Here is a 144,179-nt window from a genome sequence, read left to right as displayed (position 1 = left end):
AAAATCTTTCATCCAAGCCCTCTAAAAGGTTTCATTTGCCGTGCCCCAGAACAAGTTTTTCCTTTACAATCTTTTTGTCACATTAATGGGAACTCCGTGCCTTATTTGAATGTTGTGTGATTCTCTTGCGGTCAAAAAAGTGTAGAAACACCAACTCTGGTCCCTATTTGAATTTATTGCATTAACTCAAAATGTCGCTAGCTTGGGTCACCCCTATGAATTCTAAAACATAAAACTGAGTTTTGGCTTAAAATTTTCTCCCTTTGCTCCTGCTATCCCAGTATAAGCATATACCGGTGTCGTTCTTTGCCACCACTAACTAACTCTAATTTTGTTAGCCATATGAAATTTACAGCGTTCTGTGAGCAAGTTTCTCTATAGTGAAACCTTTCTTTGGCTTCACAAGGTCCTTTATCTGCAGGTTAATTGATAATGTAGGTCTATTGATTTGATAGCCAGTTTCGGTTTAGTTTTCCTACTTTAGGTACTCAATAGTGCAGGTAGAGTTTCTCTTGGTGGGAGTATTCCTTTAATTCCTTAACTAGCAGATGAAATGAGAGAGGTGCGCAGTTTGATAGGATTTTGTCTACCTTCCCAAGAGAATTTACTCTTAGGATTAATTTTACAGTTACTTTACTTATCACAAAAAATTATCTTTTTTTCATTACTTCATTGACCATTTCCACTGTAATAAAAGTGAGATATGAATGAGATTGTATGCTTGACCAAAACTAACGTGAGCTGAGAAGAATTCACCCTCTATTGACGAGTTAAACTGGCTCATTTTCACCTTTTGTTTCATTGACATGAAGGATTATGGTTGATTCAGGTTGACTTGTGAATCTTATACATACTTTTTGGATTGGTTTTCATTGTTGAACTTATAATAGAAAAAACGAACTGGAAAGCTGCATCCTTTGAAAATAAAGAAATGAAGGGTTTTGGTACTAAAAGTAATTTGAAGGAGCTTGTTTTACATAGAAACGAAATTAGGAAATTAAAAGACCTTGCTGAAGGGGTTCAAGACAAGCAGAAACAAAATTCGCTTCTGTGTCTATTTTTTGATCAGTTGAACAGGCATCTGACTATATTTAGTTGCTATCTACACATGTTAAGTCTTGATGTAGCTCATCTGCAGCAGCTAGAGATATCAGAAGCCTTAGAATTTAGAGAAGTAGAAACAAGGAAAAATTGCAATCATGATGTTTTTGATACCTGACCAACTCAAGTGGACATGTTGGTGAGGAATCAGATTTATAGAAAGTGGCAACAGAATCTCCCAGAGCAGTCCCCAGAACTTTGCTCTTGCACTACATTCAGATTATCTGGCAAATTGTTGTTTACTTGGCTTCTGTCTGTGAACAACTTTTAAGCTCTTGCCTTTAGTTCGGACTTCTCAATTTACATAGATGCAGACCTGTTATTTAGATTAAAAGGTGTAAGAGCCATGCATTTTTGGTACTGTTTGTCCAAAAGAATCAATAATATTAATGTCCAACCAAACCATCGTAGACTTTGATAAGTAGGGAGTACTTTAATACCAGCAATTTGATAAGTAGGGAGTAATTTCATTTAACCTGCAGTTTTATTGATTTTGTACTCTTTCAGTTCATGATTTGCTCTCAACTAGTATGTTTCTTCCTTTTCCACTGTATCCTATCCTTCTTACGGGTTAAGAATTGGTAGGGATATCTTAAAATACTCTAAAAATTTCTCCGTTCATTGGATTCTGTGTCTGCATTTGAGGTTTTCATCTGATGAATTCCAGAAGCTCTTTTCTGTTATTTGTCAGAAATGTTTGTTTCAAAAGTGAGATCATTAACTGTAGAGTTCATGCTGAATTTCTCCAGTGACACACTTTCAGTGTACGTTTTGTCTTTAATAGTAGGAGATGCGTCTTATATAACGGGACAACACTTTTTAGTTTGGAAATGACATACTTGTGTCTGTTCTTCTTTTCTTCTATTTTTCTTCGATTCTGCAGCTTATTTTCATTGCAGACAACACCTACGTGATGCCTTTGTCAGAATATCATTTGATATTAGTGTGCGACTGTGCATTGTGTGGTATTGCTGTGATCTCAGCACTCCTCAGTTCCCAAATTTTTTCTTTTGTCGTTTGTAGAATATTCATTAGATTACTGAATAGAAAATTTTGAACTATTCCATTTTACTGATTCTTTATCCGTGTCATCATATCTCCTTGATGGATTTTGGTACAACAATCCCTTACCGCACTTTATGTATGGTTTCATGTTAAATTTTCTTCTGTTTCAGGCAGAGAGCGCAATTATAGCACTGAACTGCAGTGGTGCATTCCTGGGATCACTTCCCATAAGGTTACTTTCTGATTCCATAGAACTTGCTGTCTCATATATGCTGAGAGTTAACCTTTATAATATTATGATCTATGCAGGGTAAGCCCATCAAAGACTCCTGTGCGTCCGCGTTTTACTCGTTAAGCAGTGCTCTGATCAATCACTGTGGCATTGCTTTTCAGTTGGTCTTTTGCTTATAAGCATATCTAAATATATACTACATATAGTATTAGAGTACTTTTCTGGCATTTTTCATTTAGTTTTCAGTACTAAATCTCTGCTGAGAATCTCTAATTCGCGGGGTACTAGTTATCAAGCTTATAGAGTTGGGCTGGTTTATAGTAGATTTATTAATTTAAGTTGGTGTATTATGTTTCTATAGACACTGCCTGAGTACCAAAACTAGATGGATGTTCTTAATTTACAGTTATATTTATCAGTAACTTTGTTGAAATTCGATGTGTTTGGCTCTTTCTAAGTTTTCTGCTATGTTATTTGGTTCTTCAAAACATGTTTTCCTGGGGAATTTGGTTCAATTGTTACATCTCTTCTTGTTTTGATTTTCACTGCAAAGACTTAGATGTAATTCACAACTTGTAATATATGTTTATACTTGAGGAAAGTTGACAAATAAAGGGGTCGTTTGGTTTGTGGATAAAGTTATCTCGTGATTATAATCCTTGGACCAATAACACCAAGTTTGAGGTATAAGTTTATCCTAAGATTACTGATTTAGTTCTACTTTTTGGAAAACGTTTTTTTCTTATAGGAAAATAAGTTTCTTAAAAATGAGGAAAATAACTTTCACTTATTAAAAAAAATTAGAATTACAAACAAATATTTTTATTCTTATTTATGGAAAAATTAAGGTAAGTTAAACCATTTTAAATTAGGGCTCTAGTTTGGATGACTTTAACTTGTTTACATATTTTTTTTTCTAAATAAGATAGGAACCTAAATGTTCTGTAATGAATAAAAAAAGTAAAAAATTTTCTTTTTCAAAACGAAATCGAAATCTATATATTCTACGGGAAAAAAAGAAGAGTTTACTGAACATTCTAGAAAAAAACACAAATGTTGAGAGTGAGATTTGAACTCAAGCAAGTTCGCGTGACTTAACTTGTTTATCATTTTCTTTTTCAAAGGAAAAAAAAAAAAATTAATAAATGTTGAGAGTGGGATTTGAACCCACGCCCTTTCGGACCAGAACCTTAATCTGGCGCCTTAGACCAACTCGGCCATCTCAACATTTTATTTAAAGTGCATAAACTTACAAATACTATATGTTTTACTTTCCAAATCTGTGTATTGACAATGTTAAGTATATAATCAATTATTAATGATGTTAGGTATATAATCAACAAACAATAAATGAACAAAGAGTAGAAAGCCTCAATAATGAAGCGATATCGAGAATCATAAAGTTTGAGATTGTTACAAAATATGGATAGAGTAACTATATATTGAGGGAGGCTACTTCTCAATATTGAAGAAATAGCTCTAATATTTCTCAAAATCTTCCTTTTACAACAAACAAATGTATTTAAACACTTGTATATACTATGACTAATTTAAGGTTTATAGTTTTATATTTGAAAACACCTTGCCAATTTTTCTTTTACATATTCAGTAACAGTTATATACATCCTTTTCATTTTAATTTGTTTGTCTGATTTTGACAGAATATATAATTTTTGACAAGATATATATAGAACGTACGAAAATATTTTTTAATCATGTGATCTTAAATAGGCTGTGTGAATATTTGAAATTAAAAAGTTTCAAGAAAAGGGAATGAGACATTAGCTTTGGATAGTAGCATAAGCTGAGAGTGTGCTTAACTACTATTCAATCTTCATGCAAAAACAATAGCATGAAGTAGTTCAAACCTTTACGGATGATTTTTTATTCCTGCTCTATTTAATAGTGTATTTAAAGATATATATGTGTTTATATGGATATATTATTATTTATAATTATGCAATATTTTTTATGTTCACGTGGACACATATATACCTTTAAAATACACTATTAAATAGTGGAGGGGGTAAAAAGTCCTTTCCAAAGTTTGGTATCGTTATAATAATTTTGGTCAAAGTTCGAATATATTTCAGACATTTTTCTCTAATATATTTCAGACCTTACTGAACGCACCTATGTTTATAATTTTTCATAAAGTCAACTAGTGACCTTTTCAAAGTTTGGTATCATTACAACAATTTTGGTCAAAGTACAAATGTATTTTAGATTTTTTTTCATAAAATATTTTAGACCTTACCGAACGCACCTATGTTTATAATTTTTCATAGAGTCAACTAGTAGTAGCAGTAGCAACACGATTTTACCAAAATGCTGAGATGCACTATATATAAGTTAATACTGGTAAACAATTTGATATGAAATTATCAGTTATGTTATGGTTTTATTCTTACATAATTAATCTCGATATTATTTATATGAATTCGGAGCCTAAAGAGTATAAAATGTTAACAAAAATTTCAAAACGGTAATTGAATTTTTATTTTAACCAAAAGGGCAAAATCGCTAGAAGAGTAGCGATTTTACTCGCTGGAAAAAGCAAATCGCTGCTATTGCAGCGATTTCCAAAATTTAAATTTTTAAAATCATTTTTTAATAAATCGCTGCCTAAGCAGTGATTTCTTTAATTTTTTTCAAACTTTTTATTTGAAATTAAAAAAGATGAAGAGAAATTAAGAGCAAATCGCTGCAAGTGTAGCGATTTGTCTCCAAATTTTCTTTTTATTTTTTTAAATCATTTTTTAAAAAAATTTTTGATTACTACTTATTTTGAAAAATCATTATTATTTTTTTTTGGAATAAGTAGTAAAAAAAATTTAAAACTAAAATTTCTAAAAAAAATTTAAAATTTTATTTTAAAAATTTTAAAATATTTTTTTTAAAAAAATGATTTTAAAAAATAATAATAAAAATTTTTGCTGGCAGCGATTTGTCTCTTAATTTTTTTTAAATTTCAAATAAATAATTAAATTTTTTTTTAAAGAAATCGCTGCTTAGGCAGCGATTTGTTAAAAGATCATTAAAAAAAATTTTTATTTTGAAAATCTCTGTCAAGGCAACGATTTCTTTAATTTTTTTTTAAAGAATCAAATTTTGCAAATCGCTGCTCTTTCAGCGATTTTACTTTTTTCGGAAAATCACTGTTATTTCAGCGATTTTGCCCTTTTGATTGAAATAAAAATTCATATACCATTTTGAAATTTTTGTTAACATTTTATACCATTTAGCCCCCGAACTCTTATTTATACATCATATTAATATCATTCTTAAACGTCGTTTAAGGTATAATTCAAAAATTTGCTTGACATGACAATCTCTAGTAGTGACTCCAATTTTTATTTTTTCTTTTTCTTTCCTAATAGTCTTATGATTAAATTATATTATTCAAAGATTCAAATATTAAATAAAAGATAAACCAAAGATACAAGAAAACAGAAGAAACGTAAAAGAAGGTGTCCAAAAGTTCGAGGAATATTTTTGAATGATACTTTTTTCTTTAATGGATAAACCCGTTGTTGGAATAAACAAAAATGATAACAAAACATGTAGTGATTGTTACATCCAGCACAAGTAATTTGACATTTTCGTCCAATTGCCCACTTGCCCCACAAAATATCGAGAGAAATAACTTAACTCAATTGATTTGAAATACAGAGAGATTCATAACGAATTATTTGTATCTCACAAATTTATTTACTAATCAAAATTCTGAAAGCTTTCAGAACTACATTGTAAATATTGATTTAATTAGAATGAACGACTCTCTATTTACGGTATCCTTCTTTTTGTACAAGAAAATGACTAGCCAAACAAGAAAACTTTATGTTTTCCTTTTAAAGAAATACAAATCCATTTATTATAAGAAACTCAGGGTAAACATTCGACACTTATTAATTTGAACGTTGTAATATTTATATATGATAAATGAAAGATTTTAAATTTGGAGTTCCCTTGTTTATTATTAACTTTTTTTTAAATAACTTTTTAATTTGGTCTATAGGCGGCTCCAACCCCCATTGCTCAAGCTTACAAGCTATGAGTTATTCAGACAGGGCTAAAATTTTTATTTTTAAATGACTTTGAAAATTGCAACTTAATCCTATCAATTCATAAATTTAGTTGGACCGACCCATATACCTACTCATATTATTGATAATTTGACGTTTTTACTTAAAAAGAAAATTTTATTTTTTATTCACTCGCACCTAATACGAAAAAAGAAGTCTTAAGTTAACTTTGGGAAATGTAATTATTCTTCGGCATTTCACTTATTTGTAATTAATTTTTATGTATGTCGATTTAAAATAATTGTCACTTTACAAAAATTGAGAAAAGCATTATTGTATTTATTTTCTTGAAATTTATCCAACACTTAAGCTCTAAGGAGAGATAATGAATGTTTTATTTTAAAAAAGCTTATAGAAAGATAATTTAATCATATACTAACTTTATAACTTATATTATTAATATTATTTTAATAAATTATGTTAAATGGATCTTAGTTTTCAAGGAGGGGCACATGATGGAGCGTCTAAAAAGTAAATTGACTTTTTAAAAAGTCCCATTAGTCAAAAAAAAAAATAAAAATGTCCATTTTAAATAAAATTCATAAGTAGTATAGTTGGTTACAGTTCAATTAGTTATTAGAAATATAGCACCATATGCATCTCCCAGGTTGTGTCAAACTCACCAATAATGAAAGGCATGAACTTTAACTTGAATTTGAATCATATTTATGCTTTTTAATTTTAGGTGTGCACAAGTCGACACTTAAACTTGTATAAAGTTGAACAAATAGATGCCTACATATCATCACACATGTCATTTTTTGTCCTAAATGGTGTCTTAGGTGTATTGTGCCATGTAGGACTCATGTCTTTATTTGTTTAAAATTTGGATAGTTAAAGTGTTTGTTTGTGCTTTATGAAAGTTGAAGGTCAAAGTTAAAATTTGAAATCAAGTTTAGGGTCAAATATATGTATTATGCCATAATGAAAATTTCCTCACAAGGCCTTGATGGTTTTTGTGCTCCACCTTAGTCCTTTTTTGGGCTGGTTTCTCCTGATTCGTTTTGATGTCTGATTAATTTAAATTTATATTATGTATGATTGAATAGACATTTAGTTTCATCAACTATATTACATTTTTTTGGTGATTTATCGTAGCACTCAGTGTTTTCAAAAATATTTTTGGGGTGAGTTTTTGAGGCAAGTCTCGAGACGGGACGTACCAAAAACGCTCTGAAGCGTAAATTGAAAACGTAGATTTATAAGTCCCAATTTCTAAAATTTGGGGCGTAAGCCTCGAGCGTAAAATCATAAGCATGAGACGTAAAAACATGTATGCCCTGGACGTTAATTTATTTTTTTTTACTTTAAATCATATTTTTTTTATTATTAGTGTAAATGTGTAAATGATACTTCTTAATTGCTAATTATAATTATTTTTTCTTATTAATCCCTATCTAAAATAGATAATATTTTTTTTCTATTTATTGTAGATTATTTATTAAAATTTATTTGTAAAATAATTGAAGTCTTACTTTTACTTATTTTCTTAATACTAAAAATTAGAAAATTAGATATACATGATACTATGCCCTTCATATCCATAGAACTTACGTCCTATGTCTCAAAGCTTACGTTTCATCATGTACGATATGAAACGTGATATACATGATACTATGTCACACAGATCTATAAAACTTATTCTCTATGTCTCAAAGTTTACGTTTCATATACGATATAAAACGTCCTGACTTACGTTTTCGCCTTTTTAAGACACTGGACTGGCACTACATAATCGGCTCAAATGAGGAGTCAATATTAAGCCAAGAAACGATCATTAGTTGGATTCGCACGCAAAGCATTGTGCTTTTATGATCAATCTCTTGGCCCTCAACGTATTTTTAATAATCACATCTTTGAATATTTTATGGAGTATTTATTTTTCTTTCCCTTTATAAAAAAATGACGTAGTTTAATTAGATATTAATTTAAGAAAATAATTTTAAAAATTCAAATCTTATAGTTTTAAATTAAAGTTATGATAAAATGTATCAAAATGTCCTTTAATCTTATAATCTTAACTATGTCATATAAAAAAAAATAAAATTAAATGTTACAAAAATAAAAATGGGACTAAAAAAAAGCAGTCTATTCTGTATAATAGAGGAGTATTTCTTTGGTCTCATATTAATTGTTAACTTCTATTTTATAAAATCAAAATAAAATTAGTGTTTTTCTTATTTTAACTTTGATATATGAGATGTTCTCAAAGTTAATACCCCTTTGTCCCTAATTATTTATTCATTTTAAATTGACATATCTATTAATAAAATGGAAAAGGGTTAAAAATATCCTTAAACTATCCGAAATAACTCATATATACTCTTAAACTATATTTTGACTCAAAACTACTCTTTGCGTCAAATTATTGGGTCAAAAATGCCCTTCAAATTAACGGAAATTGTTAAATGCCATGTGGATGACACATGAATGACACAGGGCACCCCAATAGATTTTCACTGCCACATAGAATAAAAAGAAAAGGATCAAAAGTACCCTTAAACTATTCGAAATAGCTCATATATACCCTTTAACTATATTTCGGCTCAAAATTACCATTCACGTCAAACTATTGGGTCAAAAATGACCTTCTTATTAGCGGAAGTTGTTAAATTCCACATGTGCCACATTGACTAAATCCCTAAATCTTAATTACTCATTTTCCCCTCATTTCATAATTTTCCTGAAACGATTCCACCCCTTCTCCCTCATTTCGCGGCTAAGGTTTCATAGTTTTCTTCGTCGCTGGGTTTCAAAGTGGATATTCGTGGTTATAGGTTAGCAAACTTTTTTCTGATTTTATTGTATTTACAACCATGAAAATCCACTTTGAAACTCATCACTGAAGAAAGTTATGAAACCTTGGCTGCAAAATGACGGGAAAGTTGTGAAATTCTATCTATCATACTTTGAAATCGTAACTGTAATAAAATAAGAAAAAATATTTACTAACCTACAACCATGAATATCCACTTTGAAACTCAGCCCCGAAAAAAGCTACGAAGCCTTAATTGCGAAATTAGGGAAAAGTTGTGAAATCCTAACTATCATGCTTTGAAATCGTAAACATAATAAAATAAGAAATTTTTTTACTAACCTACAAGTGTGAATATCCATTTTGAAACTCCCTAGCCGCGAAATGATGAAGAACAGGTGAATATATCATTTATGAAATAATAAAATGAGGGGGGAAATAATTAGGATTTAGGGATTTAGTCTATGTTGTAGTAGACCCTTATTGGCATGCAATGTGACATCCACATGACATTTAACAACTTCTGTTAATAAGAAGGGTACTTTTGATCCAATAGTTTGACGGGAAGGGTAGTTTTGAGAATTTCTGTTAATAAGAAGGGTACTTTTGATCCAATAGTTTGACGGGAAGGGTAGTTTTGAGCCGAAATATAGTATAAGGGTATATATCAGCTATTTTGGACAGTTTAAGGGTATTTTTGACCCATTGTATTTAGTCTATGTGACAGTAGAATCCTATTGACATGCAATGTGACATCCATATGACATCCACGTGGCATTTAACTACTTCTGTTAATAAGAAGGGTATTTTTGACCCAATAGTATGACGGGAAGGGTAGTTTTGAGCCGAAATAAAATTTAAGGGTATATATGAGCTATTTCAAATAGTTTAGGAGTATTTTGAGCCTTTTCCATTAAAAAATAATTAATGACACAATGAGTTTACCATTTTATACCATTATTAATTATGAAATAGATGAAAAGTTTTACATTTTTCAAAATAGTTAGTTATTTAATTGAGGATATAATAGGTAAAATTTTTTGTCCTTTCTTGATTTGTCAAAATGAACAAATAATTAGGAATAACTATAAAAGAAAAAATTGACAAATAACTAGAAATAGAGAGAGTATCTTGTACATATCATAAGAATTCGAAGAGTTACAAGTTCCACAAGTAATAATTATTGATTGATGTTATAGGATTGCTCAAGTTCTATTTAATATTTGTATTAGAAGGTCAGAAATATTTATTTTGTGAAAAAAAATACTTTTGTTGAAAAATGAAGTATTTGACAAATTAATAAAAATACTTTTAAATGAAAGCAAAAACAGTTTTTGATAAACTGTTAGAAAGAAACTAAAAAATTCAATATTTTAAAAGCAGAAACCAAAAATTAATAAAGAAAGCTAAAAATAATTATATTTGACTTTTTAAGAAACATATATAAATAAATGATAAATGTATTAACTAATAGGAGACGAAAAAAGTATTTCTATCAAATACTTACGGGTCAATTTTATCCATTAAAATTTAGGTATGTTGGGAAAAAATTACTCTATTTATATATAGTCCTATTAACATTTTGAACAATAATATGTTATAATTTTTACATATTTCATTGATCATTAAGTTAAATATTTAAAATCATATATTAGTCCTCAAATTTTAAGCAAAATTTTAAATTCTACACTAGTAAAACAAATCCTTTTATTTAATACATTCATAAGAAGGACATCTCAATAGTCAATACTCTTCGAAGTATATTCTTCTTGAAAAATAGTTTAAAAAATTTTAAAATATAAAGAGACCGCATAAAATCGTATTTTTTTAAAAAATACTTAAACATGACAAGCTGTTGTATTCAAATTCAATTTTAAAAGTAATTAATGGTAGTAGTAGAATTTAAGTATAATTAGTTACATATTCAAATAAAAAGAAACGTGGCATGGACACCATTGAGAAAGACTTGGCAAGGTAAGTAAACTAATTATAAAACTAATGTGTCAAAGTCATAATTCTAAGGTCAAATGCTTCTTTTAATTTCCTATCTAAAAAATTACTTGTAAAAAAGTATTTTAATTTAAAGAAAATGAAATTAATCAACCTTAGTTTGTTTGTCTTTTAACCTCTATTCACAATTCAACTATAAACAAAATGACCCTTTTTCAAAAAATAAATAAATAATCGTAAACAATTTTTATACTATCATATCATATTTATATTTATATGGATAATATATTAATTTTATCACTTTTTCTGTTTGTCAGAGATATTAATAAAAATTATATGTCCGCATGGTTAGAAGAACAATCAAGTTCTTTATTAATAAATGTAGTAGATTATATCGTAAAAGATATATTACATCAATCAAAGAAAGCAATAATCTACTAGGAGGATAAATTTTTTAAAAGTTTGTTGTTTGAGATGAAATTAAAACAAATATAATTAGTAAAAAGGTTAAAAACAATAAAAGTTGAAACTCATAATTAAGCATGATATGATATGAATTATTAAAATGCTATCTTTCCAAAAAAAACATTTATTAATGATACTGAGAATCCACTCCAACCCAATCCCCAAATTAGCTTTGGAGTGAATTTTTAAAATCATGATATTTTTTTTTTCATGTGCTATCAAGTATGATTGCTTGCCTTAATATTTTCTCATGGACCCATATTTAAGTCTTCACATTCACATTATGAATCCATTAAGCACCATTATAAATAAAATATATTATGATCTTACCTAGCCTTCTACATAAATCTTAGTAGCAATCATTAGTTGGTTTATTATTAATTCATTCACAATATGCTTCGTCATCCATCTCTAAGGACGGAGTCATCAGAAAGTTACATTATTTTATGTTAAAAACATTTTTTTTGTATATTAACTTTTTTCATATTTTAAAAGAAATTTTGGCTTCGTTACTGCATTTTTCGACCCTTGAATTCTAAATCTCCCCAAAAATATTTAAAAAATGGTTAGTGGAAGGAGTTAAATGTAGCTTTCAAGATTATTCTTTAGAAAGAATTGATGCAAATTCCTTAAGAAACCGTGTCTTCAAAATTACATTAACAGTTGTCCATTTATACTTATCTTAAAAAGAAAACTAGTATTCCAAATTCTCAATCAACCAATGCCGTCATCTCAAAAAAAAAAAGGATGATCCAAAAGTATTGGATGAGAATAGAATGCCAAAGCAAAGAACAAAAAAAAAAAGTAACTCGAAACACTAAACACAAACTCGTTATTTTAGTACAAATTAAATATAAATAAATAATTAAAATTAATAACTCATAAATCACACGTAAATAATTATACTAGTGCGAAAGCGCTTCCCTTAGCCGGAAGGGAAGAATTCAATAAAGAAAAGAACAAAGTGGATGACATTAAGTAGTGTCTAAATATTTAATTATACAATTAAATTAAATATTTGTCAAATTAAAAGTTATATTTTCTAGCTCACCCACCACCTGATTTCATCAGACTAATAAAAGGAAAGGTGAGATTAGCGAAAAATTAAATTATAATAAAGTAATAATTTAAATAATTAACTAATTAAGCTACTAAAACGTCAATTTGATGATAACAAAGTAGCAAAATACGAAAAGAAGCAAAAAAAAAAAAAAAACAACAACAAAAACTCAGTATTATTTTATTATATCATTCAATTTTCGTCATCGTCTTTCACAACAATTATGTATGTATATGAACATCTTGAGAAACAGCAAAAAAAAAAAAAAAAAGCAAAAATTTGAGTCAAAAAGTAGTTATAATACACAATAATTGATAATAAAAACGAAGAACAAATCATGCTTTAAAGCACCATGGATTGTTGTGAGCATGGTGGTGTTGAGAGGTAGTTTCCTTATGAATTATCCCTTGAACATGTCGAAATTCTTCGACATGACAAGGGATATTAATAGGTCCATTATGATCGAATCCATATTCATCTTCTGATTCTTTCAACAGCTGCATAAACAGGGGATGATTTATGTATATCACTGGGATCACAAACCTCTGTTGCTCTTCACCTTGTCCTACTGTTATTGCCAAACATCCTTTTGGTACGTTCCTCAATTCTCTTTTTCCGTGATGATGATGAAAATGGATGTGAGGGACGTGAAAATGGAAATTCAAATGATGATTATGACCCATTCTTTTTTTTTTTTTTTTGTGTTCGAAAAAACAAACAAACAGAGTATATGTATAGGGAGAAAGAGGCTGTTATAAGAAAACAGTAGAGAAAGGCCAAGGATCAGAAGCCGAGATGGCAAGTTTGAAGAGAGTAAAAGAAGAATCTGTTAGAGATTTTGGGATATTGCTCATCATCTACTGCATAAATCTGATCTATATTTTTGAAATTTTTTGAGATGGAATTGAGGGTTTTGTAAGAGCCAGACAAGTCTATTTATATACAGGGGAAGAAGGAATACTAGTATTCTTCAACTATAAAATAAAATTAGCTGAAATGGTCAAGACGAAAATTGTTACAGAGTAAATGCTTGGCTCCATCTGTTTCTTTTTTTTTACCTTTACTTGTTAAGTTAAAACTATGTGTTTAAATTTATAGTTCATTTTACTCAATCTTAATTAATTAACGTGTGTTTTACTTCACATAATAATAAATTTTACTATAAATACTCTGTACAGATAAACTTTCTTTTTTCTAATTAAATTATATCTCGAAAATTCGAGTATAATCTAAAAATATACTTATTATTTGGATAATATTAGACTGTTTAAAAGGAAGTCTTTTGATGGGTTAAAGGGCAAAGAAGTATACTAATTCAAACAAGGAATGTACTATCTACATGACATCACATAATTAACAGTTAATTTCGCAGTTGATAGCGGGCCAGCATAGGGAAAACACCATAAATGGTATGAACCCATTGGAGTAGGTTAAAAATAGTTTTTTTTTTAAAAATATATTTATCGTATTAAGTCTATTCTTTGATAATCATTTTTTTCCGAAAGCAATTTAACTTTAGTTTTTAATTCTAAAATCATTCAACTACAATTTTTTTCTACAGAAGATCACTCAATTATAAGTTCCTTACTCAAAAGTCACTTAATTACGATATTTTACTTACAAAGTCACTCAACCATGAGGTTTATTTAAAAGTAACTCAACTTGTTCAATTAATTTTTTAAAACTAAAATTTACTTGCACGAGATTTTTATTTCTACGCAATTGAGTAAAGTAGGTGAGTCATCATTTTATAATTTTAGTTAGGAATGTAAATTTTAATTTTAAAAAATTAATCGAATAAGTTGAGTGACCGACTTGATAAGTAAAATAATAATAGTTGAGTGACTTTATAAGCAGAAAATTTATAGTCGAGTGACTTTTGAGTTAAAAATCAAAGTTAAGGGACTCTCTGAGGAAATCACTTATAGTCGAGTGACTTTTTAAGAAAAAGTCTATAATTGAGTGACTATTTGAGATATTACGGTCTCTTAACTACACATTTACTGATTTTAGTCCTTTAAATATTCAAAAACATATCATGTTTGATCTCTGTTTATCTTTATACAAATAACTTAGATTTATATTAATGTAATGTCATGCCTCTATAAATTTAAATTCTTAATCCATTTTTCGAGTTGTTTCCTTTTCCCTACTATTTTTTCTTCAAATTACTCTTATGAAAAGAGTTTTAACTTCAATGATTCAAAATAAAATTTACGAGAAAAATAAATATAATGCCTAATTTTATTCAATGATCGATAAAATAAAATATGACTTTTACTAATGACTTGAATATGTTTAAATTCATTATGAAAATAAAAAATAATCCATTAGATGTGATAAGAGATTTATTTATATTTGATGAAAAGAATTTTTTGCAATGAGAACAAAAATAAATGTTCTTTGCTTATTTGTTTTGATTCCAAAATTTGTACTTCAGACAATTTTACTATAATCTGTAAGTGTATAATTAGGGGACTAAAGCTAGTAAATAAATAGTCAAGTGACTAAACACGAAAAGATTTTAAATAGTTGAAAGACTAAATTTGGTAAATGTATAGTTAAGGAACTAAACCTGATAAGATTTTGGATCGTCATCAAAGTACTAAATTTGGTAAGTGTATAGTGAAAAATAATAGTCAAATTTGATGATATTTTTGATACTTAAAGGACTATTTTAGACCTATTACAATAATTCAGAGACCATTTATGACATTTTCTCGATCAATATACATCTATAAAACTTAGCTTTTTGACTTTTCAAATAATATTATATATGAAAAAGTTATATAAGGAGGTGTGTGTGATTATAAATAATTATAATTTAAAAAAAATATCGTTAGAATTACATAATTTTCGTTAGAAATTAATTGTATTCGTAATATGATTATTGATTATATATATATATATATATATATATATATATATATATATATATATATATATATATAAATCCATTAAATGGATATCTCAGATTTTTTTCACATCTCTCGGTCTCTTCTCCTCCTAAAATATAGATATTAAATTGTAATTAAGCAGACTATAACTAACAAATCTAATTTTATTTCTGAGTCTTATTTGCTTTTAAAATATCCTAGAAAAATGTCAATTTTTTAGATGTAATATTAATGAATTGCCAAGTCATGGATGTGTTGCACACTGCAGACTTAGTAAGACTTGCGTCATGGCAACGCAACTACATACAGAGCACCCAATATTTTTTATTTTTTAAATCTTTTATGCAGACATTTTAATTAGGTTTTATTTGATTCAACAACCATAGTAAATCTAAAATATACAGGCGGACTTAATTTGTAGATTTTGTATTTATATTAAAAATAAAATAAATATATTTGTATATTAACTTATGAATTTTTTGATAAAATTAGTTGATATTTCAATGATTTAAAAAAATGGACAACTTTCACATATAACAAATAAAAAATTCATATTTGTATGCTATAACAAAGTTTGCATAATTGCGCTCCATAGCAAACATAAAAATGTATAATTCGCTATACATATACAATTGTATAATTCGCTGGCCTAAATTGTATAACTAGCTGGCCTATTTCGCTGCAATTGTATAATTCGCTATCCTATTTCACTACAATTGTATAATACACAATTGTATAGTTCGCTGCCTATTTCGCTGCAATATTTTTATAAAATTTGCTTTGCATACAATTGAATCGAATTAAAATTTATGTATATTGCATAATTATAAGTGTATAGCAAGAAGATATATGTTTTTCTCTCGTTTTATACAAAAACAGAAACACAATATATATATACACTTTTGTTGTATAAAGCGAGAGAAAATTGTATTTCACTACAATTATATAATTCGCAATTATATAATTCGTTGTCCTTTTTCTCTGCAATATTTGTATAAAATTTGCATTTATCTACAATTGAATTGAAGTAAAATGTTTGTAAATTGTATAATTAAGTGCATAACACGAAGATATATGTTTTTGCATGTGTATATACAATTTTCTCTCGCTTTATACAAAACAGAAACAAAATTTATACACTTCTGTGTATAAAGCGAGAGAGGCGAGCAGAGGGAGAGTGGCGAGCGAGATTTCTGGGAGAGAGGCGCCTGACAAACTTTGGCTAACGTTTGCTATGGAGCACAATCAAACCAAACCTTAGCTACTCCATTTATTTTAGTTTATTAGTTTGCTATTATATACAATTTTCCCAAAAAAAAGCCATAGAAATGCTTCACACTATTGTTTTGGGTTTAAATTTTTTTTTTCTCTTTCCGTCTTAAAATTTAGAACTCTCAAATTTTTAATTTTAACTGCCTCTGAATTAAATATATTTGCCACTCTTCACACTACCTAGCTTGGAAATATTTCAAGGTCATGTCTGCAAACGCTCTTTACGTGGGATAATTAGTTAAGTAAATCACTTTTGTGTGAAAGATAAACCTAAGAATAAGTGGTGAAAGTTGTTCAAAAGAAGTGTTGAAATGACATTTTCCAAGGATATAGTAATTAGTAACAATCACTTAAACACAACATATTAAAATAAACATTATCATTATAATTGTACTTAAATGACTTGTTATGTTTTGACAACAATTAATGATCACCTATTCTTGTTTTAATAAATTAAACAACCATTTAAAATTTATCACTAATTCTTTTCATTATTGCAATAACAATAAATAATATTAAATTATTAACCAATAACCTCAACTCCACAAGCAAAATTACAAGCTTCCGAGGGTGTGTGTGGTAATGACGAAAATCATTTTTTGAAATAATATTTTTATTTTTTTTCATGTATGATTAGCTAAAATATTTTTCCAAATCAACTTGTTTTCCTCAAATTTAAAAATTAAATGGCCTCCCTTCAAAAATTAAGAAAACAAACTCTATTCATTCTTAAAATATAATATTTTTTTTGGAAAAATTACATAAACAAAAACCTTTTATTTTATAATTACCAATTTTAAGTACACTTTTTATTTATTACCATTTTTGTCAACTTTTAGCTATATTAACTTAAAACAATTTTAGAACCCATTTATTCCCTTTTTATACAATTTTTAAACAAAGTAAAACATATTCACTCAAGTCATATCCTTTCTTGCTCTTTTCTTTTTGTTTCTCCTTCTCCTCGTCTCGTCTGTTAAAAAATTAGGGTTTCTGTTTTTTTTCTCTCCATTTTTCTGCACGAATTTTAATGGAAGAAGGTCTTATAAGAAGTCCGCGTCTAGTGAGGATATTGATACTTCGAATCCGAAAGTTTATTGAAGAAATCAAAAGAAGCTTCAAGTTTCGTCTTCTAATTCTATGGATGAAATTTCAAGTTTTAGTTTGGGTATCTCACAAGTATCGGGGGAGAAGAACAATGAGGAACAAAACAAGAAGCAAAATAAAGGTAAAAAATGAGTTAAAGAGGTTAAAACAATGAAGAAATCGAAAAAAATGTGTTACTTTGGCATCTACATCGAAGAAAATCGTTGACAGTGATGATGATTTTGAGGATTTACCTCCTCAATTTCAGTCAAAAAGTTTGGAAAATAAAGATGGATTGGAGAAGAAAAAGCCGGTGAACGATGGAAAAACACGAAATCATTTACCCAAAAGTGTCATTCTACCAGAGAGTAGATATCCGGCATGTGCTAGTACTTCTTAGTTATTTGTTGTTTAGCAATGGTTGTATGTTGATTGCTGCTTGTTTTTAGATGTAGTATGTGAAATTCATCTTTAATTCAACTTTAATTCATCTTTAATTCAACTTTAATTCAACTTTAATTCAACTTTAATTCATCTTTTATTCAACTGATTACTACCTTTCTTCGACACATAGTATGTGAAATTCATCTTCATTCATCTTAAATATGTAGTAACACATTTTTAATTCATGTTTAATGCATATGCAGGATCGTAAATTCTGGAAACATCGTTGTGTATATTTAGAGTAGATGGTCATGTTACACTAATCATAGTGTCATTGAACAAATCAAACTATCTTTATCTGATAATCAACTTGAGTTGTTTAGGAATACATGTTTTGGGTACTTTCTTGACCTTCCAAAATCGAGCACACAACTACAACTTATTCATTGTTTTATAAATAGAGAGTTAAAACACACACCGGATGATGTGTTTGCTATTGAAATAAATAACAAAAAGTTATTTTTTGGTCTTAGAGAATTTGGGATAGTTATGGGCTTAAATTGTGTTGGTGATGGCACATCTATCAATGTTCCCAATTCTAGATGTAGTTTGATGAGTAGTTATTTTCCGGGAAAAATCACAGTTCCAAAGAGTTATCTACGTGCACTGTTTTTAGCTAAAAAATTCATAGATGATGACTTAACTGTTTCATTGGCTGTTCTATACTTCATTAATGATTTTTTATTTTCATATGAGGACAGCGAATACCAAATTAGCAATAGAGATTTTTACCTTGTGGAAAGTGGAAAATTCAATTCATGTCCGTGGGGTTTAGATGTCTACAAAAAGTTGTCTGATACTGTGAGGCATGAGCTTAAGTCAACACATAAGTACTATAGAATTGGTGGCTTGCCTTTTGCTATTCAAATTTGGATATTTGAGTGTTGTTCAAAGGTTGATGAAGATATAGCTATTCGTGTTGCTGATTCTATTCAAGAATCTTGAATTGGGTGACAATTGCAGAAAGTCCAGGGTTAAAATATATTGAGAAATGTCTCTTCATGCCTACAAAAAACAAGGTATTTGTACAAAGTTAATACATTTTATTACATTGTTTATTTGAACTCAAGTTACTATATCTAATGTTATTTTGTGTATTTGGTTTTTCAGTTTGAGAACATAGTGGCCAGTGAAGATGAAGTATCCAAATTCAGGCTTCCTGAAACTCGTGATTACCATGCTGAAATTTTGAAATTGGAGCCTAAAGGATCAAGTCACGGTCTAGACATTTTGGCCAATGAAGTCATAGAATTGAGAAAAGAGCTTGAAAAAGTATACACAAATTAAACTTTAGGCTTTTTATTTTAAAACTGTTATTTTTTAAATATTTTTGTTATGATTTAATATCTATTAGGTGAATAAAAATAACAAAGCGCTTGAAGAGAAGATTGATTTAGGATTCAATCAAGTCAAAGAATTTGTGGTGAACTCAAACAAATAATTATTGGAGGAAATTTCTTTGCCGTTTGCTAAGAGTGGTGATAGCAGCTTTGTTATTCGAGAAGTCAAGGAACCATCTAAGAAGCATGCCAGTGAGACATTTTCAGGTGGATTAGATTTTAATGGAGGTTCGTTTATATTTTTAGTACATTTCTGTTATATTCATAATATAATTTTAATATATAGTCTAGTAGTTTCTTCCAGTTAATCTAGAAGTGACACGAATTCGATATTTCATTTTTCAGTTAACTTTGATATGTTTTTTTTATAATATGTTAATTACATATACATCATTTCCTCCCCGTGTTAATGCATCTGTAAATGAATCGAGAGGGAACAATGCTCATGTTATGGGATCAAATCAAAATGAAGAATCTCAAGTGCTTAAAGCTTCAATTAGATTTGTTGATGTTGAAAATTTTGAAAGAGTATCAAGTAAAATAGGTAATGAAGGATTTTATACTAATATATTACATATTTCATATATTTTAATTCAATTCTGTTTTTTTAAATGTTCTTGTTATGTACAAATGAAGATGTTGCAGGAATTGCTATTGAAAAAGTTCAGTCAGAAGTTGTTGCTGATATAAATGGTATTCATTTTCTTAACTTCAACTAAACTTCTTTCGTTTTATTTTGATAACATTATTAAAATATTTATTTTGCTTACAGTCCAAGAGGCTGCTGATGTGAATACAGTTGGGGCGAAACCTGATGGTAATGTAGTAAAAAAACCAACATAAATAAGTGTTGCATCTGTTGATTGTAAATTAATCAATATATCTATTATATGCAGATGCAACAGAGGATTGTCAAAAACCTTTGCATACTTTTGATGACTTTATTTTACTTGATAAAGATCTTTCTCAGATCAATAGGATTGAAGAATCTTATCTAAAAAAAAGAGCCCAAGTTGATCAAAACAAAAAGAAAGTGTCACCGAAGAAACGTGGCAGAAAGAAAAATCCAGCAAAGTTAATAACATCTCCCTTCACACAACATTTTGAATCCGGAGAAACTTTATGTGTTACACGTCAGGTTTTTTAGACAAAACATCCTTTTTTATATGCAACCGGAGGAGATGATGAATCTGATTTAATCGATTCATTCACTAAGTGGCTTTATACGGGTACAAAAAAAGAGGTAATTTATTTTGATGTTTTTGGGATAATTTTCCTAATTCATAATATATACAAGCTTAATTTAACTTGTGGAACGCTCTGTACCTCTTTTTTAGTTTCGTATTTGTCTCTTTTTTAGTTGTTCCTGTCTTGATTTTGAGTATTTTTTAATTTTTGTTCTGTTTTGATAGGGGAAAGAAACCTTATACAGATTCTCTTAATGTTATCAATCCAGCATTTAAATTGTGTATCTGTACGGTAGATGAAAGACTCTGGTTTTTCAAATTGGCACATTCTGGACAACAATGGTGTGATGAGGTTTGTTATATAAATTTTAGTTGGACGTTAATATTTCTTTGATTCGTTCTGTTTCTTAATCTTGAGTTTGCCTTTGTCTCAACTAAAATTCTTTCTGTTTAGTTGTGTAGATAGATTGTATTTTTCATCTATTGAAGCTCTTTAGTTGTATGACATTGTAATTCTATAGCTTGCAAGTCATTTTTCTTTCTGTTCTTCTTCACTTTGTCTCTGTCTTTCAAGAGGGACAAAAGCTCAGGATATTGCGAAAAGGATGAAACTTGTAATCAAGTTTTTGTCATTTTAGCTTCAATTCTTTTCTTTTGAGGTTAATTGTATCATTAAGAATCCACAGATATGCATATACATGAGCTAGAATATTATATAAAATATGTCAGCTTCAGTAAGTTACTGTTGTCTCTAAGTTTTTTCTGGTAGAAATTGAACATCTTCATAAGTTCTATCACTGTTCTATTTCACCAATATGTGATGAATGAGCCACACTTGGGGCGAAAATAGAGTTTTCCCTTAACTTTGAGGTGAAGTTTCTGCACTTTAGCCTATTACTTTGTAATTTCAAGAGCAAATTTGAACCATTTTTCTCATAAAAAAGATCTCATTATTATCTCTTTTTATAGGTATATATATTTTTAGTACTCAATTTACTCCATAGAAATTATAATTAAGAATACCTTTTGCATTATGTAGTTTTAGCACAAGACCTTCTGATAGTTAGCCTAAAAGATTTTCCTCTAGTTTATCAACATGATTTGTGTACTCAACGTATTCCTTCCTGGTTAATTGAATGTTTGTTTGTTGAGACTGTTTATTCTTACATTTCAATCTTTTTTTTTGCAGCATATTGATGTCATTTTCTATTACCTAAGAAAGAAAGGAAAATATGAAACCAACAGTAATGTTCGTTTTACGACGACTGATTGTGTTTTCAAGACAAATATTACCAATTCTTTCTTTGAACTTTGTGATGCTCATGATGATAAAAGAAATTTTAAAGTTTTAGATTCTGATGATATTGCCCGGTATATCAGTGGACGTCGTTTGTTGGCAAGTACCTCGTGGGATAAAGTGGATTTTGTTCTTATTCCACTAAACATTAAAGAGAATTGTCACTGGATTTTTGTGGTGTTTGATATTGGGCAAAGGTCATTGGAGGTGTATGATTCATTTTCGGCTAGGGGTGGGGTGAATTTAGAGGTAAAAAATATTGTTGAGATGCTTTCGGTTGTTTTACCATATTATTTAAGTGTGGTTAAGTTCTATGATATGCGTCCTGAATTGAAATCAACACCAAAATACAGTGATATAAATGAGTTCGAGAAAATTGAGTTTCATTTCATAACTAAAGATGTTCCCAGACAACATGAGGATTCGCTGTAAGTATTATCAAATATGTGGTTTTTTTTTGTATTAAATTGATTTTTTGATAATAATTTTATATTGAATTTTGTAGGGATTGTGGAGTTTTCGTTGCTTTATTTGCGGAGTTTGTTAGTAATGGCCAACATATTCTAAATCAACAAGTAAAGGCAGACATTCTCCGAAAGAGATTTGGAGCTATATTATGGGAATATGCAAGAAGGAAGCAAGCGAGTGACCTTCAAAGTGAAGACGAAAGACCAGTTAGATAAAGGAATATAGTTATATTAGTTAGTATGACTATGAAAACTATATAATGTAAAACAATTTGTAGTTACTATGGCTATGAAAAATTGTATTGGTCTATTTTGTAAGTCTTGATATTATATACCTAACTGTGTTGTTTATATGTAAGTCTTCTTTTTGAAGTTGTTCCTTCTTTGTGTCCTTATTCATCCTTTCTGTTTGTACTTCCTCTAAGGAATTTTGTCTTTGCAGTTGGAATGCTACATATGTTAGTTTGTTTGGGAGCAACAAGCCATTGCCCATGTCTATCCCGCTTGCTATAAGTATGCATGATTGAGTTTAAATAAGTCAATGCTCCTCATACTTCTGTTTGAATGACACTATGAATGCTCATGTAAAACTGGCAGGAAATGGTAGATTTCCTAATGGATTTTTGGGAGCTGGAAGGATTGTGCAATTGACATGTTTGTAATCAAGGGATTATTTTATTGATGAATGATGAACAATCAAGTAGTGATAGACACTTAGATAGGCTGATGTAAATTTGATTAGGAGGTTACTAATGGAGTTTCTGTAATGAAATATAATTAACTTCTGGCAAATTCAAATATTTTGTACTGATAAGGGCATGTTAAGACATGAATTAATTGATATTTTAAAGAAAATATTTGCAAGTTGAGATTATGTTTTAAATATGTTTGATAGTAGAGATTTTTTGAATGAAAACTTGACAGTGTACAACAAAATCAACAGATATATCCTTTTTGGAATCTTTCATGGTGTGAAATGACTCAACCTTTTCCAGAATAAGCTAATACAGTTAATAATTGTCCTTTAAGCCTGCCTGTTTAGTCTTGTACATGAAATAGTTGCTATTTGGAACGGTAACATGAAATAGTTGCTATTTGGAACGGTAGCATATAGATTTCTTATTATTATATAAATAATATTAAGCAAGCGGCCCTTTCGCGACTCAAACAGTTATAGTTTTATTTGAATATGTAATTTGAGTAGTAAAAATTGTAATTTTCCAGGTAAACATGAAACCTCAATAAGTTGTGAAAACTATAAAAAAAATTCATGTATTTTTTTTTGGTTGCAAATATATGAACTTCTGTGTTACGTATAGATACTATTTATTTTTTTGAAATCTTATTTTTCTTTATAGAATTAGAACAAGACATTAATCTTAAAATTTCCACAAGTGAATTAAACCTGAATTAAACTTGAATTAAATCTATATTATACAAATGGTAACAATTGAATTAAACGTGAATTAAACCTAAGCTAAAGTTGTATTACACAAATACTAACAAGTGAATTAAACTTTGAATTAAAGCTATATTACACAAATACTAACAAACCAAAAACATACCAAGCATCACCCAAATTCCCCAACCTGACAAATATACTCAGCAAGACATTTCCAAGCCTCAAGCTCAACTGGGTTATTCCAGTAAACTATATCATTTCATCTATATATCATATAAAATATAACTATACACATAGAAACATTCCAGTAAACTGAATAACATGAGATTGCACAACTAAGAAAGCATTCTATTAAACTGAATAGCACGAGATTGCGAAACTAAAAATATAAACCATATAACCGAACATGATCCAAATTCGTAGAGTCAATGAGCTTCTAAAACAAACTACTAAAACAAATTGTATTTTTTATTCTTGATCATAAGGCCTGACATTTTTGCAAGTCTTCCTGTTGTGATCATGTTGTCCACAATTGCTGCATGTAATTTTCGCCTTCTTGAATCCATCTTCTCTCAGTTGAGTATGTCTTTTATTTTTTGGCCTTCCCGGAGGTCTATTTCCAAGAGATGGAAGTACAACATCTTCATAAACATGTGTTGGTGTGTTCCATGTACTTTCATTTGGCAGGAGATCCATTTGAAATTGATATGTCAACAATAAATATTTTCTTGTATAGTTAGCCGAACAATATTTCTCATAACCAGTGTGTTTTATTGTTAAAACGGCCAAAGCATGTGGACATGGTAACTCATCCAATTGAAATCTCCCACATGTGCATGTACGTTGGTGAAGACATACTGTGAATTGTGTAATACCATCAAGTACGGTATATACATATTTATTTGTCTCTACAATCTATGAAAAAAATATATATATTCAAGAGAGATGTTAGATATGAATCCGAAGAAAAAATACTAGCAAACAGATTAGGCATACCTTTAATTTCTCTGATGCAGTTTTATTGCGCCGGAATATATTTTCATACTTTTTTCCAAGGTGAAAACCTGAAATTGTCGCCTTTGATCTGTTATTGTTATTCCATTTCTGTACAAGTTGTCTCTTGAATTCCAAGAGTTGCAAGACTGTAAGAACTTTGGCATGTCTTGTTCGTGAATTGACTGATTCTGCTATATTTGATGTCATCATCCAAGTTCTGTTTACTTCAGCATGCACACGCGACCATTTGTTGTATCCAATGTTCAACAAGTAATCTTTGATCCTCTTATCTATCTTCTCAACCATTGTCATACATTGATTAAATTCTGTCATGGTGTATGTTTTTGCCATAGAGTAGAACAACTCAGTGACCCTTTGTTGACTTCTTCTAAAATTTTTCATTATGTTTTGCATTAAGTGCCACATACATGCAAAATGAGGTACTTCATCATAAACTGTTGAAACTGCCTTAATAACTGCATGCCTATCGAAAACGATACACATCTATGGTCTTTGACCGAAAGCATCTCTGAATTGCTAAAAAAACTACCTCCAAGATGAATCATTCTCTGAATCGACAATAGCATATGCAAGTGGCAATATACTCCCTGCACCATGTACACTTTTTTTAATACAATTTTAATACATTTTTACTGCAATCATAATTCAATTTTAATACATAGTTCGAAAATTCAATATAGAAAACAGTATCATATTCGAAGTCTGACCTGCTGCATCTACGGTATTAGTGGTTAGCAGTGTCCCTTTGTATGCTCCTTTTAAGAAAATTACAAAATAACTACAATTGGTCTACAATATTCCCATCCTTTTTCCTTTTATTGAGGTGAACAAAGCTACAAACGCATATAAAAAATGGTCATCCTCTGATTTGTGAAATCTTATATGAGAACCAGGGTAAGTTGCCTCTAGTATGTGAAAGTAGCTTGGCAACTTTGCATATGATTGAATTGGATCACCCCGGATTAATTCAAGAGCTGCCTCTTTAGCTCTCCAAGCTTGCATATATGTGAGTAGCACACCATATTCAGCTAACATGTCACGTTGTGTGTCTTTTGGTGTGTAAATAACATCTGGTTCAGCATATTTACCCACAATAATACTCCCAACAACACTCTTAATTGCTAGCTTTTCCGATAATGAATTATATAGCAAAAAACAAGTGTGTTCGCTTTCGAATTCTCTAATCTTGAACATTTCATATTTGTTCAAGCTTGAAGCTCGTAAACTCCAATAGGCAACTTTCTCCTAGGCACTGTATCGAATAGCTGTAGAAAAAATATTAATACACAATTAATAATTTAAAGTGACTTGAATTTAGGTCTTACCTTATTGCGCTTGATCTTATTATCTTAAATTGAAAATGATTAAGAATGAAATGTCTTTTTAGTGCACTAGTGAGGACATATTTATTCTTATACACCTGATCTTTTTCAAATAAAGAGTGATTGAGATTAATAATGATGCCTGGTGCTAATTCTTCTAGCTCATCAACTTTCTCACATGATCTGAATCCAATTAACCCTATTGCTTCATCAATACCATTAAATGTATTAGAGAAGTATGAATTGTGTATAACCCTCATATCTCCTGAAGTGTCTGAACACAAAAGTGGAATGAGTGCAGCATTAGTCTCCAAGTTGACTGGTTCAGTTGTTGTGACACATAAAAGGTATTTTGTCATATCTCGATGTTCCTTTTTAGTTTCAAGATATACCTTTACCCCCATATCATTATGAATTTGAATTGGAGGAGACCTTTCATCAATTTTATATCTGATTTCAACTTTATTTGTTGATGTGTCTATTGACAATTGAGTAGTAATTACAGAAACGAGGGTGGCAAACATTGACTCTATGTGTATCAACACACCATCTGCCAAGTAGTTAATATATTTGTTGCTAGGATCACATCGTCCATTGAAGTAAAGCATCACCGCTATATTAGTCATATTTTTTCTGCACATCATTAAAGAGTGTATTACTAATATTAAAAGACTAGAGAGAGACATAGATTAATCTGCTAAAAGAGCATCACTTTGCTAACAACTGAATTAAATCTTAACAAAATCTAAATTAAAAATTTATCACACAAATGCTAACAAGTGAATCAAACATGAAAAGAAGTTGTATTACACAGATGCTAACAAGTGAACTAAAACTGAATTGAAGTTGAATTACACATATGCTAACAAGTGATTAAACCTGAATTAAAGTTGTAATACACAGATGCTAACAAGTGAACTAAACCTGAATTGAAGTTGAATTACACAGATGCTAACAAGTGAATTACACATTAATTAAAGTTGTATTACACAGATGCTAACAAGTGAATTAAACTTGAATTAAAGTTGTATTACACAAATGTTAACAAGTGAATTAAACCGGAATTAAAGTTGTATTACACGGATGCTAACAAGTGAACTAAAACTGAATTGAAGTTGTATTACATAAATGCTAACAAGTGAATTAAACATGAATTAAATCTGTATTACACTAATGCTAACAAGTGAATTAAACTTGAATTAAAATTGTATTACACAGATGCTAACAAGTGAACTAAAACTAAATTGAAGTTGTATTACACAGATGCTAACAAGTGAATTAAACCTGAATTGAAGTCGTATTACACAAATGCTAACAAGTGAATTAAAACTGAATTGAAGTTGTATTACACAGATGCTAACAAGTGAATTAAACCTGAATTAAAGTTGTATTACACGGATGCTAACAAGTGAATTAAACCTGAATTAAAGTTGTATTACACGGATGCTAACAAGTGAACTAAAATTGAATTGAAGTTGTATTACACAAATACTAACAAGTGAATTAAACATGAATTAAAGCTGTATTACACTAATGCTAACAAGTGAATTAAACTTGAATTAAAATTGTATTACACAGATGTTAACAAGTGAATTAAATCGGAATTAAAGTTGTATTACACGGATGCTAACAAGTGAATCAAACTTGAATTAAAGTTGTATTACACAGATGTTAACAATTGAATTAAACCGGAATTAAAGTTGTATTACACGGATGCTAACAAGTGAACTAAAACTGAATTGAAGTTGTATTACATAAATGCTAAAAAGTGAATTAAACCTGAATTAAAGTTGTATTACACAGATGCTAACAAGAGATCATACTTATTAGAGAAGAGAGCTGAATACCAGACACTCACAGGAACTTGAATCAAACGAAATCTCAACATAAATCATCAAACAAAAAGGCACACAAGTAACGTAAACATAAATCAAACGAAATCTCAACATAAATCCACACAAAAAGAAGAAAGGCGTAACGATCTGGGCACTGTCAAGACCACAATTGCAAGCTCACATTAAAGGATCAGTTAAGTGCAAAGGAAACCAACAAAAATCGCAGATTGCAATGCAAGTAACCTAAAATAACAGATCTTACTCAACACTAACCTTTAAATTGCAATGGCGAGAGAAAATTGAAGTCACCGAAAAAAATTGCAATCACGAGAGAGAAAAAATTGCAGTCGCGAGAGAGAAAAAAAATTTGCAATCGCGGGCGTGGGAAAATTTTGGGGTGAGAGAAAAAAATATGAAGTTGAATATTCAATTAAATTGACATTTATCGTTAAAAAAAATAATACTGACAAATATGATAATTATTTTTTAAAAAGTAGACACACAAGTTATTTTTCCATTTTTTTCTTACCCTACCATGCACCCACTATACACAACCCTCCCCATCCAAAAAAAAATAATTTTTGTAAATTTTCAACCACCAGCTCCCTACCCCAAACCAATCCCCAACTCCCCTACCCTAAACCAACCCCAATCCCCAAACAATTTTTTTTAACAAAATACTTTTTTAAAAATAATTCAAATTTGATATTATTTTTACGTCATTCAATCTCTACCACCCCTACTCTTTTCGCCCGACAAAATAAAGTTCATATCCTCCCCTCCCCCCTAAAAAAAAAGAATTATTTTTTATAAAAAAATATTTTAAAAAAGTATTTTAAATATGAAAATTTCATTCTTTATGCCACTCCTATCCCCTTCCAACCCAGGTCACCCCATCAAATCTCAAATATTTGACAAATTTTGATTTGCTAACTTAATGAGAGCTATGGATAAAAAAAAATAATTAACTAGAAATATTAGGAAGTCTCATTAAAATTCTAATTAACCAAATGTTAATATGCAAACTTAAATAACCAAACTTGCTCATGAATATTTGAAGATAAATACTTATTCAAATGTTTACACTTAACTAAATAATTAATCTTAAAAATCAAGAAACCAAAATAAAAATACATATTGTTATAAATCCATTGTATAGTATATGTGAATTATCCATTAGATTTATTCACTATTAATTGAATTCATGTATAGATGCTTTCGATGTAATAAGAACTTTCAATATAACTATGTATCTATTAATTAGATGACTTTTGGAGTGATATCTCAGCACTAGTAATAGAGAATCACTCACCATTTGAAAGACACACTTGAATAAGAAAAAATCTCTCCTCTATCTTATACTTCTTGTCTTCTTTTTATTATTATAATATTTTGAGCTTTTTTTTTATAATACATATTACTTAATCATAATTAAATGTTGAAAAGTATATACATAAGACATTTTTTACATATCTATTTGATGTTAAATATTATGAACATATATATCTTTACCATCATTTTACAATTGTACCAACGAATACAAGGGGCCGCAAGGTACGGTGAAAATGGGTACAGGAGGGGACGATCCAATCTAATGCCAGATTTCTTATGAAAAAAGTGATTCACGATGATGATGATTGTGATGGAATGATTTAGTTAAAAATTTTGAATTCGTACTTTTATAGATGAAATTTTTTTTATTTTGTAATGTTTGAATTTAAATTTAATCGAATTAGATAAATATCAAATATCAATTTGAATATAAAAAAAAATAATATAAAAAGCAAATATTTTGTGTATAACATGTGGGAAAGTTGGAAATGAGCCAATTTATAAAACAAAACATCTGATTGGTGTAAAATGGGATAAAAATGGTAGTGTTAATGGGACTCTAGTCATAATCTTAAACTTCAATGATCTATAATGTGTTATTTATTGCCCACTAAAAAATTACTCATTAGTCACAATCTATATTTCATCCCTTTGGAGACATTGTATATGTTCGTATCCATTAATTTCATATGTAATATATCGGATGTAATTCTATAACAATATATAATATTTATGAATGTATCTTACTTATTTGTACTACCAATGTTGACATGTAACATATATATGCACTTTTACGATTTACTTTCATTATGGAGGAATGACCAACAAGCTACACCTTTTGAGTATAAAATAAAGGAAAACAATATATTTATATCTATATCTATATATAGCAATAATATTGCAGAGGGTAGTATAATATTATTGTTACCCTCGACTTTTTGGATCGACACTCGACTTTTCTCTTACAGTTTCCCTTCCCTTTTATTTTTTTACTTGTTTGTTTTAAATTATATTTATTTGGGTAGATTAAAATAAAAATAGTAAAATTATTTGCTTATTTATTTGTCTCTTTTCTATCCTCTTGCTTATCTCTTTTTAATTGTTTAGTATATCTATTTTATTGTTATCACTTAGTCTCGCATGTTTATATATTAATTAAGATAATAATGAGCTATTTGATTCAACTTGTTGATATATCACCTAGTCTCACATGTTAGATTTAATAAAATGATTTTAATCGTTAATATTTGCTATCACCTAGCCTTCATTAATTAATTGATCAAAATAATAAAATGATCATTTTATTTCATACTTCTTATCACCTAGCAAGCATGCTACTTAAATAAACTAATTAATGAAGTGATCTTATTTGCTACTTGTAACCCTCACATAGATTGCCTGAGATACGGCCGGGATCCACATTTGTGGACCTAGAGGGATGCCTAACACCTTCCCCTCGAGGTAATTTAAACGCTTACCCCGATCTCTGGCCCGTTGACCTTAGCTAGACTTAATTAGATTAGATAGGTGCCCTGACGCACCTTAATTCGTTAGGTGGCGACTCCAAACTCAAAAGAGTTGTTAGGTCCTGCACAAAACCTGTTTTTACGAAAAATGAAACACGACAGAAGGACGACTCTGCTGGGGACATTAGGTTCTAACCATTACGTGTTTCGTGCTTATTTATGTGGGGTTTACTTTATTTTGGTTATTTCATTATTTGTTAGGTGTTTATCATGTTTAGTTGTCATTTTGTTCCCTTATTTACTGTCTTTTTTCCAGGTCTCACCCCTTCCCTCTTCCTTAATTGTTTATTACCATGTTTTACCTCGTCTCTTTTCCCTTATTTGTTTACTTACATGTTGACTTTTCTTTATTTATTGCTTTATAAGCTGCCTATATGTTACCGCTTTTCAATTTAAATGCTAAGTGTTTATTTGATTGATAACTGACATTGCACTCATAATTGCCCAATTGGGACTCCCTTCCTTTTTTTTAAATCTTTGTTCTCGTGATGTTGTGCCTTTGCACCTCTCACAACTACTCCAATACCCATTATAGAGAGTCGGCATATGCGTGGATGTAACATATATTTTACTATCGCGAAACCACGAGCCTCTCGCATAGAATCCCTTCAAGTCCGTGTCAAGCCAACTCTTAGAAGTCCTGGTTAGGTCATACATGCTGCATAAGCCCTAGATGGTTTGACCATTGGTGTCAATCTACAAAATAAGTAGCCACCCTCTCGTCTAAAGGGCCCCAACACCCTTTAGACAAATTGTATAATTATGTGTCAACGTGATTATAATAATTAAATCAAGCCAACTTTGCGAAATGAAGTTTAGAAGTTCTTTATTATTTTGTTTGCAGAGTCATGGATGAGTATGAAACCCCAAACCCTCAAATAGTCACAGAAGTGAATTAGAGACTTAAGAGCTGGTGGATGGATATAAAAAGAGATCGAGAAAGGGAGATTCATCAATTGTTGGGGGGTCTTACATATCTTATCTTTGTCATACCAAACCCTCACCTGATTAGGGCGCTACTAGAGTTTTGGGACCTGTGAGGATGGTGTTCAAGTTTACAAATTGCAACTTGACACCAACAATTGAAGAAATTAGCGATTTCATCGACCTTCCACACCATGAGCTTCAAATGATGGTACCTTATAAGCCGTCATCAAGTGAATTTCTAAAAAGTATAGGGATGAAGTCTAATCCAACCTGAACTTCTCTAGACCTTGGGTGGACTCATTTAGACTTCTTATACTCACGATTCGGCCGAGATGATGGCTACTACATTTATGGCTATGAATTTGAGTTCTCCTTTCAAGAATGGAAAAAGTATCGCCTGCATGCCTTTGCCATCGCCTTATTGGAATCCTTGGTTTTTCCTAAATAAAGGGGAAGAATCGATACATGTCTAAGGTACGTGGTTCGAGACCTAGCTCAAAGAGGGGGCTAGCCTAGGAAAACCATAGTTCTCATGATCCTGGCGGAGATGATGAGGAGTCTGTCAACATGTGTTGATGGTAGAATGTTTTTCGAGGGATGCAACCTTCTACTTCAACTGTGGGCTATCGATCACTGGTGTGGTAGATACCTATCTTGGTCAAGACAACAAGATTGATAACCATCCAAAAAGGTTGGCATGTTTCGCCGCGCCTGTAGGATTTGTGGACTGGTAGATATTTTTGAGTGAGCTTGAGAGCCACCAAATTCAGTGGAAGCTTCATTGGTTGTCCACACCTAATGTCATAGTAAGAGGGTATGACCGATACTTCATCGAGCTTATTGGCTTAAAAGGTGTCCAACCATAAGCACCTCTTTGAGTACTTCGCTAATTTGGGCAAACTCAAATCATACCACTTTGATCAGATATGGAGCCATTTAAGTATGAGTTTGGACTAGATAAACCACAAGTCCACAACATACTTCGATGATGAGAGCGTGTGTTGACCATTTCTATCGGTACACGACAGACTTTATGCACACATGAGTACCGCACATGGATCTTGATAGAATATGAAGTCCCTATATCAAGTGGAGAAGGATACCATGGGCTTGCCGAAAAACATATGGGCACGGAGTGTGTTGAACATGAGACAAGAAGTCTCTACCGTAAGAAGAGGTCAATTGGCGCCAAGCTCTTGGAGTTGGTACCTCCAAGATTTTAGAATTTTGGATGATTTCCCCCAAGTTATCCCTTTTCCCTTAGTTTATTTCAGTTTTGTTATGATGTATTGTTTGAATTTTATAATAAATGAAAGTTATTTTTTTCAGCTAATCTAAATTCCAAATTGGCAAATAAAGGTTCAATTAATTATTATGCATCACTTATGTGTCACTTAGGCCTACCTCTGGCTAAACGAGGCTCCTTTGCATTTAGGGCGTTTATCATAAAATAATGTGTTTGATATCCCAATTTATGCAATGTTCTAACTTGGGCTTTGTTTTACTTTTATTTTCTTATTTTTCTTTACCCATTCCCAATGGGTGATCTGTAGACCATGGTTTACCACATGCGATCAAAGGGTTCACTTCCCCCTCTTCCGACTGAGAATTGCAAAGGAAAAGTGAAAGCGACTAATGCTAAGGTTATGTGCAAAACTTCCTCCTTAGCATTAGTCGCTTTCACTTTACCTTTGCAATTCTCAGTCGGAAGAGGAGGATGTGAACCCTTTGATCGCATGTGGTAAACCAGGTCTATAGATCAACCATTGGGAAATGGTAAAGAAAAATAATAAAAGAAAAGAAAAACAAAGCCCAAGTTAGAACATTGTATAAATTGGGATATCAAACACATTATTTTATGATAAAAGCCCTAAATGCAAAGGAGCCTCGTTGAGCCAGAGGCAGGCCTAAGCGACACATAAGTGATGCATAATAATTAATTGAAGCTTTATTTGCCATTTTGGAGTTTAGATTAGATGAAAAAAAATAACTTTCACTTATTATAAAATTCAAACAATACATCATAACAAAACTGAAATAAACTAAGGGAAAATGGATAACTTGGGGGAAATCATCCAAAATTCTGAAATCTTGGAGGTACCGACTCCAAGAGCTTGATGCCAGTTGACCTCTTCTAATGGTAGAGACTTCTTGTCTCATGTTCAACACACTCCGTGCCCATATGTTTTCCGGCAAGCCCATTGTATCCTTCTCCACTTGATATTTGGGCTTCATATTCTATCAAGATCCATGTGCGATACTCATGTGTGCATAAAGCATGTCGTGCACCGATAGGAATGGTCAACACACGCTCCCATCATCGATGTATGTTGTGGACTTGTGGTTTATCTAGTCCAAACTCATACTTAAATGGCTCCATATCTGATCAAAGTGGTATGATTTGAGTTTGCCCAAATTAGCGAAGTACTCAAAGAGGTGCTTATGGTTGGACACCTTTTAAGCCAATAAGCTCGATGAAGTATCGGTCATACCCTCTTACTATGACATTAGGTGTGGACAACCAATGAAGCTTCCACTGAATTTGGTGGCTCTCAAGCTCACTCAAAAATATCTACCAGTCCACAAATCCTACAGGCGCGGCGAAACATGCCAACCTTTTTGGATGGTTATCAATCTTGTTGTCTTGACCAAGATAGGTATCTACCACACCAGTGATCGATAGCCCACAGTTGAAGTAGAAGGTTGCATCCCTCGAAAAACATTCTACCATCAACACATGTTGACAGACTCCTCATCATCTCCGCCAGGATCATGAGAACTATGGTTTTCCTAGGCTAGCCCCCTCTTTGAGCTAGGTCTCGAACCACGTACCTTAGACATGTATCGATTCTTCCCCTTTATTTAGGAAAAACCAAGGATTCCAATAAGGCGATGGCAAAGGCATGCAGGCGATACTTTTTCCATTCTTGAAAGGAGAACTCAAATTCATAGCCATAAATGTAGTAGCCATCATCTCGGCCGAATCGTGAGTATAAGAAGTCTAAATGAGTCCACCCAAGGTCTAGAGAAGTTCAGGTTGGATTAGACTTCATCCCTATACTTTTTAGAAATTCACTTGATGACGGCTTATAAGGTACCATCATTTGAAGCTCATGGTGTGGAAGGTCGATGAAATCGCTAATTTCTTCAATTGTTGGTGTCAAGTTGCAATTTGTAAACTTGAACACCATCCTCACAGGTCCCAAAACTCTAGTAGCGCCCTAATCAGGTGAGGGTTTGGTATGACAAAGATAAGATATGTAAGACCCCCCAACAATTGATGAATCTCCCTTTCTCGATCTCTTTTTATATCCATCCACCAGCTCTTAAGTCTCTAATTCACTTCTGTGACTATTTGAGGGTTTGGGGTTTCATACTCATCCATGACTCTGCAAACAAAATAATAAAGAACTTCTAAACTCCATTTCGCAAAGTTGGCTTGATTTAATTATTATGATCACGTTGACACACAAGTATGCAATTTGTCTAAAGGGTGTTGGGGCCCTTTAGACGAGAGAGTGGCTACTTATTTTGTAGATTGACATCAATGGTAAAACCACCTAGGGCTTATGCAGCATGTATGACCTAACCAGGACTTCTAAGAGTTGGCTTGACACGGACTTGAAATGGATTCTATGCGAGAGGCTCGTGGTTTCGCGATAGTAAAACTATCTGTTACGTCCACGCATATGCCGACTCTCTATAATGGGTATTTGAATAGAATTTGAGTAGTTGCGAGAGGTGCAAAGGCACAACATCACAAGAACAAAGATTAAAAAAAAGAAGAGGGTCTCAATTGGGGAAGTATGAGCCGAATGTCAATTATCAAAGCAATAAACACTTAACATTTAAATTGGAAAGCGGTAACATATAGGCAGTTTATAAACAATAAATAAATAAGCATAAATAAATAGAGGAAAATAAACATATAAGGATATTAAAAAATCACGCAAATAAGGAAATAAGGTATGATATTAAACATGTAAGTAAACAGATAGGGGAAAAGAAAATAGGTGAAACATGGTAATAAACAATTAAGGAGAGGGAAGGGGTGAGACATGGAAAAAAGACAGTAAATAAGGCAACAAAATGACAACTAAACATGATAAACACCTAACAAATAATGAAATAACCAAAATAAAGTAAACCCCACATAAATAAGCACGAAACACGTAATGGTAAGAAGCTAATGTCCCCAGCAGAGTCGTCATTTTGTCACGCCTCATTTTTCATAAAAACGAGTTTTGTGCATGACCTAACAACTCTTTTGGGATTTTGAGTTTGGAGTCGCCACCTAACGAATTAAGGTGCGTCAGGGCATCTATCTAATCTAATTAAGTCTAGCTAAGATCAATGGGCCAGAGATCGGGGTAAGCGTTCAAATTACCTCGAGGGGAAGGTGTTAGGCATCCCTCGAGATCCACAAATGTGGGTGTCGTCCGTATCTTATGCAATCTATGTGAGGGTTACAAGTAGCAAATAAGATCACTTCATTTATTAGTTTATTTAAGTAGCATGCTTTCTAGATGATAAGAAATATGAAACAAAATGATCATTTTATTATTTTGATCAATTAATTAATGAAGGCTAGGTGATAGCAAATATTAACGATTAAAATCATTTTTATTAATCTAACATGTGAGACTAGGTGATATAGCAACAAGTTAAATCAAATAGCTCATTATTATCTTAATTATATTTAAACATGCGAGACTAAGTGACAACAATAAAATAGATATACTAAACAATTAAAAAGAGATAAGCGAGAGGATAGAAAAGAGACAAACAAATAAGCAAACAATTTTACTATTTTTATTTTAATCTATCCAAATAAATATAATTTAAAACAAACAAGTAAAGGGATAAAAGGGAAGCGAGACTTTAAGAGACTTTTTGGATCAACACTTGACTTTTATTTTTATTTTTCCGATAGGCTTCCGTATAAGGACAGACAAAATCAAAATTTTGTCTTTCAAGCCTGAGTCGATGTCATCAACTCCATAGGGCCAACTACCACTACCCAACCACCACATGCATTTTGTACCTAGAAGTTGTCTAGTTGTCTCAGTTTAATGTCCAAGAGGCATTGGACTCTTAAAGGGTAGGTTTAGACAAAATAGAATATAAGGACCTCCTAAACACCAAGTCAAACAAACAAGTCAAACAAGACGGTCATTTTAGCAATACAAGTCTCAATTAGGCCTTTAAATTTTAATTAGAATGCTTGCAAACAACACATAATTGTGAAAGGTTTCATGCTAAGTGTGTGAACATACAAACAGAAAATTATAGTAACGACAATTTAATTATGAGAGGGCAAATATGATAACACGGATGTAAAATTTAGTATTAACTAATTTTAGAGTGAGCAATGATTAATGACATAATAACTTTTGCTTGATTTCCAAGTATAGCAAAGGATGTGATTACACATGCATATATATAAAAATAGTAGTCAAATTAATTATTATGGTAGAAAATAATATTTTATAACAAAAGACTTAATTTGTTTAGGGCAGAAAATTATATTAAGGACACCAGATTTTATTTATTTAAGGAAAAAAATTATTTTTTAAGAACAACAATAAATTTATTATTAAATACAACAAATTTTGGATAAGTGACAAATTTATTATTAATGCAGAAAATTATATTAAGGACACCAGATTTTATTTATTTAAGGAAAAGATTGTTTTTTAAGAACAACAATAAATTTATTATTGAATACAACAAATTTTAGATAAGTGAAAAATTTATTATTAATGCAAAAAATTATTTTTTAGAATATTGATGGATTTACAGATTAATTATTAATGTAAAAAATATATATTTTAGGCAAAAATTAATTACAATGAAAAAAATAATTAATAGCATATTTTAGATGCAAAAGATGTATGATGCAGAAAAATATTAACTATTTTTTTTTTCTAGATTTTTATAGGCAAATTAGTTTGACAATTTTTTAGGAAGAAACACAAAATAATAATGTATGCTGAAAATTGCTCTTTTTCATAGAGTTGAAAATTTTAATGGATTGTCTAGTAAAACATGATGAAAATTATTAGGGAGTGACTTTAATGCACAATCTTATTTAACTAAATTCTATATGCATGATTTGTAAGTGAACATATTGAAACTTATTAATAAGAATTCATATTAACAAACAAGGGACAAATTGACAATTAAAGTTCTTGCTCCTTTTAACATAAGTTAGCATACTAGAGATTAACTTATGATTCCTATGATTTTAGGCGATTGAAAAGTTAAAACAACACGTATAGATGAAGCAAAAATATTTCAATCCTATAAGCATTTTTTCTAACACAAAAAAAAATATTTTAAATTTGCATATAATCCCCCTCTGCTTAGATGATACCCTAAATTCATTTTATATATATATAGTTAAAGAGTTGTACAAACATTACAAGTAAAAATAAAGAACGAATAAACATACATATAACAATAAAATGAACGAGGCTTCGTCCATAATTTTATTCTAGGCAAATCTTCAACATCTTGAACTTAAAGTTCAAAACCTGGTAGAAGAGGTAATGTAACACATATACGATGAGGAAATAGTTGTAATATAAAAATGTGTATAGTAACAAATTACTTTCATATGTACATATATAAACAACACACATAAGAAATAAAAGGGACAAAGCATAAATGAAGACATATTACCACACATAGGGAGAAAGGATAAGAGAATATCTTGGATGCTTCCTTTTGTTTTCAACAATAATAATGATAATTATGCAAAAACGAGATAGTAGGCTAACCACTTAGGAAGAAAATTTTATCAGCAATGAAGTATTAAGTAAGGTTTCGATCCACAACAGCAACACAGCAAGAAAGAGTCCAAAGGATGATTCAAAGATTTGCAAGAGTTCTTACTTTTTTTTTTTAAGAATAGGAGAGTAATATTTAAAGTATTTCAAGAAAAAAAACAAAGAGGGAATGAGAGAGGAAAGTGGAATGAGAGAGCTTGTTATTGAGTTTTGTTGAAAGTGTCTTCCTCTAATATTAAAATAAGTCCTATTTTATAGTAAAGAGGAAGGAGCATATAAGGAAAATAAATATTTAAAGGAATCAATTATAATATCATTTGCCTTATTTTAAAGAAGAGCCAAAATCAAAAAAAAATTAAATAATTTTTACCAAATATAAGCAAGTCAAGAAAAAATTAAAAGAGAGTAATATATTTTCTTTCCTTAAATGAAGAAAAGCTAAAAATCAGAAAGTTTTAATAATATTTCATTACCAAAAATAAACTAGTAAGAATAAAAGTTAGGAAAAATAATAATATTTTTCCTTAAATAAAGAAGATCCAAAATAATATTAAAATATAAACAAATAAGAATAAATAAGGAAGAGTAATATATTCCTTCAATAAGGAAGGGCCAAATCAAATTTATTTTTTAAATTATTTTTACCATATAAAAACAAGCAAGAAAATGACAAAATAGGGAGAAATATTATTTTATATATATATATAAAATAAAGAAGGGTTAAAATTAGCAAAATCAGCTTTTTGAATTATTATTATTATTTTACCAAATATATGAGCAACTAAATTTGACAAGGAAATAATTTAAGGTCAAACATTTATCTAATAATAAATTACCATAAATAAATATATAAGAATCAATCTAGGCAAACATTAAAGAAAAAGGAAATCAATTAATATTTCTCATTTTAAGAGAGCTAAATAATAAAAAAACAATATATATGTAAGAATCAATCTAGGCAAACATTAAAGGAAAAGGAGATCAATTAACATTTCTCATTTTAAGAGAGCTAAATAATAAAAAACAATATTTTCAGAATGAGTAAATATTTTCCAAAAAATAAACAAGAAACTTTTCCTTATTTTTCATATTATCACACGAGCAAAGATTTATCTTATAATTTTAATAGATTAAATTAAGCATATTCTATCATGTAGAAAAAATCAATCATAATAAAATAACATACTTACAATTATTATCATTCATTAAATCAAATATACTCAAAAAAAAATCTTATAATCACATTGACACATTATCAAATAATCTACCCTTATTAAGCAAGCTAAATGCACCAATTAACAATTAAGGAGGGATAATATGTAAGGTTCTCAACCAACTTAATGAACTAGAACACTAGAAAGTTAACACAAATACAAAAATTAAATAATTATCAACCCAAAAAATTAAATATACGAATCAACGTATATCTTAAATATCAAAGTTATAATAAGCATATTAGAATAATAGGAAAATATGGTAGATTCAAAACTAAGAGAATTGGATATACGAAGTAATAATGGATAAAAGAAATACCAAAGACGGATCTGAATAGATCCATCCGAACTTTGCCTTCGCCGGAGGTCGATCTTGCTGCTGGTTGCTCGTTGTCAGCGTTGCTGGCGGTCGTTTTCTTCGCTAAAGCTTGCTGCTGCTTTTGTTTTTTGCTGCTGGAGGGGCTGGTTTCTCACTATTCGCCGGAGAAGAGGAGAGAAGGAAAGAGAGAAGAGAGGAGAGACGGGCGGTGCTGGGGCTGCTGGCTGCCGTTGCTGTCCTTCGCCAAGCACCGCTGCCAGCGACGGGGAAAGGAGACGGAGAAGAAGGGAGGAGGAGAAGAGAGAAGAGAAGAGAAGAGAGAGCAAAGGGGGAGGCGCGAGGGAGAGAGAGTCCACCGGCAATTGGTGGCTTTCGCCGAAAAGAATGGGAAGAAAGAGAGAGGAGGGCTGGCGGCTGCCAAGGAGAGGGGAGGGAGAAGAGAATGACATTTTTTAAGGATTAGGCTCTTTTTAGGTTAGAATAGGTAAGATTAAATATGGACCATTGATTTGATGCAAGATGAAGGGGTAGGATTCGATCAAGGATTTAGTTATTTAAACGGACGGACGAGATTAATAAATGAAGTCTTGAAATTAAATTGAAAAGATATGAAATGACCAAAATTGCAATAGAAATTTGGATAGAATTGAATTGAAAGAGCGGCTATGATTGAAATAAAATTTAATTGGAGTGGCTAGAATTGAAAGAAATTATAATAGAATAGGTTAGAATTTAAATAATTTTAAAGAAAGTGTAAAAATTACTATTTAATTAAAATACTACATATATTAAAATATTTTTATATAATTGAAAATCATTTAAATTATAAAACATTTGAAATTCATTAATAACATACTAGAATACATAATTTTTTCAAGCAAAATCGACTAAATTCTAAATTTTAACTAAACTTTAAAATACGTATTAATTGAATAACATTTCTAAAATTGGTTAAAGGTCAGTCAAAATTGGATGTCAACACTAGTTGTTAAAGCTTATGTCAACACCTTGATTATTATGTATGAGCAATGATATTCTATTTCCCTGAAGCAGTCATAGTTCAAGTCTGAGACTACTACGACTCTGGAGTAAAAATTACTGTTTCACTAACTGGAGGTTCAATGTAGAGCACACCTTCATTATGCATAGTAGTCTTCCTTCAACTAATATACTCTCTTATCTAAATATTAAAATGAGTGGGGGATTGTTATGTTATTAGCATTTTAATATTAATATTTCGAAGTTATAAGAATGACCGTTGGTAGACATTTGTGTCTTAAGCTATTCATTTAATCATGGTATTCATCTTTGACTTGGTAGCCATGTAATGCCATTACTTTTGGCTTTACTGGCTGAATTCATTGTGAGATAAAAACATTCCAATAAACATTTGAATGGATAACTTCTACAATCATCCATTAGCATTTGTTATTCATCACTTTATTTCATTTTTAATTCCTTCATTACTCTTTTTAACCTATGTAACTCCTATTGTAACATATGTAACCTATGAAATTCCAAAGACCATTATCTTCACTATTTACTATCTCCATTATCTTCCTATTCATTGTTAGGGAGACTTCTTGTAGTATAAATAGTGGTGGTCTTCATTTGGTCTGGTACACACAACAAACAAGAGAAAAATATAGAGTGAAAGAGTTTAGTAAAAAAAGAAAGTTTTTTATTAGTTGAAGGGAGGTGTTCTTTTTATGGAGCTTTAGACTCAACTCTTGTCCAGAGTTGTTGAGTTATCTTTTGTGTAACCGGTGAAAAACATTTGTTGCAGTGGGTTTGAATCTCCTTAAAAAGAGCGAGATATCCGCGCCTCAACCTTGAAGACATTTATTTTCTTCATTTTATTTTCAATTATAATCTTGTATTTTTCTTTTGTTATATAGTAAGTTTTTTCACTAACAATATAGTAAGTTTTTTCAATAACAATTTACAAAATCAACAAGTAAGATCTCTTTATAGTTTTGTAACTTTTTTTTTTACACAAGTTTTTAGTGACCACAAGAGATTATTTCCTCAAATACGACCACATGAAAGCATAAACACAAGGTATACAATAATGAACGATCTTAATAAATCACCCCCAAAAAAAACACAACCCTAGTAGTTATAGCTAGATAACAAACATACGTTGGATATATCTCATATCCATTACTATAGTATAAGATGAATATTAAGCTTTTTTATTATATAGAAGTTAAACTCGTAAACCTCAGGCCTTATAGCACCAAGCATGGTGGTTATGATGTCCGGTGGCATGAGTTTCTTTGTCGATCATACCTTCAACGTATCGAAATTCTTCGACATGACAAGGGATATTCATAGGTCCATCATGATGAAGTTCACATTCTTCTTCATTACCTTTTAACAATTGTGTAAAAAGTGGATGGTTGATGTATATCACTGGGATTATGAACTTGTGTTGTTCTTCTCCATCATGACCTACCAATACTGGAAGACACCCCTTTGGGATGCCCATAATTTCTTTTATACCATGTTCGTGTTGATGATGATGGTGATGGTGAAAATGGATGTGAGGTAGATGCACTTGAACATGGAAATTCAAATGGTGATGGTGGTGTTTGTGATCTCCACTACCCATTGTTACAAAAAAAAAAAGAAGAAAGAATATGATACAAATCTAATATGTTATAACATTATTTGTGTGTATAGGGGTTTTAAATAAATTTGAGGGTGTTGTTGAATGGTAAAGATTGGTGTTTATATAGGCAAGGATAAAGGACTTGTTTTGAATATGTAAAAGGGCATATTGTAATGTGATATATAAAATATTGAAAAGTCTAAATTGATAACTACTAATACTCATCAATTTTAATTCATGTGAACCTTTTTACTTGGTTACCAATTTTTCAAAAAAAAATAAATTAAAGTTTGTGATTTTAAATATATTATTATTTGAGATATATAAAATATTGAAAAGTCTAAATTGATAACTACTAATACTCATCAATTTTAATTCATGTGAACCTTTTTACTTGGTTACCAATTTTTCAAAAAAAAAAAATTAAAGTTTGTGATTTTAAATATATTATTATTTGAAAAAATGATGTGTCATTACCCGCTCATTTGTAATATTAGTAATTACACAATCTGATAATTACATAGGTCGTTAGAATGTATTTTTTTAAAAAAATAAATTAATTATTTGGGTAAAACAAATATAATTATACGGTTATTAAACATGTAGATAAGTTTGTCTAAATTATAAATATTTTTTGGTAAAAATATATTCAATAATTATAACTAGAATATATATATAAAAAAAAAAGTCAATATGAAGCTTCCAATTAAACAATATTATTGTTACTTAAATTGATTTATAATTTTTTTTAATGATGGATTAATTTATCCTACCACGAAATTAAAGTTAGCTATTAGACAAAAAAACAGAATTTTATTTGCATTTTTTTGATTAGCAATTATATGATTACACGAAATACAAGACAAAAATTTGGTATAAAAAACATTGAAAGAGTACATACGTGGAGTGCTAACAATTGCAAAATTTTGGAAGGTAAGAAAAAGTTTGCTTTGTCTATGAAAAATATATTTGAAAAAAAAGAGAGGAAGAATTTTAAAAAGATTACCTTATAAATTATAATTGCATCTATAAATAACATACAATTCTTAATCTTCCCTTCAGAGTTGAAAAGTATAACCATTTCTTCTCAATTAAACGTGTAACTAAATTCAATTAGGCTCAAATTTAATTATTATGACTTTCAAGCCATGATTAGGATTGTTAAAGGTTTGGAATATGATTTTTTATAAAATTAAACTTTTCATTAAGGGTTAACAATAAATTCAGATCAACCTATTTTTCAATTTATAAAGATGTTTTTAAAAATAAACTAAAAAGAATAGCTTTCGCACAATTAAACTAGAAAAAGTATTTTTTTAAAAATTATAAAATAAAGTATAAAGTATTTTTTTACCCCACTTCACCATTTCCTCTTACTCTACTCCCCCATTATTATTTTAAATAATATATATATATATATATATATATATATATATATATATATATATCACAAAATGAAAAAAAATGTAAAAAACTAAAAACAAAATCGAAGTGGATGAGGTGGAGTAGTATTACACATGTTATTGAGGTGTGTTCCTCAAACTAATAAGTAATACTTTATGTATGAAACTCATATCACCAATAGTTTAAATATAAAATTTTAAAAAATGAAATAGTTTAAATGTATTTTTTGACACATATCTCTATTAATTTATTATATAGTTTATTAAAATTTTGACTATGATGTAATGTTTTTAATTATTTTTTCCGCTGTCAGCATTTGAAACAAATTAGGATTATATGAAGTATACAACGTTTAGGTAACAATTGAATTTAAATTTTGTATAAAATTTAAGTGAAGAAGTCACGATCAAATTTAAATTTAGTATAAAATTAAGTGAAGAAGTCACGATCAAGATTACGATAGGATAAAATGACTATTACCACGATAATTTTTTTTTTTTTAACAAATTTTATATGAATTTAAATCAGTGGTTCTAAAAAATAAAAATAAAAAATAAAGTGAAGTGTGATCACGGATTAACGTGGTGTAACCAAAGGATTTAACATGTGATAAGAGATAATTACTTTGGAAATAAGGAATTCAGTGATTGGTTGTTGGAAGCAAGAGGCTGGGGGGGATCAACACACATTAATCCCATTATATTGTTGGTATTCTTTTTACAACTTTATTGTAGGTTCATGAATTTATTATATACCGTGATTAAAAGGCAATTATATAAGGTTAATGTTTACCCAATATACGTCTCTACATAGTAGTAGTATGTTTGAAATAAACATTCGTTACATTATCGAATTTTAAGAAGAGACTTATTTATACTATTTGTGAAAAGTTTAGCTAATTGATATCATCCGTTAAAAAATTGACTTATTTATGACTTTCGTTTGAGTGGAGGCTCATTCATGTCATTTATTTGTTAAATAATATGATATAGATGAGCAAGAGGTTTAACAATTGACATAAATAAGTCTTTTCTCAAAGTTCGATGACATACTTTGAGACTTTTCTCTCTGACAAAAAATAACTTAATTCAGGGCCTGAACAATCATAATTGACCTTGTGGAAAAAAAAGATCAAATTATTTTCATTTAACAAATAATGACGTAGATGAGCCTTTTTGGTTAACAATCAAATGACGCAGATGAGCTTTTTTAATTAACAAATAGTTACATAAATAAAGCTTTTCTCAAACGTCGATGACATATTTAAGCTTTCTTTTCCTTTTATCATTTAGTATCTTTTAAATTTATTTATAAAAAAAGAAGATATGAACTCATATTCTTCTACTTTTTCTTTTTATATATAGAGACAAAATTAGAATTTTAATTTTATAAATTTTGAATTTTATAGCGACAATTTCTATAGAGATAAAGGTCAAAAATATCCCTCCTGACTTTTAATTAGCAGAGAATTTTAACCTTCGTCATACTATCCATCCATTTATACCCTCATCGTTGTGAAACATACACACACACTCTTCAATTGGAATAAAATTTCAAATTAAATGAAATTATCTAAAAAAAAAACTCTATTTCCTTATTCAAGATACACCATACACATTATTCGCAAAATTTTAATCATAACAATATAAGTAAAATATATAGAAATATGTACACAATTTTTTGAGTTTTGATTGACACCTTCTCCCATAATTAACAAAAAAATAAATAAATCACAAGCCTTCTATATCAAGATAAATTAAAGTATAAATCAAATAATATCATTCTCGGCAACTTTCACATATAGCAAAAATAAAATTTATATTTATATATTATAGCAAAGTTTGCATAATTGCACTCCATAACAAACATATATATGTATAATTCGCTATACATATACAATTGAAGTAAATTGTATAAAACGAAATGTATAAAACGAGAAAGAAAAAGAGACTTAGGCAGAGAATTATATAAAATGAAGTGTAAAAAAAATTGTATAATTATAAGTGTATAGAACGATTATATACAATTTGAATTTGTATAAAATGAGAGAGAGAAAGGCAAAAGAGATTTGGCAGGGAATATACAATTGAATCGAATTGTATAAAACGAGAAAGAGATCATTATATACAATTTGAATTTGTATAAAACGAGAAAGAGAGAAAGACAAAAGAAACTGGATAGGAGAGTATTTTTATTGTATAATTATAAGTGTATAGGATGAAATATATGTATTTGCATGTACACACAATTTTCTCTCGCTTTATACAAACAGAAACTCAATTTATACATTTCGTTTCGGTTTGTATAAGCGAGAGAGACGAGGGTGGCGAGTGAGATTAGGGAGAGTGACAGCGAGATCTGGGAGAGGGGAGATAGGGGGAACAAAAATATATGTACTTATATAATTTTCTCTCGCTCTATACAAATAGAAACAAATTTTATACACTTGTGGTTGTATAAAAGTGAGAGGAAGCGAGCGAGAGATGGCGCGACAGAAGAGAGTGGCGAGGGAGAGTTTGAGGGAGAGTGGTAACTGGCAAACAGTTTGCTACGGGACACAATTAAATCAAAAGGTGGTTATAGCAATTAATTTGATTTATTAGTTTGCCATTATATACAATTTTCCCATTATGATATAAGCATGTTACTACTTTAATTATAAAATGAAAAGAATAAGGCATTTTTTAATAGAGTTCTAACAAAATAAAAAAGATGAATTTATATAATTAAAAATAAAAAATATTTAAGAATATGTTAAAATTTTAAATTAAATATTTGTAGATTATAAATAGGGAAAATATCCAAGTACCCCCTCAACCTATGCCCGAAATTCCAGAGACACACCTATACTATACTAAGGTCCTATTACCCCCCTGAACTTATTTTATATGTAATTTTCTACCCCTTTTTAGTCTACCTGGCACTAGTTCAAAAAAAAAAGTCAACCATCGTTGGGCCCACAAGATAGTGCCACGTAAGCTAAAAAGAGGTAAAAAGTTATTAATAAAATAAGTTCAGGGGGGTAATAGGACCTTAGTATAGTAGAAGTGTGTCTCTGAGATTTCGGGCATAGGTTGAGGGAGTACTTGGGCATTATCCCTTATAAATATAAAAAACCACTATGCACACCACACAACTTGTTGAATGCAGGGATTAGTAATGCAGGGATTAACAATGCAGGGATTAGCAATGCAGGGATTAGTAATGCAGGGATTATTTTTATCAAGTGTTTGGTTCATTGTTTCTTATCTAATTTTGTGTGTGGTTTAAATGTTTTTTTAAAAAAAACTTTCCAATTATACCCTAGAAATATTATGAGATTTTGTATTTCATGTAATTGAGTCAAAGTAGATAATTAACGGAGAATATTATTTTTTTATAACATTTTTAACTAGTTATGAGAATAAATTTGTTATTGTCATGTTCACTATTTTCTCACTTAAATTATTTGAGAGTAAATAATTGTCATCTTAATAAATTAGAGTTAATAACTCAAAAGGTCACACAACTATAATGATTATAGAGAAAATTTATTAAACTTTATTTTGTATCAATAAAATTTAAAAAAACTCTTTATTATAAAATAAAATAAATATAGAAAAATAAATTAAACTATTTTTATACTCAAGATGTGTGTGTGTATATATACACACACTCTTGTTTTAGACTACTTGTGTAATGTTTAATGAACTTTCATTAAGAGACAATATTTTACTTATGAATTGTTCTTAAATTCATACATCAACATTAACATATTAGTCGGATTATAATATTTTATATTAATAATAAATAGATAAAGAATTCATATTTTAGAAATAAAAAATTATATCTAAATAATAAAAGTTGTAAGCTAATTTATTTGAATAACTTTATTAGTATAAATATAAAATATAAAATATAAAATTAAAAAAAAATATTAAAAGAATTTGAGGGGTATTTTTGTCTTTACCTAGAATAGTCCATGGTATTAGAGCTAATACCTCCAAATGGAAGGTATTAGCAATACATCACATAATACCATGTAGGATGTATTAACTAATCCATGGATTAATTATACATAGACTCACATTCCTACCAAACACAGTCTTAAATTATACCACATCTAATACATGGATTATTTCTTTTAATACATCCTACCAAAAGCCCCCGAAAAGTTCTAATCAGATGACTAATTGAGCAAGCTGTGACTTTAATTAAAGGGAAAGGTCTAAAAAATATCTTAATTTTGGTCGAGATTGTTATTATGATATAAAATATTATGAAAGATTTTTATTCTTGAACTATTTAATAGTGTATTCAAAGGTATATATGTGCCCACGTGGACACGTTACTATTTATAATAATGCAAATTTATGATGTCCACGTAAGCATATATATATATGAAAAAGGGACGTAAGACTGATGGGGTAGGGTTAGGGGTGGATGATATAAGGTGGGGTGACTTAGTTGAAAATAAGTAATTTTATTTATTTATTTTTGCTGAAAAAATAGTTACTTTTTAATAATTTATTTTTAAATTATTATTTTTACATTCTAATGCCACATGTCAGCTTTCAATTAGTCATCATGTCATGTCATCCGCAAGTGTGTTACACACACTTTGTAATTTTAGTTGATTGTCAAAAAGGTGTCAAAATGACATAGCGGATCCCTAATTGAGGTGTTTAAAATGAACAAAGCCTACTTGAGGTGTCTTAGTGAAAATTAATATCAATTTTAAGGGGCTGCCGATTGGTTCAACCTATTTCAATTAATATATGTCACTTCAATATCTGGATTTATGTGGTATTGATAGATTTTTTTGGAGTTAAGTGATTTTTTTGCATATATTTTTTAAAATTGTTAATTATTGTAATTTATAATGCTTTTTACATACCTTTTAAATATTTATGTTGTAATTATTATTATAGTATATATATATATATATATATATATATATATGTGTGTATGTATGTATGTATATACGTATATGTATGTATATGTAATAAAATAACATAATCTAACATTTTAATCTTAATAAAGTTATTTTTAGCTATATAAATATTTTTTACATATATAGGCAAAAGTATTGATTATCCCCTTGAACTTGAAGTTTTTTATTCGGTGTACACCTTAACTATATTCTGTTTTAATTACCCCTCAAACTTGTTTATTCCATCATCGTGTACACCATTTTTGTCTACTGCTTCTATTCTGACTACACGCGCGCGTCAGCTGACAAAAGTGGTGATGACGTGGATTTCACCTGAATAAATAGTAGCCACCTAGAAAAATTAATATGACGAACAAATAAATATCAAATTCCAACAACTCTCCAAAAAAGCTCTGTTCTTCCATGTAGAAACTGTTGTGCGGAATTCGAGATAATACGAGAAAATATAAACGCGAAAAACAAGACAAACGATTTACGTGGTTCACCAATAAATTGGCTACGTCCACGGGGAAGAGAGGGAGCAGTTTTATTATGGAGAGGCAAAAACAGAATTACATAATAGGGTTTGCCATAGCGTCTATATATAGTGCTAAGCTACACCCTAACATGCTTGGGCCCAACATACAGAATTGACAGCTAATTAAGGGCCCAACAGCGAGACCCCGTCCTTTCTGTTGTAGCGGGTCCGATTCAAGGCATTCAACAGAAACTTACCAATCATGAAGTTGCCATAGTAATAGTTCCACTACTAGCACAAGACCATTTAAACCAACTCCTCCACCTGTTCCGCCTAACTTCCGCCTATCACCTCTCAATCCACTTTTCCGGAACCACCGTCCACCTCCGTCAAACAAAAAATTGCATTATGGCTGAAATCTACTCTTCATCTCCACCATCAAATTTCATGAATTCCCAATCCCAAATTACGAAGCCCCACCTCCAAATTCATACGTTTTCTGATGATTAAATTAGGGAATTAGCAATTGAGTCGGAGAAAAGTGAGGAAAAAATTATATAGGTAATGAGGGAAGCTTCAAGTTCAGATGGAGATTTACAAATTTTTCACCATTGTAGCTTTATGACGTGACAAAATCACTCTCTCACGCGCCTAGTAGAGTTGATTTCAATTTCTAAGCCAGGAGGACAGAAAAGATACACGCATTGGATGAATAAACAAGTTCGGAATGGATTGAAGGGAAATTATGAAATAAAATTTAAATGTACACCGAATAAAAAACTTCAAGTTTAGGAAGATAATGAATATTTTTCCTTATAATATATAAAATGGAGGGGAGGGATAATATTAAGAGTAATCCTTTAAGTACAAAAACACTTAAAAGCTAAAAGATATCATGTTACAAAATATGAGAGACCAAAAGAAAGGAAAAACTTGTCAAAGTAAAATTTTAATGGGTTTATTGGATGACTCTATTAAAAAGTTGCATAAAGAGCGCATGTAGTAAATATCTAAGTAAGTTCTTAGATATGGCGCGTAGTAATTGAGTACCAGCTGGGTCCATAAGTCAGAGTAGTAGTACATTTTCATAAAGGACGTATAAATAAATACATAAATATGTGTTGGTTTTTTTGTCCAACTGAGCAATAAATTAATCATAATAACAGTTGGTACAAATCAATTGCAACAATTAAGTTTGGTTATACCTAATCTACCCCTTGGTCGCTAAGCAGCCATGTTGACGAAGTGCTGCTTGTCGTAGACTCTTATATATAGTACAAGTAATATATACATTCAACTAATATTAGATGTGCCACTATCATTAATTAGGAACAATCAGTTGTTCGATCGAGTAAGATGATCTCATTTAGCAAATCCAAATGTTAGGCTGATATGATAGAATTGTTGAAGAGCAAAAATTTGAGGTGGAGTTATTGGTATCAACACAAAATCATCAGAACAAAAGTGGAATTAATTGTGTAGTAATAAACAAGAGAATGCTATAAATGGTGAGTTCTACTATTCATAAATTGCATAGACAATGCACTAGTGTTGTTGGAAATAAAGTGTATATATATATATATATAGTTCTCATTATTAACACTAATAAACAAATATATTAGTGTTGTGAACTCCACAAAGAAACAATTTTGGTTGAAGGATACCATTGAGTATTGCTGGTCTATGTCAAACTAGCCAGCAAGTTCATGTACCTATAACGATTTTGATTAATTCATCCCTAATTTTATGCACTTATTGTAATGAAAACACACAATTATGCACATATTCTACATGACAAAACAATTTTTAGCCAGCGATAATAAATAGACGAATTAATAAAGAGTAGTTAGGTGTATAGATGATACAATGTCGCTAAACATTTTAGGGATATATACAAAGAGTATTAATTGCCGCTAAAAATACATATTTAGCGAAAGTTGAGCTATTATCGTTAATTAATTGCCGATAAAGATCATTTTTGATATAGTGTGATGCAATGTTTTTAAAGACAGGGGCGTAAGGCGAGGCATAAGTCCCATAGATCTACGGGGCGTAGTCTCATGTATATTTGATTTTATAGTTTTATTACTAATAAAATAAGCTAAAGTAAGCCTTTCAATAATTTTACAGATAATTATTTACAAAAATAACCTATAATAATATAGAAGTTATATTTATTTGAGATAAGTATTAATATGAAGAAAAAAAAGTATTGTAATTATTATATAAGAATATCATTACACCAATAGTACAAAATATGATTTAAAGTAAAAAGTTTTTTTTAAAAAAAAAAATTAAAATGCTCGAGCCTACGTTTTTCACGCACAAAACTTATGCTTTTATGCTCGAGACTTACTCCTCAAATTTTAAAACTTATGCCTTATGAATCTACGTCTTTAATTTATGCCCAGGAGTATTTTTGGTACGCCTCGCCCTGAGATTCGCCCCAAAAACATTGATGACACATGTAATGTGATCAGATAAATTCAACATATACACTTCTGATGTTAGTAATTTATAATTATCCATAACTATAATCAGGTCTGTCTTAGACTTTATCTGTTGGTGATAAATGCTCTTCGATTTCAGGACAAGGTCAAGAAGTATTACAAGTCATTGTTGAAAATATGTCGGACTTTCTAAAATGTTGTTCGAGTGCCATGACATTCCCTACATTTTTTTTTAAAGAAAAAAAAATTATATTTCAGTGTGGATATATATCCTAACCATGTGTAGACATTGAAATTTTGTTGAACTCTAAAAAACATGTTCAGTTTTGGACTCTACAATGTGTTATATCCTCTATTATCAATAAAATATTTATGTTTCTTCAAATTTTATTTGCTTGACTTATTTATTTATATATATTTTTGTCACGATCCAAAACGGGTCGCGAGTGGCACCCACACTTATCCTACTATGTGAGCGAACCAACCAATCTAAACCCCAACATTTCAACCATAAATAACATAACATAATGCGGAAGACTTAAACTCATAATTGAAAATCGATTAAATAACTTCTAAAAACTCAATACTTATTATTCCCAAAATCTGGAAGTCATCACCACAAGAACATCTATCCTCAAGATACTAAATCTAAGAATATCTAGGAAGCTAAAATAATAAACAGCTAGTCCATGCCGGAACTTCAAGGCATCAAGACATGAAGAAGAAGATCCAGTCCAAGCTAGAAGCATTAGCTCACCCTGAGATCCGACGTGATGAAGACTGGCTAGAGTTGCGGTTGAGTTGAAGACGATGGCACGTTTGCTGCACTCCACAAATAACAAAGAAAAACAATTACAAGTAGGGGTCAGTACAAGACACGAGTACTGAGTAGGTATCATCGGCCAACTCAAAATAGAAAGCAATATATTTAAGATAATAACATAAAATCAACTAATATTCTTAACAGGTGATAGCAACAAGTATAAGAATCATTTACAATATCACCAAACACATCTATGAGGACTCAAGCCTCCACATCATACTCTTTTTGGGAAACAGGTTCTTTAGATTGAGTATATTAACATATTTCAAGATTCATTCTCTTTACTAATCCTGGTGTCGGAACGTGACACTCCGATCCATCTACTATCCTGATGTCGGAACGTGACACTCCGATCCATATACTATCCTGGTGTCGGAATGTGACACCCGATCCATTACTATCCTGGTGTCGGAACGTGACACTCCGATCCATATACTATCTTGGTGCCGGAACGTGATACTCCGATCCATATACTATCCTGGTGTCGGAACGTGACACCCGATCCATATACTATCCTGGTGTCGGAACGTGACACTCCGATCCATATACTATCCTGGTGCCGGAACGTGACACCCGATCCATATACTATCCTGGTGTCGGAACGTGACACTCGATCCATCTACTATCCTCAATCTTTTAGTTCATCAAGCCTTCTTTTATACCAAGGCATCATTATTAACAAAAAGATTTTAGGGTTTAAGATTCAACAGCCTCATCATGCTAATTCATCACAATTATGTAATCATATCATACATACACACAATTAAGCAATATAGGAGACTTTACATTACTACCCAATACATATCATTCACTATTAAGAGTTTACTGTGAAATAGCATAAACCATAACCTACCTCCACCGAAGAATTGCGATCAAGCAATCTACTTTCCCAAAGCTTCGTTCTTCCTCTCTCTCAATCGATCGTTTCTCCCTCTCTCTCTGTTCTTTTTCTTTTTCTTATTCAAACCCTCTTTCTTTTACCCTAATTAGCATATAATTAAGTATAAAAGATGATAAAATACTCCACTACTTGTTTCAAGGTTCTCTCTTTTAACACCCAAGTAATTAAATTATTAACATTAAACCACTAGCTTAATAATTATAAGCAGGAATAGTCCAAAACGCCCCTTAAAATATTTAACAGAAATCCGACCCAGTCAGGGTCACGCAGCCTGTGACGGTCCGTCACAACTGTGACGGTCCGTCCTGCACGTCCGTCACAAAGTTCAGAGAGTTAATTCTGCGGAAGGATTTGTGACGGTCCGTCGAGCCCTCAACGGTCCGTCCTGCCATTTCGTTGTGAAGTTTAGAGAGTCGATCTCAGTACCCAAATTTCTAAATTCTAAGTGTTTTGGAACGAGACACCCTCGACGGTCCGTCGTGCCCATGACGGTCCGTCGTGGGATCCATCGACCCAGACAGTGATTTTCAGAAATTAACTCTGCTGCTCCAAATGACTAAACAGGTCGTTACAATTTTAAATTTGTTGCGAACACCATATGATTAGAGCATAGGTGCATTTTGAACTTTAATCACTAATCTAAGAGATTATTATGAAGAACCTTACATTTGACCGAGTAAACGACTTTTATTACGAAGTGTTTACAATTTAGTGTATTTTCTTTTTGGGTAGTAGACAATTTAGTGTATTAATTAAACATAAAAAGGGTTGATTCAATTCTTACAATCTCCATTTTCCTTCTTGATCCCCATAGATGAATTTAGACAATTTAGGGGTTGTTTGTTTACTGGTTAGAGTTATGCAGATATTAGTTATGCAGGGTTTAGTTATGCAGGTATTAGTTATGCTAGGTTTAGTTAATGTAGGTATTAGTTATGCAGAGTTTAGTTATGCAGGTATTAGTTGTGCATGGTTTAGAGATTACAATAAATGAATTATTAACTATTTAATATTAAACTTGTTGTAAATTATTGATATATGTTATTTGCAAAATAATAATACATGCTAATAAAATATGAAATATATTGAATAATATATAATGCTAATATTTAATTAGAATATATACCGTTAAAAAATATAAATAAATTTCTAATATTATAAAAATATTTATATTTGCATAAATCAATCAAAATGGTAAGTATATAAAAAGAAATGAAAATAATCTATATATTATAAGAAATGAAAGCAACACATGTTGATGGAAAACAATAAAGTTTCTAATTAAAAAAAAATACAGTCTACCAGTAGCGGAAGAGAGGGTTACCATACATACAAGAGTCTTCCAAGAAATAAAAAGGGAAAAGGGTCAAATATGCCCCTAAACTATTTAAAAAGGTCTAGATATACCCTCCGTTTAAAGTTTGGTTCACTCATGCCCTCGCCGTCCAACTTTTGGTCCAAATATGCCCTTATGGGCGTTAGTTGTCATGTTGGATATATCCAACTCATTTTTCATTTCTTTAAATTCCACATTGAATTGAGATATCATTTTGACCTTATCACATAACATTTATATGAAATGGAAAGATATTCGGATTCATAAACATCTAATCCGACCCATAAATCAGCTCCTATTAAATTCACTATCCGACCCATTTTTAGCAATTTTGTTTAATTTTTATTATTGCAATAAATCCCGAAAATGAGTGATTGATTAATAAAAATAGAAAATATATGAAAAAAGTATAAAAGTAACGCCAAAAATTCACAAATAAATATAATAACCTTAAATCTAACATTTCAAATTTTTTTTAGATTTTTAGTTTTCGATATATCTCGAAAATAAGTAATTGATTAATAAAAAATATGAAAAGTATGAAAAAAATATAAATTAACACCAAAAGTTCACAAATAAATATAGTAACATTTCAATCTACATTTTTTTAAATTTTTTTTATATTTTTTGGCAAATCCCAAATATGAGTAATTTTTTAATAAAAGGGAAAAATATGAAAACAAAATAAAAAATATACGTCAAAATTCACAAATAAATATAGTTAACTTAAATTCAATAATTTCAATAATTTTTTTTTTTTTTTTTCATGTATTCCTATTTTTTATTTCTGAATTTTTTGCGTAATTTTTATATTTTTTTGTTAATAAACTCATTTTTGGGATTTGTCAAAAAAAATAAAAATTAAAAAAATATTGAAATTGTTGAATTTAAGGTTACTGTATTTATTTTTTAATTTTTGCGTTAATGTTATATTTTTTTTCATATTTTTTATTAATCAATTACTCATTTCGGGATTTATCTAAAAGAAATAAAAAAAATAAAAAAAGTGTTTAAATTGAATTTAAGGTTACTATAATTATTTATGAATTTTTGGCGTTAATTTTATACTTTTTTCATATTTTCCTATTTTTTTTATTTATCAATTACTCATTTTCGAAATTTATCAAAAAAAAAATAAAACAAAATTGTTGAAAATTGGTCGGATAATTTATTTAAAAGGGGTTGATTTATGGGTCGGATTAGATGTTTATGAGTCTGAATATCTTTCCATTTTCATATAAATGTTATGTGGTAAGGCCAAAATGACATGGCAATTCCATGTGGCATTTAAAGAAATAAAAAATGAGTTGGATATGTCCAACATGGCAACTAACGTCCATAAGGGCATATTTGGACCAAAAGTTGGATGGCGAGGGCATCAGTGAACCAAACTTTAAACAGAGGGTATATCTAGACCTTTTTGAATAGTTTAAGGGCATATTTGACTCTTTTCCCAAATAAAAATGGTCTAAATATAAAAAAAAATAAAAACAACAAACTTATATATAGGAAAACAATAAAGTTTCCAATTAAAAATAATAAAATAAATTAATAGGGAAAATATGTAATTTATCACTTTAATAAATGTAACTAATACTCATATAACATATTCCACCTTCTACCCTGCATAAATTTATACATAGATTCCCACATAAGTTATATTGGTATTAATTATGGACTACAAAAATGCAACCAAACATGGTATACGTTATGTTGACTTTTCTACCTAAACAAAAATTTCCATCAAACATAGTATAACTTAACATACATGAATAAAATGTAAGTTATACCGTAATCAAACGATCCCTTAGTGTATTAATTAAACATAATAAGGGTATTTGAGTCATTTATATAACAACATGACTATATATGAGCCATTTTTATAATAAGAGGTATATCAACTTGAAATGACAAAGTTGATAGATATATCAGACCATTTTTCCTAATAATCATAATGATTGAGTTTGTAATTTAATATTTAGTAGAATTTTTAGACGTGAACCCGTAATTTGACTTTAGACCAATCCACATTATTATCACAAAATCAAAAGAAAAAAAATGATAAGGTAAGTACATAAAGGTTGATATTATTTCCCATGTGAATAATGATATTGTATGTTGAAGTGTGTGACCGTCTTTTCACATAAATGTTGATATTATTTCGTATGCGAATAATGATGTTCACTTTAACAAAAATAACTTTTAGTGGCAATAAATAGACACATTAATAAAAAGTGCTAACGTCTTTACCGGCATTAGTTAAGTGTCATTAGATTCAACATTGCTAAAGGTTTTAGGAACATATACTAAGAATGCTAATTGTCACTAAAAATACATATTTAGCGGCAATTGAGCTATTGCCGTTAAAGATCATTTGTTATGTAGTGATTGTATGTTGAAGTGTGTTGTCATCTCATCTACCTATGCAAATAATGATATTGTATGTTGAACTGTGTGATCATCTTATTTAAAAGTTTAATTTGTTAGAGAGAGCATACTTTTATTAGTTAATGATATTGGCAAAATTATACAATAAGCTTTAGTATTTGTACTTATCTCTAGCAAGATGAGTAATGTTGTTAAGATTATCAATTGTCATGTCATATGCAATTATAGCTTCTTTTTTTCAAATAGGTATAGGAAGGGAAAATATGATAGAAGATTATAATGTAGGGAATCGAACGCTCACCAGCAAAGTGAAAGTTCATGCATCCAGCCAACCAACTGAGCTACTAAAATTCCCAACGGCTATAGCTTTTATAATATCGATGGAGTAATAACAAACTAAGAACACTATCTTCTTCTTCTTCTTCTTCTTTAGTTCACACCACTTCCATTGAATGTTTTTTCGTCTTTTGTAAGACAGGTCAAACTCTTGTATGCAAATACAATTTGATAATTCCCAGAAATTAAAGCAAAGTGATCATCATTGTGACAAACATCAAAGTCCTCCTTCTTTTCCTCTACTTATGTTTACCCCCCAACCAAATATAGTTAGGAACTTAACAATACTCCAACTAAGTAATGTCAAAGTTGTATCCATACTAGGTTTTCTGAAAAGAGTATTAATTGATGATCAAAAATTCAAGTTAGAAGTTCAGTAGAGTTTGAAAAAGATGGAGAGAAGTAACGCGTTTCGATCTTCTTCTTCTTTTTTTTTTCCAAATAAAGCCAGACTCCAACTTTGTCCTAATATATCAAGTACTATAACTTTCACATTTACTCCCCTGCATTTCAAGTCAATAGATGAGCAGGTGAACTCTTTTATTGCACTCTCCAACCCCCACAATCATCTACACAACAAACAATTATATATAATAACACGTTACGTTAGTGTCATGAATCATCATAGTCCATCTCGATCTAATTATATTCAGATTGAAACCGACAATGTTAGATAATCAGTATTTTTAGGACGACTAAATGTGAACAGTAATGTAGTATTTGTAGACATAAACTACTTACCTTTTCTATAAATTCGATCATTAAGCTTTTCCTCCTCTTCAACCGACACCATCTTCTCTTTCTGTGATGGCTTTAATTCTTCTCACCTAACCCTCATTTCATCATTCATTTCTGTGTCTACCTGAACTTCTGCAACTTTTTTTTTTCTTTTTTTAAATTTGTCCCCCTCTTAACAACATGGTACAATCAAAGAAGTTCAAAGGTGTCAGACAACGCCAGTGGGGCTCTTGGGTTTCTGAAATTCGCCATCCGCTGCTGTAAGTTTTTCTCACTCAGTCATAAAACTACAACTACACTGATTGATTTACCAACATTCTTTCTTTGCTGGTGCGATAAAAATGTCTTTTAACTTTGCTCTCTAGTATGTACATGATGAGTCGATTTTTTTGTTGTTTTTGTTTATAGGAAGAAAAGGATATGGTTAGGAACATTTGAGACAGCAGAGGAAGCAGCAAGAGCGTATGATGAAGCAGCTATCTTGATGAGTGGACAAGTTGCGAAAACAAACTTCCCAATTGTGAAGGAGAGTACTGATAACAACAATGACACTACTAAATTCCCTTTAACTTCTTCATCAACACTGTCTAGTAGCATGCTGAATGCAAAGCTGAGGAAATGTTGCAAGGATCCAGCACCTTCCATGACCTGTCTGAGGCTCGATAACGACAACTGTCATATTGGAGTGTGGCAAAAAACATCAGGGAAACATTCAAGTTCTAATTGGATAACAAAAATCGAACTTGGAAAGAAGGAGGAGAAGCCTCATGATCATCAGGATATGAATGCTGAACTTGGCATTACTAAACCATTGGACGAAGAAAACAGAATTGCTATGCAAATGGTGGAAGAACTACTCAATTGGAATTCTCCGTTTTCTGATGAACCGATTACTGATCATCTCTCTCCGTCTTTTTCCAACTCTATATGATATACCAAAAATGTGGAATGTATTGCATATATAGTTAATTAGACTAGCGTATCGTTATCTCCAATAAAAGCCTAAAAAGAGAAGGGATTATTATTGAATAATTCAAGTGTCAAAACCAATCCTTACGAGATTGTATATGTAAGTAGTCAAGTTTCTAATCAGATATATATATGTATATAAAGATCAGTAATACTTCCATTAAGTAGTTAATTATTCTTAATTTAAGCTTAATTAAGCATCCAACACTGATATCTCTGTCATTTTCCCTCTATCCTGAAATATAAAAATGACAATCTAGCAACTTCATTTTTGGTACTACTTTCATTGTCTATGAATAAGAAAGAAGAGCTGAATTTTGTAGGGGCTAGCTAGCTAGAGTTCCTGTCATCTTAAATCTTATATTTACAACAACTTCAATGACTGAATGGAAGGGAAAAGTTGTGTTAGATGGGAAATAAGTGCATTAAATTTATAAAAGATAGAACATGTGTGGTTTAAGACTTTAGTCAACTAATAAACCAGCTGGACTCTACTGAGAGAGACTGCATTTGTACAAACTAAAGAAGATGAGTTTTCATGGACAAACATAACAAGGTTGAAAACTGAAGCCCACTTTTGTTTGGTTGACAAAAGAACATGTGGTCGGAAATGATTCGCGAGTAGAATTTATTGCTCACTGAAAGTTTATTCTATCAAAATACATAACAAAGTTCAATGATTTTGCTAGATAATTTCAGTTTATTCTATCAATATATATCAGAGTTCAATGATTTTGCTAGATAATTCCTCAAAGTCCCAAAAGGTCAAGCAAGCATAAGTGAGGTACAGATGCAGTTGCTTGCATCTGGTTCTAACAAGCGCGAAGCTGAAAGCTGAAATTAACCACTGGAAATAGTAAAGATTAATTATATAATGAATTGGTGGCAATTTACTTATTGCCACTAAAAGCATATTTTGTTATAGTACAAATGGTCTACTAAACCACATCATCTCATATTTGGACTTGTAGACATATGAAGGCAGTTGAATGTGTCTTGAGGAATCTCAAAACTTAAAATCTTTAGTACTGTGCGCTAGAATATGCATAGACAATAATAAAGAGTGTTAAAGTTTTAACGGTAATTAGTCAGTTGTCAATGGATCCATTCGCTGTAATCTTTAGGATATTTACAAAGAATATTACTAGCATTCCCAGAAAATCATATTTAGTGACAATTAAACTATTCTCAATAATTAATTGTCACTAAAAGTTATTTTTTAATCTACGAAGCCTTTACACTTTCTTCTTCTACTTTGAACTTATCTCAAGAAAAATGAGCACATTTCAGTTAGGCCTCATTTATTTTCATTAAGAGTAAGACGTCTTAATCTGAATATTAAGATGTGCATTAAGATCTAGATGTAACTCTAAATGCACATATGAATATCAAGATGTGGTCTCTAGATCTGAACACTGAATAAATAAAATTGTCTGTTTTCAGTATCTGAATTGTATATGAAATCAAACATTATATCAATAAGATATTACAAAATTTTCATTTCAATAAAAAAATATTACTTTTCATTAAAAATAATATTTTAAATGTTTATATTGATTAAAAAATATTACATGATATGCAAATAAAAATTATATATCAAATAAAAAAATTATTGTAGCTTATTTCTTTTGAGAATTCAACTAAACATCTTCTTATAAGATAGTACATCGCGAAAAAAAATTCACATGCTTAATATAATATTGAAAAGTCTAATAAGTACGATAGATACTAGTCAAAAAAAATAATAAAGAAGATTTCGCATCATCAATTTCCTAACATATATTTTAGCACATAAAAAAAAATCAAACAACTCTCATTTTATCTAAACTTTGTGAACCTTAAGAGTCATCTATGCTTTTTTTTTGTAGTTGTCACTTTCACAAAATATATTAACAATTGTACTGTATAATAATTCTTTCAATCCAAATTCATCTAATTTTTTCTTTGCATTCTTCAAAACTAGGTGCACTATTTTTTTAATCAATAAGTCCAAAGCATTACTCATCTTTGTATCAATTTCTTCTTCAAAATTTTTCTTTCAACCAAAACTGAAGATTGTGATGAAGAATTACTATGAGTTTCATCATTTTTTTCACAAATTAGATATAAATTGAACTCCAATAATGAACTCCTGTTGTAAAACATTGTAGAACAGTCTTCAGTGTTTTTGGCCTAAACAAATTAAAATTTCATAAGATCACATATATGTATATATAGTTGTTTTAATCATGACTGCTATTTTTTCACTCAAAAATGTTGAGTTTTTCATAAACACCCAGAAATATTATTACAAACAACAGTCTTGACAAAAATCAATACAACCCAAAGAAAATGTTAATATAAGAAATTACTTATAAAAGATTATGAAAATTTACTAGTCCAAGAGGAAATATATTGATGTTTGACTGAGAAAAGAGAGAGAAAGTTCGTAGACAGAGAGAAAGTCACCAATGAGAGAGAGAGAGAGTCGACGTGGTTTTTTTCTAGCGCATGAAATACTGAATGTTGTTAAGACTCTCCTACAGATTTAATTCGATCTTTACAGATTCATTCAAATGCTTTTTTAAAAAACAATAAAAAGAAAACCAAATAAACTTGATGGGCTGAATCTAAATGACTAAGATTTAGACCTAAAAACCAAATAATTTTAGTGAGCTGAATTTGAATTATTAAGATTCCAATCTCATTAAGTATAAAAAAAAATAAGGCCAAAATATCTGCTTGACAAGATCACTACAGAGTAGTCTGGGAAAAGCTGAGTCAATCCATATTTTCACGAGTAAATAACACTATACTTTGAAATTCAATATCCGAGCTAAAATTCAATAATCTGATTACTCATTTGCAGGAAATATTCCACAATATTTTGAATTTACATAATTCATCAAGACCCAACCAAGGAACCGACCTTTGGGTTGAGAGTTGGGTCTTAGGTCTTGAATAGGGCCCCAATTTGGGTCAGGTCTAGATTCTAGGTATCAGATCAAATGGGACGATGGCGATGGAATCAGGTCCTGGGTTGGGGTCAGGATCAAGATCGGATCTCAGGAAATCTATCATGACTCAGTTCAAAATAAACCAGTAACTTGTGTTTGTAAAACTATTAACACATATTTGCAAATGGTATAAGAAGAAAAAATAAAAGATTTGTACAATTGTAGAAGAGGGGATGCAGAAGAAGAAAGTGCTGAATATGAAACCGAATGTTGTAGACACATTTTTCCTCCGAGGAGTAATAAATAAAACGTATCATAAACTTACTAAATAACCCCTCTCTCTCTATGCTTGATGAACCAAATCACCAACCATTTACACACTGAAATCGTCAAAAATTGGCTCCCTCATCTCTTGAGAAAAAAAAAAAACACAACGATATGAACAAGACCATGATGTCCTTCATGGCCTCTGCTCATCGCTATAAATTCCCATTATTCATGTCTTCCCTGGCCTGCAAGTGCCAATTTCTCATATTCAGAATTTTATTACAAATCTATATATGGTATGTTAAGCAAAATTACAAGTTCGCGGAAACATTAGAGCTCTCTCCTAGTTCAGTAATGTCTTTAGAAATTATAACGTGCATACATAGTTCCTACAGCGTCTACTCATGCTGAGGAAGGTTTAGATCACACGCGGCAAATATCCAAATTTATCGTTTTATTTATCATTGTGAATTATATAATTACACTTCAGTCATGAATGATTAAAGCACATAAGAGATAATTTTCTAACTATATAAGGATATAAATGAACTTCTTTTGGGATCATTATGTATGGAACCAAAGTATTTAACATGTGGTGTGTCTATTGTAAATCCACAACTGACCTGCATCCAGGACTCCATGGGCAAAATGCTCCACCTGCAGCTAGTGCATCTGCAATTGGCCTTATTACCAAAATCACCTCCCCGATCACCACGCACCATGCAACGGCAAGGTCCATCGCTAGGACGACATATCCATGTATAGGCTCTGCCGGCTGCCACAATGGGGACAATCCTAAGCAAAGAATCTGCACCGGCAACAATATCATGAACGATGTGGCAAGCATGTTCAACCGTACTCGAATCTTCTTGTTGATCACAAACGCCACCACCCTCCAACATGACAGCAAAAACGCTAAAGAATAAGCAATGCTGAATACTCCAAACACAACGCAACTGAACAAGGGATAGGTACAGAGCACAGATTTATTTCCCAAATGGTCCGTGGAAAGGTAAGAAGTGGCGTGCATAAACGTAGGTAACTGTGCCTCCAACGGAGAGAAAAACACGAAGAACGATTGGAGTAGTAGAATCGGGGAACAAGCTAAACAAACAAGCGCAACCCCCCAAGTCCGAAAAGGATTTTGCGTCTTAATCGACTCGTTCACCAAGAAAAGAAGAGTAATTAAAAACCCAGGTTCGAAGAATCCTAATGAAAGAACCACATGAACCTTACAGATCTCCGCTTGTTGATTCAACGGCAAAAACGGATAAAGATATTTCTGGCGAATAAACGGTAAACGAATGACTTCATTAACAGCCCAAAGTGCAGCGAATAAGACGAGAAGCAATCGCACAGCCCAAAGAGAATTAAAATTCTGTAAATGAGGCAATTGACGAGATCTAATCCGGAGATGGAAAATAAAAGCGAAAGCGAAAAGAGAAAGAAGAAGAATGCCAAAAACAAACCAGATAGTCGCAAAATCAGAAACACCGTCAGCAATAGGAGGAAGAACAGGGAGAATGACAGTAGGTTTAGAAGTTGGATCTGTTAATAACAACTCAAACAGAGAAGGAGAAGGAGAAGAAGCAGGAGAATGGGATGAAATCAAACGAGAGGATAACACAGGGAGGACGCCATTATTATTACGATTATCGAAGGGAAGAGGAGACGGTGAAGGGGATGAGAGGAGTCTCATAGGATGAAACGGTGGTTGATGGCGAAGGACTAGCAAGTCCCGGCCGCCGTGCCGGAGAAGGAAAAGGGAATCGGTTGTTAATGAAAAAACTAGCCTCGAATTGCATAGTTTTTTGGAGGGGGAGAGAGAAGAGAAGAGGAGAGAGAAGAGAAGATTGTGATGAATTTTCCCTCTTTCTTCTTCTCCCAACCGAAGGGTAAAAGTGAAATGTTCCCAAATTTACAGAAGAATTTCGGGTTCGAGAGAACAGAGAAACAGAAAAAGAAATCAATCCTAATACTCCGCTATTTGTCCGCTTCTCCTCATTTTTAAATTTTAATCACTTCTCTTCTATTATTAATTTATCATACGGTTTGACTATTGTATTAAGGCATAACTTTTTGTTTTAATTTGACATTAATGTTTACTTATATAAATCTTAATTACATTAATCTCTTAACAATTAAAAAAATTGGATACAATAATTAAAGCTCGAATATATTAATTAATATGTAGCTTGGATACGTTAAAAATTAGTTCAAATATATTAAATACTGGCACATATACATTAAAAACTAGTTTGAATACATTAAATATTGGCTCAAATACATTAAAGAAATAAGATATTTTGGAGGTTTTTTTTGTAACGATCGGATTTCATTGTTGTAGAAATTTCAATGGGGAAAAATCATGTCCGGAAAAACTTTATTGTAGTACTACGATCTTCCCAACTTTGTCCAGATTTGAAGGAATTTGAAATCATCAAGGGGTAGGGAGATCTGGTAGCAATTGGGTGGAGTAAATGTGGATTGGATTATATGAATGAATAGATAACTCGTTAAGAAATTCGTACAACTTTACGACATTGAATTTGGATAAGTAAATCATCGAAAATTAACTTATGGTGTTAAGGACACTTTCTGAGCTTACTGGGCTAAGCGTCGTGCCACTGCAATGGGATTCTTGTCGCTATAGCGGGATGGGTGCCACTGTAGCGCGCGAGGCGGAGATGGAATTGAAGGATTTTGTGGTATTTCGAGGCGGAGCTCACTATTTCACTTTGTGCCGCTGCAGTGGGATTAGTGTCAGTATCGCTCTAGCGAGATGACAGGTTTTTAAATCGTAAATAAAATCCTTAGACGGCCTTATTTTGTATTTTTTGACTTTTTGAGTTAAGAGACGAACTCTGGGCTATCCAACTCGTTTTCCATCATTCTTGAACTAGAGCTAATCTTTTCACTTCCTGAATTCGTTTTTCAATTCGTAGAACATTTTGAAATGGGTCAATATTGATGGGGAAGAATTTCTTGAAGAGTCCTATGGTGAAACTAATCCTAAATTGACTAGTTGGGGTCATGAGTTTAAACTAGGGTACATAGTTTGTTAGTATTCTAAGAATTTAGTGTTTCTTTATGGATTCTCGTATATAAATTGTTGTTTGTAGACCACGAACAAGCGGAGTAAATTCGAAGAGGCAAGGATTAAGTTGTCTAGAGTTTCAAGCTTGTTTCGAGGTAGGTGATGGTTGTGATTCTATGATTGTGTGATATACACTTGCTTTGCTTTGTAATGATATTTGTATATGTATGCATGTTGCAATATTGATGAAACATGTGAATTGTAATATTGATGTTTATGATAGTATTGAATATGTTGATATTTATGCATGTGTTATAATGTTGTAATTGCTTGTTTGTGTTACACTAGTCGTAGCAGTGTGATCCTACCAGTACATGTTGGTTGTGTACTGATTCTGCAATTGCTCTTATTTTTGTTGAGTACATGGCATCTTTACGCGACTATTGACAGACCTCACTTAGGAGATCGGTGATCACTTCGAGTTCAAGGGTGAGCCACATCGTTCGGGCTGCCGTGAAATTCTCTTAATCCATGTCCATCTTTTTCAGACTTAGATCATGTTTTAGTTGGTTAGATAGTTCACTAGAAATTCTTGTTAAGATTTGGTTCCCATTTTTAATTTTGGTACATTGACTTTCATATTCTATGTTTATCTTCGAGATTATTAGTTAGTTATTTGATCTTTAATTAGTAATAAGACCTTGTCTTTAGTTATTTAACTTGCTTTTGTAACTTAAATGTTCATTGCTTTGGTTGGTTGCTAGTAGTGGTTCTCCCATCGACTTGTAGTGTGAGTGTCAATCACGACGGTCTGAGTCGTGATATTTTTAAAATTAGTAATTAGAAATAATACAAATGAGTGAAACAAAAGGTGTATATTTCTGTAATTTGTTCTTATTTATTTACTAAATCTATACAAGATTTCAATTTTTTCACCAAAGTACGATTTCAAAGTTTAATATAGAATGATTATAGTAAATTATGTGTATTTAGTTGCTAAAAAACTATAAAATATGTAATTTACTACTTCAAATATTAAATTTATATCCAAACGGGCGTCAATAGAGAATTTTCGAATCATAGTAGTGATTGTGAGGCGATGGGCTCTTTGATCTTTTCAAGAGTTATTTAAGATATATTTTTATTGTTTTGACTCGGTAGTTGGCTGCTTGAGTGCCATTAAGGGATTGAATGGTTCAATAAATAAATGATAACAATTCAAAATCGATATATATATTTATTATTCATAAGAGAAAAAAAAAAGATGATCTATTCAAATGAACTGTCAACTGGACGTCTGCTCCTCAACTCATTCTTTTAGACTTTATATGAAACAAAAATCAACTCAAACATTTTTAAAGGGAATGAAACTTTTTTTTTTTTGAATAATTTCCTTTTAAGTGGGAAATTGTGTTTTCTTATTTATCTCCTAAAAATGTATTTCTACATTATTATTTACCTTATATTCATTTTTTTATTCACTATTTTATTATTTTTATCTTCAATATTTAACTCTCTCCTACAATTTTTATTTATTGTTGCATACAAGTAACAAAAGAACAAAATTTACTTTTGGGTGTCTTCTTCAAGATCTCAAGAAGTGGAACAAGCAAACTTTATAATAATATTGCCCCTCTTTAAGATTTGGCTTTAGCCCCCAATCTTGTTGAATAGGACTCAATTACAGCTAATAGGTCAAATATATATATAAATGTAGCCTGCTGCATGCTCGCTATGTGCAGGGTTAGTGGAAGGTTTCAAAAAGAGACAGAGTTAGTGAGAATTTGTGAGTTTGGACGAACCCAATAGTTTTTTGGGAAATTCTATATTTGTATTAGAATATATATATATATATATATATATATATATATATATAGGGAAAATACCCAAGTACCCCCTCAATCTATGCCTGAAATCTCAGAGACATACTTACTATACTAAGGTCCTATTACCTCCCTAAACTTATTTTATTAATAATTTTTTACCCCTTTTTAGCTTACGTGGCACTATCTTGTGGGTCCAACAATGGTTGACTTTTTTTTTCGAACTAGTGCCACGTAGGCTAAAAAGGGGTAGAAAATTACATATAAAATAAGTTCAGGGGTAATAGAACCTTAGTATAGTATAAGTGTGTCTCAGGGATTTCGGGCATAGGTTGAGGGGGTACTTGGGTATCTTCCCATATATATATATATATATATATATATATAGTTGATTTATAGCTGATGTTGCAAGTTCAAACTCATTATCACTCGTTTGTATTAAAAATTTAGAACTCCCAAACTTATAGTTTTGGCTCCGACCATAAGGGTCTATTTTAGACAACTTTATCTTGTATTTTTGTTAGAGACCATTTCCGAGGGTTGAACTCTTGATCACATGATAATAGTTTTACCAGTTATTCCAAAATTCACCTCAAAAAAGACATAAATGAATTCCAACCTATCATTATTTTAAAAATATGTTTATGCTCAATTATATTTTCCTCTATTGACATAGACTAGCAATAGAACTATCATTATTGCCAGTTAGATTCTTCTATGTGCTAGCCTCGTTTTGATTAACAAAACTAATATAGTATCTTAGTAGTGACCTAAGTAATTAAAGAATCAAGTTCTTTGAGTTATTACGCAAAAAGGCAAATTGCACGATAATAAATCATTACAAATATTTAGAGCATGTTTCTCATTGTTGTTGGGAGGTCAGAAGCATTTTTTAAAGAAATAAACATTTTTTAAAAAATAGTAACAAGTAGTAATTTTTTCTTTTCTTAATTTAATAATATTTTAATATTATTTTTTTAAAACTTTAGAGTATTATTTTTTAAAAAAAAGATCATAGTTTAAAATTGAATCCAAAAAATAGGTAACAAAGTACCAAAAAGATTCATCTTTTCAATATTTTTCAACAATATTTATTTATGTAAAATACAAATTGAAAATTTGAATATGTGCATATAAAGATTATGTATTAGATGTTTAAAATAGATTCTCTCTATAAAATAATTTTAATATTAAAAGTTATTGATACTTGTCCTTTTTCATAATTGACTCTCAAAAACACTATTTTTTTTATTAAAAATAATGTAGTCAAATACAAATTATTTATCAAAGCATTTTTTAAATGAATTTGCCAAATACAAATTAATTTCTTCAAAACCACTTTTTTGAAAACTATTTAAAAAACACTTCTAAAAATAAGCAATTTTAAGACTAGAAATGTCAAACATACTCTTATACTTTGTTTGATCATGCGATATATGATATCATAATATGGAACTATGAGATGAAATTAAAGTTTTATATGGAAATGCGATATGAAATTTTTGTTTTGTATATTTTTTCATAGACATAAGAATCTCATAAGTTGTAAAACTATTAAAATAGCTCCAATCGTTTATTCAATCTTACCAAATAAACAAAAATTTATAAAATGTATAATAAATTATTACAAAGACATTTGTTCTCCATTTAAGTAATTGTTTCATCTAACTTTAATTCAATAAAAAAAATAGAACATTAATTGTAGTGAACTAATATTTAATATAATCCTCTTACATAGTACGAATAATTTTCTCACACTGAACTTGCATTTATCAATCATGTGGCCGAGAAGACGAACCAACATAGTTACTTTGAGTTGAAACAAATACAAAACAGTAGAAGCAATAAATTAGGTTCTGGAGTAAATATAAACCTCTAAAACTCTTATTTTGACGTGGGGTGAATTTACCAATTCACCCCTTGAACTAACAGTAAAGCTGCGCAGAAACAATCTCAACCAACGAGTGGCCATCGACGACCCGTTTCCCAACCAACGGAACGTCCTGTTGGTCCGTGGTTTGGGAATGAGGTTGTTCCTTGGCTTCTCTCCTCCCACGCCTAAGTGTCAACCTACGCCTCTCACCTACAAGGCGTCGATTGACCCACGAGTCGTCGACTGCCATCCGTAGGTTGGGCTGGTTTTGACATCTTTGGCTCTTGGGTTGGGTCTTCCTCGAGGACCCTTGGATGGTCATTGGGGATGTTTGCCCGGACATTTCCAACCCGAATATGTCCTCATACAAATATAGGATTTCCCACATCAATTTCATCCTAAACGAACACGTAAAACTCGACGAAATATGCCAAGACACACAAGGTCATTTCAAGGCAAATCTTTCAAACGTCATGGATATTCTTGACGTTTGACCTCCAAACTTCATGAAACTTGACACATTTCCTATAAACACTATAATAACTCATATAAGAACCTTATAAACTCATGAAACACACATATAGGCACATAACCACACATGAGGCATATAGGTAACTTAGTCGTCAAACGTCTTAGTCGTCCCTTGACGTTTTCACTTTCGAATCACCTAAAACTCTAGACCCTGCCTCAATACCACATTATAAACCATTTTAGGACCTTAGACCCTCATGACAAACATGTTAGGCTCTAGCTTCACCTAAGTCATTTTCGAGGTATTACATTGAGAAAGAGATTTAACCATAATTTAAGCAAAAGTATAAGAGAACTAATTGTTCCCAAATGTATCACTTATTACATTGAGAAAACATAAACTTTTTTTTCAAAATGAACGATGAGTTCAGAGATATTTTAGAGTAGTTGCCTCTTTTAAGAGTACAATTTGAGCAATTATTCCAAACCAGAAAAAGAAATATGTTATATATATATGAGCCTGAGTATATATGTATTATTAGGAGTAGTGTTGAACACTAATATGAAGATGAGTTCAGACAACTTCAAATCCTCATAAACCTTTGCCAACATGGGTACAGGATCATACTTTTTAGATGAATCTTCATTGCTTAGTGGCTGCACTTTGTGAGAAGTTCTATACCCAGTACGATATAAGACAATTATGTCAATGTGGGCGAGGAGTTGTATCATCATGTAGCTCATAGTGATGGTTGCCGGTTAGAGAATCTCTCAAATAGAATTAAAATATATTGTTACTATATCACTTATTATGTTAAGTTCCAGAGATGAGTAAGTACTTATAAAGTCTTAAATGATTTAGTTCTTTTATTTCTTTACATCCAACTAAAGTAAATCTTTATTAAATGTAGTCTTTTCTTTCGGTTTGTTTCGCTTCGACTTTATTACATACTCGTACTTTAATGTACTGATGTCATCGGACCTGCATGTTTTATGATACAAATGTCCATGATCATTAATAAACACTTTGTTGAGTTTATTTTGCACTACAGATAGCTTATTTCAGAGGACTCAATTTTTCTTTTCAATTTAGTCATTTTAGGATGTCGTGGGTCTTTTTCCAACATCCATGTTGAACAATAGTGGCTTCATAGATAGATAGATATAGTAGATGAGTCTCTCAATACTCCTTTTTTCTTTGTGATGTTTTGCAAACTAATATTATTGCATTGAGTATTGTTCAAATAGTATGAACGGAATATTTTATAATTTTAATGATTTACTTATGTTTTAGACCTTTAAATGCTCGAGTCTTTCACTAAGTAATCAACAGGTCAAGAATTCACTTGGGGACCAACAATGATTTTCGAGTGTCAATCACGTCCAGGATATAGACTCGGAGCATGACACACAGAAAATAAAAAATGTAAATAAAATCAATCGTAAAATAAAAAAGATAAAAAAAAATGAACGAAAGTAAAAAAAATAGATATAAGAAAATATATATATATATATATATATATATATAACTTGAGTGGTTAAAGGTGTTACGTCAGCACAAAAGGTACACAAAAGTATAAAAAAAAATGAATTATAGGGAATAATAGAACCCTAAATTAAGTTTGGATATGTCTCTGAAGTTTCAATCATAATTTAGGGAGTATTTGTACCTAATCCCAAACAACTTAATACATATGTACAATACGTACTACTCTTTTCATTCCAATGTATGTGACAGCGTTTTGCTTTGCACAAAATTTAATAATTTTTTAAAAAAAATTTGTGATCTAGAACACCTTAGATATTTCTAAGATTATATAGATAAAGAATAAGTATCCCTAGACTTTGATTAAAAATTCCAAAAATACAATTAACCTTAACTAAGATTTTATTACACCTGTATCATCAATAATGACATTTTTTCTAAAGATTAATTATAAAAATATGTGACATAAATTAAAACAGAATATCTTTTCGACGTAGAAAGCAAACTAGATAGCGTAAGTACGTAGAACCATCCCTCTTATTGTCACTTCCTGACAATATTATTTAGAAGAAAAAAGAAGAAAATAATCATGGTCATATATATAGGACAAATTGCAAAATCATTTTCACTAAGCATGATAAAGAAAAATATCATTTTACTTTGTTTTAGCTTTTAATCATGCGCTTTAATTTTGTGTGTAAATAAAATATTTAAATTTATATAAAATTAAATAAATAGACATATATCCTACATCCTATATGTATTGTACCACAAAAGGAATATGTCATCTACTTATTCAATCTTATAAAAATTTTAAAAAACATATTTATATATTACGCTGTTAATAATATGGAAAGGGAAAAAATCTTGTAGTTGTAATGCACCAAACAAAATTGATAAAGTGGGCATATAGTTTCCTAGACAACTACAAGCTTAGAATAAAAATGCAAAGACATTAGAATAGAAAACGATAAAATATCATAATTGATACTTTAACCCTTTTTGACAACTTATCATCAAGGTGGAAAATGTACTAGTATTTCTTTTCACAAATTGGGCTCATGTTAAATGCTAACCATTCCATTGACGACACGGAACTTAGTGAGTACGATGAATGGTAAAGTAGGAACATTTCATCCATTTACTCAATTTCAAATTCGCCTCGTCTATCTATTTAGCGTGCCTGATCAGGGGTGAAGCTAGGTGAGAGTTGGTGAACTTAGACGAACCCAATAATTTTTTTGTAAATCCTAAATTTGTATGAAGTAATAATTTTTGAATTTGCCTCGTCCACCGATCTCACATGTCTTTTGGTGTCACATGTTCTACAACATCCTTCAAGATTGATAAATTTAATCCTAAAGATTTATTGTTAGTTTAAATAACAAATTTTAACTCACTTATATAAAGTTGCAGTCGTCCTGGAACACCAACAAATATGATGGTTATATTCTTTTTTTGTTGTATACAAAAGGAAAAGGAAGTGATTGAAAAAACAAACGGAATAGAATATAAAATCAAATTTAATCTTGTTCAAATTACTTTCATCTTCTAAACTATCGTCAAAACTCTTTAAGATTTAGAGCATGATACATTAGATGATACAAATCATAACTAATTAACTGTTCCAAAATAATTTTCAGTGATTAATTTCATCAGATGCACCTTATAAATTTTCATAATTTCACAATTTTAACTCCTTTCGATGCTACTTTGGACTTGGATAACTACTTTTAACAAGACAATATTATTATTATTATTATAAAAAAATATTTTTTTAAGAAAAGAGAGAGAGAGAGAGAGCCTTAAATCATATGACATCTGTGTAGAGTGTAATAGACACTTGAAACATTTAACAGGACGGAACCTATAGTCATTACATCAAATAAACTACTCCATCACAAGTCAGAGTGATTAAACCTTAATGACGATCTTTGAGATAAGACATTGACACAAAAGAATTTTAAGAAATATAAACTTTTAGATTTTATATAAATAAATATTTTTAAAACATAAAATCTTCGAATACATGCTAAATAACAATAATAAGCTCATTATAATTTTACGAATAGGAATCGAGTCATGGTACAACCTATGAATTCCATCAAATTCAATAGCTTTAACCTAAACTTTATACTTATCTTAAGAAATTTATTAAAGAACATAAAATTTTAGAACTCTATAATTATTAGGAGTAAAACCCAAAGAAGATGGTATATTAGTAGATTTTATTTCTATTTAAATAAAAAATATCACTATATGCTAACGTGGTTTTTTTAGTGGAGAAATTTAAGGTTATCATTATGGAGAAAAGGAGTGTTGAGTCAAGTTCTACATTTTTCGGGTGTTCCTCAATGATCATTAATGATATCAAAAAATACTATTAGCTCTTTTGTCGTTATTAGGCGACCATATCGACCAGCTTACTGACACCACATCTAACTCTTAAAAATCATCTCACACTCTTCCAACGTGGAAAAAAAAATTAATATATGTGATATCACTTGATTAAAAATAAAATTCAAAAAAAAAAAAAATTAAAATTTATATAATTTAAAATGAATTTTAAATATTTATGTGACTACAAATTAGAAAGAGAAATATTTAATATATTTTTATATTGTTTACAAATTATTAGTTTCATTCTGAACTATTGATAACCTTAAAAACAATCCTCTATTTGATTAACTAACCTAAGAATCACTCATAATTTGTCATATGACATCACAAGTGATCTCATACTCTTATAGGAGCATAGAGCTCTTAATAAAAAATCGAGAGAAGTATCAAAAACACCTTTAATCTTATCAAAAATTTAGGAGTATATTTCACGCATATTGCAAAGTCAATGATATGTTTAAATTCAGTTAATCAAATAAATGAAAAAATTGTCAATAATTTAAAGATAAAACTAATAATTTAATATCAAATCTAAAGATATTTTTAATATTTCATCTAAGATAAAAAGAAAATAAGAGAACAGTGTACTACGTACAATCGCAACACAAGAGTACACCATCCATAGTTAGCTACAGATACGATCAATACAAAAGTAACATAATCACATCTCTCACGATTGGACATCAATAATGAAATTATTGATTTAAAAACTTAGAGAGATTAGTTAGAAGAATAAATTTATCCTTTTATCAATAAGAATGACACGTAGTTATCTTTGACTTGTCTTATCCACACCACAATGTTGCAACATTTATTAGGGATGGAATGTAGCCCCAAACTAAAAAGATAAAAAGAGGTCCAAAGATAGAGATGTCCAAAAAAGTGATCGAACTAGAAAAAAAATACACGATAGCTAAAACGATTGGCTTAAAATAAACAACAAACCACAAGTCTCAGTCACCTGAGAGTAACCAAACTAGATATTTCTTGCATGCTTGCCTTCCTATATAGTGGAGTATTTATATTAATAGAAGAAGCCCACTTCTTTTTGACAAGTTTCAAATAAATTAATAAAAACTCTTATTTCTTATCCCATTCAATAAAGTTATGGAAGTAGCAGAAGATAGTAGTCCAGTTGAGTGTTCAAAGAAGAAGAGTCATGAAGATGGTAAAAGGTTTAGTGATGAACAAGTGAAGGTACTTGAGTCCATGTTTAATCAAAAGACAAAGCTTGAACCTAGCAAAAAGCTTGAATTGGCCAGAGATCTTGGGCTGCAACCACGTCAAGTTGCGATTTGGTTCCAGAACAGAAGGGCAAGATGGAAAACAAAGCAATTAGAGCATGAATATAGACGACTCAAAGATGAATTCGACAATTTAGCTATGAAGTTTGAATCGTTGAAGAAAGAAAAGGAATCTTTGCTCAAGCAGGTATCTTATTAACTTTCTTGATACTGGTCGATCCAAACAAGCTGAAGTTAGCTATATAAATGACGTATTTTGTTCTGGAACAGCTACAGGAACTAAGTGATCAGATGGAAAACAACCATGCTGGTTGTAGCAGAAGCCAAGATTCTATAGACAGTGAAATCTATACAAGCTCAGAAAATATAGAAGCAGAAGTAGATGTGAAGAACAATATCCCAGTTTGCATAAATACGAGTTTAGACCACAACAGGATTAAGGGAACGGATAGTGACCGAGAAGGAACATTATTTGAACACTTGAGGTGGAAGGAAGAAGAAGAGTTTTGGAACATGGAGGAATTAGGAGACAGTTCCTTAGGATCACCTGAACACTGGTATGCTGTAGGCCCAGGTGATTCCTTCGATCTGTCATGTGAAAATTCTAAGTGGTGGGAATTGTGAACTCAACATATACATCAATACTTTCAAAGGAGTAAACAGGTAGAACTTCGATCAACAAAAAAGTCTATGTTTTCTTACTCACATTGATGGAGCCAAGGTTGTGTGCAGAGAATAGGAGGAACTTTATTCACAGTTGATCTTTCTCCCTTCCATTGTGCTGAGAACCTGGAAGTAGCTTGCCAAAATGATTTGCAAGGAAAACTATTAGCATAACATGAGAAAGAGATACACTAGCCTTTCTACCAAAATGTCACAGTGATGTTCTTTCTTTTGATAATGGATATATAGCTTGTAATTTAGTTCACAAGAAAGAAAACAGTGTATATAGAGCTTCTTTGCGTAATCACAATAAAATAAAATGGATGTGGCATAATCAAAAGTCAGGTCTTAATTTTGAGTTATGTGAATAGAAAAACTCCTAGTAGGTTAGCATATAAAAGTGTGAATGTTTACCCTTAACAGGTAGTTTCATGCATATTGCAACCGCTAATGACGAACTTTAAAGCATAGGGCTTGATCCTAACTTTTTGTGCACTTGACAAAACTCAGCTTAGTAGAGCAAACGTACTAACGTTTTAGAACTTATGTTATATAGTGAAATAAACATTGATGGACAGAACGAAGTTAAACAAACAAATAAAATACAAAAGAGTGCCAAATTATGAAGTGTCTTGACTGCAAAAATGCAAACACCTGTTTACTTGATCTTCTTCTTTGGCCTCAACTGAAATAAAAGTAGGAAACAGAAGAATCATTAAGTATGGAGTCCAGTAATGCACAACAGTCAACAAAATTGACCAAGACGATACCTGGTTGCTATGGCCACACTTCTTTTTCCTGCAATTGACAGCACAAGGGTGCAAACGCGCATAGCATCTGCAGCAAAAAAGAAAATGCATAAATACACCCAATCAGAAAGGATATAAAGACCATAACTCATTAGGCATGCAACTTAAACCAATATAACATGATATCATAGTGCGTAGACCAGTGATGGAGCCTAGGCAAATGTAGAGGAATTGATTTCATTTTAGCACCAAAAGTTTAATAGTTGTGCAATGATCATGCAACCCCTCAGGAGATAGGGACGGTAAAAACTGATCTGTTCGACAGTCACTTGAGCAAATAGAAAAATATCATGCATACCATATCCTAGCCACTACCTTGCACAGGATAGCTTCCATATCATGTCTACCAAATGGTACAAAAGTAGCTCAAAAAGAAAACAATATTAGAAGAACTATACTAGCAAACCTATAGCCCGTTAATAGTTTAAGGGGAAGGAAAATATTTAGCAGGTTTCTGTCCCTCCATGTCCTCAAAGTGTAACTTTGTAGTTTTTTCTTTGGCTAACATGTGCATATGTTGGTAAAGGATCATAATTCCATAGCTAAGTACAATGCTCCCATACATACAAATCGATAGCAGCAGCTAATAGAAATTAATTTTCGCCTGCAATACAACTTCACCCAAGGTCATCATATATCTAAGAATGACCACCAGGACAGCCTTCCAGGTTACTTTTCCATGTCATCACCTTGACATAAATTACTCTTGTACCAATGCAGAATACAGAGGTGAAAGATAATCACCGTGCATTACAAGTGAGAACAAGAACAGGAATTGCCATTTACAAGGTTGACCTCACCGAAAAAAATGACATTTCGCTACACAGTCATTCTCCTGGCTTACTCTACTGACATATTAGCAATGCATTATGCATCCAAGATCAAGACCTAGGAGAACAGCAGATAGAACCTACCCGAACTATCAAAACTTTGCAAAATACCAATAGCTTCAACTTTACAATATCAAATCAGGAATAATTTGGATCGACTACATAAATATTCTATAATCCATTCAACATGTACACTTCATTCCAATACTACACGCGTGGATATCGAACTTACTTGCGGCAAATCATCTTTTCCTGGTTGTATTTCCGGGCCAAAGCCATAAGAGAAGGTTCAATAATCCCACTGCGAAGCCTCAGAACAAGGTGCAGAGTGGACTCTGTTTGAAGAAAATATCAAGCAAAACAAACTATCAAATAAACCAATCTAAATTATCCAATTTCATTACACACAGACCTTTTTTGGATATTATAATCTGCTAGCGTACGTCCATCTTCAAGCTGCTTACCAGCAAATATCAAACGCTGCTGGTCCGGAGGGATGCCTAGAAAGTAGCCACCAATTTTATGTTTCACAGTAAAGATATGCGGGGAAAAACGACTTAGGATTTAACAATTGAGTACCTTCCTTATCCTGAATCTTAGCCTTGACATTGTCGATTGTATCGATGGATTCAACCTCAAGGGTTATAGTCTTCCCTGTTAGGGTTTTCACGAAGATCTGCGTCTTCTTCAATGGAGTGTCAAGCAAATCCGAGGCTAGAGTGGGTTTTGTTACAGGGGAGGGCTTATAGTGATGTGGGCTCACGAAACATTCACCTCCCCTCTAGTTCGCATAATTACTATACTTAGCAAGTGTTATAAATTCTGAAATATTTTTAGAAATATTTAGGATAAGTTTTAGAAACTTTCTCCAAGTTTCACTCTATAACACTCAGTTTATTTATAATAAGAAATTGGAGAAGGTTCGAAGGGAAGCATGTACATACGAAAGAGACAGTAACACAAATAAAGAAGGATATTATAATAGAAATGTTAAATTTAGTTAGTCATTCCAAAAAAGCACATAAATATACTTCTTTTATTCAGTATTTACTTTCTAACTAGTTTGTTTCGGTTGGAAGTCTAATTCCTGATCTTGGAAATAGGCGCTGTTTAGTTTGTATTTGTTCCTTGATGGTATGGTAATATTTTATATTTGTTACAAAAAAATATATTTACACTAGCAATAATATATATATTAATTATGTTTACATTAATTATATATAAATTATTTTTATGTATTAGTATTTGATTTGACACATTAAAAATACAACCATCCAAACATGCTCTAATAAGGAAATTTGTTTTTCACCGCGTGTCAAAGTTGACAAGTATTTTTGATGTACAAATTATAAGGAGAAAGGGCAAAACACAGAGTCTCAAGAAATAGCTTCAGATTTAGGCTAAAATGGCAACCCAGAAAGGGAAGAAGACGGTGCTAAAATTCGACTCCGAAGAAGATGTATCAAAGGCACTTGCTAAATACACTGCTGAGCTATCGGAAAAATTCATCAAACAAAAAGGTTCTTTCACTGTTGTGCTCTCTGGTGGTTCTCTTATCGATACCATGAGGTAAAAATGTATATGTTATTGATCAAACACTGTTTTTAGGTCCCTTTAATTTCAGATTTCTTTTGGAACAGGAAATTGGTAGAGCCGCCGTACAAAGACTCAATTGATTGGTCGAAATGGTGGATTTTTTGGGTAGACGAAAGAGTGGTTCCTCTAGGTCACGATGATAGCAATTATAAACTTGCTTCGGATGGGTTTCTTTCTAAGGTACATCAATAGATCAGATCGACTCTTCCTTTTTGTGTTTTCATTATATTGTTGAAATTGTTGAGTTTCGATAAGTTTTCAAGTTCGTCGGATAAGCTAGTAGTTTATGATGCACAATGAATTTACATACCAGAGATTTGAGTAGGCTAGACTGGTGACCTTCAGAAATTAATTGGATGATTGGCTTCTTTTGGCAGGTTCCGATCCCCTCTTCTAACATTTATGCGATTAATGACAAGGAGTCACCTGAGGGTGCAGCTGCTGATTACGAAGCTCGTCTGAAACAATTGATTGAGAGCAAAGTTCTTCCGTTATCAGCAATTACTGGATTCCCCAAATTTGATCTTATGCTATTAGGTATGGGGCCAGATGGACATGTAGCGTCTTTGTTTCCTTTGCATCCTCACCGCCACGAGAAGGAGCGGCTGGTCACCTTCATTACAGACTCACCAAAACCTCCTCCACCAAGGATTACTTTCACCTTTCCGGTAATTAATTCGGCTTCAGAGATAGCAATGGTGGTCACAGGAGCAGAGTTAGCTCATATGGTTGATGTCGCTTTGGGTAATGCGCCTCCTCCTGATGGAATTCCTCCCCCTTGTACTGAGGTTTCAGCTGAAGAGGAACTGACCTGGTTTTTAGACAAGGATGCTGCATCAGAACTACAGACCTCTAGATGATTATGTTATCCTTGTGATATACTTAATAAGTGTAATCCAAATAGGACATGAGCATAAAGTTTGGTGCCCCTTGAATGTGTTGCCTTGTAATGGTTAACCATTCTTGCTTGGTAGTTGATACTTATTCTACCTTTAACTTTATCCTCTAGAAGGTAAAAGTTAGGTACGATATGAAGAATGCATATTCTATAAGGTTTGGTAACGTCGCTTTGCGAACTGAGATCCATGATCAGAATATAATACATTGGTATTCAGTATTGTATCAGGGAGGTCTTTGTTTCTCTTAAAAGTATAGCCATCAAAGTATTGGCGAGACGTGATTAAACAGGACATGGTCTTAGATATGAGAAGTTATGGAGGACATAGATTAGTGTAGGATGATAGTAGGTAGTTAAGCATTGGCTGGTAGTTTGTTGTCCTTCAATCCATGGGTGCTACTTTCGACTGTCTCTTCTACTTCGATTATTGCACTATTTCATTGTAGTTTTTTTTCTTTGACATGTTTTCTATCGTAGCTACTTTGTTATGCTGGTCTATCAGGAACATGCTCTCCATCTTTACGAGGTAGTGATAAAACTTGTGTACATTCTATGCTCTCCAGATCCCACTTGTGGGTATGTTGTTGTTGTTGAGACTATGACCATCAAGCTTTTCTGATTCTCTTCTAGCTTACAGAAGATGGAGGATGGAGAAAATGGTAGTGCTTCCCTTACTCCCTTCTCGACACAAAAAACAACTTATTCTTTAAGCCTTTTGGTATTCAGAAGTTCTAGTGGTGAGTGAAAGGTATGTTCTTGATTACAACTACTTATCTGTGCAAAGGTTTTAATTTGGTGTTACTGTCAATGTAACGGACGAAAATTGCTTGTGATGCTTTCCTATTTCATGAGTAATCACTGATTCGTTTCAACACTTGAGGCTATGCCAGAAAGTATCACAGTAAAAAGAGTTGCAAGCAAACTTGAAGCATTATATTTTTTTTCCTTGGGCTATACGTCGTATTGTCCACTTTTTTTTCCATTCAATTAATTGTTAATACGCAATATCGGAGAACTTCTAGAGCCAATTTTACTAGGTGTCGTAGAAATGTAATAGCCGTTGCTCCAAGTCGCATGGCACAAAGATGTAGTTTGGGTAGGAAAATCGGTCATAACAAGTAGGGAAAATTGTATATAATGACAAATTAATAAATTAAATTAAATATCATAATTACACTTAGATTTAGTTGTGCCCTGCAGCAAACTATTTGTCACTCACTTCTCTCTCTGAAACTCTCGCTCGCCACTCTCCCTCGCTCGCTCGCTCCCTCTCGTTTTCATACAAACACAAATGTATAAAATGTGTTTGTGTTTATATGAAGCAAGAAAAAATTATATATATACATATATTTTTGTTTCCTTCTCCCCGAGATCTTGCTTGTCAGTCTCCCAGATCTCGCTCGCCACCCTCGCCTCTCTCACTTATACAAATAGAAACGAAATGTATAAAGTGTGGCGCGAAAAAATTGTATATATACACATGCAAATACATATATTTTCGTTCTATACATTTAAAATTGTACAACACTCATATTTTCCTGCCCAGTTTTCTTTTATTCTTTCTCTCTTTCTCGTTTTATACACACACAAATTATACAATTGATATTTTGTATACAACTGCTTTCTTTTTTACATGTATAGCGAATTATACAACTGCTTTCTTTGATAACACATCTGCTTTTTTTTATATATGTATAGCGAAATATACATATTTATGGTTGTTATGGAGCGCAATTATGCAAATTATAGCTATAATAGTTTTTGTTTGCTATATATAAAAATTACTCGAAGAAGAATCATTGTTTCGTCGACCTCAATAGTTTTTTTAAAAATATATTTATTTATTTATTTGCTATTGATCGTAAGCAAATAAATAATAAAATTCATTTCATCAAAAAAAAAGTTAGCAGATTTTTTTATATACTTTTATTGTTGGAAGAAATTCAAGATTCTATCTATCACATAAACTGCATGACACACTTTAAAATTTAGAAGAGATAGTTAATAAAAAGAACTGCAGTTTGTAGTGGAATAGACGGAATCAACGTTAGGGATGGACAATTCGCTTATTTACGAGTGAACGGTTGGTTTTGATCTGTGCTTTTAGTTGCTCGGATCGGATGATAGGCAATTCGCACCTTCAACTCAAAAATTATTAGTTCAGATCACAAAGAGAATAAAAAGTATTCTCACTTCCGATTCGAACGTTGTGAGTTGGTAGCTCCTAGGGTAAAAATAAATAATTCTTTTTGACTCATTTATACATGCATGCACCAAAATAAAAAGTCGTACTAAATAGTTATGTGCTTGGTCTAAAAGCATACAATTTCTAAATTAATTGGACCGTTATTAGTTGACCTAAACAAAAGTAATAAGGTCTAGTTTGTGAGGCCAATAGTTTATTTTTTATTTATAATAATAAATAACTACAAGTAATTGATTGTCTATTAAGGGTACACCTGGGGTTGTTATCAGTAAATTAAGTTATTTTCAAATTATTTCCAATACCTGGAAATATATACAAGAAGATACTTGTCTAATTTTGACTCAACACATCTATTAAGGACTTGTTTAGTGTGAGATAAGCATAATAGTTTTAGGAAAAGAAAATAGTCTTGGGATAAAATTTAGATGTCTTGTTTGGTTGAGATGGTTGGGATAACTTACTCTACTATTTATAACATAGTGATGGGACGAGTTCTCCCATATATATGGTGGGATAAGTTATCCCATAATAACTAAGTTAATCTTGGAATAACTAGTTTCCTTGGTCCCTACGAAAATAATAATAGATATAGTGAGTTTAACACTTTACCCCTATTAATTTATAGAATTTAAAAATCAATTAAAGGTTCTACTTTTTTTCAAAAACATTAACTCTATAATAAATTGAGTGTATATTAGGTAAAAACATATTGAATTTGTTAAATTTGACAAGATTCAAAAATGGATTAGTGAGAAGATATGGTAGTTAGGAGGATAATTTTTCATTGGTAGAAAAGTCAAGATAACACCCTTTGTAGGTGAATTTTTGGTGAACCATAAATTGATTTCACAAGGTAAATGTTGACATTTTAACATATTGTGATGTCATGGATGACATCAATATGAAGAATTTACTCTTATAAATAGGTAGCTCCTAATTCATTTGTAACACACCTCTAACATGCCTTCTCATCTCATAAGGCATTTGTTCTTTTTTCTCTCTTGTACTATTTCACTTGTACTCTTTTGCAGTGAAATAAATATTGATTGGTTGTATCCGAGGAGTAGGCAAAAGAAAACAAAAGTTTACCGAACCTCGTTAATTCCTGGTGTTCTTTTTGTTGTTGTCTCATTTACTATTTATTAGCTACCTTTAGATATAGTAGTCGTGATTCCATCACTCTCTATATATTCAGCTTCCGCAACAATTGGTATCAGAGCCAAGGTATTATCTGAGTATGCTCTGTGGTTGCAGCATAGTCTAAACTTCCACATCAGAAAATGATTTACTTTGGTCTTTACATTGTTAGCTAGTAAATAGTATTTGTAGTAAAATGGACAAGAAAAATGATGAGTCCACATCAAGTGTCAATAATTCGTCATCATTGACATCATCGCTTATGACAAGAATTGTGTCAAATGCGAAATTTGCAGTTGAAATTTTTGACGGGTCAGGACATTTGGAAATGTGGCAAGGCGAGGTCCTCGATGTTCTTTTTCAACAAGGGCTAGATATTGCCATTGAAAAAAAGAAACCAGACGGTGTAGGAGAAGAAGATTGGAAGATTATCAACCGAGTTGCTTGCAGTACCATTCGATCTTACCTTGCAAGAAAACAAAAGGATCCATACACGAAGGAAACATCTGCAAATAAATTATGAAATTCATTGGAGGAGAAATTCTTGAAGAAAAAACAGTAAAAATAAAATTTACATGAAAAGAAGATTGTTACGCTTCACTTGTATTCCTGGCGGCACAATGAATGATCATATCACCAACTTTAATAAGTTGGCGACATATTTGTGAAATATGGACGTGACTTTTACGGATGGAGATATGACCTTAATGTTGTTAAGTTCACTTCTCGATGAGTTCGAGCATCTTGAAACGACTCTACTGCATGGAAATGATGAAGTATCTCTCAAAGAAGTTTGTTCTGCCTTATACAGTTATGAACAAAGAAAGAAAGAAAAACAAAAAGGCGGAGAAGCAGAAACACTAGTTGCGAGAGGTCGTTCTCAAAATCTTATGAAAACGAAGAAAGGGAGATCCAAGTCAAGATTGAGACTTAGTAAAGATGAATGTGCCTTTTGCCGAGAAAAAGATCATTGAAAGAAAGACTGCCCAAAGTTGAATGGCAAAGCCAAACCAAATAATGGGAAGGTTGTCTTGGATTCAAATGTGGCTGATTGTGATGATTCCGATTACTCGCTAGTTACAACTAATCCTTCCAGATCATCTGATGTATGGTTGATGGATTCAGCTTGTAGTTATCATATGTGTCCCAATCGGGACTGGTTTATTGATTTACAAGAAGGAAAATATGGAGTTATTCACACTGCAAACAATAATCCTCTTACCGCATATGGTGTTGGTTCAATCCGATTAAGGAACCATGATGGATTAAGTAGAACATTAATAGATGTTCGATATGTACCAAATTTGAAGAAAAATCTCATTTCTGTAGGAGCCTTAGAATCAAAGGGGTTCAAAGTCATTGCAGATAATGGCGTGATGAGAATTGCTCTAATGCACTGGTGGTAATGAAGGCAATTCGAAGAAATAATAACATGTACCACTATCAAGGTAGTACAGTTATTGGAACAGCGACAACAACATCCAATGACGAGAAAGAGGCAGAAATGACCAAACTGTGGCATATGTGCTTGGGGCATGCTGGAGGGAAATTCTTGAAAACCTTATCAGATCAAGGATTGCTAAAAGGAGTAAAAATTTACAACTTGAAATTTTGTGAGCATTGTATCAAGGGAAAGCAAACAAGGGTTAAATTTGGAACAACTATCCAGAATACTAAAGGTATTTTGGATTATGTTTATTCGGATGTTTGGGGTGCTTCCAAAACGCCTTCATTAGGTGGGAAACACTATTTTGTAACCTTTGTTGATGACTTTTCTCGAAGATTGTGGATGTATACGATGAAAACAAAAGATGAAATATTAGGAATTTTTCTCAAATGGAAGGCGACGATAGAAACTCAAAGTGGCAGAAAGATCAAGTGTCTTCACACAGACAATGGTGGCAAATGCAAAAATAAATCCTGCCCAGCATGCCCCAAGCGCATATGCCACAGTTTGGTCATTTCTGCCTCCTTCTCGTCATTGGATGTTGTTGTCGCTGTCCCAATAATTGTACTACCTTGATAGTGGTACATGTTATTATTTCTTTGAATTGTCTTCATTACCACCAGTGCATTAGAGCAATTCTCATCACGCCATTATCTGCAATGACTTTGAACCCCTTTGATTCTAAGGCTCCTACAAAAATGAGATTTTTCTTTAAATTTGGTACATATCGAACATTTATTAATGTTCTACTTAATCCATCATGGTTCCTTAATCGGATTGAACCAACACCATATGCGGTAAGAGGATTATTGTTTGCAGTGTGAATAACTCCATATTTTCCTTCTTGTAAATCAATAAACCAGTCCCGATTGGGACACATATGATAACTACAAGCTGAATCCATCAAACATACATCAGATGATTTGGAAGGATTAGTTGTAACTAGCGAGTAATCGGAATCATCACAATCAGTCACATTTGAATCCAAGACAACCTTCCCATTATTTGGTTTGGCTTTGCCATTCAACTTTGGGCAGTCTTTCTTTCAATGATCTTTTTCTCGGCAAAAGGCACATTCATCTTTACTAAGTCTCGATCTTGACTTGGATCTCCCTTTCTTCGTTCTCATAAGATTTTGAGAACGACCTCTCGCAACTAGTGTTTCTGCTTCTCCGCCTTTTTGTTTTTCTTTCTTTGTTCATAACTGTACAAGGCAGAACAAACTTCTTTGAGAGATACTTCATCATTTCCATGCAGTAGAGTCGTTTCAAGATGCTCGAACTCATCGAGAAGTGAACTTAACAACATTAAGGTCATATCTCCATCCGTAAAAGTCACGTCCATATTTCACAAATATGTCGCCAACTTATTAAAGTTGGTGATATGATCATTCATTGTGCCGCCAGGAATACAAGTGAAGCGTAACAATCTTCTTTTCATGTAAAGTTTATTTTTACTGTTTTTTCTTCAAGAATTTCTCCTCCAATGAATTTCATAATTTATTTGCAGATGTTTCCTTCGTGTATGGATCCTTTTGTTTTCTTGCAAGGTAAGATCGAATGGTACTGCAAGCAACTCGGTTGATAATCTTCCAATCTTCTTCTCCTACACCGTCTGGTTTCTTTTTTTCAATGGCAATATCTAGCCCTTGTTGAAAAAGAACATCGAGGACCTCGCCTTGCCACATTTCCAAATGTCCTGACCCGTCAAAAATTTCAACTGCAAATTTCGCATTTGACACAATTCTTGTCATAAGCGATGATGTCAATGATGACGAATTATTGACACTTGATGTGGACTCATCATTTTTCTTGTCCATTTTACTACAAATACTATTTACTAGCTAACAATGTAAAGACCAAAGTAAATCATTTTCTGATGTGGAAGTTTAGACTATGCTGCAACCACAGAGCATACTCATATAATACCTTGGCTCTGATACCAATTGTTGCGGAAGCTGAATATATAGAGAGTGATGGAATCACGACTACTATATCTAAAGGTAGCTAATAAATAGTAAATGAGACAATAACAAAAAGAACACCAGGAATTAACGAGGTTCGGCAAACTTTTGTTTTCTTTTGCCTACTCCTCGGACACAACCAATCAATATTTATTTCACTCCAAAAGAGTACAAGTGAAATAGTACAAGAGAGAAAGAAGAACAAATGTCTTATGAGATGAGAAGACATGTTAGAGGTGTGTTACAAATGAATTAGGAGCTACCTATTTATAAGAGTAAATTCTTCATATTGATGTCATCCATGACATCACAATATGTCAAAATGTCAACATTTACCTTGTGAAATCAATTTATGGTTCACCTACAAAAGGTGTTATCTTGACTTTTCTACCAATGAAGAATTATCCTCCTAACTACAATATCTTCTCATTAATCCATTTTGAATCTTGTCAAACTTAACAGAAGTACAATACTTATCAATTTAAACAAGATATATAAATAATAATGTATTGATTTATCTATCCATCTCGAAAACATAATTCAAAAAATGATTAAGTAACATTATAAACTGTATGAATGATCCATCAAAACTATGCATCTCTTTAGCCTTTTTGTCGATTGTATCAATCTCTAATTCATTTGCAACGGATGATTCGAGATTTTATTTTGATCAACAACGATTTCATCACTTTTGTATCATTCATACGTCAGCTCACTTTTTCAGATTCTGAAATGTCTCATCAAGATTAACATGTTCATGTTGTACAAAAAAAAGGTTCTTCAATGAACAAGGGCTCCATATAATCAAGGTATTCGAAATTGGCGAGGAAACAACTCAGATCCCAATAAAAAAGTGAGAAATGATAACAATAATGGGGAGTTAGATAAAGAAACAAGTATCATGCGGGTTCTTTTTGACACTCATAGGATCCATATAGGCTCTCTATTTTTACGAGTCAATCCACAGTAGGCTTCCTGTTCCCAACCCACCCCATTCCATATGTCATTGTGTTTTGATGGAGAAGAAATTTGAATTTTAAGTTTGTTGATTCTTTTAGGATTTGCGACTGACTGATTGACAGTAAGAAGAGATGCGTAAGCTTAATTTATGATATTTTAATCGGATTTTCTATTTCTTTTCCTCTTTTAGCATAACAACTGCATACAATATATATCATCATTAATGTATCCGAATAGTGAGTTATGAATTTGAAGAGTATAAAAATTAAGGGATTATTGTAAAATAAAAAAGAGTAGAGATAAGATATAATTTAGGTCTTACACTATGAAATCTATGTAATTTATTCTTAAATTTAATAAAGTCAAATAATAAAATAGTAATAATACCTCTATTATTTATTATTTCTTAAGAAATGTATCAAATCTATAGTAAGGATTAACAAGTAAAAAGTCAAAATTGAATAAATAAAAAGGAAGAAAGTAGCTAGTTACTATATTATTTTCTTAAAAGTCACTTTCTTAATATAATTACTTGCTTTTTTCCCTCTCCCCATTCCTTAATCCTAGGATGTGTTTTTTTTTTAAAAAAAAATAAAAGTAATTATGGGAATCCCACCTTTTAGTTTACTTATTACCATTATCTTCTATACGTTTTATAAAAATTTTCAAAATCCTTATTTTCGTGTATCTTATTAATGTATCTCGCACATCAAATTAATGTATTTAGCACATTAGATTAGTGTATCTCGTGCATTAGATTAGTGTATCTCGCGCATCATATTAGTGTATCATGTATAAAAAGTATCTTACGCATCATATAAGTGTATGTCGCGCGTCAGTTTAGTGTATCTCGCGTATCACATTAGTGTATCATGTATAAAATATAGTGTATCTTACTTAACGATTAATGTATCTCGCGCATTAGATTAATGTATCAACGCTTATATTATTGTAACCGTTTTGAAATTATAAACTTCAAAAGGATAGATTGTAATTTTACCTTAAAAGTATGTGATTTCTATAATTTGTCCCAAAAAAATCAATTGGGCCCAAGGCCATCTCCTTTTATTTATAAGAAAAACAAACTTATTACAAAGAAGTTTCATATCCCTAAAAAATTAAAATAAACAAAATAAAACAAAAGCATTTAAATAGAAATTGAAGTTGAAATTGAAGTAATAAGAAAACAAAAAATATGTCGAGGAGACATAGGAAGAGTCCAAACTGAGCTCTTCCAAATTTTTTTCACGGTTGAGATTCTGATCTCTTTCCTTGTACATTCATGATGGATTTGAGCTTTATGATTATAATTTTCATGATATTCCTAATATTTCTCCCCTAAGCGTCTCATTTTAGTTGCAAGAAAATATTTATTTACTTATCTTTGACTCAAAAAATTCTAACAGTTACTCTATGAAGAATTAAAATCATACTTAAAAGTCAGGTAAATTCTTATTAAGTCAATCATGAGTAGTTAGATATTCTAGTCATACTGAAATTGAGATACGATGTGGACTCCCACGTGGAATAAGTACCCATCCAGGAGCCATTGGACCAACTAAATCATTTATTCATTGGGTGCTCTATGTTAATTTTATACAAATACCTATCAATTTCTACATAGATATATATATTCCGTAACAAAATCAATGGGTGCTCGATCACCCGGCGGACACCATGTGGGTCCACCTCTGACTGTGAGAAATCTTTAACAATGGGTAGAAGCCCGATCCAACGCTCTACTGTTGTTGAAAGAGGAGGAATAAGCAGGGCATAACTAGCGGCATATGAGCTGACTCAACATCAACGACTTCGTGCCACACTATAATAATCCGTAATGTGATTCTGCGCATTTCACCACTTCTTCGCTCATTTTTAATGTTAATTGTGATAGATTTGAACAAAAGGATGTTGAGATCCAAAATTGGAAGTAAATTTTGTTATTTGAATGTTATTAGTCGTTTACATTGGAAAAGAAATCAGCCCTAGTCAACTTATTCATTTACATCGCAAGAGAAGAATGAATAGGTTTGACTCGGAAAATGGTGATGTTGTTTCTTCATTGATCAACAGTTTCAATTTTTGGAGAGGATTATGATTGTCCAATAAGTAGGGTTCCAATATTTTCGAATGAACAATTTGATAATTAATTAATTTAGTCTTTCTTTCTATTAGTCAAGCGTTAACCGTCTTAAAAATGTTTAAACGAAACAAGCATGGCTTTTGTTTTTCGCTTTTTTGTAAGGTTTGACTAAGTTTCTAGTAAAAGACTTTGAATATTCGTTTCCTTTCTCACGCTATTAAGGGAGAGCAAGAGAAAAAATCAATTGATTGACTTGTGTTCAATTTCACGATTAGAATGATTTCTATCATATGTATTACCTTCACTCTCTTCTCTTCGTCCTGCGAAGGGATTGGAGTAAAGACTACCACATAATGCAGTGGATAGCTATGACAAAAAGGCTAGAGTTAAATAGAGAAATATTATTTTATGAGATGAAAAAAATCGTTAGGTGAACCTAAAAAAGAATAAATAGGTCTAAGGTCTTCTAATAGATCATTCAAAACCTATGGTACAAACTTAGTTTGAACCTAGTGGTAAGTCAAGCCCCACGAAAGCCTAAGTTTTCTCTCCATTTCATCTCATTGATGATAGAAAGAGAAAGGATAGAGGATCACACGTACAAATAGCCTTTTTCACCTCTTGTGTTTAAAAGAAAAGACCGAGCAGTGAGAGACAAGTGCTGAAGATCTTCGCGGGACAGTCCTAGAGCACAACATGTTGAAAATAATGAAGCTCTAAAAGGTCTTCAACTAAAATTTCATCGATACTTGAAAGACTCAAAAAACCTTCTCTTCACGGGGATATCAACCGTTTATACAAATCTAAAAAAAAATTATATTCAATCTATGAATTAAAAAAAAATCCTACTCATCTAGATGTCCCCCTCATATATAGATAGATCAGGATGCCCAAAAACTATAGAAGCATATAAAAATCAAATAGAAAAAAAGATAACAAAAGCTATCCAATTGTTCAGGATCCGTCTTCTTAAAAGAAAGAAAAATTCGTTTGAACAAAACAATACATATTAAAGAAGTCATTTCTTCCATCTCGATTTATGTGATGTTCAAATTGTGAGAGTCAAATAAATTTATTTTTTATTTTAATTTCTTTAATATGTTTGTTAAATATTTTGAATAATTAAAAATATATAATATTAATTTTCAGTAATTTTTAATTATGTAAAGCTTATTATTAAAAAATTAAAAGATTCAACATCCAAGTAAAAAGTATTATATAAACTGCGACAAAAAGGGTACAATATTATAGAATAATGATTTTGATTGTTTAGGTTTATTTCGTTGATTGCTTTGAACGTTGGTGTTGTTAATTGATTCAAATTACATGGTGTTGATTGTTGAACAATAATATAATAAGAATAGAATAAAAATTGACTATCAAAGAAAATAAGACACGATTGAATTCTTCGTAATTTTGATAACAAAGTCATTATGCCAAAAATATAATCTTTTTTTATAGTAAATATAGAGTTCAAGTTGTCTTCTACAATTATTTTCCTTATTTATAATTTGAATATTGACGAGTAAAAATAATTGAAATTTACCTATAATAGAATTTGAAGTATCGGCTTGGGTAAAGAAGAGTTACCACCAACTATAGATACTATTTAAATACTTAGAATTCAATTTATCTCATACGAAAAATAAAACAAAAATAAAATATATTTTATTTACTTAAAATTATAAATTTTATCTTGTCTACTCATATAAGTAAAATTTAGAAAGAAATATTTTTCAATATTTCTGAATTTGTCACGGATAATTAGTTTCGTTCTTTAGCGGTTTGCTAAAAGCATTTCTCTAATTAACTAATTGAATTTAAATACAGTTTTCTCATGTCACATGGATAAAGTGTATTTAAGTTCAGTTAGTCAAGTAGATGAGTATTTTGCCACTATTCTCATGTCACGTGAAAGAAGTGTATTTTAAGTTCAAGTAGTCAAGTAGATAGAAATATTTAAAACAATCAATAATTTGAAATCAAAACTAATCGTTCACGCCAAGTTTGAGAATGTTGGGTACGTAGAAGAGTTAATGGAAAATGGAAGGAAGATGAAAAAAGATAAACTTGGAAAGTTGAGAACTTGAAAAGTTCTCTTATACTTTAATGAAAAGACATTTCTCCATCATCGATGGTAGAAAGAAAAATAGGAGAGTTTAAATATAGAAGCACTCTTGTTAATTCTTAAAAGGATTGGAAATAAGGACCCTTATTTGTTTTAATTATTTAGTTAATTGTTTTTGTTTAATTAAATTAAATGGTCTACAAGTTTCAATTATTAGTTAATTAACCAAAACATTTCAATTATTTTGTAACTGAAAAAAAATTCAATTTTGTAAAATCATTTTTACACGTGATCAATTATTATTCGGCCACGACATTAATCCAATCAATTTTTTAAAGAAAAAAAATTCTAATATGCTACGAACTTTGAGCAAAAGCTCATTTATGTCATTAGTTAGAAGTTTGACATATCTATGTCATTTTATTACTCCTTTTGTCCAACAATACTTGTTCATAATTAACTTTGTACACTTCTTAAGAAATTATAACTAAAAGAGTAATTTTACTATATCATCATTTGAATATAATAAACACAATGTCTTGAAAAATATAATAACGACATGACGTAATTAATGACAAAAATAAATTAAAAATTAAATATATAATTGTACATTAATTTCATGAAGTAGATAAGCATTGCTAGACATTCCAAAACAGTATAATAAATTATTATTATTAAACAAAAAGAGTAACAAATAATAACATAAATAATTTTTGTCAAATAAAAATAAATAAATAAATCGAATCTTTAGCTAACAACATGTATATATTTTTTTAAAAAAAATTAATAATATATTTGAACTTTTCCATAAAAAAGAAATAATCTAAAGATGATCCTGGTGATGTTTGAATCATCAGTTTGGTTCAGAAAAAGAGGAAAACTTTTGACGTGTGGTTGTTGCTTGCGTACAAATTTGCTATACTTGGATTGGCCTTGTCTTGTTATAGTAAATTATCTCGAAAAGAGTTTGGAATCTAAATAAATCATAAAATAATAAAAGTAATTAAAGTAAGCTATTATTTTAGAAAGTAACTAAAATAGGTTTAATGAAAGAAAAAATTTCACTTTATTAAATATTTTCAAAATTTTTCGATAGTCCATAATAAATATATTTAATATATAATGGAATTACTTCTTACACTTTATAAAATGTTTTTCTTACACTTTATAAAATGGAAGAAAAACTTACATTCTACAAAGAGAAATATTTTTCAAGTTTTACTATCCTTATGATGCTTTTGTAAGTCGTACAATTGAGATTTTTTTTATATATGTAAAAAAAATATAAATATATATCACATGTAATTAACTTACTTAAATAAAAATCAATTGTTGGATATACTGATAATTATTTGCGTAAAAAATAGACGAGACATGAAAATTTGAGAATGTTCCAACATTTTTCGTCATTTTAAATTGTGAGGACTGACCAAAATAAATATCTAGTCCATAAGTTGGAGCAATATTTCTATCTTGCTGCTACAAAATATATAATAATAAGTAAACCGCTATAAAATATATTATAATAATAATAATAATAATAATAATAATAATAATAATCCTATAAATTAATAAATAATCGACAAAATGAACAAATAATCAAAATATAATTATTGAGCATTACCATTCACTTTCTTTGATAGTTTCGTTCATATCAAAATCATATCGATCGGTAAAAATATTTGAATGATTCATATTAGAAAAATAGTAGATTGAGTTATCGGAAATTCATCAACACTATTTTATGATTTTCTAATTGAGGAGGAACATCAACCGCTAAAGAAGAACATTGTTGGTTAGTCTCAGGCTCCTTTCTAACATAGTTTTCAAGTATTGTTAACTTGATTTGATCTATGTAATTATTTGGAACCCTCAAAAAGTCGATCAATGATTCGTCATTATAGATAATCATCTATAAAATTTGTTTGTCCTTGTGATAAAAATGAAGTAAGTATTTTTCGACTATAATCATAATAATACTATTTATACCTTATTCTTTTTATAAATTGATGAAAGCAATATATGTTATCGGTTATTAATTTTTTAATTTTTATGATATGTCAAATCAATATAATTGTATGACAAACACTACAAAAATATCATAAAGAGAGCAAAACTTGAAAAGTATTCCTCTTTATAAAATGTAAGTTTTTCTTCCACTTTATAAAGTGTAAGAAAAAGTTTTAGTTTACAAAGTGTAAGAAAAACTTACATATTATAAATTGTAAGAAATTATTCCATTATATATTAAAATATACCCGTTATGAACTAATAGAAAACGTTTGAAATATTGGATAAAGTGAAATTTTTTCTTCCACTAATCCTATTTTAATTACTTTCTAAAATAGTGACTTATTTTGGTCATTTTTATTTTTTTATGACTTAGTTAAGTATCGAACTCTCTCAAAAATATTATATTTTTTATTTAAAAATAATATAATCTTAAAAGTACATATGATAATTAGTAAGATAATTTAGAATTATACAAATAGTTATGAAATATTTTAAATATTTAATAACATATGAATTCTTGCATACTTTCTATTAAATATAATTACATAAATTAAGATCCCAAAAATAATTTATAGAATTTTTTTTATTTTATATGAAGGTAAATATGACATATATACTTAAACAATGACATCTTTGATGTAAATTTTATCTATGTATTTAAGAAATTATTGAATATGCATAAAAATTAAATCTAAAGTTTTGTTACTGGATCTTTGAGTTTGTTTTTTAAAATTTAAATCTGCCTCTGATTGATGACTTTTAACGTCCATAGTCACCACCATATTGGAAATATTTTTCACTAATTGATGATTTGTATATTTTTCATTGTCAAATCCAAATGTGTGATTTAAAGAAAAAAGAAACAATATGATTACTTTGTGCATTAGCAGGTTGGTGGTAGGCCTAGTCATTATTAATTTGGTAATCTCCACAAATAAATTAGGCCATGAAGCATATGACAATTGGCAAAACTCTACGTTTTGTCTTTCTTTTCTTTTTTAGTTTCCATTGATATCTGGAGTCGATATTAAAGTATGATCAACTTAAATTTAAATCACATATTATAAATTTAATTAAAGTGATGCTTCTAACAAAATTTTATTCATATTCGTAATTTAAAAATTCTTATTAAGAATAAAGCTATCTTTACACTGCATACACAATAATTCAAATTGATTAAGTTTTGCCTTTGAGCGTTGGTTGATTATTTATTTATTTATTTATTATTATAATAAAGGAAAAATTACATAAATTAATACATTTTAAAAAATAATTATTGATTTTAGCGATACTTTTTGTTTATTACCATTTATAGCAATACTTTGTTAAATCTCTAATATGAATTAAAAGTGAATTATGTATGCAATATATATGAATTATAATTGTTTTTTGAAATATATCATGTTTGTTTGGTAAAAAATTGTCACATTGTATTATAAATGTATTAAAATGTGTGATAAATGTATTATTCATCATTAAAATTTGTATTATATGTGAATAATAAATTATTCTTTGTAATATGTATTAAACTTGTATTATAAATGAATTAAAAGTGATCAAGTGAGATAAAAATATTATTGCTATAAATGGTAAATATTTTTTTATCATAGTATATTTATGTAAGTTTCCCTATAATAAATGTCATTTCATTACGATCCTAAGACTTGTCAAATCACAATTGCACATGTCTTTCTGTTCAATAGAGATCTTCTGACACATCATACATAAAATTTAAAGACAAATATGATAATGTGACAATATCTATAAATTAAAGGGCAATTTTTAAATATATTAAACAAAAAATTTATATTTGTATGTTATAGCAAAGTTTGTATAAATATGCTCTATAGCAAATATAAAAATTGTATATATATATACAGTTAAAGCAAATTATATAAAATGAAGTGTATAAAACAAGAAAGAGAAAGACACTTGGATAGAAAACTATATAAAAACGAATTGTATTATTATAAGTGTATAGAACGATTATATACAATTTGAATTTGTATAAAATGAAAAAGAGAGAAAGACAAAAGAAACTTGACAAGGAATATACAATTGAATCGAATTGTATAAAACCAAAAAGAGAGAAATTAGATACAATTTGAAAATTGTATAGAACGGGAAAGAGAGAAAGGCAAAAGAAACTGGAAAGGAGAGTATTTTTTGTATAATTATAAGTGTATAGGACGAAAATATATGTATTTGCATGTGTATATACAATTTTCTCACGCTTTATACAAACCATAAACGCATTTTATACATTTCGCTTCTGTTTGTATAAGTGAGAAAGGCGAGGGTGGCGAGCGAGATTTGGAAGAGTGGCGAGCGAGATCTTGAAGAGGAGAGAGAGGGGAACAAAAATATATGTATTTATACAACTTTCTTTGCTTTATACAATTAGAAACAAATTTTATAAACTTGTGTTTGTATAAAAGGTGAGGATGCGAGCAAGAGATTGGAAGAGAGTGGCGAGCAAGATATTTGGGAAAGAGACGTCTAGCAATTTTTTTTGCAAAAATTTGCTATGAAACACAATTAAATCAAACCCTAACAACTACATTTATGTTAAGTTATTAGTTATATATACAATTTTCCCTAAATTAAACTTACAATCCGACACTTGTACTAAATCATATCATTGGAAGTAATAATTATTTATGATTATAAATTAATATGAGATCATCTATGAATTACTTTTGGTTTAGTTATAATTAAAGTATACATAAATATATATGTCATATATTTATTAATTTGATGTAAATATAAACGATAAATATAATTTTTTTATGTATAAATTATATTTTAATTAAATTTATCTTAATTCACTCTATTTCAATCACTTAAGACTTTTAAAAGTGTTGGTAAATACTATCCATCCACGTTAACGATGAGTGGTGGGTGGTAAATTAATCATTGTTATGTTTGGGATTGGTCTAATTGAGGAAATAATATAATGTAGTAATATTTTTAAAAATTAATTTGACTATTTTTGGTTGACCTAATGAAAAAAAAACATTAAAATAAATGGTAACTTACCAATTACGACTTCTTCATCAGTCTTCCCCTAAAGTTGACTATGCTAATGACGAATAATCACATTTGGTTTAAAAATAAAATTAAAAATAGGAAGAAATGATGTGTAAAATTAGGTAGGGTTAAAATCAAAGTTTAGTGAAAAATAAAATTAAAAATAGGAAGAAATGATGTGCAAAATTAGGTAGGGTTAAAATCAAAGTGTAGTGAAAAATAAAAATTGTAAAGAGTAGTGAATAGTGGGGTGTGGTTTAATACAAGATCATTTTATCACCTTACCTGTTTAAATTTATTATATTTTTAAAAAAAAAATTGAGAGGAAGCTCCAATATTTTTATATGTTTTTAAAAATGCACATATATTATATGAAATAATTTCTTGACACTTACATTTTGTTTAGATCATTATTACCAATTGTTTCATAATGTATCGTATTGTACTATATTGTACTGTATTGTATGTTAGATATAATGTTTCGCTAGACTGTATTGTTTATTGTTGTTTAATAACATTTTAATTGTTTTGTTTGATCATATCGTACTGTATTGTAATTTATAAATTTACTAAAAAATCCTAATTATTTTAGGGTAGGAGGTTTGACTAGATTTAAAGAATTAAAATAAAGGATAAAATAGTATTTTGAAATATTATGTAAATATATAATTGAAAAAGAAATTAAGTAACAATGGGAACACACCAAATTGGTTGTTCCATAAAATAGGGGTTTTCATTGTTACGTAACAACGAAATTTTACGATACAATACAATACATTTTAAGTAATAATCAAAATTAACATTGTAGGTATACTGACATACAATACAATACAATAGGTAACAATGATCCAAACATAGTGTTAACGACTTTCTAATAAGAATAATCGAAATAATAAATTATGAAATAGTAAGCAAAAGAGATTAATATAAATAGCATAACAATTAAGTGCGCATTTATCCAAGAAATTGGATTTTAAATGTTTTTTTTTTGAAAGAAAAAAATTGAAATTATTTTATAAGAATAAAAAATTACCGTAAATTTTAAAAAGAAGAATTTAAAAGTGGTATTATCCAAATACAACTTCGAGTTGTATTTAAAATTTTTATGATTAAAACCAATTTTTCAATAAAGTAAGAAAAAAAAAAAAGAAAAATTCTCAGGACAAACGAGTAGAGATCTTATTGAAAAATTTTCAACGAAGTTCAGGCAACGTCAACAAGAATATAATAACTTCAGAGCTCGCACATGTTGCAACTATGAGCATGCTATTGTACTTGTGACGAAAATCATGTCTTGTTAATCACCTTCTAGATAATGAACTCCGTATATATTATGTCTTTAATTTTCAATAAATTGATTGTTTTATGAACTTCAAACATGATAATAATTTTCTTACGGAACAAAATAAAACAAGTCAGCACAAATGACTAAAAATAGGTGTAAACAATACTTAAATTTCTTTTGTTCCCACGGTAAGCGTCAAAACATTTACTATTAATAAGTTTGTAATTTAAAATAACAAATGAATTGATAAGTTAAAGAGAACCCAAATTATATCAATTTTTTTATGCTTAATGACTTTGTCAATAAAAATGATTAAATTAATTAACCAGAATAGTAATTTATGAAATAGTAAACGAAAGAGACTAAATATATCTTATTGAGCAATTTTTGATGGAACTATCAGATAACCTCATTTTTAATCAATCAAACACTTAGATTTTCTAAAAGAAATATTCTCTGTCAAATAAGTGTTGTAAATCTCCGAATAAATGGTGTTTTCGATCATGCGATATAAAATTATGAGATAAAGTTAGAATTTTATTAGGATATGTAATTTGGTCTTTTTGTATTTCTAGATGTTTTCTTATAAAAATAAAATTTGTAAATTGTCAAACTTTTAAAATTGTCTCAACTCTTTATACAATCTTACATTCTTACTTATATAAAATCACATAATACACTATCTGCTATTCATTAAAAATACTATATTTATTAAATTAATTTAATTCAATTAAAAAATAAAATTGAAAACAAATTGTAGTGTACTGATCCTTATTATAATTCTCTCACAATAATGACAATCACTAACATTGAACTTGCATTTCTTGATTATATGATCAAGAAGAAGAACCAATATTTTACTTTGAGCCATTTTGTTGACCAATTTGATTGACAAATAATTTGATCAAACAATATGAATTTGATGAATATAAATGGTAAGGTAGAAATTGATTTAAAGTAACAATAAATTTATATATGTTAGTGAGAATGATCATTATATGAGGTATAAATGATTTAAAAAGTAATGGTATTTACATGTAAGATAAATGGTTAACAGATATAAATATGAGTTTTATTTTTCAAAATATGAATTTATCGGTCAATTTTTGTATTTGAAAAATTCCAAAACATTATTTAATAGTCTCAAATCACACTTTTTAAAATTTGAGATTTCATCTCATGGTTTGAAATTATGAAATGACAGTTTGAAATCACATGTCAAAATGTTGATTAAGAGCATGTTTGATATTGATACTAAAATCAACTTATTTTTAGAAGCACATTATTCAAAAATGACTTTTTAAAAAAGCACTTTTGAAAAAAAAAAAATACAAATTTGTGTTTAGTTAATATATTTAAAAAGTGTTTTCATAAAAAAATGTGTTTGTCTAGTCTTTTTCAAAAACTGTTTTTGAGTTCAAGTTACAAAAAAAAAAAGACAATTATTAACGTACCTCTAATATTAAAATTATTTATACGAAGAAAATGTTTCAGATATCTATGATAAAAAAATTAATCAAATTTTTATTAAATTATATTGTATATATTTAAATTTTTAATCAATATTATACCTTTTTTGAGAGGCTGAAATTTTTAATTTCTTTTTCTAATCTTGTAAAATAATTATTATATAAACTAAAACAATAAAATAATATATAACATTTTAAATAATAATACATAAACCTAAAATAAATCACAAAATTTATATCTTATAAGAAATTTAATCAAACTTATGAAATATGCTAATTAATTGTTAAAAAGTATATCGATAAATATGTATACATTAAAAGAATATTTTTATTTTTGCTTAGTCTTTTTTTAAAAAATAATAAAAAGTTCTAATTTCTTTCAAAAAAATCAAGAAAACTGATTTTATTTCCATTTAAAAAAATATTTTTACTAATTTCTCAAATAGTTAATTGTTTACTTTATATAATTAATAAATTTCTCAAATAGCTAATTTTTTACTTTATATAATTAATAATTATTCACTATTAACTTAATTTAACGATCTTTTAAGTTAGAAAATGATATCAAATGAGAGAGAGTACCATGAAATTGGCCTTGTTCGAACGTCACAACACTACCCCACAAAACTAACTTTACTCACATCCGACGTGCTTTCTCTCTCTTACCCTATTTTTTTTCCTATTTTAACTTTATGAAATTTCTACTTATAATATCATTAGAGCGGTCAAAATAGGTTGGTTCAACTCAACCCTAACAAGCTACAAAGTTAAATGGGTTGAGGTAGACTGATCCTTTTAATTAAAGGGTCAATATAAATAGCGGCTCAACCCAGCTCTAAGCGAACCACGGATTGACCCTTCAACCAAAAAATAAATAATATTACTCTCTTAGGAGTATCTAAGAGTATCAGAATGTTGATGTTTATGAACACGACATCAATACATACAAATTTTTATTTATGAATCACACACTTTAGCGAATGCTTACAAAAATACATTTATGAATCTCACACTACGATGAATGCTTACTGAAATACATAGCAGTCAACGTAAGATTTAGCAGAAACATGTTGATAATTTAACCATTCCTCCCACAAAAAACTAGCTATTTTAAAAGACTTGATTCTTTATGTTTTTAACATATTTATTAATAAAAACTTTACAAATAAAACATTACTATATATATATATATGTGTATATATATATATATATGTATATATATATATATGTATATATAATACTTTTAAATATTCATAGCCCACGAGCTGACCTCAGAGACTTGTGGTTAAGCCTACGAGGCTAGAAGATCAACTGAGACTGAGCTAAAAAGCATTGTTCCTAAATGAGTCAAAAAATTAGACCCAATCTCACTTAAGGGTTGGATTGAACCGGCCTCGAAAGTCAAATCCATTTTGATTAAATTTAAATTGACGTTAAAAAAGTTTTTGATATCACTCTCGTTTGTTGCACTCTCTATCCTTTCCCCCCTTTACTCTCTTATGCAGATTAAGGTAAAATGCTTTCTAATAAAAATATTTCTATATTTAAAAAGTTTAAATTCAAAAAACTTTTCGATTAAAAATAAAAAATTACTTACCACTCTACTATAACTACTCTCTCTTTCCCCTTTTCTCTCTATGCAATGGTAGATACAGTACAAAATGAAAATAGACAATCCACCTTAAGCCCCTTCTTAGGAGACTCCTTTTAGGTCCCCTCCCTCACTCATCTAAATCTTCAATTCAACAAGAGACAAAAACAAACACAAATCTTAAATGAAAAAAAGCAAAATCTAAAAGAGAAAACAGTTAAACAAAGACAAAAAAAAAAAAGTTCAGTTTTTTGTTGCGAGTTATGGTGGAAAAGGGTATAATCGACATTCCTCATTAATCCTTTATCTCTCTTACCTCCTTTTTCTTTTCTTCTTTATGTTGTTGATTCAATCGGCACCCTGCAGTTTTCATCGGCGGCAGCAGCAGCGGTGGTTTCTCGCTGAACCACCACCTTTCTAATGCCGGAGTAGTACTTTTTGCTTTCACGGCCTTGGCCGGACTTGCATTACCCGCCGCCGTTAGCTAAGTTAAAAAAAAATTAAAAAATAACCGGATGAATTTTTCATTGTGAAAAGGAAATTACGTTATCACAGTTTCTTTTACGTCAATCTCACTTGTTGAAAACCCTAGAAATTTGTTGAAGAGTAGAGTGATTACTTTGTAAATGAAAGCTCTCAAACGAAGTCAGACTTCATCGTCTTCAAATTCACCTTCACCTTCACCTTCTTCAAATTCATCATCGACAGCGACGGCGACGGCGACGTCCACGGCGGCGTCATCATCCTCGTGGATTCATTTGAGATCAGTTCTATTTGTTGTTGCGTCCTCTTCACCAGCTTACTGTGCTTCATCTGATCGGTGAGTTTCTTTTCTCTTCGATCTGCTTATCAGTTATTCCTATCACTGTAGTTTATATATTCAGCTAGCATTTAAGTTAAATTTAGTGTATTACTCTCAGATCTCGATCTTGTGCTCTTTGTTTTTTTTTTTTTTGTTTTGCCTTAGCTATTTCAAAGTGTAAAAGTTGGATATTTTTTCAAATCGGTTGCTGAATTCAGTGTCCTCTATGTCAGTAGTGTTAGTCGATAGAATGATTATCTTTGTCTGTAATTTTGATTTTCGTGATTGTTGTGTTTGTTTCCAATTTGGGTATCTTCTTAGCACTTTTATTTGAATTCTTGATTTATATCAGCCAAAGGTTGCTAATTTACATCTGATCTCTACTTCAATTGTTTTAAGTTGTGTTTAGGTGATGATATTTTTTTATTCGATTGTTTGCTGGCTGTATACTATATATTTTAGCTTACATATTTGACAAAAAATATGAAGGCTAATAGCTATTTATTTTTGGACTCTTGCTGCTCTCTTATTTTTTCCTTTTCTCCTCTTTGGGTAATGCAAACAGGACCAACTGTACATCTTTTAAGTTAACAAAAAATAGTACTATTGGCTTCTGAGGAGTGAGGATTGATTCAGTGGCAAAAGAATACATACCATATTATTATGTGCTGTTGAATTATAAAAATTCTTTTTGTGGATACTCTCATGTTCTACTTGCTTCTTGTAGGTTTTAGTTACTTTTTGAGACCAGTTTTGTACTTCCAATCCTATTAAACATTGCGAGGATAATTACTTGGTACACTGATTGCCATTATTTTCATTTCTTCTGGATGAAAAAGGCCCTTTCTGAATTGGGATGCGATGTTCTGCCTTATGAAACACTTTTTACTTCTCTGATTTGTTATTTATGGGATCTTCTTGCATCGTGTCTTTATGCGTGAAATCTGAGATATCATTTGGTAAATGTTTAACAGAATCTGATGCTTTAGGATAAAGGCATAAATGTTCTCATATATAGTCTATACTAGCATAAATCCCAAGTACTTAGGATTACAAAGCAAACTAGTACGATCTGCCAGTTATGGCTTGTTGGGCTATGTTGTTTGAACTGCATGACTGAACTTCTTACCTTGCCGTATCAGACAGAAGATTGATTATCCCCTCTCATAATGTTTCCTGCAAAATTGTCCCTCACATTTGGTTGTTAATATACTGGAATCTTTATTCACAGAGTTCAATAGAATCAAGTAAATGATAATTTACAGGAAAAAAAAGAATTCTTTTGCGAAGTTTTATTTAGAGATAATTGGCAATGCTTGTACTAGGATATTTGATTTAAAAAATGTATGACGTGAACAGTGGGAGGTAACAGAGAATTGACCTTTTTCTAGAGTGATCATATGATCGATACATAATATAGATGAACTATGTCATTCTTTATTCTATTTTATTTCTGTTTAAAATAAAATAGATGCACATCTGCTTATTGGCTATTGCAAATCACACCAGTCAAAGATATATCTATGCAGAAGCATTCTGAGAGGTTAAGTTGTCCTTATGTATAATCTCAATAAATTAATCAAATACATCATTGTTGAGCCCTTTGTTTCCTGCTACGACTTTCAAGTTGTTCAGCCTTAGCTTCTGCATAAAACTGTTGAAATGGGTTGTATCTGTAAATCTTTGTGATATTTCTCAAGTTGATTTTTTTCATAAGTTGCTTGGCTATGTTTGATTATAGCTGAATTGGGGTAACTTGCTAATCACCGATGTACCACGACTCAAACTTTTGTCAGATAGATTTTAACAGTGCATAATTTAATTTCGTGGATCTTCCTTATTCCTTAGGCATCTTACTTTATTTTGTAATGAATCCTGATAATGTTAATCTTTATTTTTGGGCTAGGTGTCTCTTACTTCAAATAATGCAGCTAGAAAATGAAAAAATAATTTGTATAAGCTTATCATCTCCAAGATGTAACGATTATGGGCTTGTGGTCATTTAGTTTCCTTTGATTTGGTCTGTGTTTGCACTGGTGAACAATTTTTCCCTGTCACCTTTATGCTTTTCCTTTTTAGCTGGATTGTTGAAGTTGTGAAATTTTTAATGATGCTGAATGTTTTGTTTTATTAAATGGTAATTTGATCTGCTAATATAGTTACCTTTACCTGTAGCTGTCGTTTACTGAAATGTTTAATTATGGCTGTTTCATTTCAGAGGTCATCTCAAATCACCATGGTCTCATAGAAAGAGAAAACATGTCCTTTCACCGCTTCGATGGAGAAGCTTTTTTGCCCCCGATGGAAAGCTTCGTAATGGAGGAGTTAAATTTCTGAAGAAAGTTCGAAGCGGAGTGAGTTCCTGCACCTTGGTATTTTTTGAAAATCGCATTTTCCATGTATTCAGTTATTGGCATATTAGAACTTTTAATGTTTGTTTGGAAGTGTGAAAGGGAAGGAAAGCAAAATGAAGGGAAATGAGAAGTGGGGGTTTTAAAGAGAAAATCATTTTCTTTTCCTTGGTTAAGGTGAAAATAACACTGTTTTCTTTTGTTTGGAGTCCAAAAGAGGAACGGAGTGGTGAACTGGAGTGTAAACTGCTTTGCTTTTCAAAATCTCTGTTGATTTTCTCCTTTCCAAAGAGGAAAGAGAATCTTGTGGGACAAACTGCAGATCATTTTCTCTGTCAAAATCTTTCTCCTCTATTGTCAAATGCAAACCTAACAGCAGAAAACCTTACCATCTTCCTTTTCTTTCTCTTCCCAACTGTCCATGTAAAGGGTTGGTTCGTTTACTGAACTTTGTTTTCTTATGCAGGGAGTTGATCCTAGCATCAGGGCAGAGGTTTGGCCTTTTCTCCTCGGGGTGTAAGTTTCTCCTCTCGTACTAGTTACCATTAGTAAGATTGAAATTTGGTTCATTCCACACACTCCTTCCCCCCTTTCTTCTTTCACTTTAGTGGGCCAATTTAGTTTGCCTTACTTTCCAAGGGAGATGATGGAATTTCATTGTCCAGATTGATGAAATTAAACTTTCTTACATTTCTGTCAATTAATTCGTTTCCATAATGAGTGAGATACTGCAGTTATTCTACTGGATCTTTTAAATGAATCCTCTTATGAACCGGTTTCTATATATTGTAGGGTCCCTGTTTCCTGTTGATCTATTATATTAAAATTGTCTTCTATGGAAGATTATATAAGAGAAACCAAGCTCTGGTCACTAAGTCTGAAAATAAATTCATTCATTGGTGATTTAATGGGTTCTTAATTACTTGTGTCTCTTTAGATCTATGCTGAGAAAGGACAGCTCTATATAGCTTCTGTCATTTATTAACTTGGTGGTGTGATGGGCAGGCAATGTTTTTGTAGGGTCTCTGTTTGTCTAAATACTCTATGTGTCGAAGTTTTATACTGGTGAAGGCTTGGGTCAGGGCTGATAATTGTTCCTTGTGTCTGTGCAGCTATGAATTGGACAGTTCCAAAAAAGAAAGAGACGCTGTAAGAAAAAAGAACAGGTAATGTCTCCAAATACATCTGCTCTACCTCGACAAAGGTGTCATACATGAAAATCTTTTTAATCTCTGCTTTTCAGTTGATAAGTTATAATCACCTTCCATTATTAGTAGTTCCAATTCATTTTTGGACTCCATAGTCATACTCCTTAATGGTGCATAAATATCTGAATGCAGAAAGGAATATGTGATGCTTCGGAGGAAGTGCTGCCAACTACTGAGACACAATAGTGAAACCTTTAAGATGAAAGTGACGGGTGGAATCGGAAACAACGGAGACAGTGGGAATCTCATGGAAGGGATGGATTTCCCCGATTATGAAGATGTCAGTGCCCTGGAATCCCCCTCTAGTGGGGACCGGAGCCCATTTGTTGAGGATTCAGACAGTCACAGCAATTTAATGTTGGATGAATTTTCTAGTTCCAAACGAGCCATGGAGCCAAATGATGTCTCCGACTCTGAGTCGTCAGATTCTGATTCCTCTGTAGATCATGATGTGAATCATAGTTTCCTCTCTATAAGAAGCATGTATGATACAGCCGAATTGCATTCCAAGGTTGACTCGTCTCCTTCAGAGACAGAAGTCCAGAAACAGCCTTGCAATGCAGAAGATTTTGCTACATGGCAACGAATAATTCGGGTTGATGCAGTTCGTGCAAATGAAGAATGGATAGCATATTCCACACCTCAGGCTGGAGTAGTATCAGATGGTCGTGCACGCTGTTCTGCGGAGGCTGTTGGATTGAAGGACTATGATCACCTAGAGCCCTCAAGGATCTTCCATGCTGCTCGGTTAGTTGCCATCCTTGAAGCCTATGCGCTTTATGACCCTGAAATTGGCTATTGCCAGGGAATGAGTGATTTGCTTTCACCAATTATTACTGTGATGACAGAGGACCATGAAGCTTTTTGGTGCTTTGTTGGTTTCATGAGGAAGGCTCGACATAACTTTAGGCTTGATGAGGTTGGAATCAGGAGGCAACTAAATATTATTTCTAAGATTATCAAACATAAGGATTCACATCTCTATAGGCACTTGGAGAAGCTTCAAGCAGAGGATTGTTTTTTTGTGTACAGGATGGTGGTAGTGCTCTTCAGGAGGGAATTGACTTTTGAGCAAACACTCTGCCTATGGGAGGTAATGTGGGCAGACCAGGTCGCTATTAGGGCTGGGATTGGGAAGTCTGCTTGGAGTAGGATTAGGCAGCGTGCTCCACCAACAGATGATCTTTTGCTTTATGCAATTGCAGCATCTGTATTACAGAGGAGGAAACAAATCACTGAGAAGTATAGTAGCATGGATGAAATTTTAAGGGAGTGCAATAACATGGCTGGTCATCTTGATGTATGGAAGCTACTAGATGATGCTCATGATTTGGTGGTCACTCTCCATGACAAGATATAGACACCTTTTGCCTTCCAAAATTTTATACCACTTATTTGTTCTCTTTGCTAAATTCAGCATCAGTGAGTCGGTAAGTTTTTGTGGTGAGGAAGAACTTTCTACCTGACAAGTGAAAACATTGCTGCTGCTGCTCTTTTTGGGTCAGAGATCGGGGTTATCTATAACTCTCAACTCTACCGAGTACAGGCACTGCTATTTGCTCGATTTCAGTGTAGCCATTATTAGAAAGCCTGTGTTCCAGACTGTTCTACCATATGCTCAATATATATCGTTTAAGTTCTCATTTTTAATGCTTATTAGAGTTATAGTTATAGGGTCTATTTAATAGTAGGAAAACTTATTCAGACTGGATATGTTGTACCTATTGACCAACTTGCTTGGGTTCAAGGAGTGGGGTGTTGGGTTGGGAGTCGTGTGGGCAAGCACGAACTGGATCAGTTATATATTAAAGTATCCGATGTTGGTCACGAGAGCCTTAGAATTGTGTATTTACACTGTTTGTGATACTTTTAGCAGTTGGGATGTATAATGGTTGGTGTTTGGTTTTTGACTTTTGAGTGTGCAAAGCAGAAACATTGAAAGCCTTGTACGGTTTGACATTGTTATCCTGTTTGCCTGTAACTTGGATCTGGTGACGGAACAATAAGACCATTACCTTTCTACCAGGGCTGTTACAGTGCCCATTGCCAAAGTGAAGATACATCCAGGGGCAATTCATCTCATAGGGCATGGGCAAAGCTCATTTTTCTAAATTCAACTACTTATAATTCTCACTCAGCTTACGAGTTGATCGGTTAGCTGCAGCTATATTTTCTAGTACAGACTGATGTAGCACAGAAACTACTCAAAATAGAGAAGGCCGTCTGTCAAATGACATAGATATAAACCCAGTGAAGTCTATTGTTAACAACATAGAGGTCATTACGAATGGCAACTGTGAAGCACATACAAACTGATAATCATGGTTCAGCTACTATAGCTCCTATGTAATTCAAATAGAAAGCATTCTGGATATTCGAATTAGATTGTAATGGATTTACTTCTCCTTGGTGTAGTGTCGCACAGCAAAGGCTAAGCCCAAAATCAAGAGGGGCACAAGGATTTGCAAAATTTTGATAACAAATTCTGAAGTCTTGTCTGGATTGTATGGGGCTTGTTCTGGAGGAATGTAAGCACGTTTTAGAGGAACTGTTGACTGATCAATATCTCCAATGTAATATTTATCCATCATCTCCCTAGCAGAATCACTGTGGCCGACGTCTTCAAAGTCATTTGTTGCATCTTTCCCTGTCACACAATCAAATGAATTTCACATACCAGGCCTGGCCGTAGAGAAATGCATTAAAACTCAACCAAGATAATCTAAACTGCGTGAAATACTCGGGCATTACCTGTTGCTGAAAGCAAAACTTCATCACCACCTGGATGATCTTCCATAAATGGAGTCACATCATACACCTGGAGAGCAATTTAATATCAACACATCAATCAATATTTGCATTACACAAGGAGAAAAATAAGGACTTGGATCCTCAAATGGAAGTGATGGAAGATATATGATTTGGTCTTAGGTAACATAGGAAGTATCCAAGAAAAAATCAGATAGTCAGGGGAAGGGTTAAAACATATTTCACGCCGTAAGTAGCTTAAAGAATAATGTTCGTTGTGGAATCCTTTGAGGTACTCCACAGTTGGGCTTTCTTAATCTCCAGCAGTTACAGCTGACTGGCTGGAAATAAAGTCCAAAAATTATATTAGATGTACGTTCTAAAGATTCTTCGTTTTAACAAATCAGATGCATATTAAATTTATGTTGTGAAGATCAATCCCTTTTTGATCAAATGAGATGAAAGGATCCTTGTTTGTATCAGTTTACTCTATGTTTCAAAAAACTGAGTCGCTCATTTCAAAGTCACGAACAGGCAGGGGAAGTCAGAACTAAGATATGTTCGACATAGTTAGCATAACACAAGTCTAATTTACCTTTCCATAAAACACACTCCTAATAGGTTCAGGGCTGTGCCACTCAGACCAAGAGTCACATGACCGACGATGCTTCATGTATCTAGAGATTTTTGAATCAACACAACATTAGAAAAATGTCATCTGCTTGTCTTTTACTACGAAATGCTTATATATGTTTCTGTTTTTTTGCAATAAATTCTTTAATGTGACAAGCCTACTTTCAATATATTGAGATATCACTCACAATTTCCTAAAGAGGTGAAGGGACTATTTCTACTAGATAAGTGGCAACTTCCTAGCACAAGGAGAAGATACAACAAATGTAAATTTTTCGTTAGTTGAACCATTGTATTTTGCTTATAGTATGAAAGTTTATGTAACCTTGGTCAATCTGTACATTGTTTAGTTTATCCTCATTTTTTCTTATCAAAGTTATGGACCATGTCCCCCTATGCTTTTGTAACTTCTTGAATGTTATAGACATGGTAGGGGTTAAGCCTAACCCCCCACACTATTAAGGTGATGGCATAAAATTAAAAAAAAGAAAAGAAAAAGTCAATTTTTTTGGGGTAATATGATATCTACCAACCACTGATGTTCTACACTGCTTAATCAACACCTGCTCTCAGTTCCCAAGAGAGAAATCCAATTTTATGTTACTAAGATAAACCTTCCCAGCATGAGCAACAAAAAAGTTGTCTCCAACTGACGTATAGGTCACAGATTCGAGCCGTGGAACATGAGGTAAGTTGCCTACATCACACTAAAAATAGACAAGGTAAAGTTTAAGAATAGTGAACAGAACAACTAAGCTTGCACAAAAACAAACAATTCAACACCTAGTTAAACAAAAACCATATCAGATCATCAAAGCTATCCCTAGATCACAAACAATTCGATAACTTCAATGAACATTACTTTAACCCCAATTTTTCATCTCAATAAGTTGAATTAATGGGAATAAAAAACAGAACCAATCAAGAAAAACAAGATTCAAACTCATCACGATCTTAGTAGCTCAATTGATTGTCTATCTATCTGAACTTTCACCTCGGTTCAAACTCATTAATCCTAAAAATACATCTGATAAGAAATTACTACTACTACTAAAAGATCTAACCTTTCCACTGATAATAAGCCAACAATCTTTGGTCTTGTTGTGCTTTGCAACCTCCTCAAATAGATGAACTTTATGATCTGACCCCATCTACTGAAAAACCCCAAATAAAGTTACAAACTTTTAACACATAAATAAGCAAATCAAATATAAATGGAATTTGTATACTCACATAACAGGATTTTTAGTCTCTTTGGATTCTCCACAATCAATAAACAATTTTGAGTAATATTTATAGTGGTGGAGAAAAGAAATGCCCTTGAAATTTAATGGAAATTACAATCTTATTTTCACGCCTTGGACTCGAGTGTGCCACACGCGCATCAAATAAATTCTTTGCCGACCGCAGGTAGTTGGGGAGTTTTTTTATAAATAAATGAACTTAAAAACAATGACACCGTTTTTTTTTTAATTACGTCAAAAAGTTTTATATTTTATATTTTTTATTTAAATTCTTATTCTATTCGATGTTTATTATTTATATTGAAGTTTGTCTGAATCTGAATTTATAATCAAAAATTTCGAATCCATTTACTTCCTCCAAATTTGTGTTATTTTTTTAGGAAAAATTACTTCAATGAATACATTTTAATAAATAATTACTAATTTTAGTGATATTTTCCATTTATTACCATTTATAGCAACAAATAACATAATATGATAAATCTGCAATATGTATTAAAAGTAATTATGTATGCAATACATATATTAAACTTGTATTATATGTGTTTTATAAACTATTTTCTGTAATATGAATTAAAGTTGTATTGTTATAAATGGTAAATACTTTATTAATAATGCATATTTATGTAAGTTCCCTTTTTTATACTAAAAAAGACATTTAATGCTCAAAATTTGTTGATTAGGTTTAGGGTGTTTACTAGGGGTAGGGTATATGTTGGAAAAAGGGTTAGAATTTTTTCTCTAATTACTTGGGAGAAAATAAAAGAGAGAAATAACTAATAGTAGAAATATTATTAGAATTTAAAAAAGAATAAAAATTGTTTTTATTGAATTTATTCAAAAGAATTAATAATACAATTACAATTACGAGAGTGTAGATTTATATGATAGCATTCGGAACTTGTGTTGATAAAGGAATTTTTTCTTATTTGGCAACTTGTTTTCAATGATCTATATTTCTTTTTATAGGGTGTAAAAAAAATAAGTCTAATTATAGCTAATTCATCTAATTTATTTAAAATTTTAGGGAAAAAATCCAAAATAATTATATTTTAGCTTTTAGTGGGATTCCTTAGCAACATAATTTCATTTTTTATTTAAAACGTTATTTTTTTTAATTTGTCAAGGGATTAGTTATGTGTTTATTTTATTTTGATTAATTTAAAATACAAATAATTAATATCATAACAGAGAAATCATAGAACAAAAAAATTCAATAAAAAGATTTTAAATACAAATTAATTAACTGAAAAGAGCATTAATAGTCATCTTTCTATCTAGTGTTTTTTTGCTTTTTTCTTAAGAACATTAGTTTGTCTTCCGATAACTTTCAAAGCTTCATCAATTTGAATACGACATATTTTTTATTCGAAATTTTTTAAATTTGACGACTACAAATTTGTCACACGAAATTTTTAAAATTGATGACTATAAATTTTTCGCATCTTGGGAATAATCGAAAAACAATCATGTGTTTTTTTTTTTACTTTCTATTTCTATGGATGAGATATTCATATGAGTACAAGAATATTTTTTTTATTGATTGAATTAGTGAAATCTTTGTATATTATTGTGATTTATAGCCTTTTTTAGATATTTTGGATTCAAATTATGATGTATAGTGAATGAAATTGTTTATTTTAATTTAGTAGCTGTTTTTTCTGTTTGAATGCATATCTCATTAAGTTAATATAACTAATCGATTATGAACTATATGTCGAATACAACAATATATGAATACAAAAGTGAGATGAAAATACAAAGTTGTAAATACAAAATGAAATTAAATATAAAGTTGTGAATACAAAAGAAATATTTTGTTCATTTAAAATAGGGATAATGCACAAGTACCCCCTCAACCTATGCCCGAAATCTCAGAGACACACTTATACTATACTAAGGTCCTATTACAAGTAATTTCCTACCCCTTTTTAGCCTACGTGGCACTAGTTTGAAAAAAAAAAGTCAACCATCGTTGGACCCACAAGATAGTGCCACATAGGTCGAAAAGGGGTAAAAAATTATTAATAAAATAAGTTCAGGGGAGTAATAGGACCTTAGTATAGTATAAGTGTGTCTCTGAGATTTTGGGCATAGGTTGAGGGGGTACTTGGGCATTATCCCTTTAAAATACAAAGTGACTTTGAAGGTAAAATACAAATAAATCAATCATGAACTATATGTTGAATACAACAATATATGAAAATTAAAGTGAGATGAAAATACAAAGTTATAAATATAAAATGAGATTGAATATAAAATTATGATTACAAAAGAAATACTCTCTTCATTTAAATTACAAATGACTTTGAAAGGTAAAGTACGCACATAAATACAAAACTTGTCGGTATACAATTAGGTTGAATACAAAACAAAAGAGAAATAAAAAACTTGTTCACATATAAATTGAGATTGAAATACAAAATGAATACCCAATAAAATTGTCACGACCCAAATCGGGCTGCGACTGGCACCCACACTTACCCTCCTATGTGAGCGAACCAACCAATCTAAACCTTAACATTTCAATATAATATCAACAGAAAGTAATGCGGAAGACTTAAACTCATTAATAAAAACCAATTCAATAACTTCTAAAAACTCAACAACTATTATTATCCCCAAAATCTGGAAGTCATCATCACAAGAACATCTACTTCAAATTACTAAAGCTACGAGTATCTAGAAGCTAAAATACATAAAAAGCTAGTCCATGCCGGAACTTCAAGGCATCAAGACATGAAGAGGAAGATCCAGTCCAAGCTAGAAGCATTAGCTCACCCTGAAATCCGGAGTAATGAAGACTGGCTAGAGTTGCGGTTGAGTTGAAGACGATGGTATGTTTGCTGCACTCCACAAATAATCAAAAAGAAAACATACAAGTAGGGGTCAGTACAAAACACAGGTACTGAGTAGATATCATCGGCCAACTCGAAATAGAAAACAGTATATATCAGATAATATCATAAAATCAACTAAAATACTCAACATGCGGCATTTACAATTACCATAACCCTTGGTCATAACACCAAGCTCATCAACGAGGACTCACGCCTCCTCATCATACTCATTTGGGAATTAGGTTCATTAGATTGAGTATATTAACATCTTTCAAGATTCATTATCTTTATTCCTCTCGTGTCGGTACGTGACACTCCGCTCCTCATATACTATCCTGGTGTCGGAACGTGACACTCCGATCCTCATATACTATCCTGGTACCGGAACGTGGCACCCGATCCATATACTATCCTGGTGTCGGAACGTGACACTCCGATCCTCATTCTATCCTGGTGTTGAAACGTGACACCCGATCCATATTCTATCCTGGTACCGAAACGTGGCACCCGATCCATATTCTATCTTGGTACCGGAATGTGGCACCCGATCCATATACTATCCTGGTACCGGAACGTGGCACCCGATCCATATACTATCCTGTGTCGGAACGTGACACCCGATCCATATTCTATCTTGGTACCGGAACGTGGCACCCGATCCATATACTATCCTGGTATCGGAACGTGGCACCCGATCCCCTAATCTCACTACTTTTGTTCATCAAGCCTTCTTTTATACCAATGCATCATCATTAACAAAGTAGATTAGGATTTCTTTTTCAAGATTTAGGATTCAATAGCTTCATCATGCTTATTTTATCACAATTATATAATCACATTCATGCAAGCATACAATTAAGCATATAGAAGGGTTTACAACACTACCCAATACATATCATTCGCTATTAAGAGTTTACTACGAATAGCATAAAAACCATAACCTACCTCCACCGAAGGTTCGTGATCAAGCAAGCAATTTCCTCAAGATCTTTGCTTTCCTCTTCGTTTCTCCCTCTCTCTCTCTCTTTGTTCTTTCTATTTTCTTTTATTCAAACCCTCTTTCTTTTACCCTAATTAGCATATAATTAAGAATAAAAGATGGCAATAATAACCCACTAATTTACTCAAGGTTATCTCTTTTATCCCCCAAGTAATTAGACTTATTAACATTAACCCCATAACTTTATAATTAAAGACGGAATAGTCCAAAACGCCCCTTAAATTACTTAACAGAAATTCGACCCAGTTTGAGATTACGCAGCCTGTGACGGGCCGTCGTGCCTGCGACGATCCGTTCTGCTGCTCCATCACAGAGTTCAGAGACTCAATTATCTGAAGAGTCTGTGACGGTCCGTCACGCCTGTGACGGTCTGTCCTGCTATTCCGTTACGAAGTTTAGAGAGTCGATTTCAGTACCCATTTTTCATAATTTCTAAGTGTTTTGAAACGAGACCCCTCGACGATCCGTTGTGCTCATGACGGTCCGTCGTGAGTTCCGTCGTCTCAGCCTGTTTTTCCAGAAATAAAATCTGCCGCTCAAAACGACTAAACAGGTCATTACAAAAATACAAAATTGTTAGCATGAGGCTAGAACAAATAAAAATTAAGAAAGAAAAACAAACATGTTGATATATTGATTGAGATTAGATACAATGTAAAAGCAAAAAATGTAAAACTTTTTGATATATAGATAGAATGAATACACAAATAAACAGTTGATTCAGACATTGTAGACAGACAAATATAAATGTACTAAAAATCAAACAAAATAAACATATGAATGGATTTGTATATTCTAATAAATCTGAAATATTAAAATGAAATCAGAAAAAAATTAAAATAAATATCTAATTGACTAAAAATCTAAGATACATAAATATTAGATGAATATGTAGATAAACTTGCAAAAAAATAGAAAAAAATGATAAAAAATCTGTAATATGTATAATGCGAAATATAAATCATAAACATTGATATTGAAATTCATAATATGTAGAATCTGGAATATACACTATAATCGATGATTTTAAAAATCAAATCAAAATAAATAGTGGAATTACCTTGCCAATCGATAAATCCACTTGAATTAATATAGATATTTCGTTTAACAATAGAGAAAATTTCTTAAATTAACATATATATTTTGGTGAACAATTTGTGAGCATCTTGAAGAAAGAGAATCTGAAAACATGAAAAAAGGATAGAAACGTGAAAGGTGACAAAGGAAGGTTAATGGATATCGATAACTCATTAGTTTAGAATTTGGTCTAATATAGGTCTATTTTCATACATAAAATTAATTTTAAATACTATAATTTGAATACATATTTGTCACGACCCAAATCCGGGCCGCGACTGGCACCCACACTTACCCTCCTATGTGAGCGAACCAACCAATCTAAACCTTAACATTTCACTGTAATAACAACAGAAAATAATGCGGAAGACTTAAACTCATTAATAAAACCAATTCAATAACTATCAATATTCAACATCTATTATTCCCAAAACCTGGAAGTCATCATCACAAGAACATCTACTTTAAACTACTAATTCTAAGAGTTTCTAAAATCTAAAAACACATAAGAAGCTAGTCCATGCCGGAGGTTCAAGGCATCAAGACATGAAGGAGAAGATCCAGTCCAAGCTAGACGCATTAGCTCACCCTGAAGATCCGATGTGACGAAGACTGGCTTGAGTTATTGTTGAGTCGAAGATCACGGCACGTTTGCTGCACTCCACAAATAACAAGAAGAAAACAATAAAAGTAGGAGTCAGTACAAAGCACGGGTACTGAGTAGATATCATCGGCCAACTCAAAATAGGAAACAGTATATATCAAGTAATATCATAAAAACAACTATAATACTCAACATGTAGCAACAACAAGCACTATATCATTAACAATTACCGTCAAGTTCACACATGAGGGCTCAAGCCCCAATGCCATACTCATTTGGGAATCATGTTCATTAGATTGAGTATATTAACATCTTTCAAGATTCATTATCTTTATTCCTCTTGTGTCGGTACGTGACACTCCGATCCCCTAAATCTACGTGTCGGTTCGTGACACCTGATCCCCTAAATCTACGGTCGGTTCGTGGCACCCGATCCCCTAAATCTACGTGTCGGTTCGTGACACCCGATCCCCTAATTCTACGTGTCGGTTCGTGACACCCGATCTCCTAAATCTACGTGTCGGTTCGTGACACCCGATCCCCTACATCTATGTGTCGGTTCGTGACACCCGATCCCCTACATGTGTCGGTACGTGACACTCCGATCCACTAATATCATTCTGTACATCATCAAGCCTTCTCTATACCAAGGCATCCTCAATCCCATTACTTTAATTCATCAAGCCTTCTTCTATACTAAGACATCATCAATAATAATGTATATTAAAATTTCTTTTCAATATTTGGGATTCAATATTTTCATCATGCTTATCTTATCATAATCACATAATCATATTCATGCAAGCATACAATTAAGCATATAGCAGGGTTTACAATATTATCAATACATATCATTCTCTATTAAGAGTTTACTACGAATATCGTAAGGGAAACCATAACCTACCTCCACCGAAGAATTGGAATCAACAAGCAATCTCCCAAGCTTTGATATTCTTCTTCCTCGTTCGACTCTCTCTCTCAATCGATCAATCTATCTCTCTCTTTTCTTTTCTCTTTTCTTATTCAAAACCCTCTTTCTTTTACCCTAATTAACATGTAACTAAGTGTGAAAGATGACAATAATACCCCACTAATTAACCCAAAATTACCTCTTTTATCCCTCAAGAATTTTGAGTTATTAATGTAAACCCACGAAGTCTATAATTAAGGAAAGAATAGTCCAAAACGTCCCTTAAAACGTGTAAAGAAATCTGATTCTAACTGGGATTGCGTAACCTGTGACGGGCCGTCGTGACTGCGACGGTCCGTCACTCAGGTCGTCGTGAGGGCCAGGATTTTATTTTCACCAAGGATATTGTGACGGTCCGTCCTGCAAGTCCGTTACGAAGTTCAGAGAGTCGATTTTCAGTACCCAATTTCAGAATTCCTAAGTATATTGAAACGAGACATCTATGACGGACCGTCGTGCCTGTGACGGTCCGTCGTGGGTTCCGTTGTTTCAGCCAGTTTTTTCCAGAATTGAAGTCTGTTGCTCAAAACGACTAAACGGGTCGTTACATTAGATACCAATTTACACCCATTGTTCGTCCCCGAACGATCAAAAGAAGGATAACAAGGGCGAAAAAGGAGTACCTGAATCTGTAAACAGATGTGGGTATTTTTCTCGCATATCCGCCTCCTTCTCCCAAGTGGCTTCTTCAACCGGTCGATTCTTCCATTGCACCTTGATGGATGCAATCTCTCTTGACCTCAACTTGCAAAACTGAATCCCAACGGATAATGTAGTTTCCATCCCCGTGGTATCTTTTCAACATAGACACATGGAATACCGGATGCACTCCGGAAAGCCCTGGGGGCAAGGCTAACTCATAAGCCACCTCCCTTATTCGCTTAAGTACTTCAAATGGTCCAATATACCTTGGACTTAGCTTACCCCTTTTTCCAAACCGCATCACCCCTTTCATGGGCGAAACTTTCAACAAGACTTGTTCACCTTCCATGAACTCTAAGTCTCTAACCTTTCGATCTGCATATTCTTTTCTTCTACTTTGCGCCGCTAGAAGCTTTTCTTGAATAGACTTCACTTTCTCTATCGAATCCCTCAAAAGGTCAGTACCCCAAGGCCTAACCTCAAATGCGTCAAACCAACCAATAGGAGACCTACATCTCCTACCATACAAGGCTTCGAATGGAGCCATGTCAATGCTTGAGTGATAGTTATTATTGTATGAAAACTCCGCTAAGGGTAGGAAGCTATCCCAATGACCACCAAACTCTATCACACACGCACGAAGCATATCCTCCAACACTTGAATCGTTCGCTCAGACTGACCATCGGTCTGAGGATGGAACGCAGTACTAAGGTCCAACCTAGTACCCAATTCCGCATGCAATGTTTTCCAAAACTTAGAAGTAAACTGCGTACCTCTGGCTGATATGATGGATAGTGGAACCCCATGCAATCAAACGATTTCTGAGATATAGATCTTGGTTAACTTCTCGGCATTGTAAGTCACCTTAACCGGAATAAAATGAGCAGATTTAGTTAACCTATCAACAATCACCCAAATGGAGTCATACTTACCCATTGTCTTCGGAAGACCAACCACAAAATCCATTGCAATTCTTTCCCACTTCCATTCCGGAATGGGCATTCTCTGAAGTGTTCCTCCGGGCCTTTGGTGTTCATACTTTACTTGTTGACAGTTTGGACATTTGGCAATAAAATCCACAATGTCACGCTTCATTCTACTCCACCAAAAGTGTTGTTTTAGGTCACGATACATCTTGGTTGCACCCGGATGTATAGAATACCTTGAACTATGAGCCTCTGTCAGAATAGTGTTGATCAAATCATCGACGCGGGGTACACATACCCTTCCCTTGATTCTCAAGACACCTTCCTCATCGATTTGTGCTTCCTTAGCCTCCCCTCGAAATACTTTATCTTGGATTCTTCTTAGTTTCTCATCATCAAACTGTCTTCCCTTAATCTTGTCAAGAAAGGAAGATCTTGCCTCCACAGAAGCCAACAATCCTCCCTTCTCATTTAATTCTAATCTCATCAAGTCGTTAGATAGAGTCTGAACCTCTCTAGCCAATGGGCGTCTAGAAGCTTGCAAGTGAGCTAGACTTCACATGCTTCCCACCTTTCTACTTAAGGCATCCGCTACAACATTTGCCTTTCCCGGATGATACAAGATAGTGATATCGTAGTCCTTTAGTAACTCCATCCATCTCCTCTGTCTTAAGTTCAAATCTTTCTGAGTAAAGACATACTGTAGGCTACGATGATCCGTATAGATCTCACACTTAACCCCATATAAATAGTGTCTCCATTGCTTTAATGCAAACACCACCGCAGCCAATTCCAAATCGTGGGTCGGATAGTTACGTTCATGCACCTTTAGTTGCCTTGAAGCATAAGCAATCACACTCTTCTCTTGCATTAGTACTGCACCCAAACCAGAATAGGATGCATCACAATAAACAATGAAGTTCTTACCCTCTACTGGCAAGGTAAGGATAGGTGCGGTAGTCAACAAGGTCTTGAGCTTCTGAAAGCTTTCCTCACATTCGTCCGACCATACAAATGGAACATTCTGCTTAGTCAAGTTCGTCAATTGGGAAGCAATAGAAGAGAATCCCTTAACAAATCGGCGGTAGTAGCTAGCTAACCCAACAAAGCTCCTTATTTCTGACACGTTAGTGGGTCTTACCCAATTCTTCACTGTCTCAATCTTAGAAGGATCCACCATCACTCCATCCTTAGAAACCACGTGTCCCAAGAAGGACACTACATCTAGCCAAAACTCACACTTAGAGAACTTGGCATAAAGCTTCTTCTCCCTCAACATTTCCAATACCATTCTCAAATGCTCTTCATGTTCCTTCTTGCTCTTTGAGTATATCAATATATCATCAATAAATACGATCACGTAGAGGTCCAAATATGGCTTAAAAATCCCGTTCATCAAGCTCATGAACGCAGCAGGGACATTCGTAAGACCAAAGGACATCACTACAAATTCGTAATGCCCATACCTCGTTCGAAAAGCAGTCTTTGGCACATCTGTTGCCCGTATTTTCAATTGATGATAACCGGATCTCAAGTCAATCTTAGAGAAGACACAAGCACCTTGTAACTGATCGAACAAATCATCAATGCGGGGAAGAGGATACTTGTTCTTTATGGTTACCTTGTTTAGGTGTCTGTAGTCTATACACATTCGAAAACTCCCATCCTTCTTCTTTACAAACAAAACCGGAGCACCCCAAGGAGATGCACTTGGTCTAATGAAGTCTTTGTTCAATAACTCTTGAAGTTGTGCTTTTAACTCTCTTAACTCCGCGGGAGCCATTCTATAAGGGGGTATAGAAATGGGGCGAGTACCGGGTTCAAGATCAATACAGAAGTCAATATCCCTATCCGGTGGCATACCAGGAAGATCTGCAGGGAACACATCCAGAAACTCACGAACTACTAAAACCGACTCAATCGAAGGTACTTGGGTAGTGTCATCCTTGAGATGTGCCAAGAAAGCTAAACACCATTTACTAATCATTTTCCTAGCACAAAGAAAGGAGACGATGCGGACCGGATTGGAAGTGTAGTCACCCTCCCACACTAACGGGTCTGTCCCAGGCTTGGCTAACGTCACCGTTTTAGCATTACAATCCAAGATTGCAAATTGCGGAGAAAGCCAAGTCATACCCAGAATCACATCAAAATCGTCCATTTCTAAGATAACTAAATCTACATAGGTGTTGCTCCCCACAAAGTTCACCAGACAAGACCTATACACCTTTTCAACTACCACAGACTCACCCACCGGAGTAGAAACACGAATAGGCATATCATAAAAACAACTATAATACTCAACATGTAGCAACAACAAGCACTATATCATTAACAATTACCGTCAAGTTCACATATGAGGGCTCAAGCCCCAATGCCATACTCATTTGGGAATCATGTTCATTAGATTGAGTATATTAACATCTTTCAAGATTCATTATCTTTATTCCTCTTGTGTCGGTACATGACACTCCGATCCCCTAAATCTACGTGTCGGTTCGTGACACCCGATCCCCTAAATCTACGTGTCGGTTCGTGACACCCGATCCCCTAAATCTACGTGTCGGTTCGTGACACCCGATCCCCTAATTCTACGTGTCGGTTCGTGACACCCGATCCCCTAAATCTACGTGTCGGTTCGTGACACCCGATCCCCTACATCTACGTGTCGGTTCGTGACACCCGATCCCCTACATGTGTCGGTACGTGACACTCCGATCCACTAATATCATTCTGTACATCATCAAGCCTTCTCTATACCAAGGCATCCTCAATCCCATTACTTTAATTCATCAAGCCTTCTTCTATACCAAGGCATCATCAATAATAATGTATATTAAAATTTCTTTTCAATATTTGGGATTCAATATTTTCATCATGCTTATCTTATCATAATCACATAATCATATTCATGCAAGCATACAATTAAGCATATAGCAGGGTTTACAATATTATCAATACATATCATTCTCTATTAAGAGTTTACTACGAATATCGTAAGGGAAACCATAACCTACCTCCACCGAAGAATTGGAATCAACAAGCAATCTCCCAAGCTTTGACATTCTTCTTCCTCGTTCGACTCTCTCTCTCAATCGATCAATCTATCTCTCTCTTTTCTTTTCTCTTTTCTTATTCAAAACCCTCTTTCTTTTACCCTAATTAACATATAACTAAGTGTGAAAGATGACAATAATACCCCACTAATTAACCCAAAATTACCTCTTTTATCCCTCAAGAATTTTGAGTTATTAATGTAAACCCACGAAGTCTATAATTAAGGAAAGAATAGTCCAAAACGTCCCTTAAAACGTGTAAAGAAATCTGATTCTAACTGGGATTGTGTAACCTGTGACGGGCCGTCGTGACTGCGATGGTCCGTCACTCAGGTCGTCGTGAGGGCCAGGACTTTATTTTCACCAAGGATATTGTGACGGTCCGTCACACCTGTGACGGTCCGTCCTGCAAGTCCGTTACGAAGTTCAGAGAGTCGATTTTCAGTACCCAATTTCAGAATTCCTAAGTATATTGAAACGAGACATCTGTGACGGACCGTCGTGCCTGTGACGGTCCGTCGTGGGTTCCGTTGTTTCAGCCAGTTTTTTCCAGAATTGAAGTCTGTTGCTCAAAACGACTAAACGGGTCGTTACAATATTATTTTCTAAAATATTGTCATTCTAACAAATTTTTAAATAATTTTCATTAAGTGTTGTTATTTTGACTAAATATGTTAGGTATTATGATTTAATTGGTAATTTTCTCATGGAAACTTTTTGAAACAACAATATTTTGACATTTAATAGGATTCCTTAGTAATTCTTTCAATATTTATCAAAAATGACAGTATTTTAGTTTGTTATGGATTGATTTATGTATTTTTTTTCTTTATTTAATTTAACGTAATATAATTAAGAAATAACAAACTAGAGAAAATCAAGGGAGTACATTTCAAATTAAATTAAGTTGCTGAAAATCTTTATCACTTTCGTTACAAAAGATTATGAGACCTAAAATAGGCGGTCTCTTCCTTCTCCCTTAAGGTCATTGTTGTCCTTATCTTTCAAGACTACTTATTGTTATGAAACTTTAATATAATACCTTAGAGTTTTATCCATTAAAAAAATTAATTTTTTAAAATTTATAAATTTGAACACCTATAGATTTATATGTTATTTGACAACTTTTCTTATAATATAATATATTTTATTTGCTAGAATTATGTATGCTTTCTTAATCGTATCCATTCCAATTTGTATGTCATTTGCATTTGTTTTTATTTTTATTTTCATGTTTTATTTTTATATGTTATTTGACATACTTTTCTCACAATGTATTTATTTTATTTACTAGAATTTTGCATCCTTTCTTAAATCGTATTCGTTCTAATATGTATGTCATTTGTATTTGTATTTATCCTAGTTTTCATGTTGTATTTTGTACAATTCGACTTGTATTTCTTTATTAGTTCGTATTCATTTCAATAGGTATGTCAAATGAATCTGTAGTTATTTAAGAAATATATTTGTAATCATTTTATTTTTTTATTGTGTATTTTATTTTTCTTTTCAAAATTATGTTTCCTTTCCTATTTCATATTCATTCTAATAGATATATTATATGTATTTGTATTCATTCGAATTTTTATTTTATATTTTGTATAATGTATAAATGTATTCAATATCGTATTAAAATAATATATTAAAATATTAAAATGTATTTAACATAAAACTAAATAAACATATATATGAATTTCTAGAATCTACAAATCTGAAAAATTAAAAGAGAATCACAAAAAAATTTGAATAAATTATAAATATATGATGAATATTTAAACAAAATTAAGTGAAAATCCGGAAAATTTAACTGAAAATTCGTAATATTTATAATCAGTGCTTTAAACATCAAATCAAAAAATAATTCCGGATAGTAAAAAGTACCTTACCAATCAAGAAACCTGTTTGAATCAATAAATAGTTTAGCTTAACAATAAATAATTTCTTATTATTTTTATGATAACATTCAATATTCATGTGCTAATTGTTAGTATCATTATTTTTGGTATCTAATGGCCAAACGTATTTTCACTTGATTTGGTAGATAGCTTTTTAATTAATTGGTAATTTATATTAATGAGATTTTTATGACCTTTTATTACACGTTAGAACTTGTGTTGATAAAGGATTTTTTCTTATTTGGCAACTTGTTTTCAATGATCTATATTTATTTTGGTCAAATACATACGCGGGTTCCTAAAATTGTTCGCGCTTTTCCCCAGGTACCTCAACTAACCAAGATTTCTATTAAATCCTTTAACCCCCTATAATTTGATCCTTTTAAATATTCTTGGCTGATGTGGAGTCAAATTTCAATAAATTATTTTTGGTAATTAAGCGCGTGAGATGAACCTTCCCCACGTGGAAATTTTGACCAATACACTCCAACCCAATTACACGTCAGTGCCACATATTAAGTCATCAAACCTAAAAATCAATTTCCCCCTAAATCACTTCTAACCCGTTTCTAAACGAGAAAACCCTAAGAATCTCTCCCTTTCAATGACTTTTACAGCTGAAATTCTTAGATTTTAAAGTGATTTTTTGAGTGTTTTGTTGAAGGAATTGCAGAAGATTGCAGACGATTTTCGCAGTTGAAGAAGAAGAAATCGATGAAGAAGATAAATTCGACATTGGAACTTGATGATTAAGAAGAAATCAATGAAAAAGAGATATAATATAATGAGGTAAAGAGGAGAAATAATGATGAAGAGAAACAAAAGAGGAGAAATAATGGAAGAATGGGAGAAATTAGGGTTAAAAGGGGGAAGAAGATCGTTGGTTGGTGGTTCAAGATCCACATCAGCACTTTTAAAGAGTCTGCACGCGCTTAAAGGACGTGAGATCACGTTTGGCTCCACATCAGCCAAGAATATCTAAAAGGATCAAATTATAGGGGGTTGAAGGATTTAATAGGAATCTTGGTTAGTTGAGGTACCTGGGGAAAAGCGCGAACAACTTTAGGGACCTGCGTATGTATTTGGCCATTTCTTTTTATAGGGCGTAAAAAATGAGCCTCATTATAGCTAATACATCTAATTTATTCAAAATTTTAGGAAATATATTCAAAATAATTATATTTTAGCTTTTAGTGGGATTCCTTAGCAATATAATTTCATTATTTATTTAAAACGTTAGTTTGTTAAGGGATTAGTTATGTGTTTATTTTATTTTGATAAATTTGAAAGAATACAAATAATTAATATCATAAAAGAGAAAATTATAGAACAAAAAATTTCTAACACAGGTAAAAAAGATTTTAAATACAAATTAATTACATTCTGAAAAGAGCATAAGTAGTCATCTTTCTATAAGCGTTTTTTTGCTTTTTTTCTTAAGAACATTAGTTTGTCTTTCGAATAATTCATCTGATAACTTTCAAAGTTTCATCAATTTGAGTAAGACATATTTTTTATACGAAATTTTTTAAACATGATGCCTATAAATTTGTCATACGAAATTTTTAAAATTGACGACTATAAATTTGTCGCATTCTGGGAATAATCGAAAAATAATCATGTGTTTTTTTCAAATTTTTTAGTTCTATGGATGAGATATTCGTATATATCGAGTGCGAGAGTATTTTTTTTATTGATTGAATTAGTGAAATCTTTGTATGTTATTGGGATTTATAGCCTTTTTAGATATTTTGGATTCAAATTATGATGTATAGCGAATGAAATTGTTTATTTCAATTTAGTAGCTGTTTCTGTTTGAATGCATATAATAATTTGTATCTCATTAAGTTAATGTAACTAATCGATCATGACTATACGTTGAATACAACAATATATGAATACAAAAGTGAGATGAAAATACAAAGCTATAAATACAAAATGAAATTAAATATAAAGTTGTGAATACAAATGAAATACTTTGTTAATTTAAAATACAAAGTGACTTTGAAGGTAAAATACAAACAAATCGATCATGAACCATATATTGAATATAACAATATATGAATATTGAAGTGAGATGGAAATACAAAGTTATAAATATAAAATGAGATTGAATATAAAATTGTGAGTACAAAAGAAATACTCTTTTCATTTAAATTACAAAATGACTTTGAAAGATAAAGTACGCACATAAATACAAAACTTGTTGGTATACAATTAGGTTGAATACAAAACAAAAGAGAAATACAAAACTTGTTCACATATAAATTGAGATTGAAATACAAAATGAATACCCAATAAAATACAAAATTGTTAACATGAGGTTAGAACAAATAAAAATTAAGAAAGAAACAAACATGTTGGTATACTAATTGAGATTAAAATACAATGTAAAAGCAAAAAATGTAAAACTTTTTGATATAGATAGAATGAATACACAAATAAACTGTTGATTCAGACACTGTAGACAGACAAATTTAGATGTACTAAAAATAAAACAAAATAAACATATGAATGAATTTGTACATTCTAATAAATTTGATATATTAAAATGAAATCAGAAAAATAAAAAAAATATTTAATTGACTAAAAATCTAAGATACATAAATATAGATGAATATGTAGATAAACTTGCATAAAAATAGAAAAAAATGATAAAAAATCTGTAATATGTACAATGCGAAATATAAACCATAAACATTGATATTGAAATCTCTAATATGTAGAATCCAGAATATACACCATAATCGATGATTTTAAACATCAAATCAAAATAAATAATGGAAATTATCTTGCCAATCGAAAAATCTACTTGAATTAATAAAAAGATTTCATTTGACAATAGAGAAAATTTCTTGAATTAACATATATATTTTGGTGAATAATTTGTGAGCACCTTGAAGAAAGAGAATCTGAAAACGTGAAAAAAGGATAGAAACGTGAAAGGTGAAGAAGGAAGGTTAATGGGTATTGGTAACTCACTGGTTTAGAATTTGGTCTAATATAGGTCTATTTTTATAAATAAAATTAATTTTAAATACTATAATTTGAATACTGTTATGAAACTATATAAAACTAGAAGAAGAAAGTAGAGAGAAGAGAAAAAATTTCTTATTCATAGTATATTCAGAATTCATAGATCTTTCACGAATCTTATTTACAATAAAGGAAATTTTTTTATTTATAGGAAAAACCTTACTTGGTCCCCAAGTAGGATTCCTAACCATATCTTATAAAGACTCCACATAATTAGACATTCACTATAATACAAATTGTTTATAACACTCCCCCTTGAATGTCGGTAGATTATGTGCCTTGTTAAACCTTACTAGATAATTATCAATAGAAAAAAAATCTAGTGAAGGAAAAAGAGTACACATATCTAATAATACGCATCATGGATGCCTCATTAAAAAACATACAAGAAAAACTCAGTGGGACAAAACCTTGTGAGGAAAAAAGAGTACATCGCGTATTAACTCCCCCTAATGACAACATCAATTCAGAGACTAGAATCTTTGTTTTCCAAGCTTGTGCACCATCTTCTTGAAAGTTGTAGTTGGTAGAGACTTGGTGAATAAATCAACAATAACATTACTTGAACAGACCTCTTGCGTGTTGATATCACCATTCTTGGGAGCTTATGAGTGTAGAAAAACCTTGACGAAATATGTTTTCTTCTATCTGCTTTTATAAATCTTCCCTTCAGGGTCAAAGATTTCTGCAAATCCTTACTTCAAATTCTTTAAGCAGATAATCTATTGCCAAGAGTTTCAATTCTAGTCAAGAACTTGCATAATAATACTTGTATATGGTCTATGCATTTTGAATCTATTTAATCCTTATAAGGATGATAAACAAGTTTTCCAAAAACTTGTATATGCTTTAGATTTTAAATCCATTGGATATTTTCATATCAATTTTGTCAAGTAACAACATTCAATATTAGATGTGTGACATCTTCTAGTGCCTAGATTGCAAGTCAAATAAGCTTTACGCTTACCAAGATGTATCATTCCACTTTTCACTTGATTATTATTTCTACACTAGCATGCTTTAATAGTCGTAGAATTTATATCATAATAATTTTTTTTCAATATTGCGTGCTATTGTATCAAAGATACCATCAACGATATATCATTTTGTATTGATTCACAATATGACAACTTATTGAGATCTCATCATTTCATTATTTTTAGGTAGCTATCCCTCTCATGAGGTTTCATAATGTGTTATGGCGTAGGCTCCCCAAGAGCACATTATCTTCTTATTATGATAATTTTGATTCTTTGATCCTACCCCCTTTTCAAGGATTATTTTATTTATAATTGATTAGTTTATCATGATTCACGCAAGTCGTAGACTCTATCCTTAAGGGACATTCAATAAGAGCATTTACAACTTTTGTGTTGCTTCTAATCTCTCCTTTATGTTAGACAAACTAACATACATCTCAATCTTTGGAGATCCTATCCTTGTGCATCAATGTTTATTCATTGATTATACATATCAAAATAATCAGATGAAAAATATTTGATCCCCGACCATAAATCAATTGAAAGAAAATTTGATCATAATGCGTACAATTAATTTTGTATGCAATATCGTATTTCATATCAACATATGAAGCTTTATTTTCATAAACAATGATTTTACTATTTGAGATATTTAGTGTCACATCATCTTGAGTAGTTATCAATATTATCAAGATTAATAGTCTTGATTACGTATTCTGAAATTGTGCTCTCAACTCAATTATTTTTGCACAAACAATTTTGTGAATGTCAAACTACATGTTGACATCAAACGCATATGTGATTATCTTATAGATGCATCTTTTTATCATATCAAATGATAGGTAACGGTTCCATGTTCACCTTTTATATTTTTCACAATTTAGGGATTTAGTCCCAACTTTAGTTGATCCAATCAACTTTATCACGAGAACAAGAAACATAAAGAATTCTTGAAAAATCTTCTAGTTTTTCAATGTATGTCCATTACTCAGTATGCACATTTTTGGGATGACCAAATTATTCATGCCAACTAATAAAATTATTAGTATTCGTAAACTCCAAGTTTACTACGTCATGTGCCTTTTGCTTTAGTAAATTTCAACTTTAATACTCCGGGAGTAAATTTCATATTTATTTTTCTCAATTACTCTACCTCTTCTAAAGGTGAGTCGTGATTCCATCACTGAATAGACTAATCTGATTATCAGAAAATAGTGTATGTAATTGTATTATTTAAGTCAATACTTTTGCAAACATCAAGTTGCGAGATAGCAATATGCACACATGAGACCATCTAGAAGAAACAACAATTAGGACCATTAAGTATCTAAATAATCCACTAGGTGGATGAATAAGTCCACAAATATCTGTATACGTTCCTAAAATGTAGGAGATTCAATCTCAACTTTCATTTATGATAGTCTCATAATTAACTTGCCTTACTAACAAGCAGTACGAGAAAATTCACCATCTAAAAGAATTTTTAGGTTCTTCCATGGATGTCCATTTTAATTTTTCATAATTTATGTAAATATTATAGATTAATGATTTCCCAAATAATCATGCCATTGGAATTAATAAAATTTTTATTTCTCATATAACGTGCCTCAATTGCACTAATTTTGGTCCAATACAAGCTAGAAGATAAAGTATGAAACTTTTTCTATAATATATGTCGTTTTAGAGACATTTTTAGTGATACCACATCATTGATCAAAGGTCGCAATCTTTCACATGCCTAGCATGGTGGCTTACACGTCATTCTCTTTAGAGAATGGATCCATATTTTAGCAATTATCAGAAGTTCTCGTTCTTCATGAATGGAACACAAACATGTGAGCTTATCAAATTATAATACCTTTAGTACCTCATTCCATATTTATGTACATTATTCAATCACTTGTCTTCTTTCAGACATATTATGCACTACTACTATATTGACTTTAGTAATGCAACAAATTCAGTAAATTTTATGATTACTCATAAAAAAAACTCATTAGCTTTTCTTTAGTAATGACTATAGAAAAATTAGATACAAGACTTAAATAATAGATAAAATGAATTATGAACCTCAAAATTGTATTGCTTTATTTACATTCAAATATTGGTGAGTAATTGAAAAAGTATGTGGAGGGGAAGAAGGAGAAGAAAACTAACATTATCACTCAACATTAATCATTAATTACGTGAACTGATCTTAAGTTTGTATAATTAGTCATATTGTATATGTATAATTCGAGATATTTGTATAATTTGCAACTAACAATCCTTTGTTTGATTTGTATTTGTATACGATAGTTTGTATTTGTATATAACAATGATTTCCTTTATTTTTCAGTTTTGACATCATATATATTCAATCTTTTTGTATGCAACTTTTTGAAGTTTGTATAAACGTATAATTTTTGGATTTTGTATGATATAATTTATATGATGTAATTTGTATAATATATTTTGTATAATTATTTAAAGTTCATATGTTTATGTTTGTATTAATTATTTCGAGTTTTATTATATTTGTATAATTTTAGACTTTATATTACTCAATTATACAAAATACACTAATAATACAAATATATCTGCGAATTATACAAAGGAGATGTGAATTATACAGATTATTGTCCTCTCTCACACGCCGCTCTCCTCCCTTTCTCAATCTCGCTCATCTCTCTCCTTCCTTTTTCAATCTTGCTCGCCTCTCTGCTCCCTCTCCCAATCTCGCTCGTTAAAATATACAAAGACGTATGTATAATATACAATTATCTAACTGATATACATATACAATTCACCTTTTTCCAATTCTCTGCCCTCTCTCGGTCGTCTCTCTCCTCCCTCTCACAGTCTCACTGCCACTCTCCTACCTATAATAAGTAGCTACGAATCGTAATTAGCAAACTATAACTATGACACGTAATTATGATATTTTTAAATGATTATATACGAAAGTTTCTCATATTTAAAAGTACAAATTAAATTTGTATATAAGGTATGGATGTTTGTGTTATTATTTAGTTTTATCTTCTTTATTTTTTGTATATATTACAAAATTTCATATATTTGGGGCTACCTGTATCTTATCACGAAAGTTTTTCAATTACAAAACTTCAAACTTTTCATTGTTCTCAGATACATTCTTTGGTTATCCAAGACATCGCAGATGATACATTACTGAATGAGGAGAATGTATTCGAAAGGGGATAAAGATATACCTAAGAGAAAATATATATGTTGCAAGAGGGGATAAAGATGTATCTGAGAGAGGATAGTGATGTATCGGAAAGAGTTTTTCGTTATTTTTAAAATCGTAGAGTATTTTAGAGATTATGATATCTTTAGTTGTGTATGTAATTTTATTTAAAAAGACCATTAGAAACTGTGGTGTACATCGGTCGGCTCATTTCAGTTTTATGTATTATCGATTTTTAAATACACTAAATTTATAACCAAATTAAAACTAACAAGATTCTTTTATCGTTGTTTGATTATTGGTTTTGTTCCTTAACAGTTCGATTTTCGATTTAACCAATAAGGCTTCTTCAACAATATGACGCGATTAGATAATGTAACTTTACAAATGTTCATAAAATAGAAATAATAATAACTAACATTAAAAGTCCTATAAAAGTGTAACACAAAGAGAAATTAAGAGGAATATAATTTTTAATTAGGTTTTCACGTTTTGTATAATGTTAAGTTGTGAACTCAAAGTCAAATTGGAGGCTAAAGGAAAAATAGAATAACTAGTAAGGCATGAAGATTTATATTTAATATTTATGTACGAATAATGAAATAAATTATTATAGTCTTAATAGATTATCAATTTACTAAATAATCTCTTTATCTAAAGTAAATGAAGGGCCAAGAAGAGCCAAAAATCTCAAGAAAAATAAAGAACGCATTTTTTGTTTTGTCTTGATTTTGTTTGAAAGGACTCTTTTATACTCATGACTATGGTCTGATCATTACACCAATCGAGCCTCTTTTGTTCCAACAAATTTGATTTTGAAAACAAGAATGTTGTAGTATTTCATTTTAATTAAATAGTTAATATTCATGTAACAAGAAAAAGATTCTTTTTCTTTCAACAGAAATTCAAATAAAATATATGAAATATAAAATTCGATCCAAAAAAAGACTCATTTCTCTTTCAGTTTTTTTATTTTATGTTTACCATTTTGCTGGACTAAAAAGAAGAAGTTGTCGAGTATTCCACAATGCATTTTTTATGTTATGATTTTAGTCTCTTTAATGAACCTATCTTAATTACTATAATTTCCCTATTTGATAAAAAATGCATTTGTGTATGATAATCAGACTGTAGCAGGTATAGTCTAGTGGTAAAAGTGTGATTTGTTCCATTATCCCTTAAATAGTTAAAGCCTTTATTTGATTCATATTGCAATAAAAAACTTTATTTCTTAAAATGATTTAATTATTTTCCTCTCAATGATAGATTCGAGAACAAATACATATTTATCGTGATTCGTATCAACTCTTCACAACATATCAATGGATAGGGGCGTACAAAATCGAATTGTAAATCGAATCAAATCGCAAATTGAGTCTATCCGAAAAGAACCTGACTAGTGATTTGGTTTGATTTAATTCGATATTGAAAACCCCCCCGACCATATTTGGTTTAATTTGGTTTTAACTAAAGAACAACAACCCGAGACTAAACCAATCCGACATTGTATATATTATTTTAAAATTTAGTTTATACATAAAAATATTTACTTTGGTATAATTTTAAGATATTTCTTATACTATTTCATAATTTTATCTATTAATATATTATTTTAAGTTTAAAACATAGAATTCAAAATGGTCCAATAAAAATTATAGTTCATAGATGTCGATAATTATAATAAAATTTAAATCAAAATCAAATTAATACTACTGCAAGAAGAAAATCGATTCAACACAAAGAATGACAATAGTATTGAATATTTGTTCTTTAGTTTTACATGGGTTTCAATAATTAAAATACATAATCTAATTTTAATTTTCCTTAAATATTTAGTAATGTAACTAATACTTATTAAACTTATTTTAACAAGATTTAGTATATTTAAATTATGATTCTTTTCACCATGATTTTACAATATTTATTATGTATGATAATTTCATTATTATTTTTAGTTGAATATTTTTGTGTCATCAATAATCATCTTATATTTTATTGTTTTTTTTTAAGAAACACCTTAGATAATTGTATTTAGGTTGGATTAAAGAAATATTTGAAGCACAAGCTACTTATATGTTTATATGCAAACTTTACCGAAAAATTTAAAAATCTGAAAAAATTCGAGGTTTATTATTTGGTTTGATTTATAAAATTTAAAAATTTGACACAACGGTTTGATTTGGTATTTGAAAAATCGGAACCAACCCGAGGTTGAAAAACCCGAAACATCCGAATTTTATTAGTTTGATTTGGTTTATAAATTTAAAATTTTATATAAATAATTTGGTTTGATATTTGAAATACCCGAACCAAACCGGTCATGTACACTCCTATCAATGGATATAATTCTTTTTGTATGAATAATTTAATTATCAATTTAGGCATGGATATTCTTATTTGGACATTTTGTTTTATTCACTCGATTTTGGGGTCATAATCATTATGTAGGAGAGAAGACCGAGTGGTTCAAGGAGTAGCACTGAAACTATTGTGTAGGTTGTTGTTTACGGAGGGTTCGAATCCCTCTCTTTGCGTACTTTTGCTTAATTCACCAATTTTCAGTACTTCCATGTTGAGATTAATTACTAGTTTGATTTTGATACAAATTCATATATTTTGGAATTGGGCTGTGTTTCTATCTATTATATGATTTTGGTGTATACGACCTGTCGCGATAAATGCTTGTCAAAAAGTGTTTGTAACTAATCGTATAGGGAAAATTTCAGGTTTTATTGGATAACGGGAAGTTTCAAATTTAGAGATTTATTCGAAATATTCAATCCAATATTAAAAACTCAACTTCAGATTCATATTTGTATAAATTCGTTATTTTGAGTTTATATAAAAATAATTTAATTATACAAATGCATCCGAATATTATATTAACTCACCCGTATATTATACAGATCCATAAATTATACAGACCCGCAGATTACACAAACAAAGTAACTTAGATTGTTTACCATCTGTACATATGCAAACTTTAATTAAATTTATTATAATAACTATTTAAAATTTTATTTTATTTGGATTCGATTTATTAGACAATTAAGATTTGGGAAAATTGTATATAATAGCAAACTAATAACCTAAATTAAGTAGAATAGCTAGGATTTGATTTAATTGTGCTCCATAGCAAACATTGGCAAAAATTTGCCAGGCGTCTCTTTCCCAGAAGTCTCGCTCGCCACTCTCCCATTCTCGCCTCTCTCGCTTTATACACAGAAGTGTATAATTTCTGTTTCTGTTTTGTATAAAGCGAGAGAAAATTATATATACACATGCAAAAATGTATATCTTCGTGTTATACACTTAATTATATGATTTACAAACATTTTACTTCAAATATTGCAGAGAAAAAGACCAAAGAATTATACAATTGCAGTGAAATACAATTTTTTCTAGCTTTATACAACAAAAGTGTATATATTGTGTTTCTGTTTTTGTATAAAGCGAGAAAAACATATATCTTCTTGCTATACACTTATAATTATTCAATATACATACATTTTAATTCGATTCAACTGTATGCAAAACTAATTATACAATTGCAGCGAAATAGGCCAGCGGATTATACAATTTAGGCCTGCGAATTATACACTTGTATATGTATAGCGAATTATACAATTTTTATGTTTGCTATGGAGCGCAATTATGTAAAGTTTGCTATAGTATACAAATATGAATTTTTTATTTGCTATATGTGAAAGTTGATTTTGCACGGCTCTAAGTAGGAACATGTGAACCGATTGTGTGATTGTGGCCCAAAAAGAACGCCGCCAAGAGTTTAATCGTCGTTGAAGGGCATTTACGTAAATTACAATCCTCCCCGATAATCTTTCTGAATCGTCAAAACTTTTCTTGATAATCAAGACGAGCCTTCTATTATACAGTGTAAAAAATTGATACCCAAATCGCCTTAGTTTCTTCATCCAAAAACTGAAAAAGAAACCTTTCTGAACAAATCTTGTAGGATGAAAAGTGGTTCATCAGAGACCAAATTGTTACAAGAATTGATTCTTTATGCAGCAAGCGCAGCTCTTAGCTGTCTCGTATTGTTTGTGGGGCTCCGGCAGCTTGACCCGAATCGAGAGGCATCCAAGAAGGCTCTTGAACACAAGAAGGAAATTGCTAAGCGATTGGGTCGACCCCTCATTCAAACCAATCCCTATGAGGTCTGTTTTTCCACCTTTCTTCTAATTTCACATTTAAATTTGATGGGTTTTTAGTTCTTGATGGTACGAGCTTATGGGGCTGATTCCGCATTTAAATTTGATGGGTTCAATTCAATTTATAGGTTCTTATAGCTAAACCCATTACATTAGTGAAGTTGTGGTTTCAAAATTTAATATGTTAGTAATCTTTCACATGTACCCGTTGAGTGTATCTGCTACGAGAGAAAAGAGCTTAGGTCGGGTACACGCAGGAGTGTGGCCTAGTCGTCAATGATGTGGTTGAGAGCCCTAAGGTGTTAGGTTCAAATCCCAAAATGGAGTCAAAAACACTAGCTGATTTTTTTAGTCTTTCTTAACCTTGATGCCTGGTGGGAGGTGACAGGTATTCCATGGAATTTGTCGAGGTACATGAAAGCTAGCCCGCTCACCACTCAATGATGGAAAAAAGAGCTTGCGTAGCGTAGGTGACATGGTAAAAATGCTGCATCTAATTGCTAGTTGAATAAGAGTAAGCTACTTTCCTAATGTTAGCTGGAAGTTTGATTTTGGATATTTCAGCTCCTTGAAGTTATTGTTTTGGGGCTTAATTGATATCGGGGTTTATTTTTTATTTTTTTAAAATGGTTTTTTGGTTTGAGCTTATGTTGAAAGGAACCGTCTTTTCTGCAAGCATGTGCTTATTTGTCTGTGAGATGAAGTTATGAGCAATGGCATACCAACCCTTGCAGATGAAAGTTGTGGGGTGATTTCCGTCTTCAAATCTTGATTAATTTGGCAAAGATTAGATGTTCACTTGTTATCAATTAATACTAGTATTTATTTCGTGTAATCCTTCATTACATTGGTGAGACAACTCTTTTGTTAAAGTAATATTGATGGTGTTGGCTGTGTTGAAGAGAGTAACCTAGTTTTCAGAACTTGTGCCCTTATACTTCTTGTGAAATTGTGGTATTTGTGAATCTGACGACTCAATTTTCTGAAAATTTGGTTTAAATGATACTTTTCAGTTGAAGATGAAAGTGTACTTCTGTTTTTCTCTACCTGTATGAATTATTTAGAGTATTGAATAGTGCACATTATATTTACTTCTGTTATTAAGATCATTTTCCTATTGATTTGTCAGAGCTTCCTGCCTCGTGCTCCAACTTAGTACCTAGCAGTATGAAAAATCTGTGATATATGAAAATTTAGGTTTAAAAAGACAGATCAGTTTATGTTATAAGGAGTAAATTTAAATTCAAGTAGAATATTTCTTTCTTGGCCTGAACAATTTCAAGAATCAGACTTTGTAGAATCTTCTAGCTTAGTAAAAAATGATCATTTTCATATTGAATTCAATCATTCTCATTATTGAGATGGGATAACTTATGTCTCTTTTGTACATTGTGTCAGCAGGATGTGATAGCCTGTGATGTAGTGAACCCTGATCATATAGATGTGGAATTTAATTCCATTGGCGGGTTAGAATCCATTAAGCAAGCATTATGTGAATTAGTTATTCTTCCCATGCGAAGACCTGAGCTGTTTTCTCACGGAAAGTTACTCGGCCCACAAAAAGGAGTCTTGCTTTATGGACCACCTGGGACTGGAAAGACCATGCTTGCCAAAGCAATTGCTAAAGAGTCAGGTGCTGTTTTTATCAATGTGAGAATATCAAATTTGATGAGCAAATGGTTCGGTGATGCACAAAAATTAGGTGAGTGTAGCTTTTGCTTCTAGTCTTGCAAGGTTCATTTCTTAGCATTATTCTATTCTCGGGTGTGTTGTTTGACTTGCTGAAAGTCACATGACTGCATTATATTTTCTAAATATTGTTTCGGTGTTTGTTATTGAAGCGCTCTACAAGCATTATACTGTCCAAAAGAGCATTAGTACTGTGTCATGTAAATATATCTCACAAGGAAGTTGCTTGTTTGCTGGTCCTTTCTACATTCATGATTCATCTACACACTGACATTCTGCATGACCTCAACATGAGAGATGATCTGCTAATTTTAGAAATCTCTTTCAAGATTTTGTGATCAATGGGAGTTCTTTTGCTGTGAACACGCTGTATGAACTAGTGAAGTTGGAGTAGTAAAAAAACTGGAAAGACTAGCTTTGTTAGTAGTTATTAGGAAACACTTTCAAGATAATGTTGTCTAAAACTCTAAATCACCGATAGTAGCTTGATGATATTTTTGAGGGATAAACATAAACATCGAATCAATCTTTCTATGAATTTTTGGATAGGTCGTTGATTCTTGGCTTGCTCTATTGGATTCGTGAAATTGCCTGCTATTGGTTTATATGATGGATCTGAAATAAGAAAAAAGAAGGCTTGTCACACTCGAGACTAGTTTTAGACTCATTATGGTTTAGAATTGATATTATCCAACCCTGGAACATTTCAAGCTTCCAAGAATGTCTTGTAGCTTTTTTCTTAGTTCATTAAATTGCTTTAATGCAGGAAGTATGTAATTAGCTTGTTGACATGTTTATATATTGTTTGAATTTTAGTTTCATCTTGCAGCTCTTTTTTTACTTTTTAGCAAGACTACGAGCTTTAGGCATCAGTAAGGTTATCCTTGTATAAAATGATGGCTGTTTAAATGGCTTGTTTTAAGTGCAAAGAATGGCAAACCACATCACTAAGGATTTTCGGGAGTAAAATATTGCAAGAATTACAAGAAAAAGTAGATAATAGGATTTGATGTTTTATAGCCTTGTTAATCTACCTTACACGGACACTGGCTCAACGGATGATGTGGGGTATTCAAGGTATTAGTCGTTTTTCAAAAAAAAAAAAAAGAACACTTGAAATTTAAGATATATGGGTATGAATAGTATATATATTATCTTGTATATTACGATATAGTTGTACTCTTATCCAGCTTGCTTATCAAAAGAAGTACTCTTATCCTGGCTTAAGCATTTAATTTTGATTATGAAGATTAAACTGGCTTCTCTTAGTGAATCATAAGCTTTCGTACTTTCTTGCTTCATATGTTTTGTTGCTGGAATTAGTTTATACTGTGAGTTCCATGTCCTCTATCAAGCCACCGGCTTACATATAGTCGAATGATAACTCATTCACGGTCAACTTTTTGCTCCATACAATTTTATTTCCTCACAGAAGTATTAAATCCTCACAGGCACACCCAAAAAAAAAATCCTCACAACAGGGATACCTTCGTCTTAAGACCAAAAGTAATGTAAGAAAAGTGGCACCCAAGTGTGCGGCCTAGTGAAGGCAATAAAAAAAAGTCAGGTGATTTTTTTTCCATCTGCCTAAGCCCTAGAGAGTTAACTCGCTAGTAGGTACCTGGAATAGTCATTGAACAGAAGGCCCACCATTGTCATCCAAAAAGAAGTAAGGTAAGAAAAGTGAAGCATTCGTCACCATGGATTCTTTGGCTGATTTGAGGCTTGATTTTGGGTGGAAAGGTAGAGAGTGGAGTTAGACCTGATTCCATTGGTTCTGGTGGAGGGGAAGGGCTGTAGGTAAGAGAATTGCTTTTGTTGAAGAAGCAATAATAAATAAGCTCTTGCTCATTGAATCCCTCTCGACATGTAAAAGCTATAAACAGTCTACTAAGCCAATACAACAGTGCCATGTGCAAATGTGGATGCACACCCAATGGATTATTGGATCCATATTAATGTACTTCGGCCAGATGAAGAAGATTGGAACATACTGAAATAAAGGAGTGTCAATGATGCAGGCTAGATTTAAGGTTGCATTGTCCATGGAGAACCCATGGAAACTAACGGGCTTTCATTTGTCTAAATAGCAATATGGATTCTCGAGGAAGGAGAAGCTGTGACCTTTGTCACGCTACAAAACTAGGATGCCTAGAAAATTCGTCTCAAATTCCTCATGAACAGCCCTGAGTTGAGGTTATGTAAAGCCTTGCACCCATAAGTATCATATCACAGTTCTAATTATACGATGAGGATGCCCTTTAACTTGAATTCTCTGTATGATGGCTCATGTGGATGATTTGTATATCTGTCATGTCTTGTAATGTCTTAGAAGTCCTTTAGTTCTATATAGTGTTTCAACATGGTGTTATACTTATCTAATTTTGATGATCTTCTGAAAATTGCAGTTGCTGCCGTATTTAGTTTGGCACATAAACTCCAGCCAGCAATTATATTTATTGATGAAGTTGATAGCTTTTTGGGCCAGCGCAAGGCCACCGATCATGAAGCATTAACAAACATGAAAACTGAATTCATGGCTTTATGGGATGGTTTTACCACAGATCGTAAGTAGACCGCTGAATCATTGAATGCTTTACCAATAGTTTTCTCCCACCTAGCGGAAGAAATACACACACATACATATGTATGTATATAATGTGTGTGTGTGTGTGTGTGTCAACTGTATATGTATATGCTGTAGAGAGGAACTGATTGGTGAACTTTATATCACCTTCTACTCCTCAATCCTAAGATAGTTGGTTTCGGCATATAAATCGTCACTATCCATTTCTTTATTTTGAGGATCCATCATAATTTGAGATGGTCCATCTTTTATCTAAGTTAATGTGGTCTAGCTACTGTGTTTTGTCGGCTTTAATCATTGTCAAATGCCTGATGTAGAGAATGCACGAGTGATGGTTCTTGCTGCAACGAATCGCCCATCTGAGCTTGATGAAGCAATCCTCCGACGTCTTCCTCAAGCCTTTGAGATTGGGTTCCCCGACCGTAAAGAGAGAGCAGAGATTCTGAAGGTGATTCTGAGGGGAGAGAGGGTGGAAGATACCATCGACTATGACCGCATTGCTAGTTTATGTGATGGTTACACTGGTTCAGATCTTTTTGAGCTCTGTAAAAAAGCTGCCTACTTTCCTATCCGTGACCTTCTTAATGATGAGAAAAGTGGAAAGCCTTCCGCGGTTAGTATTGTGTTATTTAATTTTTTGTTGAAATGCTAAGTTGAATTTGTATTGGCTTAGAAATATAAGCAACATATGGCTTATCTTATCCATTGATACTTGTTACTTGAATTTGTATTGGCTTAGAAATATAAGCAACCTATGGCTTATCTTATCCATTGATACTTGTTGCTTAGGGTTCCTCAAAAAAATAGAAAAATGAAGGGATAAAGAAGATGAAGATTGCTTTAAAATATAAATTTATCTTTTTGGGGGTTATGAGGAACCTTGGCTGGTCAACTTGAACTGCTCTAGGTTTGAGCTGGTCTGTACGCTGCTGACATTGAGGGAGGCATTGATACCTAGAAAAGGAACCTCTTACAGATGTCCGTCCCCCTCCTTCATGGCTCATTAAAAATAGTTTGTGCATATCTGGCCTTATCATTTTACTTTGATTTTACCTCAAACCTTTTTTTGTTGACATACCCAGTGGCCAGTGTAATCCTAAAAGTGGGGTCTGGAGAGGGTAGAGTGTATTTTGGGAGTTAGGGAGAGACTTTCTGCTAGACCCTCGGCTTAAGGAGAAGCATTTCAAAGCAAATACTATGGAAAGCATGACAGGATTCTTGAAAAATAGGAACGATACTACAACAAAATCGTGCAACAATCGAAGTAGAAGAGATAGTAGTATAATGTAACAGAAATAGGAGGACAAGAAATTGCAGGAGAAATACTATGACTACTTGTAAGGAAGGATAAGCAATTTCCTCCACAACCTCCTATCTATAAGGTCATGTACTTGGTAAGCTGCAATGCTCTACCAGCTTATTAACCTTCTACCCTACCTTTTACCTCAACTCTGATTTTAATATGTCCTTGAAGAAAAAGAAACACATTATCAAAAAAGTGGAGAATCCTTTCATTTTTGTTTTGTTACCTTTACCCCCCAAAAGCAGCAAGGTTGCAACTGCTACTGTGATAGAGTTAGTGCTTGACCCTGGATTAGTGGACTTGTAATCTTGAGCTTGATGAATTGTAGCACCTATTTGTGATGTTGATTTCTTTATTGAGAAGATTTGCCAGGAAAAATTGTCAGCAGTGTGTTTGCACGGGATTGTTGGGAATATGTTTGTTTTTTGTATTGTATCTTCACAAGATTGTCATGGGACGAAGCTCTTTGGATGAATATATTTTTATTTTTCTTTTAGCAGGAGCCAAGGCCATTATCAGAAACAGATTTGGAGAAAGTTATAGCTACATCAAAAAAGACACAGGTTGCTGCAAATGAATACAACTCCTTACGTTCACAACTTGCTGGATTGTCAAGGCAAACAGATACAGATGATTATCCAGTCCAAGCTGCTATCAGCGAGCTATCCAAGCTTGTGGTTTCTCAAATTTTGAATCTCCAGGCAGAGAACCAGGATTCTTAACTGCCACTAGCATTATGGACTGTAAGATTTTGATAGTATCTTGGTTATGCCGAGTGCCAATATGCTTTCTTTTCAAGCACCGTGCTGCGTGCTGTTATCTACCTTGTTAAATTCATAACTCTAGTAGTCATTTTATCATTGCTTGATGTTCACTGCAAAGAGTGAACTGTTGTATGCTCATCTAATGTGTCACAAGTAGCCGAGCTATACATAGGCGGTTAATCTTATTTTTCACTTCATTTTGGTGGTGCCAGGGACTTGCATGCATATGTGGGAAATTGCACGGTTCTTTACGGCTCTGCTGTGTCTTGGAGAATGTCGTATTCAGGTTTTTTGCTAGTGTATTATAGAGGGTATAAATTGACAGACTCTAGTCTTGCCAGGTGAAGTTAATGTTCAAGTTATAATGTACAATATATTAGGCTACCTAATATAGTTAGGTCTTGCATCCTCTATTAAATGAATGATGTTGTAGCTCTACAGTCTATCCATGGAATACAACGTGGGATTTTGATTTTGATTCAAAATTCTGAAAAAAAATTATGAGTTAGCAATGAAGAAACAAAAACATGTTTCATAAATGTCTTCTCTCCACACATCCAACATCACCAATCCACACCAACCTTTAACCCCAATTCCTTAACCAATACTGCTTATACAGTCAAGTACGACTTATGCTACGGACAAGCTAGAGTTCTAATTCAATATCTCATTTCTCCCCTTGTAGATGTCCTATCTTTTATTTTATTTTTACAAATACATCTATAGCTGCAAAGAATTAGGTTAAATTTTTTTCTTTACACTCAACAATGAAAAAAATAAATAAATAAGAAACTCGAATAATGATAATCAAAAAAGTCAAAAAAAATAATTTTTGTATGAAAAAAATTAAAATATATCTTAAACTTTGCTAGAAGGATTATGTATATATCCTTACATGAATTTTTTAAAGTTAAAAGTCAAATAAATAAATTTTAAACTAGTTTTTTCACTTTCATTAGATAAAGAGTATATGTGAGCTTCTTTTGTAACAATAAAGGTATATGTGATCCATTTGTATAACGGTAAGAATATATATGAACCATTTTTAGAACGAGAGGTATAAGGAACATATTAGAACCTTTTCTTTTTTTTTTTTAACTATTTTTTTTTTAAAAGAGAAGATTATAGTCAGTACTGTCTTCTAAGTTGGAAAATGCTGTGTTGGCCTAACCACAAAAAACAGACAGCCCCCTGTCCCATTCTTCATCTGCTACTTTTTGGGGGAATGGATAGAAATATGATCCAATTTCCAAGCATATACATGTAAAACTTTTAGAATTTAGAGGTGTTTTTAATTTGCTAAAGTTTACCAATCTTTCCTGATGTCAGACCCTATACTGAATTTCAGCCTACTTTTAGACGAAGTAGTTCATGTTGAAATGGACAAAGTGACCAATATGGTTCCCGAAGGAAATGAGCCGGTAGTGCTTGATTCGAATTTAGTCAGAGCTTTAATGTGGGTTTCGGAGGAAAAAGAAAGAAATGGACAAAGTGCATGCATGCAGTTGAAACTTGATTATGTGGTCAAACAATTCTGTCCATTTCGCAATATGATATTTGTGTTGTTTTAGTGTTTACGTGATGGTTGTTGACTAGTTAAATAGAAAATTTTAAGGAAAAGATTAGCACATGCCAAACTATCGTGAAAATCATGGTCTTTTAACTCTTAAATATGTCGAAACAAATTAGAAGAGTATGCCAATAATTAAGGATCTAATAAGAAATTTACAGGTAAAAAGTTCTTAAACATAAAAAGTGTGATTCCCTTTTAAAACGGTAGTTTAAATTGCAACAATTATAGGTTATATAAATGATTGAAAAATCATAGTAAAAATATAATAAACAACTACTTTATCTTAAAAGGTTGATATAAGCCTTTAACCTATCGTTCTTCTTAAATCCCACTTGGGGTTTATTGAGTATGTATTGTTTGGACGAATAAAAAAATAATCAATGATTGAAAAAAGACGTACAAAATTTAAATTTGGTTGACTATATATAACATACTATAGTCAATACGGACGAGTATGAAATTAAAAGTATCAAATATCAACATAGAAAAAAACGTGATTAAAATTTAAAACTGGAAGTAGCTGTATATATAGCTGCTGAAATAGAAAAAAATGCTCCTATGTACATCCTGGTCACAGTCAAATTGGTCTAAATAAGCTACGTAACAACGATGAAAATTCTGCTCATCTAATTATTAGGAAAGAAACTAGAAAATACATTTATCGTCCTACTATAAACAAGAATTTTCAAGTAGGAAAACACGACCATAAAAATGAAATAATGTTCATTGTACTAATCGTGTAAACAATTTGTATATCACCTGAGTTAAAATTTTATAGATCATCAATGTACATAATTTATTACATTATTATATCATTTGAAAGAATATTTCTAAAATTTGATATCTCAAAGTAAATATATTATAATCTTATAAATATACTCGCTCTATTTCATATAAACTGAATTTGTGAGACAATAGACATATTAAAAAAAAAGGGAAAATGCACAAGTACTCCATTAACCTATGTCCGAAATTCCAAAGACACACTTATACTATACTAAGGTCCTAATACTCCCCTGAACTTATTTTATAAGTCATTCTCTACCTGACCCAAATCCGAGCCGCGACTGGCATCCACACTTACCCTCCTATGTGAGCGAACCAACCAATCTAACCCTTAACATTTCAACGTATATCAACAGAAAGTAATGCGGAAGACTTAAACTCATTAATAAAAACAATTCAAAACTATTATTATCATCCCCAAAATCTGGAAGTCATCATCACAAGAACATCTACAATCAAATGACTACACTAAGAGTATTCTAAAAGCTAAAAATACATAAGAAGCTAGTCCATGCCGGAAGTTCAAGGCATCAAGACTTGAAGAAGAAGATCCAGTCCAAACTAGAAGCATTAGCTCACCCTGAATTTCCGATGTAGTAAGACTGGCTTGAATTACTGTTGAGTTGAAGACGATGGCACGTTTGCTGCACTCCACAAATAAACAAGAGGAAAACATAAAAGTAAGGGGTCAGTACAAAACACGGGTACTAAGTAGATATCATCGGCCAACTCAAAATAGGGAACAGTATATATCAATATTATCGTAAATCAACTATAAAACTCAACATGTAGCCACAACAAGTATTATAATCATCAATAAGTACCATCAAGTTCATCCATGAGGGC

General features: G+C 31.3%; 11 protein-coding genes, 3 long non-coding RNA genes, 1 other non-coding gene and 1 pseudogene across 27 annotated transcripts in view; 8 read left to right on the top strand and 8 right to left on the bottom strand.

The window, feature by feature from the left end:
* LOC101266229 (polyadenylate-binding protein-interacting protein 12) overlaps positions 1–2,771 on the top strand; it is a 6,499-nt gene extending 3,728 nt beyond the window's left edge. Inside the window, exons 10-11 of the mRNA XM_004240932.5 lie at positions 2,277–2,338; positions 2,416–2,771. Coding sequence (XP_004240980.1) covers positions 2,277–2,338; positions 2,416–2,461 — 108 coding nt within the window. The 3' untranslated portion in view covers positions 2,462–2,771. The remainder of the gene's footprint in view (positions 1–2,276; positions 2,339–2,415) is intronic.
* A 713-nt stretch (positions 2,772–3,484) lies between these two features.
* TRNAL-AAG (transfer RNA leucine (anticodon AAG)) lies at positions 3,485–3,565 on the bottom strand. Its single transcript has one exon. It is a non-coding gene; the product is annotated as a tRNA-Leu (tRNA).
* A 9,252-nt stretch (positions 3,566–12,817) lies between these two features.
* LOC101055592 (auxin-responsive protein SAUR32) lies at positions 12,818–13,670 on the bottom strand. The gene has a single exon (XM_004240931.5). The coding sequence runs from the start codon at positions 13,334–13,336 to the stop codon at positions 12,989–12,991; it is 348 nt and encodes a 115-aa protein (XP_004240979.1). The 5' UTR covers positions 13,337–13,670; the 3' UTR covers positions 12,818–12,988.
* A 6,042-nt stretch (positions 13,671–19,712) lies between these two features.
* On the top strand, positions 19,713–21,047 carry LOC138348999 (uncharacterized). Its single transcript, XM_069298743.1, has 4 exons — positions 19,713–20,236; positions 20,329–20,385; positions 20,465–20,509; positions 20,589–21,047. Exons 1-4 carry the CDS (start codon positions 20,065–20,067, stop codon positions 20,837–20,839), a joined length of 525 nt encoding a protein of 174 aa, XP_069154844.1. The 5' UTR covers positions 19,713–20,064; the 3' UTR covers positions 20,840–21,047.
* A 3,466-nt stretch (positions 21,048–24,513) lies between these two features.
* Positions 24,514–26,256, bottom strand: LOC101266619 (uncharacterized). The gene is made up of 4 exons (XM_069299710.1): positions 25,953–26,256; positions 25,592–25,649; positions 25,042–25,525; positions 24,514–24,960 (listed from the first exon to the last, which is right to left on the bottom strand). Exons 1-4 carry the CDS (start codon positions 26,254–26,256, stop codon positions 24,514–24,516), a joined length of 1,293 nt encoding a protein of 430 aa, XP_069155811.1.
* Positions 26,257–42,278: 16,022 nt separating this feature from the next.
* Positions 42,279–43,036, bottom strand: LOC101055583 (small auxin-up protein 58). The gene is given in 1 exon segment (NM_001279249.2): positions 42,279–43,036. A coding segment is annotated over 1 exon segment (390 nt). The 5' UTR covers positions 42,943–43,036; the 3' UTR covers positions 42,279–42,552.
* Positions 43,037–52,731: 9,695 nt separating this feature from the next.
* Positions 52,732–58,528, bottom strand: LOC138348998 (uncharacterized). Its single transcript, XR_011221502.1, has 2 exons — positions 57,936–58,528; positions 52,732–53,008 (listed from the first exon to the last, which is right to left on the bottom strand). It is a non-coding gene; the product is annotated as an uncharacterized lncRNA (long non-coding RNA).
* A 238-nt stretch (positions 58,529–58,766) lies between these two features.
* SHINE3 (ethylene-responsive transcription factor SHINE3) lies at positions 58,767–59,740 on the top strand. Its single transcript, NM_001319202.1, has 2 exons — positions 58,767–58,968; positions 59,117–59,740. Exons 1-2 carry the CDS (start codon positions 58,889–58,891, stop codon positions 59,637–59,639), a joined length of 603 nt encoding a protein of 200 aa, NP_001306131.1. The 5' UTR covers positions 58,767–58,888; the 3' UTR covers positions 59,640–59,740.
* Positions 59,741–62,847: 3,107 nt separating this feature from the next.
* On the bottom strand, positions 62,848–64,883 carry LOC101264014 (uncharacterized). Its single transcript, XM_004240927.5, has 2 exons — positions 63,504–64,883; positions 62,848–63,125 (listed from the first exon to the last, which is right to left on the bottom strand). Exons 1-2 carry the CDS (start codon positions 64,577–64,579, stop codon positions 63,110–63,112), a joined length of 1,092 nt encoding a protein of 363 aa, XP_004240975.1. The 5' UTR covers positions 64,580–64,883; the 3' UTR covers positions 62,848–63,109.
* A 10,194-nt stretch (positions 64,884–75,077) lies between these two features.
* Positions 75,078–76,217, top strand: LOC101264731 (homeobox-leucine zipper protein ATHB-12). 2 transcript variants are annotated; one of them, XM_010323933.4, is made up of 3 exons: positions 75,078–75,401; positions 75,485–75,877; positions 75,947–76,217. In XM_010323933.4, the coding sequence occupies exons 1-2, from the start codon at positions 75,078–75,080 to the stop codon at positions 75,836–75,838; spliced, it is 678 nt and encodes a 225-aa protein (XP_010322235.1). In that variant the 3' UTR covers positions 75,839–75,877; positions 75,947–76,217. The 2 variants fall into 2 exon arrangements, with proteins under 2 accessions (XP_010322235.1, XP_004240976.1); XM_004240928.5 differs by having other exon boundaries at positions 75,485–76,217.
* On the bottom strand, positions 75,735–78,338 carry LOC101247925 (ubiquitin-60S ribosomal protein eL40 pseudogene; annotated as a pseudogene). Its single transcript, NR_165374.1, is given in 6 exon segments — positions 75,735–76,003; positions 76,532–76,562; positions 76,648–76,714; positions 77,749–77,851; positions 77,929–78,016; positions 78,096–78,338. The product of NR_165374.1 is annotated as a ubiquitin-60S ribosomal protein eL40 pseudogene (transcript).
* Positions 78,339–78,443: 105 nt separating this feature from the next.
* Positions 78,444–80,237, top strand: LOC101263711 (probable 6-phosphogluconolactonase 4, chloroplastic). Its single transcript, XM_004240924.5, has 3 exons — positions 78,444–79,085; positions 79,157–79,292; positions 79,490–80,237. The coding sequence occupies exons 1-3, from the start codon at positions 78,922–78,924 to the stop codon at positions 79,970–79,972; spliced, it is 783 nt and encodes a 260-aa protein (XP_004240972.1). The 5' UTR covers positions 78,444–78,921; the 3' UTR covers positions 79,973–80,237.
* Positions 80,238–80,403: 166 nt separating this feature from the next.
* Positions 80,404–87,895, top strand: LOC138348997 (uncharacterized). The gene is made up of 3 exons (XR_011221501.1): positions 80,404–80,536; positions 80,648–80,758; positions 87,488–87,895. It is a non-coding gene; the product is annotated as an uncharacterized lncRNA (long non-coding RNA).
* A 13,379-nt stretch (positions 87,896–101,274) lies between these two features.
* Positions 101,275–107,533, top strand: LOC101263416 (rab GTPase-activating protein 22). Its single transcript, XM_004240923.5, has 5 exons — positions 101,275–102,082; positions 104,283–104,418; positions 104,882–104,931; positions 105,528–105,581; positions 105,756–107,533. The coding sequence occupies exons 1-5, from the start codon at positions 101,889–101,891 to the stop codon at positions 106,981–106,983; spliced, it is 1,662 nt and encodes a 553-aa protein (XP_004240971.1). The 5' UTR covers positions 101,275–101,888; the 3' UTR covers positions 106,984–107,533.
* Positions 107,534–107,833: 300 nt separating this feature from the next.
* Positions 107,834–110,409, bottom strand: LOC101263120 (cytochrome b5). 2 transcript variants are annotated; one of them, XR_011221499.1, is made up of 4 exons: positions 110,238–110,409; positions 110,069–110,158; positions 108,375–108,441; positions 107,834–108,270 (listed from the first exon to the last, which is right to left on the bottom strand). It is a non-coding gene; the product is annotated as a cytochrome b5 (long non-coding RNA). The 2 variants fall into 2 exon arrangements; XR_011221500.1 differs by having other exon boundaries at positions 110,069–110,155; positions 110,238–110,335.
* Positions 110,410–133,899: 23,490 nt separating this feature from the next.
* LOC101262817 (uncharacterized) lies at positions 133,900–141,225 on the top strand. Of its 10 annotated transcripts, none has more exons than XM_069298739.1 (6): positions 133,900–134,637; positions 136,033–136,333; positions 138,729–138,887; positions 139,225–139,520; positions 140,711–140,953; positions 141,187–141,225. In XM_069298739.1, exons 1-5 carry the CDS (start codon positions 134,437–134,439, stop codon positions 140,930–140,932), a joined length of 1,179 nt encoding a protein of 392 aa, XP_069154840.1. In that variant the 5' UTR covers positions 133,900–134,436; the 3' UTR covers positions 140,933–140,953; positions 141,187–141,225. The 10 variants fall into 10 exon arrangements, with proteins under 10 accessions (XP_069154840.1, XP_069154839.1, XP_069154838.1 ...); XM_069298738.1 differs by having other exon boundaries at positions 140,708–140,953; XM_069298737.1 differs by having other exon boundaries at positions 136,030–136,333.
* The last annotated feature ends 2,954 nt before the right edge of the window (positions 141,226–144,179 follow it).

Source organism: Solanum lycopersicum, chromosome 6, assembly GCF_036512215.1.
Source record: "Solanum lycopersicum chromosome 6, SLM_r2.1".
In the NCBI taxonomy this organism is placed as follows: Eukaryota; Viridiplantae; Streptophyta; class Magnoliopsida; order Solanales; family Solanaceae; genus Solanum; species Solanum lycopersicum.
Note: the sequence above shows the minus strand (reverse complement) of the source record. Positions and strands in the feature narration are given on the sequence as shown.

Bases quoted from the DNA above. Each gene is read 5' to 3' on its own strand.
- SHINE3 (NM_001319202.1), top strand. From the start codon at position 58,889: ATGGTACAATCAAAGAAGTTCAAAGGTGTCAGACAACGCCAGTGGGGC. The intron at 58,969-59,116 runs GTAAGTTTTTCT...TTTTGTTTATAG, and splicing joins GAAATTCGCCATCCGCTGCT to GAAGAAAAGGATATGGTTAG.
- LOC101055592 (XM_004240931.5), bottom strand. From the start codon at position 13,336: ATGGGTCATAATCATCATTTGAATTTCCATTTTCACGTCCCTCACATC.
- LOC101262817 (XM_010323929.4), top strand. From the start codon at position 134,437: ATGAAAAGTGGTTCATCAGAGACCAAATTGTTACAAGAATTGATTCTT. The intron at 134,638-136,029 runs GTCTGTTTTTCC...ACATTGTGTCAG, and splicing joins TTCAAACCAATCCCTATGAG to CAGGATGTGATAGCCTGTGA. The intron at 139,521-140,707 runs GTTAGTATTGTG...TTTTTCTTTTAG, and splicing joins AAAGTGGAAAGCCTTCCGCG to CAGGAGCCAAGGCCATTATC.
- LOC101263711 (XM_004240924.5), top strand. From the start codon at position 78,922: ATGGCAACCCAGAAAGGGAAGAAGACGGTGCTAAAATTCGACTCCGAA. The intron at 79,086-79,156 runs GTAAAAATGTAT...CTTTTGGAACAG, and splicing joins TCTCTTATCGATACCATGAG to GAAATTGGTAGAGCCGCCGT. The intron at 79,293-79,489 runs GTACATCAATAG...TTCTTTTGGCAG, and splicing joins CGGATGGGTTTCTTTCTAAG to GTTCCGATCCCCTCTTCTAA.
- LOC101264731 (XM_010323933.4), top strand. From the start codon at position 75,078: ATGGAAGTAGCAGAAGATAGTAGTCCAGTTGAGTGTTCAAAGAAGAAG. The intron at 75,402-75,484 runs GTATCTTATTAA...GTTCTGGAACAG, and splicing joins AGGAATCTTTGCTCAAGCAG to CTACAGGAACTAAGTGATCA.
- LOC101264014 (XM_004240927.5), bottom strand. From the start codon at position 64,579: ATGAGACTCCTCTCATCCCCTTCACCGTCTCCTCTTCCCTTCGATAAT.
- LOC101266619 (XM_069299710.1), bottom strand. From the start codon at position 26,256: ATGTTCAAGATTAGAGAATTCGAAAGCGAACACACTTGTTTTTTGCTA. The intron at 25,650-25,952 runs GTTCTCATATAA...TACATGGTGCAG, and splicing joins ACTAGAGGCAACTTACCCTG to GGAGTATATTGCCACTTGCA. The intron at 25,526-25,591 runs GTAGTTTTTTTA...CGTTTTCGATAG, and splicing joins GAGAATGATTCATCTTGGAG to GCATGCAGTTATTAAGGCAG.
- LOC101263416 (XM_004240923.5), top strand. From the start codon at position 101,889: ATGAAAGCTCTCAAACGAAGTCAGACTTCATCGTCTTCAAATTCACCT. The intron at 104,932-105,527 runs GTAAGTTTCTCC...GTGTCTGTGCAG, and splicing joins TGGCCTTTTCTCCTCGGGGT to CTATGAATTGGACAGTTCCA. The intron at 105,582-105,755 runs GTAATGTCTCCA...ATCTGAATGCAG, and splicing joins GCTGTAAGAAAAAAGAACAG to AAAGGAATATGTGATGCTTC.
- LOC138348999 (XM_069298743.1), top strand. From the start codon at position 20,065: ATGTTAATTACATATACATCATTTCCTCCCCGTGTTAATGCATCTGTA. The intron at 20,386-20,464 runs GTATTCATTTTC...TTTTGCTTACAG, and splicing joins AGTTGTTGCTGATATAAATG to TCCAAGAGGCTGCTGATGTG. The intron at 20,510-20,588 runs GTAATGTAGTAA...TATTATATGCAG, and splicing joins AGTTGGGGCGAAACCTGATG to ATGCAACAGAGGATTGTCAA.